General features: G+C 40.8%; 3 protein-coding genes and 1 long non-coding RNA gene across 4 annotated transcripts; 1 reads left to right on the top strand and 3 right to left on the bottom strand.

Moving 5' to 3' along the window:
• Positions 1-9913: 9913 nt before the first annotated feature.
• On the bottom strand, positions 9914-10258 carry LOC123628171 (60S ribosomal protein L30-like). Its single transcript, XM_045537822.1, has one exon. The coding sequence runs from the start codon at positions 10256-10258 to the stop codon at positions 9914-9916; it is 345 nt and encodes a 114-aa protein (XP_045393778.1).
• A 42559-nt stretch (positions 10259-52817) lies between these two features.
• Positions 52818-60361, bottom strand: LOC123628795. Its single transcript, XR_006731756.1, has 3 exons — positions 60318-60361; positions 53288-53375; positions 52818-52835 (listed from the first exon to the last, which is right to left on the bottom strand). It is a non-coding gene; the product is annotated as an uncharacterized LOC123628795 (long non-coding RNA).
• On the top strand, positions 59596-67163 carry ZBTB33 (zinc finger and BTB domain containing 33). Its single transcript, XM_045538754.1, has 2 exons — positions 59596-59814; positions 62218-67163. The coding sequence occupies exon 2, from the start codon at positions 62220-62222 to the stop codon at positions 64242-64244; it is 2025 nt and encodes a 674-aa protein (XP_045394710.1). The 5' UTR covers positions 59596-59814; positions 62218-62219; the 3' UTR covers positions 64245-67163.
• Positions 67164-67421: 258 nt separating this feature from the next.
• Positions 67422-116956, bottom strand: TMEM255A (transmembrane protein 255A). The gene is made up of 9 exons (XM_045538755.1): positions 116653-116956; positions 109553-109695; positions 100424-100486; positions 98140-98229; positions 93380-93448; positions 91342-91430; positions 84310-84472; positions 76796-76939; positions 67422-69818 (listed from the first exon to the last, which is right to left on the bottom strand). The coding sequence occupies exons 1-9, from the start codon at positions 116708-116710 to the stop codon at positions 69660-69662; spliced, it is 978 nt and encodes a 325-aa protein (XP_045394711.1). The 5' UTR covers positions 116711-116956; the 3' UTR covers positions 67422-69659.
• Positions 116957-144179: the final 27223 nt, after the last annotated feature.

Here is a 144179-nt window from a genome sequence, read left to right on the forward strand (position 1 = left end):
TTTGCAGGTGAATGGACCCAAAGGTGATTAGTTGAGGCCATAGAAAACCATAAGTTGTATCAAAGGAGTATTTGTAAGAAGCAGAAGAAGAAGAGGAGGAGGGGGGGGAGCAGGAGGAAGGAAGAAGGAGAAATCAGGATCATCTTACGAGCTTTTCTCTAGAGTGTGCGTGTATGAGTGCAGGGAAGAAAATGCACTGTAGTTCTGGTGATGGTACCGTCTAGAAAAGCAGCCCCACAAAGCAGGCCACTGAGTGCTGGCATCCTAATGCCACAGGCTGAGCTCACAGGCCTGAAACAGATTGCAGGAAGAGACCCCACTTCCTCGGGGAGGACATTCAAATTCGGGGGTAAAAGAAAACTTAAGTTTTGGCGATCTGTTTTTCCCCTCCCTCGGTTTACCTTGTGTTCACTCAATGGAGTTCTGAAGGCCAAATGACCCAATCACAACAAATAAGGAAAAAGTCATAATGTTATCATCTATTGCCAAACCTTTCAGCATTAATATTTCTCCCCCCCCGCCCCAAAATTTAATTGATGTTTCCCTCCCTCTATTTTGTAAATATAGTAAGAGCTGTTTTATAAACCAATACTGGGAATAGGGACCTAATGTTGGCCCATAGCACATTTAGCCTGCTTTTGGCATTCATTGTGTTTATCAACCTTTTACCACTGATACATGGACTCTCCCTCCATAAAGCACTATTGCACTGGACTTTTTATACTATATATTCATGAGGTAAAAGGACTCCAAATAGTAAGAGAGGAGAAGGAAAATGAGGACTCAAACAGGAAGAGGAGGGCTTTTGTCTCATAAAATTTGCACTTTGGGAACAAACACCTAGAAGGATTAAAATACAAGGGAATGCTCCTTAACTGGGATGCCAAGGGGACAATGCAGTTTAACTGACAGGTTTGTTTTTTGGTCCTTTAACAGTTGGCAGGTAGTTAGGGAGTAGTCTTGTTGATGTCTCCTCCACATTACTACTGAGCATCTTCAAAAATGCCTATTTGGGCTTTCCTGCTCTAGGAATGCTGATGAGATTGGGATCTTCTGCTTGAATACTGGGGCTAGCTGGCTGAAGGTGTCCCACCGAGCTGGCCAACCCTGTCTCCTGTCCCGGAACCTGGGACTACGGGGAGAAAAAGGCGAGCTGACCTTGTCCTGAGTCCAGGAAGGTTTGAGGGTGGAACAGGTTGCAGCGTGCCAAGTTAACAAGGCTGCTCTTCCCCCAAACCCTTAACTAGGCAAAGACTTCTGAGAACTTCTGTGAATTTGGACTGAATTAGTCTCAACTTTCCTTAAAATTACAATCTAAAGTATCAAGACAGCATCCAGGGCTTCAGGTACCCTCGTTTCCCTATAAGACAAACCACGGACTGGCTGGGTCCCACAGGACCAGCCCTCCCTTACAATAGCATCTTTTTAATTCTTAAGAAATTTCGGAAGATGAATGATCCCTTAGACATTATTGAAGGAAAAACTTTTGTTTTAATATTCAATATGTTGAAGAGGGTTTTTTTCAAAATGGAAGGGGCTCCCCTTGGTGTGACTTTAAAAGGCACCCAAGCTCAGCTTGCCCCACAACCGGGGTGACACTTGCCTAGTGAGCAGGGCTTTGGGGCAGCTGGCTAGCTGATGGTCAGCTGTCCTGAAACAGACATACCTCAATGAGCAATAGCAGCAGAGACGAAGCCCAGTTCATCAGCTGCACCTGCACCTGAGTGGAAAAAAAATGAACTAGTATTAATGGCAGGAGGAGAGAGGCAAAGCAAGAAGCCATGCCAGAGCTTGGCACATACTTGGAGGACTGTGGTTAGCTTTGCTTAGATATTTTAGCAACAAGGAAGTAGCTTCTCCTGACATACCTCAAAATGTTCAGGATGTGTGGAGTTGCCTGTTGTGGGTTTCTGTTTTTCCTATTGTAACATTAAATGCTCAACATACTAACCCAGTGCCCTTTTTTCTCTCTGATTGAAGGGTTGGTTTAAGAATAGGCGAACCAGGTGGAGAAGACGCCAGAGGGCATTAAGATTCAGCAATGTGCCCCCCGTGGCCGAGGGCCACCCTGTCATCCCAGCCTCAGCTGGCCCCCATCCTGCCATGCTTATCCAGGATCCACTTGGGGGATGGATTTTTCTGGAGCCAATGCCAGTGGGGGCGCCCCTGCTGCCCTCACCTCCGCCATATCCTCATGCATTCTTGCCTCCTCTGCCATTGCTTACTCCGCCTTTGCCTCCTTATGGCCCCCCATGTGACAAGGTCTGGTTGGTTGTCATCCACACTCTTTTCCCAGCCCCTGTTTTCTAAGAAATAGTCTCTGCAACATTTTTTCCGAAGTATTTTTTACCAGATGAAAATTTTGGATACCACAGCATCAAGGTCAATTTACCTGTTAAATGCTTATTAAATGTGTTAAATAAAAGTACAATGTTATCGATCCATCTTTAGGGCATGTTTTTGAATTTTCAATAAAGATGTTAATGCAATGTACATTTGTTATGTGTGTTACATGGGGTTAGTAAGTTATGCATGGACATTGCTAAGAAATGCTATTCAAGCCAAATGGCAAGGAGGCCTCCTTTCATGTAGTAATGTCCTTGAGTCACTGTCAGGGAGCTGTGCACATCACAGAAGTTTCCAAATGGCCATGGTAGGCTTACACTGAACCATACATTGTCTTCCACCCTCCTCCCCCAACACCCCATACTCACCTCCACCCTGCCCCATTGGGGCCACATACATGTGCAACATGGGGTGGTGCGAGGCCTTAATAAGAAAACAGTCATGTCTCAAGGCAGGGCCAAGATCCATTAATGCTGATGAGCTCAGGTACAACACTGGCCTCTAAGGCAAACTTCCTAAGGAGCTACTAACAGGGCTTTATGGAGAAGTGGGAGCCAGGCATTCATCTGGTGCTCTCCAAATTCTGTTTGCTGCCCTCCTGTTTTGTGGAGGAGACATGGGAATAGAATCCATGTTGTGGGAGAATCCTGCCCTTTAACAGAAACACAAGGAGACACTCCATCAAGTGAGAAAAGTGAGGCTCTTCTCCCTTTCCTGTCCACCATGCCCAACACATGGACAGCACATTATTGTGCCTTCCCCAGCTAAGCAGTTGACTGTCACATCTTCAAATGTGTGTTGTTGCCTTCATCATCCTTGAGAGAACACTGGTCCAGCTAATTAACACTTAAGAGGAACCTGTTGGTTTAGTGCTGCCTGAAGCAAGAAAAAGGACATGGTCCTTAAGCAATGATCCAGAAAAATCTTTTGATTTGAAAGAAGCAGGTAGACCTTGGCTTAGTTCATGGTATCTTCTTCATGTGAAAGAAAGGTGGAGATGCCAGGGTGGGCAACAAAATGGGGCATCAGGGAAAGAAGGCTAGGCCTACTTTTAAGAAACCATTATGTTCTTTCTAGAGATACAAGGCTCCTTTAAGGCAGTTTCCTGTTAAAAGTATGGATGTAATTAATGCCACTGAATTATACTCTGAAAAATGGGAGAAAAAATATTTATATCGTATATTTTACCACAACAAAAGAAAAATACTACCCCTCCCCACCAATAGGAGAAAAAATGGTTAATTGTGAACACCATGGCTATACTGTGAAGTGAATGTAGTATGTGCAGATAAGGAGCCATGATTATACAAGAATTTCCTGTCACAGGAATTAATTGAAGGCTAGTTTCACAATGCTTATGTTTCCAGTCTGAAGGATGGCTCTGTTGAGAAAGCATACACTTTTTCCCTGCTGCTTTTCATTCTTTTCTTCTCTCCTACTTTACAATTGTAAGGGTCAGGTGCCAGCAAAGCAAAGACTTGTAACGTGGGGCTTTTGCAGAGAGGAGTTCATTGCTTCCCCAGGGCCTGTGGGCCCTGTGGGAGAGTGAGTTAAGTCCGTGAGTAATCCATGCACCCATGCATGTGTCTTGGCCAGGAAGAGTCTTTTTTTTTCTTTTGTTGAGTCTTCCCCCATCCCCATTGTTCCCATTGTGTTGTGCTTTATATGACTGTTTAAAGAAAGCTCCAGGAGTCAGTACATATTCACTTTAGAGACAATTTTTTTCTGCTTGGCACATTTTGTGCCATTTTGTCTACTCCTGCACATAAGGCTGGTACGGGCACCCCTTCCTTCCCTAATGAAAAAAAGAAGAAGCCAACGAGACCTGCCAAAAACAGTAACTGCTAGGCCCAGCTAAGTTAAAGAATGACCACACCTGGATGGTCACCCTGATAAAAGCACCTCCTATTTCTCTATACCCTCCCTAAAACTGCAACAAAGAAATTCCTCACACTTCATACCAAAAAAAAACCCATCCCCCAACTCTAAAAACATATATAAGCCTACTCAAAACTTCTGGGCAGCACAACTTCTCTGGCCCCACTCTTGGGACCCGTAAACCTCGCCACCCGGGAGCGCTCTAATAAAACCTCGTTACTTAACCCTTTCAACTCTACTCGTCTTTCTCTGGCACTGACCATCCAAAAACCTTACACTGCACACCCATTTGGTCCTTCTACATTCATCATTGAAACATTTGTGCTTTTGGAGATACTCAGAAAAGGACAAAGAGAGAAAAAAAGGTGCAGGGGAGGGGGAGTAGAGATTGAAATTATACTTTTGTTATCTCTCCCTGTGGTGATCAGAATCATAAAGATTTTACAGTATCCAAAAATTTTTGAAACATATAGTCACGTTGCTTAATCATGAGGATATATTTTGAGAAATGCGTCATTAGGCAATGTTGTCAGTGTGTGAACATCACAGAGTGTACTTGTGCAAACCTAGACGGGACAGCCTACTACACACCCAGGCTATATAGTCTAGCTTATTGCTCCTAGCTACAAACCTGTATGGCATGTTACTGTACTCAATACTGTAGGCAGTTGTAATGCCATAGTAAGTATTTGTGTATCTAAACATAACTAAACATAGAAAAGGTACAGTAAAATTATGGTATAAAAGATAAAAAATGGCACACCTGTGCAGGGCACTTACCATGAATGGAGTTTGCAGGACTGGAATTTGCTCTGGGTGAGTCAGTGAGTGAGCGGTGAGTGAATGTGAAGGCCTAGGACATTAGCTACTGTAGACTTTATAAAGACTGTGTACTTACTTAGGCTACACTAAATTTATAAAAAAAATATTTTTCTTTCTTAAATAATAAATTAACCTTAGCTTACTGTAACTTTTTTACTTTATATGCTTTAACATTTTTTAACTTTCTGACTTTTTTGTAATAGCACATAGCTTAAAACACAGATATGTTGTACATTTCTTTCTTTATATCTTTATTTTGTAAGTTTTTCTCTATTTTAAAAAATTATTTTTTACTTTTTAAACTCTTTTGTTAAAAACTAAGACATAAACACACACACATTAGCCTAGGTCTACACACGGCCAGGACCATCAATATCACTGTCTTCCACCTCCACATCTTGTCCCACTGGAAGGTCTTTAGGGGCAGTAACGCCCATGGAGCTGTCATCTGCTATGATAGCAATTCCTCTTCTAGAATATCTCCTGAACGACCTGCTTTAGAGGCTATTTTGTAGTTAAAATTTTATTTTATAAGTAGGAATACACTCTAAAATAATGATAAAAAGTATAGTATAGTAAATACACAAATCAGTAACATAGTCGTTTGTTATCATTATCAAGTATTGTGTACTGTACATAACTGTATATGCTGTACTTTTATACAGCCAGCAGTACAGTAGGTTTGTTTACACTAGTATTGTGTTGCCCTACAACAATATGAGTACAAAGTCACTAGGTGATAGAAATTTTTTAGCTCCATTATAATCTTATGGGGCCATAATCTTATGCAGTCCATCGTTGACTGAAAAGTCATTATGTAACGCATGACTGTATATCTTTCCCTCATATCTCAGAAAAGGAGATTTCCTATAATCACTTGGCATTGGTCTTCATGTGTCTGATAAGTTACTTAGGATCAAAGTCTGAGAAGTCTAGCTTCTGGTAGACTGCACTCTGAACTTCCAAAGCAAAAACTCTTGTGCCCTAAGCAATTAAAATCAGTAGAATTCGAGTTAGAACACCTATTCACTTAAAAACTGAATAAGATAGGCCAGGTGTGGTGGCTCACGCCTGTAATCCTAGCACTCTGGGAGGCCAAGGCGGGTGGATCACTCGAGGTCAGGAGTTCGAGACCAGCCTGAGCAAGAGCGAGACCCCATCTCTACTAAAAATAGAAAGAAATTATCTGGCCAACTAAAAAATATATATAGAAAAAATTAGCTGGGCATGGTTGCGCATGCCTGTAGTCCCAGCTACTTGGGAGGCTGAAGCAGTAGGATTCCTTAAACCCAGGAGTTTGAGGTTGCTGTGAGCTAGGCTGACACCACGGCACTCACTCTAGCCCGGGCAACAGAGCGAGACTCTGTCTCAAAAAAAAAAAAAAATCTGAATAAGATAAATAAGAACTGACCTTGAACCACATATTGTTGAGGTCACATATGATGGGACTAGTTCAAGAGGCTGAATAGGGAATAAGCTACAATTTCCTTTTGCTGAGGCATATTAGGGGAGAAAGTACTGTGGTAATCTTACCAACATATATTTGGCCTTTACTTGTGGCAAGCAATGTGTTGAATAACTTATGTGGATGATCTTACTTAATCTTCAAACAAATCCTAATAGTGAGGTACTAGTATCTCCATTTAAAGAGGACGAAACTGTTGCTCATGGCCCAAAGCTAATAAGAGAACCAGGATTTGATGCCAAGTCTGTCTGCCTCCAGAGCCCATGCTTTGTCAAGTTTCATATATTGGTCAAGAGATAACACAGTTAGAGAGATCTGGCTTCCAATCCCACCTCTGCCACCTTCCAGCTGTTTTCGTACATTGGCATTTACCTAATTTCTATGGTTTCATCATCCTTCTCTATAAAGATGGGAATATTATGTCATAGAATTGATGAGGGAATAAATGACATTGTGCGCAGCCACAGAGTAAGCAGGCAGAAATGTTTGCTATTATTATTCCATGCTATCTCCTATTATCACATTATAATCTGTTGTTCTCACATTACCTCTGTGGCATAACAGAAAAAGGCCAGATTGGGAGTCAAGTGGTCTGGGTTCTTGCCGCAGCTCTATTACTGTTTTTGTAACCTTGACCGTCACTTAACCCCTTATATTTCTGCTGTCCCATCTAAAGAATCACGATAGCCAGGGATGGTGGCATGCACCTGTAGTCCAGGCTACTTGGGAGACTGAGGTGGAAGGGCTCAACTTGATCCCAGGAGTTCAAGTTGAGCCTGGGTAACATAATGGGATTTTTGTCCCTAAAAACAAAAAATCATAGCCTGACTAATGTGTTCAGGTATAGTGGTGAAAATATATCAGGCATGTTTCAAAAAATCAGAAAAAAACTCATAAAGGAATCAATATGTTATACAGACATAAATAATCATTTCATGCACTGTTTTGTAGAGTTTGGAGAGTCCTATTCATGTTTCTACTCCCTACCCCAATTTTCTAGACTGATGCTTCCCATTTGTCTTTTCTTGCCAAAGAAAAGAAATCAGATTAAGTGAATAACATGAAGAAGAATTTCTAAAAGTGAGCAGAGTAGGTACTTGATGATAGTAAAAAATTGTTTACATTTTGACTGTGATAATGATATTCTTATAAAAATCATCTATCTCTTTAAAATACACCTTGAAGTATTTTCTGCTGATTTGATAAGATGTCTGTATTTGCTTCAAAATAATCCATGGGTAGAGGCAGGTGTGTTGGAGAATGGATGAGGGTAATTATGACACAAAATTGGATACAAATGATAACTGTTAAAACTGGGTGTGGCTACATGGGGGCTCATTTTATGAGTTTCTCCCCTTGTGTATGTGTTTGGCATTTTCTATAATTTATGAAAACTCTTATTTAAAAAGCGATAAAGTATTGCAAAATCCAATGTCTAGATGGACAGACAGGTAACAAAAATGAGGGAACCAAGTAGGGTGGGGACTGTGATGAACTGGGAAAGAATATGTCTCCTCCAAAGAGGATGCCATTACTCATATCCAGCTCAGTGTTGCTTGGTGGAAATATGGAGCCAGGAAGAAAAGTGGAGGCAGGAATCAGGTTTATATGAAACTGTTACCAAAAGCTCAGCACTTGTCCTCAAGGCCAAAACAGAAGAACAAGAAGTTTGGTTTGAAAAGGAAAGAGAAGTTTATTACTTTGCCAGCAAAGGAGGAAAATGGCAGACTATCCTCTCAAAATCTAAATTCCCATACATAATCAGAAATACAGAGCTTTTAAAGGGAGGGCCCTCAGTTCTAGGCTACTGTCATTAACAATTCTAATTGCTCCAACTCTGCCGAAGACAAAGCCTGTGACCTCCGCCCACCTGGGAGGCCCACGAAGACCTCTGGCAACCAGGTGCTGGGCCTGGGATGGAGCCACAGTTCAGCTGAGCTATATCCTGTAACACAAAGAACAAAAGACATCTGCACCTCCCTACCACCTGCCCTAGGCAGGGATGAAGGCCTCAGTTCCCAAAAAGAGTGGGGAAGTTTTAAAGAGACAGAAAACATCTTTTGCCATTTTTTCCAGGCCATTCCCTCTGCTACATATTCCATGTTCTCAATTTTATGCTTCCATATCTATGGGAGGAGGTGCAACTACTCTGTTACAAAACCTTTCAATCTTTAAATGTCACCAACTAATTCAAGTGTTTTGTTGACATTGTGCTGTCCATCCAAAACAGATCTACATACAATATTCAGCCTGGTGGCTGCCAATTGACAATCTTTGCCTGAGAAGTTAATTTTAGGCAATTTTCAAAACTCTGGAGCAGTAAAATGTAATTGCAAGAACTTCCAAGGCCAACAATCCTAGAATGCCATTCTTCTGCCCTGTTCTTCCTCATTATAAGTCCTGCTCCCATAAAACCTTTGCTCCCCACCCTCAACCCCTGGCTGTGAGTTTCTGTAAATTTATCTCAAATCTTAACTACTGAGTACCAAGAGATCCTAAGTGTCCAAGACAAGTAACCTCATGATAATGAAGCAGGTTTAGATTCCACCTGACTTGGCCCTTCTTTCTGGCACATTTTCCAGCTCTTCTTAATGATAAGCAGGTTGCTTGGAAGAGTCATAAGCAACATGCCTCAAGGGGCAAGGTCATAGCCTGGGAATGTCAGGCTATCCTGAAAATCATATCTTTTGTGGTCAAGAAACATATTTCTGAAGTTCAACTGCTCTTTAAATTTCCTTGGTTTATTTTTCTTTTGTTACTTGAGTAAAATTAAAATTAACATCTTTTTACTTTTAATAGCATATGTAGTATGAGTCCAGTCTTATTGAATTCTTTCTCTGCATGAATGGATCCAATTACTGCTTCTTCCTTATTTTTGTATGCATAGAGATGTCTGTGAGGATGTTCACAATCAACTTTGATTATTTGTTGGTCATAGGATGTGAGGAGATTCGTTCCCTCTGATTTGGAATTTCATGAATTGTTTGAATTTTTATAATGGCAAATTATGCATTTTAGGTACATGATACAGTATTTCATTTAAAAATGAGAAGAAACTTGAAAGTTCAGAAATCATCAAATTTTTTATTTTGTTGAGATAATCTTGTGTTGTCAGATCAAATACAAGACCCATAGTTAAATTTGAGTTTCATATAAACTATGAATAATATTTTAAGTGTAAGCTTTTCCCAAATATTGCATGGTACATACTTATCAAAAATGTATTTATGGTTTATCTATAATTCAAATTTAACTATGCATCTGTAATTTCATTTGCTAAATCTTGCAATCATAAAATAAACACATTATCAGTTGCCTAGGAAATACTTTGAATTTTTTGTTCCATTTCTTTTTTATATCACAGGTGCTGTCAAGTTTTATTAAAGAAAACATTTGCAAAATTTACTTTTCACCGGTCTGTTCTGGCATGCTTCTAATGATATCAGAGTCACCTGGATCAATGATAGCCAGTGTACATACTCTGTAGTATTTTCCGCATGCTGTGCCCAATTCAATATTATTGCCATTGTAGTGATGGTCACTAGTTTTGGCTAACATGGCATAGTACTCTATTTCAGATTTCCACAAAGCTGGGCAGTTGTTGGCGGGGATGACCAATTTCGCTTTGCCTTGTCTGATCATCTTCAGAGTCTGCTTATACCCCAGCACATACTTTCCACTTTTCATAACGAGTTGGAGCCTTGAGTTGATCGACTCCAATGACTTTTTCGTCTTTGTGGCCACCATCTTCCTGCCTTAGGTGCGGGATGGCCGCCAACAAGACCAGCCACCAAGATGGCTGGGGAGCCCTCCCATTTCTTCTTCTTCTTCATTTTTTTTTTTTAGACAGGGTCTTGCTCTGTTGCCCAGCTAGAGTGCCATGGCATCAGCCTAGTTCACAGTAACCTCAAACTCCTGGGCTTAAGCAATCCTACTGCCTCAGCCTCCCTAGTAGCTGGGACCACAGGCATGCGCCACCATCCCCGGCTAATTTTTTCTATATATTTTTAGTTGTCTGACTAATTTCTTTCTATTTCTAGTAGAGACAGGGTCTCGCTCTTGCTCAGGCTGGTCTGGAACTCCTGACCTCCAGCGATCCTCCCACCTCGGCCTCCCAGAGTGCTAGGATTACAGGCGTGAGCCAACGCATCCAGCCCCATTTCTTCTTGAACAATCGAGATTTTACTTTTAATTCAGGACAGATTCAGAAAAAATATGTACTTGGACCTGAGTCATTTTTATGTATAATGTGTGATACGTGTTGATGCATACTTATGTGTGAACAAAAGTTCTCTGAGAAGGAATATGTAGGAAAAAGACTATTCCAGTGAACAGTTTGCAAACTGAAAAGACGCACCCTTTGGTGAAAAACAAAGGTACACTTTAGAGAACAGAGAGTTTGGGTTTTGTAGCAAAAGTTCCTGCCCAAGTTCCTAATAAGTTACCTTTATGCAAATGAAGGATTCAAACTTGCTTAGTTCTGATTGATTGGCACAGCTGAGCCCTGTTTGATTGATACAGCTGATCCCTGATTGGTTGATATACCTGATCCCTGATTGGCTGGTTCAAGTAAGTGCTAAAGTCCCCCAAATCAGAGTACATGTGTGACTTCTAGTCAGCCAATGTTTGATTGCCTTTATTTTAAATTTAGGTCCAGTTAGCCACTCAGGATCCATCTTAAAGGATTGGATCTTTCAGGTTCAGATTTTTTCACGTATGATGCAATATGCACCCTATAATATATAATATGTGATATACATGCAAACAGAGAAAACACCTGCAACACAAGCAGAATTGATTGTGTTGTTAAAACAGCCTCTCTGTGAAGTATATCTTGTGGTCTGTTGTGCCTCTCTGTGGTAATTTCAAGGTTGAGGCCAAGAAAGGACATGATTCCACCTTGGACTTGGGAGAAGGCAATGAACCTGTTGCCTGACCAGTTTATTTATACTGACACACAATTCTTCTTGGTGGAAGGACCCTAGGCCTAGGGAAGGGTTTTGCTGATGGGCCGAGAACTGTTTCCTTGGTTACCTCAGCTTTGGGTGGTTGCACAGGGTAGGTTCTGGGAGCCCAGGGAACAGAGATCTTTCCAGTCTTGCCGCCTTCTTACACTGGTGGCAATGGTTCTTGTATCTTGCCTCAGGACCCTGGGAAAGTGTAGCTATTTGTTCAAGACCCTCATGCCCAGCAAAGTCACCTGCTCCCTGCTGGGCCACTGCTCTTGCTTGCATTCTTTCTTTGACCCTGAGACTGCAATAGCCCCAACAATTAGCTGAGTGGCTTCAGCCAGGGCTCCCACAAACTGGCTCTTCTGCTCCCACTCCTGGCCTCACTCTGAAGAATAGCCTTGGACACCATCTTCTCTTCTGACTCCAGGATACTTCTGTGTTAGAATTTTCAGAAACAACTTCCTAATGTGCTCTTTGGTAGAGAACACGCTATTCTTTTTTCTTTATGAATTTTATTATAGTAAGGTCAGACACTGGAGGGAAATTGGCTATTTTTAATTGTAACATGTGGTTTAACTGGTCCTCTGGCTTGGATTGTCTTACGACTATCCAAAGGGATTTAATTACCATGAGATCTAAATAGATGGAATGGTGCCATGCATCATGTTTTTAGTGCTCATTTAAAGTCTTACTTGTATTGCATTAATTTCAGTATAAAAAATTGATTCCAAACCTAGGATATGGTTTTTTGTTTGTTTTATAAATGAAAACTTTTAATTATAGTTAATGAAGCAAGGCAAAATGTTTGACAATGCAACAAAAGGGTACACGTAGAAAAAGACTTAAGCAATGAATAGACACTCAGCAAAAGAACTGAAATAGAGATGGAGCTATATAGTTTGTGATTGTCTAACTTAAAGGCTAAACTTCCACAAATACATAGATTGATAAATTTGTACAATTGGTTACTTATCTTTAATATTAATATAAAGAGGATAAATGTTAGGTATAAATTGGATTGAAACAAAACAAATTTAAATCAAAAGTTTATTAGAGCTGGGCGCGGTGGCTCATGCCTGTAGTATCAAGTATCAAGACAGCATCCAGGGCTTCAGGTACCCTCGTTTCCCAACAAGACAAGCCACGGACTGGCTGGGTTCTACAGGACCCTTACAATAGCATCTTTTTAATTCTTAAGAAATTTCAGAAGATGAATGATCCCTTAGACATTATTGAAGGAAAACTTTTGTTTTAATATTCAATATGCTGAAGAGGGGCTTTTCAAAATGGAAGGAGCTCCCCTTGGTGTGACTTTAAAAGGCACCCACTTTTTACGAAGCTTAGCTTGCCCCACAACCGGGGTGACACTTGCCTAGTGAGCAGGGCTTTGGGGCAGCTGGCTAGCTGATGGTCAGCTGTCCTGAAACAGACATACCTCAATGAGCAATAGCAGCAGAGACGAAGCCCAGTTCATCAGCTGCACCTGCACCTGAGTGGAAAAAAATGAACTAGTACTAATGGCAGGAGGAGAGAGGTAAAGCAAGAAGCTATGCCAGAGCTTGGCACATACTTGGAGCTTGCCAAGAGAGGACTGTGGTTAGCTTTGCTTAGATATTTTAGCAACAAGGAAGTAGCTTCTCCTGACACACCTCAAAATGTTCAGGACGTGTGGAGTTGCCTGTTGGGGGTTTCTTTTTTTCCTATTATGACATTAAATGCTCAACACCTTTATTGTTTTATGTATGTTGAACCATCCTGGCTTCCTTGAGATGAAGCGAACTTGGTCATGGTGGATAATTTTTTGATGTACTATTGAATTCAGTTTGCTAGTACAATATTTCATTGAGGATTTTTGTGTCTATATTCATAAGGGATATTGGTCTGTAGTTTTCTGTTTTTGTTGTGCCCCTTCCTTGCCTTGTTATCAAGGTGATACTGGCTTTGTGGAATCAGCTGGGGAGGATTCCCTCCTTCTCAATATTATGGAATAATTTCTGCAGTATGGGTACCAGTTCTTTGTAGGTCTGGTAGAATTCAGCTGTGAATGCGTCTGGTCTGGGGCTTTTTGTTGTTGTTGTTGTTGTTGGAAGACTTTTTATTACTGCTTCAATTTTGCTGCTCATTATTAGTCTGTTCAGGATTTCTATTTCTTCCTGATTGAGTCTTGGGAGGTTTTGTGCTTCCAAGTATTTGTTCATTTCCTCTACATTTTCTAGTATATATGCATAGAGATTTTCATAGTATTCAATGATGATGTTTTGTATTTCTGTGGTATCTCCTTTTTCATTTCTGATTGAGCTTATTTGGGTTCTTTTTCTTCTATTCCTGGTCAATCTAGCAAGAGGTCTATCAATTTTGTTTACCTTTTCAAAGAACCAACATTTTGTTTTGTTGATCCTTTGTATTTTGTTTTTTTGTTTGTTTTCCATTTCATTTAGTTCCTCTCTGACCTTAGTTCTTTTCTTCTTCTGGCATTGGGTTTGGTTTGCTCTTTCTTTTCTAGCTCCTTGAGATGTGTCATTAGATTATTAATTTTTGATTTTTTTTCTTTTCTAGATAGGCATTTAAGGCTATGAATGTTCCACCAGAAAACCATTAAATATGCAACTACAGACTAACAAAAATTTATAGAATGTCTGGAAACCAGTCAAAGGTCTATAGCAACAACATGAATGCCCAATTTAGAAAAATCCTCACTTAAAATGGTAGGAAATTTCAGGGCATTTTTACTCACCTTTACAGGAACCTCTTCCGATTGTGACATAGTGTGATCAGGAGGAAGTGGCTCAATTCTCTATTTCTTCCCTCAGGATAGAAGAAAAAGAGTAAACTTGTTTGCAACTTTCTGGCCTCTTTCCACTGGACTGGTTTCTGTATCTCCTGCCTCGGCACTCAGATGAGAATGGTGGCGTAGTTTGGATCTCAGGATGGAAACTGCAGAAGGTAGTGGAGGGTGTTTTGGTGGGTGAAAACTACAGAAAGACTGCGGACTCTTGGACTCCTGGGAGCAAGAGAAAATGGGCAGAGGAATACATAAAACATCTAAGTCTTCAATAAGATGCAAATAGTGAGACTCTTAGGGAAATTAAGACATTTTAAAGCAGCCAAACTACTGATGTCTTTATTTTTCTTGACTGATCGTTTAAGCTAGATATTCCAGTGCAATGGTGAATAGCAGCTGTGGAAATGGGCATTCTTTCTGTATTCCTCATCTTAGTGGGGAAGCTGTCAGTCTTTCACCATTGAATATGATGTTAAATATGGGTTTTTCGTACATGAGTCTTATAATGTAGAAGCTCCCTTCTATTACTAGTTTCCTAAGTATTTTATCATGAAAGGGTGTTGGATTTTGTCAAATGCTTTTTCTGCATCTATTGAGATGATTATATGCTTTTTCTTTCTTACTTAATGTGCTGTATTGCATTGATTCGTGCTCTTAGGTTGAATCACCCTTGCATTCCTGGCATAAATCCTAATTGGTAATGGAATATAATATTAATACTTTTACTATGGCATTGGATTTGGTTTGCCCATATTTTGTTGAAGTTTTGTGCATCAATACTATTTGCATCAGTAAGGGATATTGATCTTTAGTTTTTTCTTGTGGTGTATTTGTTTGTCTTTGATATCAGTAAAATGCTAGCTGCACAGAATGATTTAGGAAGTGTTTACTCCTCTTATACCTCTTGGAAGAGTATGAGAATGAATTATATTAATTATTCTTTAAAAGTCTGGTAGAGTGGGCTGGACATGGTGGCTCACGCCTGTAATCCTAGCACTCTGGGAGGCCGAGGTGGGTGGATCATTTGAGCTCAGGAGTTCGAGACCAGCCTGAGCAAGAGCGAGATCCCGTCTCTACTGAAAAAATAGAAAGAAATTATCTGGACAGCTAAAAATATAGAGAAAAAATTAGCCAGGCATGGTGGTGCATGCCAGTAGTCCCAGCTACTCAGAAGGCTGAGGCAGAAGGATTGCTTGAGCCCAGGAGTTTGAGGTTGCTGTGAGCTAGCCTGACACAATGGCACTCTAGCCTGGACAACAGAGTGAGACTCTGTCTCAAAAAAAAAAAAAAAGTCTGGTAGAATTCACCAATGAAACCATCTGGTCTTGGACTTTTCTTTGTTGGAAGATTTTTATTACTGATTTAATCTCTTTATTTGTTATAGGTATCTGGAGACTTTCGATTTATCTTGAGTCAATTTGGGTAATTTGTATGTTTCTAAAAATGTTTCCATTTTATCTAGGTTATTTAATTTATTGGCATACAGTTGTTCACAGTATGCTCTTATAATTCTTTTTATTTCTGTAAGTTTGGTGGTAATATCCCCATTTTCATTTTTAAATTTTAGTTATTTGTGTCTTCTCTCTTTTTTCTTTGTCAGTTTACTTAAGGAGTTCTCAATTTTGTTGATAGTTTCAAAGAAATAACTTTTGCTTTCCTTGATTCTCTATATTCTTTTTCTATTTTATCTTTAGTTTATCTTCACTCCAATCTTTGTAATTTTCTTCTATCTTCTAGTTTTGGGCTGTTTTCTCATTTTTTTCTAGTTATTTAAGGTATATCATTAGGTTATTAATTTAACATCTTTCTTCTTTTTATGTAGGTGTTTACATTTATAAATTTCCCTTTGAGCATTCCTTTTGCTACATCCCATATGTTTTTATAGGTTGTATTTTTCTTTTTATTTATCTTTAAATGTCTTTTTTAAAATTTCCCTCTTGATTTCTTCTTTGACTAATTGATTGTTTAAGGGTGTGTTGTTAGTTTTTACATTTTTTTGAATTTTTAGTTTCCCTTCTGTTATTGATTTCTAGATTTATTTCATTGTGGTTGCAGGAAATACTTTGTATCATTTCAATAATTTTAAACTTATTTTTAGAGTTGTTTTGCATCTTAACATATGGTTAACATCCTGGGAGAATGTTCTATGTTTATTTGAGAAGAATGTGTATTTGACTGTTGTTGGATGGGATTCTATATATGTCTATCTGTCTATTAGATCTGGTTCATTTACAATGTTGTTCAATTAATCTACTTCATTATTGATCTTCTGTATAGATTTCTATCCATTACTCAAGTGGAATTTAGAAGTTTCCAATTGTTATTATAGAAACATCTATTTTTCCCTTTAATTACATCAATTAGTACTACATATGATTTGGTGCTGTGTTATTTGCTGAATACACACTTATATTTATTTATTTTATTTATTTATTTATTTTGAGACAGAGTCTCACTCTGTTGCCCGGTCTAGAGTGCCATGGCGCCAGCCTAGCTCACAGCAACCTCAAACTCCTGGGCTTAAGCAATCCTTCTGCCTCAGCCTCCCGAGTAGCTGGGACTACAGGCATGTGCCACCATGCCTGGCTAATTTTTTTTCTATGTATATTTTTAGTTGTCCAAATCATTTCTTTCTATTTTTAGTAGAGACGGGGTCTCACTCTTGCTCAGGCTGGTCTCGAACTCCTGACTTCCAGCGATCCACCTGCCTCGGCCTCCCAGAGTGCTAGGACTACAGGCGTGAGCCATCTTGCCCAGCCCTGAATACACACTTATAATTGTGACATCTTATCAGTGAATTTATACTTTTATCAATGAATCTCTTCTCAAAGGAATTGACTTCATTTGCAACAGGCTGTGGAGAAGTTCAAACCCAATGGTGCTTTCAAGAACAGCAGAGGTTGTTGTACGAGGCAGCTGGGAAAAGATTTGCAGACCTAATGAAGATAAAACCTAGCCTGTAAGCTGGACGGTTTTCAGGAGAAAATCAGGGGATAAGATGGCTGGTATGAGCCCTCCTGGGGTCAGAATAAATATGAAATGTCTCTTGTAACATTTTTTACTTCGCATCTATTTTATCTGATATTAGGATATCTACAAATATGGATGTCCTCTTATTTATTTAGTTATGCTTTATTTCTGACAATATTTTCTAGTTTTCACAGTATGTGTTTTGTAATATTGTTTCAAATGTATTTCTAATTATTTTATTTTTGATGCATTGAAAATTGGTTTTCTTAATTTCATTTTCAATTTGGTCATTGATATTGTACAAAAATACAATTGATTATCGTATTTTCATACTACATCCTGAAACTTTGTTGAGCTTGTTTTCTAGTTCAAATAGATTTTGAAGATGCCTTAGTGTTTTCAATATACAAGATTATGTCATATGCAAATAGAGGGAGATTACTTCTTTCTTTCCAATCTGGATGCCTTTTATTTGTTTAGTTGTTTGTTTGCCCAATTCCCCTGGCTAGAACCTTTTTTTGCATGCCTTATAATTTTTTGGCTGGAAACTAGAAATTTTTGATAATATATTGTAGCAACTACCCCCCCTCAACCTCTGGGTATTGTTATTTGCTGGCATAATTTTTAGAGATTGGCTAGATTATTTTGGTGAAGTTTATTCCCTCTCCTCCCAGTATTAAGTCTCTGATGTTGTTTTTCAGGGCGACATACCTTTAGATGTGTACACAGTTACCCTAGGATGACAGTGGTATTAGTAAGGATCTCTTTCTTTCCTTTACTAAGGCTAGCTTTTAAACTCTGCTAATTGCCTGATGATTGCTCTATTGTTTTCAACAACACCCTAGGGCTGCAGTCCCCAATCCCTGGGTGGCAAGAATAGTATGGGTCTGCAGCCTATTAGGAACCTGGCCACACAGCAGGAGGTGAGTGGCAGGAGAACAAGCAAAGCTTCATCTGTATTTACAGCCGTTCCCCATTGCTCACATCACTGCTTGAGCTCCGTCTCCTGTCAGATCAGCGGTGGCATTGATTCTTACAGAAGAGCAAACCCTACTGTAAACTGTGCAGGCAAGGGATCTAGGTTGCATGCTCCTTATGAGAATCTAATACCTGATGATCTCAGGTGGAGCTGACATGATGATGCTAGCACCAGGAAGTGGCTGCAAATACAGATTATCATTAGCAGAGAGGTTTGACTGCACAATAAATGCAATGCGCTTGAATCATCCTGAAACCATCCCCCCCCCCACCCTGGTCAATGGAAAAATTGTCTGCCATTAAACTGGTCGCTGGTGCCAAAAAGTTGGGGACCACTACCCTAGGACATAAATTGTTCTACAGACTAATCCAATTAAATTGTAATTTCTTTGAAGGAATAGTTTCTGAGGTCTATGTCTGATATTTATTCTGACCCCAGGAGGGCTCATACCAGCCATCTTATCCCCTGATTTTCTCCTGAAAACTGTCCAGCTTACAGGCTAGGTTTTATCTTCACTAGGTCTGCAAATCTTTTCCCCTCTGCCTTGTACAACAACCTCTGCTGTTCTTGAGAGCACCATTGGGTTTGAACTTCTCCACACTCTGTTGCAAATGAAATCAAATCCTTTGAGAAGATATTAGGAGCTACCTGTTTTGCAGCCTGTTTCTTGTCCCAGGCAAAAATCTCTGAGCAAGAGTTCTGGAGCCAGGGTGGGGACAGCGACAAGCTTTTCTAAGTGGCACCCCCTCTCTATGATCTGAGGGCTTGGTGGAGTGGGATGAAGCAGCTTGAGATCCTCTTGGCTTTTCTCTCCCAACATGTAACCACCACCTCATGAGCCAGGCAAGAACAACCTGAGCCCTAGGATTCTCAGTATGCTGCAACCAAGGTTAGAGCCTCCATTAAACAAATGATGGGTGGATGGAAGTGAGTCACCATCTCTCAATTGCACTTACCTGAGACTTCCTCAGGCACTTCTGCCAAGACCTCCTTTGGTGGGGGGTGTTTAAGACATTTTTTTCTCCACTGGGACTCAATACTCAACACTTTTCCATTCCTAGCCCTTCCCCCTCTCCTCCTCCCACGCCTGGGTCCATAAAATGTCAGGAGCCTTTTGTTCAGGTTCTTTCCATAGTGAGATGATTCCCTGCATCTGTGTTAATCCACCTGACCCTTGCTGGAGACACACCAAATGGAAAAATGGAATAGTGGGAGTCAGTACTTTCCCTGATTCAGCCCCTTACTTGTGCTATCAAAGGAAGTGATTGATTAAAGGTGTTGACAGCAGTTCTCAGAAAAGGATTTTGGAGGAAAGAGATTTTATTCCAGTGAACAGTTTGCAAATGGAAGATTCAGCCTTTGGTGTAAAATGAAGTGTGTTCCAGAATACAAAGGGAGGATTTGAGTTTTATAGTAAAAGTTTCCACCCAGACTACTGTTCTCTGATGATGGGACCACAAGTCATTTGAGACTCTGCAAACTGAGTTATACTCAGTAACTATTGTTAGATCTAAGTAGTTCCCTGGTGCTGACAGACAACCTGTCATGCAGCATGTCATTGATACTCATTTTTCTAATAAAAAAATGTAGACCTCTTCAGGATCACTTTGTCCAGTGATCTGAAGAGACTTTAGAGACTTGACTAGTTTGCTTCCATTATAAACGAGGTAATCTTGTTAATTCATGAAGGAAATTGGCTCCTTGAGGGATTCATCACTATAGACTCCCCTCCTCCAGAATGCCTTGACAGTGGACACTTTGACTAAGGAGGAGGAGAAAGAGGGGGAAGATAAGAGGGTATGTATACCAGAGACCCTCTCCTTTCTCAGCTGGATACTATTTGGTCTCTGACAGATTTGGTCCACACGTGATGAGTACCTTGTCACTGAAAAACATGTTTAGACCACCTTCATAGAGGCTTTAGTGGTCCTTCAGTCCTCCTGGTGGTCTCTTGGGTCTACTATGAGGGAGTGAGAACAGTAAATGATGAGATTAACCTGACTCAGATTTACAGGTTTGTTCGTGCTGCTCCTGCTGGTTATCAAACCCAATTAAACCACCTCATGAAGTCAGGTCTGTCCACTTGTAACACAATCCAGATCTTAACTGAGAAATTACTCAGTACCACAGAAAAGGTACTGAGAATGGGCTACTGAGAAAGCTACTGGAAAAGCTACAGAGAAAGGACTACTGAGAAAGCTACTGAGAAAATAACAAAAATTGACCCAAAAAGGGGTGTAAAATGGTAATTGGGCGCCCTCTTCTGGACTATTTGAGCAAGGGCCTTCCCAAAGAGATCTCTGGGTCTGATTACTCAATAATGGAACATCAAAGGAGATTGATGGGCTCCCCACTGAAGAACTCAGGGCCGGGTACCAGGCCATGGGGGATATCATAGGTGGTCCTGCTAGGGTTTGCACCCTTCCACCTCTTCTGGTGAATTTGGAAATGAATCGGAGAGCCTGAGCAACCTTTGCTCTGACCACTTGGCTTTTAAATATAAACAAGATTAGGTACTACACCAAGATCCTACTGCACCTAGGTGTCCCAGAGGCCCTATGCCAAGATTCGAGTTCAATGAGAGAGTGGAGACTAATTGCATTTCTTGGGCCTTTTAGATACCAGTACACAGATGACTGGTCCCCACAACCACTGGCATCAAGAAGAATGGAAAACAGATAATGTTGTCCAATTTGGGGCCCTTACTAACCTCCATTTTATGGCCCCCCCATTACTGAATGAAATATTGGTATTGATGTGTTGTCCATGTGCGCCCCCATTTGCCCTTGTCCTCGATTTCTGCAATTGACAGAAATTGCAATAGTTGTGGCCATCTTAGTGGGGCATAAAGAAGACTTGACCCCATCTGATGACCAGCACCTAGTGCTGTTGTCCCTCCAAAATAATATCAGCTTTCTGGGGGAGAAAAAGAAGTAACTGCCATCATTTCTGAGCTTAAGGAAGCCAAAGTGTTCCACGAGACTATTTCTCCATTCAATAGCACCATCTGGCCTGTGCACAAGACATTGGGTGCTTGGAGACTTACCATTTATTGTAGGCAGCTCAATTCATAGTGCCACCATTAGCACCAGCGTTACCTGACATTGTGACTGTTACAGAGGCTATTGCCCAAGCTGAGGGAATTTGGTATGCAGCAATTGAAATGTCAGATGCATCCCTCTTCACCCAGATGATCAGGATCAGTTTACCTTTATGTGGAATGGGTTACACCTTTAATGTCCTTCTACAAGGCTGTGTAAATTCTTTGGCTATCTGCCATTAATCAATAGGCTGTGACTTGGAAAAAGTCCCACTCCCAGAGAGATAACTGGCTTTTCACTAAATTGATGGCATCCTCCTGGTGGGCCCAGACAAGGACAACACCCAACAAGGACTGGATGCCCTGTTGACCTACATGCAACAACTGAGCTGGACCATTAACACAGAAAAATACAAGAACCGAATACCCAAGTAAAATTCCTGAGCATAATCTGGGAAGGAGTATAGCATCTCATTCCAGAGGAGTTGATTGACCTTTCTGCCACTACAAATAAAAAGGAAGCCCAGTAATTGCTGGAAATATTCAGCTACTGATGCTCTCACTTTCCCCACACAGGTATCTTGATGGCATCCATCTATTAGGTTTCCAAAAAGGCTGCTACCTTCCAGCAGGGCCCCGACCAACAGGATATCCTGCCGTCTTTTCAATGGCCCACTCAGGTTGATTTTCCCTTGGCCCCACTGATTCATATTTTCCGTTTTACTCACAGGTCTCAGGAACCACCCAGTTTGCTGATTGGAGCTTATGGTGAAAGATTACCACCACAGGTCAAAGGCGCCCATTAGGCTTTATGACCTGTAAGCTCCCAGAACCAACTGAAAGGCACACACCCTTTAAGACACAATTATTGGACTTTTATTGGGTCTTGGTGGATACTGAGCACATGATCCATGGCTGTGAAGTAATCTTAAGACCAGAAATACCAATTATGTCATAGATCCAAGCAGATGTCTCAAATCATCAGTTGGGGGTGGCTCAGGAATCTTTATACTAAAATATAAATGGCACATATAGGAGTGAGCAAAACTAGGCCAAGCTGGGGCCTCATAATTCCATAAAAAGGTCTCAGAATTGCCCCTCTGACTCCCCATCATATTGCGCAAGGATCTACTCCCTCCACTGGCCCAACGAGGGCCCAGATATAAAGACCTCCTGGATTATGAATGGATCCAGTTCACTGATGGTTCCTCTCAACTAACTACTACCAAGAAGGAATAAGGTACAGCCACCATCCAACCTGAGAGAGATCATTCCCTTACCAAGTGTGGTAAGGGATGCTCAGCACAATAGGTAGAGCTTCATACATTATGGCTAGCTATCCAGACCACACCAACAAAGGATCCCTGCTATATTTTCACTGACTCATGGGCTATGGATAATGGCCTCACCATTTGGTCAGGCCTCTAGCAAGCCTTGGACTGGCATATAGAACAATGTTTACTTATTCTAGTCACCTTTGATATCATCTCCTAGTGTTTCTGTATTTCAAACTTTTGATCAAACTAAAGCCATCTTGTTGTTCTTCACCCTGGTGTACCAAGCTAAAATGGTCAATTTACTGAAATGAACTCCTCAATTTGCCTATGGCCCTGTTCTACTGTGCATTCACCATATGTGATCCACTTTATGTTTCTGCTAGGAGTTTTAGCTCTTGCTAACAGTCCTTCACATTAGCTCTAGAGTATGCTCAAGCGTATAAAAGTACTTGCTTTCTGTTTTCCCAATTGTCCTTTACATATGATCTCACCTGTCATTTCTGCTCATCAGGGTCCCAAAAGGCAAAAGTAAACTTTTATCCAAAAAAGTGAAGCTGGTTTGAAATAGAAAAGTGTAAGAAATCATAGTTACCATCTTAATTCTAAAGTTTAGCAATCTGGTTTTAATTTGAGGGTTTCATGACTTATCTTGATAGTTTGGTTTTTATTTCAGTGATGATTGCTTTTTCTAGACTGTTATCTTCATAAAATTCTACTATTTATCCATTAGTTCACTCATCTTCATTATCTGCAATAACAGTCTTTTATTTGTAGGAAAAAATGGTTGCCAGTTATTTACATCAGTGGAATTTGATGAAAAGAAAGGCAGATTTCTGGAAGGAATCATTACTGTGTATCAAAACCAAGTTGATCCTGGTGCCAGCCAACTTTCAGGATTGAGGTGGTATCTCTGTCCATTTGTGTTGCTATAAAGGAATATCTGAGGCTGGGTAATTTATTTTTTGAAAAAGGTTTATCTGCCTCACAGTTCTGCAGGCTGTACAAGCACAGGTTGTACATGCCCACCACCACCCACCCCCACGAGCTGCACATGCTCCTCCTCAAACTTCATATCACCCCGCCCCCACTCCCAGAGTCCCCTTCACAATCCCCCAGTCTACATTACCTCTCAGGCTCTGCATGCCTCCGACCACGGCCCCTCTCCAATCTCCGCTTCACCACACATCACCCCTCAGGCGTCGTATCACCTCTCAGACTCATGTCACCCCACGAATGGCGATATACGGTCATTTGTGAAAAACAAGTACGGAAGGCAAGGGTGGGGAGAGCACAGTGCACAGCCAGGAGAGTCCTTGGCCAGAGGCAGCGGGGGCCCAACTCTACAGCAGAGGGCGCCGGAGAGCCTCGCATCACAGGCAGTGCGGGGGACGCGCGTTCCTGCAAGTGCAGCCTCCCTGCCGGGGTTGATTCCTTGACAGGTAGTGAGCCAATCGAGCCAGCCACTGCCTTTCTAAAAAATAAACTACTCTTCCTTCTTGCCCTCCTCTGCTTGGCATCGTTCCCTATGCTTCTCTGTGAGAACATTTTAAATGGCACTACGGATAGCTGTGAAATAAAGGCTAGTTATCATCATTATTGTGATCATTAATCAGATATATAGGCAACAGGTGATCCCAATAATGAAGCCAAGCATCTGAAATAAGGACGGGTGTGGGGATTGTGTTTGAATAATTTGCTTTTGTTTCCTTTTTTGCTTGGGTTGCGGGGGTGTGTTGTTTCAACATATGGCGTTTTAAAAATCTGTCTGTTTATTAATGTATTGGTTAAAAACTGTCTTCTAAAGTAGCACTTTTTTTTTTCCAGGATGATTTGACACATTTCCGGTGAAATGCATTAACTTTCTCTTCTCAAAAGACTGGTGGGAAGGGAATAATGGAAACAACAACTTCATATGTCAGATAAAACAGGTAAATTGTGAAAAGACCATTTATCAATATTTAAACCCCCACACACCGTTTGTTCTGTTTTTAAAGAACTTCGCGAAGAATGAGATTCATTAAGTCAAAGAATGATAGAGCTCACAGGAATCTGCAAAATTAAGCCACCTTCTTATCTATGTGAAACGGAGGACCCAGAGAGGATAAGTGACTTGTCCAAGGTCACAACATGCAGTCAGGGCTGATTTCCAGTCTGCAGATCAAGAGGGGAGCAGTGTTTTAAAGATGTTATGCCATTCTTTATTACATGATTATTGTAGGAAAAATTTGCAGGAGTTAGTGTTTTAAATTACCTAGTGTCATACCACCTCAAGATGATCACTGTTAGTATTTTCTGTATAATTTTCCTTACTTTTTAATGTATATGAATACTGGTAAATGTGTTATATTTACTAAAATTGGATCACACTATCCATATGTCTTTGTAATATAATTCCTAACAGATGCATAACTATTCCAGTAAATGGATATACCTTCACCAGTTTACTCAGTCCCTTATTGATAGACATACAAGCTTTTGCAAATGTTAAACTCTCATTAAAGACATTGCACTAACCATTCCTCTTCATACATCTTTTGCTGAAGTGGTGTCTACTACTGATCAATGTGAATCTTTGTAGGAGTGCAATGTAATCTCTGGCTCTGGAACTTACTGTGGGTCTTTACACAAGTCATAATCTTTCTGAGCTCCAATTTCCTCATCTTTAAGTGGAAGTAATCCTACTAGTGATAACCTAGAGGTGGGAGGATTAAGTGAGATAATACATGTAAAATGGTTAATGCCTAGCACATAGCAAATCCTAAATCAATACTACTACTTATTATTATTATTATTATTATTATTATTATTACCATGTTCTGAAGTGTTGCGTAGGACCTGAAGAAAATTGGGTCTTCAAAATAATGCCCCTGGTTTTCTATTACTCTTCAAAAGAGAGTAACCAGAGTTGCATGAAGAAGTTTTTAAGTGTAAAACTTTAGTAGCTAGATTAATATTTCCTTTTCTCTAACAATTTATCCAGAGGAAAAATAATAAATTTAAATTACATGTGGGCTGTTGAGGTCATTACCATGTTCTGATTATATAACTTAATACCAGTCAAAATTTTAAAAGCATAGCTTTTCATGGAAGGCTCTTGACTTAGTCCATTTTATGTTGCTTATAATAGAATACCTAAAACTGAGTAGCTTATAAGGAAAAGGAATTCATTTCTTACAGTTATAGAGACTGAGAAGTCCAAGGTCGATGGGGCACATCTGGTGAGGGTCTTCTTGCTGGTATGGACTTTGCAGACTCCTGAGGTGGAACAGGGCATTACATAGTGGGGGGGCTGAGCATGCTAGCTCAAGTCTCTCTTCTTATAAAGCCACCAGTCCCACTCCTATGATAACCCGTTAATCCATTAACCCATTATTCCATTAATCCATTAATGGATTAATCCTTTCATGAAGGCAGAGCCCTCATGATCCGATCACCCCTTAAAAGCCCCACCACTCAATACTGCCATTCTGGGGATTAAATTTCAACATGAGTTTTGGAGGGGACAAATATTCAAACCACAGCAGTTCTCAAATAAAAATCAACTGTTTTGTAGTAAATAAAGTTTAATTTGATTCTTTCTCCTTTGGAAAATTCTCAAAGCACGGCTTATCCCATAAAATCAGCAGAATATCTACATAATCCCCTGTCCAGCTTCCCAGTACCTTCAAGCTACTCTCCTCTGTTTTTCTCTTGTGTCGATGGCCCTCGCTCAACTATTTCATATTCCTCAGAGGAGTGAGAGAGAGCACAGAGGCAGAAGTTGTCACCTCTGAAACTTTGCTTTTAAACTGGGAAGATATCCATGAGTCACACTGGGATGGATTTAAGATTTATATTCCCATCTGAAGTTTTGTAAACTAATCATTATTCCTGCCAAAGCCTATACAGTTAATACAACTTGTGTGTCACCCCTATTTCTCCAATGCTTGTTAAAAAATAAGGGAACACTCACCCTCTTTGAAAAGCTGGCTGGAAGGTTCAGTATTGGGTGGCCTATCTCAGAAGTCAGTCACCAAAATTCATGATGACCAGAAGCTTTCCAAAATGCTGCCAGTAGCTCCCTGCTTACTGTTCCATCCTCTTCTCCTCCACGGAACATTGTGGACAGACACTCAGGATTGTTGGAGTGAATGTGACTGATTAAATGAGTCCTTTCTGGACATAACTTTTATTGAATTTGAGCACCAAACACTGGGAAATCTTTGTCTATAACTGGCACACAGAATGATCCACATGTGTTTTTTGCCATGGTGTGGCATTGTTTTTTTATAATAGTGACAAGTTACATTCTACTGGTCTCTATTTGTCTCACACTTGTTGAAGTGGCTTTGCCAACTTAGCCAAGCTAGGAACAGTTTCCTTGGATTGCCTTCCCTACATGGTTCTGAGTTAGGATCGAACAGAAGAAAAATTGGGGCAGGGTTTGGGAGGTGAAAGTGAAGCAGCAGACATTATTTTCTGAAGTTTGATGAACGACTAGGCATTATTACTACTGGCACACACTGGTACTGATCCACTGGTACACCTTGTTGGTGTGGGGTAGCAGTGAGGCCTGCAGCAACCCCACCTCTGAAAAGATCTCCTTTTTAAAATTCTCCATGTACTGGGCCAGGTGTACATGCAGCTCCATGGCAAAGGATGCCAGCTCTTTCTCCAAATTGGAAGCAATAAGAGACAGATGCATGTTCCAGTAAGTGTTCATGGGTTTTAGTTTGTCCTCATGGATTCAAGTGAATCCCTTACAGGTTCCAGTTTGTCTGTGCTCTCCTCCATGTCACATGCACCTCTTCTTCCCAACTGTAGGCCCCAAATATCTACAGTGACTTCAGACTGCATCAAATGCAGAGGCACTAGCCTTCCATAGACTTTTTCTCCAGCTCCTGTAATTACATAAGGTCTAATCCTTATAATTATCCTTTATTGCTTTTCACTCTACTTCTCTAATCAAATCCTACAACTGTGTTCCAGTGATATTTATATTATATCCAAATTTGCAAACCAGATACAGGATTATAGACATTACAAAAGAAATTTTTTATTTTGCAGAAAAAATTTGTACCCCCATAATAAGCTGAAATAAAAAAAAAAGAAGGCTCTCCAAACTATATAAGCTTCAGGCCATGCAAAACCTAGATGCACCCCTGTGAGGGAGAATTTTGAAGCTACAATAAAGCACCCGTAGTCATCCATGAAAAAAAAAAAATTGTGCATGATACTTAAGTAACCGTCTATTACCCTTACTTTCTTTTTATGTCAAACTTCTTTAAATAGCACCCTCTAAGTTTACTGTCAATTTATTTTTCTTCCTCTTATTTTCTCTGCAATCCATTGACTATGACATCTGCCTTACAAAACACTATTTCAAATCAGCAGAGGCTTGCAAAACACAAAATCTAGATCTCAGTTCATTTTACTTCTTTGTATTATTAACAGTGTTGGCCACTTTCTTTTTTTAATTTCTCTCCTCCCTTGGTTTCCATGACCATCACTCTTCGGAATTTTCTCCTATCTCTCCAACTTCTCTCTCTCTCTGTCGTGTTTGTTCACTTCTCATCTACCCAATCCTCAAGATTGTAGGAGTTTGTTGCCCAAACTTTGTTGCCCAAAGTCCAGTTCTTGGCACTCTTGAATTCCCTCTCCACCCTCTCAGCCTTTTTGATCCCCTCTACTCTTATGGATTCAGCCATCATCTCTTCACAGTCATGATTTATAGGTCTGTGCTTTTATCTCTGCTCTCTCTCCCAAATGCCAGGATCATGATTCTTGCAGTCCATGGAGTCTCAGATGACTCTCAAATTCAAAATGTGCAAACTGAACTGTTTGTTTACCATGATATGTTCCACATCTCCTAACTTGGATAACGTCATTACCATCCTTCAGTCACTCATGCTCAAAACTTCGAAGTTGAAGAGTGACATCACCAGAGGCAGAGTAGAAGCAATTTGGCTTCACTCTCTCCCACTGGAAACCAAAATTAACTATCTAGTGCCAAGATTATCACCATCGATATCCCAGAACTCAAAACTGAGGCTACAACCATCACTGGGGCCACATAGAAGTGAAAAACTGTGAGTAGAAAATAAGAGAAACAGAATTCTCTCTCTGCAATGTCCCTCTCCCAAACTTCCAAGCATTACATGGAAATGTCCTCCAAGACTCGTGGTTTCCTCACTGGAAAAAGTGAGATTGAGGTGGACAGCCAGTTCTTCATCATCTTGGGTTCATATGCAGGAAAGTCATTCCTACCTCAACCCACAGAAAGCTTCATGAGTGCCTGTAGGGAGAGGGCCCCTGAGGGCAGCTGGAGACAGATGTTGGAGGTGGGGCTAGAAGCCCCAGCATGTGAAATTCAGGGGCTGCTCCCCACCACGGACAAAGGAGATGCCAAATCAGAGAGGTGATTTGGCAGCACCACACTATACGAGGCATGCTCTACAGGCCACTAAGCATGAACCCCTAGCCAGCCTCTCCATACACCTGGGCAGTTCCCTAGAATTTGGATCTTTTGCAAGATCAGCAGCAAACCCATACTTAGGGTGCCATCTAGTGCCAAAAAGGAGGCAGTGATCTAGGGCTAAAGGAATCAACCAGCAAACTGCACAGAACCTATAAACACACATGCAATAGAAAGACCAGACCAACCCAGACAGCAAAGACTGGAAAAAATAACCAATCATTCAGTGTTAAGACATAGATATACATTCAAAAGAAACCACAGCAAATAGTGAACTATGACCTCCCCAAATGGACAAAGCAAGGAGCCCGTGACTGACCTGAACAAGATGGTGACATGTGAGTTCTCAGATTATGAATTCAAAATAGCAGTTTTTATGGCTGGGCACGGTGGCTCACGCCTGTAATCCTAGCACTCTGGGAGGCCGAGGCGGGAGGATCGCTTGAAGTCAGTAGTTCGAGATCAGCCTGAGCAAGAGCGAGACCCCGTCTCTACTAAAAATAGAAACAAATTAGCTGGCCAACTAAAATATATATAGAAAAAATTAGCCGGGCATGGTGGCACATGCCTGTAGTCCCAGCTACTCGGGAGGCTGAGGCAGAAGGATTGCTTAAGCCCAGGAGTTTGAGGTTGCTGTGAACTAGGCTGACACCACTGCACTCACTCTAGCCCGGGCAACAAAGCGAGACTTTGTCTCAAAAAAAAAAATAATAATAATAATAAAGGCCATATATGACAACCCCACAGCTAACATCATACTGAATGGGGAAAAATTGAAAGCCTTTCCTCTAATATCTGGAACAAGACAAGGATGCTCACTTTTCACCAATTTTACACAACATAGTCCTGGAAGTCCTGTCTAGAGCAATTGAGCAAGAGAAAGAAATAAAGGGCATTCAAATTGGAAAGTAAGAAGTCAAATTATTCTTGTTCACAGATGACATGATCTTATATTTTAAAAAACCTAAAGACTCTGCCAAAAAAACCCTGTTAGAATTTACAAATGAATTCAGTAAAGTTGCAGAATGCAAAATCAACATATAAAAAGAAGCAACATTTATATACACCAACAGCAAAGAACTGGAAAAATAAATCAATTAAACAATCCTAATTATAATAGCTACAAAAATAAAATTGTAATAAATTTAACCCAAGAGATGAAAGATCTCTACAAAGAAAACTATAAAATACTGATGAAAGAAATTTAAGAGGACACACACAAAAATGGAAAGATATTCCCTGCTCATGGATAGGAAGAATTAATATTGTTAAAATATCCATACTACCCAAAGTGATCTACAGATTCAATGTAATTCCTATCAAAATACCAATGTCATTCTTCACAGAAATAGAGAAAACAATACTAAAATCATATGAAACCACAAAAGACCCCAAATAGCCACAGCAATCTTGAGGAAAAAGAATAAAGCTAGGCATCACACTACCTGACTTCAAAATATACTTACAAAGCCATAGTAATCCAAACAGCATGGTACTGGTATAAGCAGACACATAGACCAGTCGAACAGAATAGAGAACCCAGAAATCCATGTATTTACAGCCAACTCATTTAGACAAAGGTGCCAAGAACATACACTGGGGAAAGAACAGCCTCTTCAATAAATGGTGCTAAGAGAACTGAATAACCATATGCAGAAGAATGAAACTAGACCTCTATTTATCACCAAAAATCAAACCAAAATGGATTAAATAAAGCTGGGTGTGGTGGCATATGCCTGTAATCCCAGCTACTTGAAAGAATGAGGCAGTACAGCAGGATCACTTCAGCCCAGGAGGTTGAGTCCAGTCTGGGCAACATAGTGAGACCCCATCTCTAAAAAAATGGATGAAAGACTTAAATGTAAGACCTAAAACTATGAAACTACCAGAAGAAAACATTGGGGAACATTGGTCTGGGAAAATAGTTTTTTGAGTAAGACCTCTAAAGCACACACAGCAAAAACAAAAATAGACAAATGGGATTACACCAAGCTAAAAAGCTTCTGCACAGCAAAGGAAACATAGTGAAGAGACAACATATTGAATGGGAAAAAACACTTGCAAACCATACATCTGATAAGGGGTTAATATCCAAAATATATAAGGAACTCAAATACAAGCAAAAAACAAATAATCCAATTTAAAAATGGGCAAATAATCTGAATAGACATTTCTCAAAAGAAGGCATACAAATGGCCAACAAGTGTGTGACAAAATTCTCAACATCACTAATCATCAGGGAAATGCAAATCAAAACCACAATGAGATATCATGTTACCCCAGTTAGAATGACAATTATAAAAAAGACAAAAAATAACAGATGCTGGCCAGGATGCAGAGAAAGGGGAACTCTCATACACTATTGGTAAGAATGTAAATTATTACAGCCATTATGGAAAATAGTATGAAGTTTACTCAAAAAACTAAAAATAGAACTACCATATGCTCCAGCAATTCCACTGCTGGGTATATATCCAAAAGAAAGAAAATCAGTATATTGAAGAGATATTTGCACTCCCACGTTTATCACAGCACTATTCATAACAGCCATGATATGTAATCAACCTACGTGTCCGTTAAGGAATGAATAGATAAAGAAAATGTAGTGTGTGTGTGTGTGTGTGTGTGTGTGTGTGTGTGTGTGTATACACACACAATGGAATATTATTCAGCTGTAAAAAAATGAAATCCTTTCATTTGAAGAAACATGGGTGGAACTGGAGAAATTTATGTTATGTGAAATAAGCCAAGCGCAGAAAGACAAATATTGCATGCTCTCACTTATTTGTGGGAGCTAAAAAAAAGTTGATCTCATGAAGGTAGAGTATAGAATTGTGGTTACCAGAGGCTGGGAAGGGTGGGGGCAATGAAGAGAAGTTGGGTAATGGATACAAAAATACAGTTAGAAGCAACAAGTCCTAGTGTTTGATAGCTCAGTAGGGTGATTATAGTTAACAATAATTTATTGTATATTTCAAAATAGCTAGAAGAGAAGATTTGGGAATGTTCCCACCACAAAGAAATGATAAATGATGTGATAGATATCTCAATGACCCTGGTTTGATCATTACATGTTGTATTCATGTATCAAAATATCACATGTACCTCAGAAATATATACAATCACTATGTATAAATTTTAAAAAACTTCAGTTATTCAATGCTTTCCCCTCTAACCAGACTCCAAATTCTTAAATTCTCTGATTCTCTCTTTTTTCCAGTTCCCATTGCCATATCGTCATTTGATCCTACTTCTATTGTGTTATTGCAACAAACTCCTACTTGAATCCTAGCTTTAGCTTCCACCTCTCTCCTTCCCTACCCTCTTCAGTCTGTGTTACCTTCCCAAAACATGAATGGGCTTATGTAACTTCTTTGCTCAAAATATCTCCTAGTTTCCCATGGCATGTAGAATAAATCCCTGCCAGTATTATACAGCATGGCTACATTTTGATTTCTTCCCTTTCAACTGTATGTCCTGCTATACTTCCATCTCCCTTTCACCATACACACAGTCTATGGATCCCTGGACATTCCTCCATCTCTTGGACATAGCTGCATGCTCCTGGCTCAGGGCTTGGCTCAAGCCTTTCCTGTTTGAGCTATTACTATACTGAATTCCTAACCATCTTCCCTATCCAGGCTCAGTTCTCACTCCTAGCTGAATGATCTGGGTAAGAGCCTCTGAGTTAGAGTTAGTTTTCATCAATAACATGGGAGTAACAATGCATGTAATGGCAATAGCTCACATGGATCAAGCACTTAACTACTGTGCCAGGCACTGTTAATTAATGACTGAAAATGATTAACATCCTCCAGGATAAAGGTACCTACGAGAAAATTTGATCAAATGTCCTTGTCCCCTCAAAGGCAAGTTTGCTGATACAACAGATCCAGACTCTAATTGCCCTTACTTTTATATTCCAATTTAGTGGGAGAGGGGCCACATCCTGTTAAGTCCAGTGAATGGAAGCACTTCATTCATCAAGGTGGATCATAGCTTGTCTATGAGTAAGGTAGAGCTGTTCCACCCTGATTTAATTTCTTTTAAACTGGGAATGATGACAATGGTTGTTGTGCAGGCAAAAATAGGATAAATCATGTACAGTGTCAAGCATAGGACCCATGCTTAAAAGGCGTTCTCAATATTTAGGATATTAACACACATCCAGGGAACCTGTAAAACATTTCTTGAAGAACCATAGAGCCTTCAACATAGCCTGGCTCTTATTTGACACTTCTCAGTGGGAATCAAGAATTCAATTCAGGAAGATAGTTCTGAGAAGGGTGAGGGAAGAGGAAAAGGAGGAGCAGGAAAAGGAGGGGGAGAAGGTGATTGCAGCAACCATGTTAACACAGGAGCTCATGGACAAGAAATTGGAGGGTGGTGGTGTTTTTATTGCCTTTTCCATGACTGGAAAATAAGTTTTGAATTTTGGGGACTTTAAGGAGTGGAAATGGGATAAGTAAATATAGAGAATGTTAGCCCTCCCGAAGGAAGAAATACTACTGTCTTCAGTGTACAGTCATGTTGGGACTCAATCTGACCTGGAAGCATTTGAATTAACGCACTGAGGAGCTGGGTTATAAAAGGGTTCAACTGTACTAAGTTATTTGAAATATTTTAAACCAACAATAACCTCTGAGCTACAATGAGTGATTTTGTAAATATTTAGACACTGGTGTTAGGAAATAATTCACCCCTAGAATACACTATTGTATATTTAGTTACAATGAGACTGAAGTGGGGAGATAGTTTAAAAGGCCAAGTCCTCCTGCTGTTGTTCTTAACCATTTGGTAAAGCAATGTAGGGAGTGGGATCTCTAGATTTGTCTAAAAACCAAAACAAAGAACCATTATAATAAAACTTCAAACCTAAGAAGGATGAAAATATTAGAGAATTCTATACAGTCAAAATATGCCTTGCAGATATTACACACATTCAACATTAGGAATCTACCAAATGTTTAAGTTAATATTCTCTTGAGGAATTACTAATATTTAAGGAATTTTTTCCCTTTTGGTGGTACAATTATGAAGAGGTACGTTTTGTGGAATTTGGTGGTAATAGGATGGCTGTGAATTCGGGGTAGATTCGTAACTGTGTTAATTTGAAATACTCTTCCATTTCCTCAAGTAGTAATGACTTATTTGTAGGTCATAAGATTAAAAAATGACTATTTGAGACCACAGAAGACCATAAATTGTATCAAAGATCTATTGGCAGGGGAAAATATCAGGATGGGTTTATTATTAAATATTAGTTTTGCTGCAGAGCATGTGTGTGTGAGTGCAGTGAGGGAAAGGTGCTGCAGATCTGATGGTGGGGTGCCCAGAAAAGCAGCCACTGAGTGCTGGCACCCTAACGCCACAGGCAGGGCTCACAATCAGGCTTGGCGTCAGGTTGGGAGGATGAAACCTCCACTGTCTCAGGAGGCATGGCAAGCTCAGGGGAAAGAAAGACTTAAGGTTTAGTGAGTTGCTTTTCCTGGGTTTACATAGCGGTCTCTTAATGGAGTTTGGAAAGGAAAAGGAGCAACAAGAAACAAATAAGAGAAACAAAGTGTTGTCATCTATTTCCAAATTCAACAGCATGAACTCCTCCCAAGAAACTCTTAATAGATGCTTTCCCCCTTTCTATTTTTTGCAAATATAATAGACTTGTTTTATGTAACCAGTATTGGAAATAGGGACCTAATATTGGCCTAAACATCAGTTAACCTACTGTAGGCTTTGTCTGTTTAGGGAGGTTTTACTGCTGGTACATTTGAATCCACCCCCTTCCAAATGAGCTCTTATTGCACTGGCCTTCTTTAGACTATATATTCATGCAGAGAAAGGATCCTAAATCCTAAAATGGGAAAATGAAAGTAAGGAGCCAGGCAGGGAGAGGAGGTCAACAGTGTCACAATTAGCAGTCTGGGAACTTTCAAAAGGAGTAAATACAATGTAAACCTCATTAATGAGGATGCTGAGTGGACAGTGAAGCCTAATTGACAGTATTGTTTTGTTATTTTTTAGTAGTTGCCCCCTGGGGATGATACGGTTTGGATGTTTGTCCCCTCCGAATCTCATGCTGAAATTTAATCCCTAGTGTTGGATGTGGGGCCTGTTGGGAGGTATTTGGGTCATGGGAGAAGATCCTTCAGGAATGGCTTGGTGTCCTCTCTGTGATAATGAGTGAATTCTGCATTACTTTTTTATTTTTTTATTTTTTAGAGACAGGGTCTTGCTCTGTTGCACAGGCTGAAGTGCAGTGGCATGATCATAGCTCACTGCAGCCTCGAACTCCTGGGCTCAAGCAAACCTCCTGTCTCAGCCTCCCAAGTAACTAGGCTACAGGCATGCACCGCTATGCCTCACTTATTTTTAAAACTTTTTTTTATAAAGACAAGGTCTCACTATGTTGACCAGGCTGGTCTCAAACTCTTGGGGCTCAGGCAATCCTCCTGCCTTGGCCTCCCAAAGTGCTGGGATTACAGGCATGAGACACCATACCTGGCCTAGTTCTTGCCTTATTAGTTCACATGAGAGCTGGTTGTTTAAAGGAGGCTGGCACCACCTCCTTTCTCTCACCTTCTCTTACCATATGACATGCCTGCTACCCCTTCACCTTCCACCTTGATTGGAAGCTCCCTGAAGTCCTCATCAGAAGCAGATACTGACTTGACGCTTCTTGTACAGCCTGCAGAACCATGCACCAAATAAACCTCTTTTCTTTATAAATCACTCAGTCTCAGGTATTTCCTTTATAGCAATGCAAAATGCTCTAACACAGAAAACTGGTACCAAGACTGAGGTGTTTCTTATAAAGATACCTGAAAATGTGGAAGTGGCTTTGGATCTGGGTAAAAGGCAGAGTTTGGAGGGCTCAAAAGAAGAGAGAAAGATGGGGGAAAGTTTGGAACTCCTTAGAGATTTGTTAAGTAGTTGTGACCAAAATACTGACAGAAATATGGACAGTGAAGGCCAAGCTGAAGAGATCTGAGATGGAAATGAGGAATTTATTGGGAACTGAAACAAATATCACCCTTGTTACACCTTAACAAAGAACTTGGCTGCATTGTGTCCATGCCCAAGGTCTTTGTGGAAGGCTGAACTTAAGAGTGATGTGGTATTTGGCAGAAGAAATTTGTAAGCAACAAAGCATTCAAGAGCTGGTGTGGCTGCTTCTAACAGCCTGCGACCAGATACAGGAGCAAAGGATTGACTTAAAGTTGGAACTTATAATTAAAAGGGAAGCAGAGAGTAAAAATCTGGAAAATTCATGGCCTGGCCATGTGGTAGAGCAGGAAAGAAGGTTTTCAGGAGAGAAATCCAAGCAGGCTATGGAGCAACCACTTGCTAGAGATATTAGCATGACTAAAAGGGAGCCAGGTGCTAATCAAGACTATGGGGAGAAGTCCCCAAAGGCATTTCAGAAATATTCCAGGCTGCCTCTTCCATAACAGACCCAGAGGCCTAGGAGGACTGAATGGTTTTGAAGGCCAGGCCCAGGGTGCCACCACCCTGCACAGCTTCAGGATGCTGCTCCCTGCATCCCAGCTGCTCTGGCTCCAATCACAGCTCAAAGGACTCAGGTACATCTCAGGCCACAGCTTTAGAGGGCACAAGCTGTAAGCTTAGAGGCTTCCACGTAGTGTTAAAAATACTGGCTTGCAGAATGCAAGAGTGATAAGAGTGATGGAGGTGTGGCAGCTTCCACCTAGATTTCAGAGGATGTATGGGAAAGCCTGGGTGCCCAGGCAGAAATCTGCCACTTGGGCAGAGCTGCCACAGAAAGACTCTACTCAGGCAGTACTGAGGAGAAATGTGGGCTTGGAGCCCCCACACAGAGTCCCCACTAGGGCATTGCCTAGTGGAGCTGTGAGAAGCTAATCACTGCCCTCCAGACCCCAGAATGGGGGGGGGGGCTACCAGTAGCATGCACCCCCAGCCTGGAAAAGCCACAGGCACCCAACTCCTACCTGTGAGAGCAGCCACATGGGTTGTGTCCAGCAAAGTCTGCCTGAGGCTTCGGGGACCTACCCCTGTACCAGTATGTACAGGATGTGGGACATGGAGTCAAGGGAGATCACTTTGGAGCTTTAAGATTTAATGTCTGCCCTGCTAGGTTTCAGACATGCATGGGACCTGCTGCCCCTTTCTTTTGGCTGATTTCTCCCTTTTGGAATGGGAATGTTTACCTAATGCCTGTGCCACCATTTTATCTTGGAAGTAAATAATTTCTTTTTTATTTTACAGGCTCACAGCTGTTAGGAACTTGCCTTCAGTCTCAGATGAGATTTTGGCTTTTGGACTTTTGAGTTGATGCTGGAATAACTTAAGACTTTGGGGACTATTGGGAAGGGGTGATTATATTTTGCAATGTGAAAAGCACATGAAATTTAGGGGGCCAGGGGTGGAATGACATGGTTTGGATGTTTGTCTCCTCCAAATCTCATGCTGAAATTTGATCCCCAGTGTTGAATGTGGGGCCTGGTGGGAGGTGTTTTGGTCATGGGGGCAGATCCCTCATGAATGGCTTTGTGCCCTCCCCAGGATAATGAGTGAGTTCTCACTTTAGTTCATGGGAGAGCTCGTTGTTTAAAGAAGACTGGTACCACCTCCTCCCTCTCTTGCTCCTTCTCTTGCCATATGATATGCCTGCTTCCCCTTTGCCTTCTACCTTGACTGGAAGCTCGCTGAAGCCCTCACCAAAAGCAGACGCTGGTACCATGCTTCTTGTACAGCCTGCGGGAAAGTGAGCCAAATGAACCTCTTTTCTTTATAAATTACCCAGCCTCAGGTATTTCATTTATAGCAATGCAAAACAAATACAAGGGAAAAGCCTGTTTTGTAAGTCCACCCCCACATTGTTGTTGACCTTGTACTAAAATGCCTAGTTCCACTTTCCTACTTTAGGAATTGGTGATGGGAATGGGATCTCCTAGTTGAGGAGTGAGGCTGGCAGGGCCTAGGACGCCCCATCACTCAGCAACATCAGCCTCTGTCCAGAATCCTGAACATGTAGCTAGAAAAGGGTTAGCCCTAAACCCAGAATGTTTGGAGGGTGGAGGCAGATTGGAACATGCAGATTTAACAGTGGTGTGCCTCTTCCCCTTCAAACTATTGGCTTGGCAGAAATTTTGAATTTCAATGAATTTAAACCTAGTTAGACTAAACTTTGCTTAGCATTAAAGGCTAAAATATCAAGGCACTGTCCATGGTGGGCTTCAGCAACTCTTATGTCCCAGCAAGACAAGCCACAAACTCCCTTGGCCCCATGACCAGGCCTCCCTTGCCATACAAACTTTTTAATTCTCAAGAGTTTCCAGAGAATGAATTAACCCCTAACCATGCTTGAAGAAAAACGTCTGTCTAAAAATCCAAAGTGTTTCTACTGATTAATTAATACAGCTTAAAGATGGGCTTTTCAAATAGGGGGCTTTTAAAGGGAAAAAATCCCTATTTTTTCCTTCTACTTTCAAACACAGAACACTTTGACCCCAGATTCTCTGGCACACAACAACTGGGTGTCCTATGATTTAACTGAATTCTGACACTATTTACCTGGAGATAGCATCAGGTCCCAGAGGTTAAGGGCTCAGTCCCATAAGACTGCCCCCCTCACTTCAGATACCAGTCACAAGTACTAGGTTGTCACCTACACTTCTAATGGACTGGCTATAAATCAGAGGATTCCGTGACCCCTTCCTCAGGTTCAATTAATTTGATAGAGTGGCTCACAGGACTAAGTGAAACACTTACATTTACCAGTTTATTATAAAGGATATTACAAAGAATACAGATGAACAGCAAGTGGAAGAGATACATAGGGCAAGATATGAGGGAGAGGGAGCAGAGCTTCCTTGTCCTCTCCAGGCACACCACCTTCCAGGCACCTCCATGTGTTCAGCAATCCAGAAGCTCATCAAATCTTGTTGTTCAAGAGTTTTAATAGTTCTGATATTCTATTTCACAGTATGGTGACTACAGTCAACAATAAGGTATTGTACATCTGAAAATAGCTAGAAGAGAGGACTCTGCTATGTTCTCAGCACAAAGAAATGATAAATGTTTGAGGTGACAGATATCCTTATTACCCTGATTATTTGATCATTACACAATGTATACTGTATCAAAACATCATACTGCCCCCCAGAGATATGTACAATAATTATGTGTCAATTAAAATTTTTAAAAAATTTAAAAGACTTTTATAGAGCTTAACCTCTGGCCCCACCTTTCCTGAAGGTTGGTGAAAGTTCCAACTTTCCAATCCTCTAATACTCTAATCACCTGCTCTTTTAGGTGACCAGTCTCATCCTGGGCTATCTAGGGGTACCACTCCCAGTCACCTCATTAGCATAAAATCAGATGTGATCAAAAGGGGCTCATTATAAATAAAAGATACTCTTATCACTCAGGAAATTCCAAGGGTTTTAAGATCTCTGTGATAGGAACTGAGGGCAAAGACCAAATTTATTTCTTATTATACCACAAGGCTGTTTCCTTTAGAATGACTTTAAAACGGTTCAATTTTATGATGCTCAGCTTAACCCCATGAGCAGCATGATACTATCTCTAGTAAGGAGGGGAACAGCAGCTGGATAACTGATGGTCAGTTGTCAGGACATTAAAATTTCTTTACCCTGATGCCAAGCATAGCATTAACAGCAAGGACACAATGCAATTCATCAGCTAGACTTGCATCCAACACTTGGAAAAAATGAAAGCATCTTTTTTTTTTTTTTTTGAGACAGAGTCTTGCTTTGTTGCCCAGGCTAGAGTGAGTGCTGTGGCGTCAGCCTAGCTCACAGCAACCTCAAACTCTTAGGCTTAAGCGATCCTACTGCCTCAGCCTCCCAAGTAGCTGGGACTACAGGCATGTGCCACCATGCCCGGCTAATTTTTTCTATATATATTTCTTAGTTGGCCAGATAATTTCTTTCTATTTTTAGTAGAGACGAGGTCTCGCTCTTGCTCAGGCTGGTCTCGAACTCCTGACCTCTAGCGATCCACCCGCCTCGGCCTCCCAGAGTGCTAGGATTACAGGCGTGAGCCACCGCGCCCGGCCTGAAAGCATCTTAAAAGTGGATAGAAACAAAGCCATAAGCCTGGTAGTTCAGATCTTGGCAAATAGACCATGCTCACTAAGGGTGAGCTGAAGGGAGAGGGTGCAGTGTTAATTTCTCTAAGATATTTTAGCAATAAGGAAATAGCTTCTCCCATTGTGGTTTGAAATCTCAATAGCACATAGATTTGCATGTTGTGTTTTTTTCTCTTAAGACATTAACTGTTCAATATACCAAACCAATCCTTTTTCTCCCTCTGAAGGTTTGGTTTAAGAATAGGAGAACCAAGTGGAGGTATCAGATGGCCTTAGTTTTCAGAAATATGCCACCCATTGCCATGGGCCATCTTGTCATCATAATCTTGAATGGGACCTTTGATGCCATCCTTGTTCTGAAGCCCACCTGGAGTTAGGTTCTTCTGGGCTACTGCAGCCCAGAACACCCAGAGTGCCCATGCAGTCCTTGCCTCATCTGCCTGTGTTTTCCTTTGGCCTGGCTTTGTTTGGCCTGCCATAGGCCCCTGTCATCCACATTCATTTTGTAGTCCCCCATTTTTCTAAGGTCTGTTTTTTATGAGTTTTTCCAAAACTTTTTTTGCCAGATTCCAATTCTGCATAGCATATCATCAAGAGCAGTTTGACTAAATATCTGTTAAATGAATTGAATAAACAAAGTCCATGTATAATTTTTTGTAGGGCATGTTTTATATTTTCAATAAAGATGTCAAGTCTCTGTACAGTCATCCCTTGGCATATATGTAGGGGATTGATTTCAGGATCCCCGCAGATACCAAAATCCATGCATTCTCACTCAAGTCCTTCAGTTGGCTGTACAGAACCCACTTATATGAGAAGCTGACCCTATGTATCTGCAGGTTTTGCATCCTGCAAATACTGTATTTTTGATCCACATTTGGTTGCAAATGCAGAACCTGCGGATATAGAGGGCCAACTATATTTATTAAATAAAAACCTGCATATAAGTATACCCATGCAGTTCAACTTCATTTTGTTCAAGGGTCAGCTGTTATTTGTTTTGTGTGCCAAATGGAGTATGGATAAGAATTGCTAAGGAAAAGTCATTCAAACAGAATTACAAGGAAGCCTCATTTCATGAGATGACATCCCCGAGTCACCATCAATAGGCCCTGCATATCTCACATACATACCTGCTGTGCAAAATGGGGGCAGGGAAAGTCCCTAGTAAGAGAACAGTTTGTTTCAAGACAGGGCCCATCTCTAAAGGAATCTTCCTAAGAAACTACATAGGGATTTATGGGAAGCTGGCAGCCAAATATCCATCTGGTATGTTCCAAAATCTGTTCACTATCCTCCCTTTTTATGGAGGACATAGGGAAATAGGAGCCATTCTGGTCCAAAGGTCCTCTGCATCAAAGGAAACACAAGAGGAGACTCCATCAAAGCCAGAGTGATGCTGCTATCCCTTTTCTCCCCTAGCCCCAGCCCAGGAGGCATATTATTGTACCTTCCCCAGCTCAAAAGCTGACAATTATACATTCAAATGTATTTTGTCTCATTCAATCTCCTTGAGAGGACTGTAGTTTCTGATGACTAAACACTAAAAGGGAACCTTTTGGTTTAGTGCTGTTGGAAGCAAGAGGAAGGAAATACTCCCTTGATTAATATTCCAGATTAATTGATCATCAAACAGTAGCAGTCTTGGTTGGGCATGGTGGTTCATGCCTGTAATCCCAGCACTTTGGGAGGCTGAGGTAGAAGGATTGCTTGAGCCCAGGAATTTGAGGCTGCAGTGAGATATGATCTTGCCTCTGCACTCCAGCCTGGGTGATGGAGACCCTGTCTCAAAAAAAAAAAAAAGAAGAAGAAGAAGAAGAAGAAGCAGTGACACCATCAGACCTCGACTTTCTTCATGCTGTCTTCCTTATGTGAAACTGCCAGGCTGGAAAACAACAAAAATAAAAAATGGAATGTGATGAGAATTGAGGAATTATTGTTAAAGTTTTTAGGTATGGTAATCGTATTGTGGTTATGTTTTTTTTTTTTTAAAAAAAACCATCTTTTAGAGAAACATGCTGAATTGTTTATAAATGAAGTGACACCTGGGATGGTTTCAAAATAATTGGAGGCCAGTGGCAACCTCCTACAAGTTGATAATTGTTCAAGCTGGGTGCTGGGTACATGGAGGATCATCACACTATTCTCTGTACTTTTACATACATTTGACTCTGTCCATAATAAAAATTAAAGGAAAAAAAGTGGCTGCTTGTGTTTCTTCTTTTCTTTTTCTTAACTGTTTTTGGGTCTCCCTTTTGTATCTTTATCTGGAAATTAAAACACATTATAATTGAACAAAATTTTACCTCTAAAACCTTAACACTTTTGAGTAAATAAATATGCTTTTGCTGTCCCATTTGTTACAGAAAAGTTAATTCATTGAAACATTTACTGCTATTTGTCAGGAAGTGTACTAGGCACTGGGGACAAAGAAATTAGAGTTATACTAGGTATTAGGTGATATAGGGTATTATTATTAATCAATTTTTATTGCATGAGATTGTATTGTGGTTAGGTAGGAAACTGTCTTTATTTTTAGAGATGCATACAGAAATATTTAAGGTGGAAGTGTGATATTTGTAATTTACTTTGAATGTCTCAGCAAAAAAAACATACTTGAAGCAAATATGTCAAAGTACTAACAACTGTTAAATCTGAGTGATAAGTATATGTATTAATTATACTATTCTTAGGAGCTAAGCTATGGGTTTGCATGGTCAAACAGAGTGGTATAATGGACATTGGACACTCAGAAGGGGGGCGGTGGGGAGGTTAGGAATCAAAAATTACCTAATGAGTACACCGTACACTATTTGGGTGATAGGTACACTAAAAGCCCAGACTTTACCACTATACAATATATCCACGTAACAAAAAAAAAACTTGTATTCCCTAAATCCATTGAAATAAAAAATTTAAAAATTATACTATTTTCTTTACTTTTCTGAATATTTAAAGATTTTCATGATTAAAACGGGGAAAATTCTATACGTGTGTTGGAGGGGAGAGGGAATGCTTTCCAGGAGCTCAGTCTAATGAAGGAGACAAGTAAAGAGATAAATACAATCCAGAGTGACAGAGGGAAGCTTGGGGTGCTCTGGGCATACAGAGAAGTCTCAAAATCAGACTGATTTGGAGAGGGTGGTTGAGGAATGGTTGCCCAGGAAAAGGTGACTCTTAAGCTAGATCTTTTTAAAATCAGTTGGTTACAAAAGTAATGCATGCCCAGCATTGCAATGAGTAAGTCAAACTAGATGGAGAAAGAGGCTGGCATTGTAAGCAAAGGAACTTTTTGTACCAAGTAACACAGTCAAGAGAAAGAATGTGGAATACCACAGAGATAGAAAGTAGTTGTCAGGATACAGAGGATGGCACAAGAGAGAGGGACGGGGTATACATGTGATTAGAGTGGGATCAATTAGGGTCTGAACTTTACCCTGAAGGGTATGGAGAGTTATTGAAGGATTTTAAGGAGGGGACTGGCATGCTTAAGTTTGTGCTCTAAGAAAGTTCAGTTTTCCAGCGGTAAGGAAGTAAAGTAACATTAGGGGCCAGGAAACCTGGGCGATATCAGAGGAAGGAGAGCATTTGTGGAATGTGTCAACTCCAGATGAACCCTCTAGTCAACCATCAGCCAGGACAGGACACAAAAAGGTAGCTTTTTGTGCTGCAGTACCCCAGACAGGGTGCCTTCTGTAAATTGGCAGCCAGCCTTAAAGGGGTACTTTATGGTGTGCCTTTTTGAAAATTGTACAGAGGTGCCCACTGGGCATGAAAATTACACGAAAGACCCCTTCCACTGGGCTGATGCTGCCCTGTAAGGCTTACTTTGGTGCCACACATCTTGCAGCCCAACCGCCTGAGTCGGTCTAGTGCCATGTACCTTATACTATGTACAACCCAACTATGGACAACCCATCTGAAGTTGAACTGCCTAGGTTTGAATCCCAACTGTATGACCTTGGGTGTGGTAATTATAACCTGCTCTGTGCCTCCATTTCTTCATCTGTAAGATGTGCCATATAGATATTATATAGATTAAATGGCAATAACAAATATAAAGCACTTATCAGGGTGCCTGGCACAAAGACAGCAAGTGTCCAAAAATTCTTCACTATTATTATTTTTAAGAACCTTCTTCTAAAATAAGTTTTAAGAAGTAAAACTAGTTTTAAAGCAAGGTTTGCATAATGATGTTGGCTTTCTTACCACTAGAGTCTGTTTCAGAATCAGAGTCACTCACTATCTTCAGAATATGTCTTGTGTTTGTTTTAGATTATTTTTTTCTTTCTTCCTTTCTTGGACCTTTCATTTGAATGACTAGACTGCAACTTTTTTTCTTCTGTAGAAAACACAAATAAAAATCTACCTTCTAAAGAAGTATTTTTATGGTATTTGAAATGTTGAAAAGGAATAGATAATGGGAACTTTGAGTAAAAGCAAAGTCTAATGTTCAACTATTCATAAACTGATTTTTTAATTTCTCAAAGCAGGTCTGTATCTTAAAAATACCTCCTGAAGAGAACCTGAAGAAGTGTTTTTCTTTGGCTGTTCATCCTCTACTGGTGTATGCTCATCAGAGCTGAATTTAAAGAAAATGATTGTAAGAATTAGAAAAGTGATGGGATATGGACCATGGAGTATAAAAATATACACTTAAAAATTTTCAGTAACGATTGTCCAAGAACCATTAAAAGCACTGAACTACTTTTATAAGAGTACAGTTCAAGGGTCTACCACCATCATAATAATGAAATAACTTACATTTGCATAATGCTTTAGAGATTACAATGTGCTATTGAAACTGAAAGCAGCATGGAGGATTTATATTTTCAGAAGAAGCTACAGAGAAACAGGAACCATAAAGAAAGAAGAAAGAAACTGGATATAAGAAGGCTGAAAGAAGACTTCATACTTTTATTCTAAGTATGTAAAGGATATATGGTAGAGCAGCAACAGTTCTGTCTCCCCAGAGTAAGAAGAACCTAATAAACTACAGTTTAAAGAGATTTTCTTCTGTTGCAAAGAATTCTGAAAATGAGTATTATTAGGGTTCTATAATATTTCAGAAAGGGAGTTTCCATATGATATAATCTTTTCCTCTGAAGATTATACCTGGAATAATTTACTTATTGTCTAGAAAATTATTTTTAGGGTTTCTTCCAACTCAAATTCCACGAATTCCGGCTCTTCAAGCATTTTCCAAAGGTATCTATAAGAACAAGTTTCAGATAATAATACTTTATCATCCTGTCAAAATTACAGGTTTACCTGTCAAGCACATTGTCTCAACTCAACCTAAAGTAGACACAGAAATAGAGAGGGAAGAAGAAACTAATGAATTACACCAAAGAGAAAGGAAATAAGCAAAAAGAAAAAGTATTAAGCTTTCAGATAGTAGTAGATATAGGAAAATTAAATAAAACCATAAGTATGTTCATTTTTTAAAATTCCTTTGTAATACTATTATCTGGCATGCAATCTGCTATTGTTTTAGTTTAGAAAAAATAATTCGGGAAGCCAAGATGGCCGACTACAGACAGCTTATCCAACCGTCCTGGCAGAAGAGTTGAGGATTGGACTGAGGAGAGCGGAGAGTGATTACTGCTCGGAAGCAGACCCCGAGGATAGACAACAGTAGAGTTCAGGAACACTACCAGGAAGAACTGAGCAGCCGAGAGAGAGGCAGATAAAAGGCAGTAATCCATGTGAACTAATTCCAGGGAGTTCCAGAGCCCAGGGACAGGGTAACAGTTTTCTTTCCCATCCCTGACCCAGGTGCCTCAGGCCAGTAACGTGGCACAGAGCTCTCATCCTATGGGGGAGTGCCACAAGAGACCAGAGAGTCAGCATCCCTGCATCTGGACGCCTCCACCTCTGCACCCTCTCTATTCCTGGGATCCCAAGAAGTAATTTTGGCTCAAGCCACTCATAACCGTGTGGCCACACCCATCCCATAGCAACCACCAAAGCACCTTGCGCTGAGTGACTTGGCTCCCCGCAACAAGGGTGCACTACCAGCCGAGACTGCCTCAGGCAGTATAGCCACCACTGTAGCTCAGAGAGGAAGGTGATTGTGCTGCCACAGCCGGGGTTTGGAGAGGAAGGCAGATGGGTGACTTCTGAACTCAAGAGTGGTGCAGGAAGTCCGCAGCACCTTCCCCAAACCATAGCAACTGATAGAGTTCTCTGTGCTGAGTGACCAGCTTTCAGTGCCCGGGGCATGTTTCCAAACCCAGCAGGCAAGGCAACCTCAGACTGTGATCTTCCTGTCCACAAGAGTTTGGCACATTTACCTGCTGATAGTGCAGCAGGGTGGGGAGGCATGAGGGAGAGATCCCGGTTCCAGGGTCAGGCAGAAAGTGAGAGCCCATGCCCATTGGGAGGGTGCGGAGGAGCACAAGAGAACATCTATGTTCTATAGCACAAGAGATCATCTATGGGTGAGCCTCATCTCCCCATCCCCCCACACCCACCATTTTGGAGTTTGCTGTGCCATTGCGACTCAATTTGCATAAATACTTGTTCTCATGGCAACGGAAAGCCTCAGGTACCACAGGCTGAATCAGAGCAGCTATCCCCACCCCTACTCACCTTAATAGGGAGTTCAGCTTAAACCAAGAGTTTCTTGAGCTGTCACTATTCCCCAGTGAGAACATCCCCCTGGCAAAGGCTTCTAGGGATAGAGAGGCCCATCCACCTCGCCTTGGGGTCTAGTGGCAGAAAAAGGGTGGGCAATTGGAGATCCCCCTATCTGCCAGTGACACACAGAGAGGCACACCAGCAGGCCAGACACACAAACTGTGGGGAAGCTCAAGAGCCTGTCTTGGGTGGAAAGGAAACACAGGTGGACCGATCAGAGGGGAAAGTGCCTGGGATTGTGGACACAGATAGAAAAATCTGGCTAGAGACCTCAGCAATTGCACGAGTAGGCCCCTCCCTTCAGGAGCAGTCCTCCAAGCTGGAGAGATAGCCCAGAACTCCATATCAGTGCTCCCCCCAGCAGCTGGATAAGCAAACTATTGTGTGACTAGCACAATAGACACCCACCAGTGTAAAATCACCCAAAAGCTAAAGTCCAGAACCCTGATTCCACAATGGCTTGAGAGTTAAAACAAAACAATAAGAGTCAACCAAACAGGATGAACAAAAATCCACCCCAAATATCAATTCTCTCAATAAATGTGAATGGCTTGAATTACGCACTGAAGAGACATAGGCTGGCTGAATGGATAACAAAATACAAGCCAAGTATCTGCTGTCTCCAGGAAACGCATATTACCCACAAGGACTCATTCAGACTCAAGGTGAAGGGATGGAAAACAATTTTCCATGCTAATGGAAACCAAAAGAAAGCTGGTGTAGCCATTTTTATATTAGATAACATAAACTTTAAAGCAACAAAAGTAAAGTAAGGCAAAAATGGTCACTATATAGTGGTGGAGGAAAAAATTCAACAAGAAGGTTTAACAATCCTAAATATTTATGCACCAAACAGAGGAGCACCCAGATACATAAAGCAAATCCTGTTTGATCTAAATAAAATAATAAACAGCAATGCCATAATAGCTGGGAATTCAACACCCCACTGACAGAACTGGACAGATCATCCAAGCAGAAAATAAGCAAAGAAACAATGGCCTTAAACAGAACTCTAGAACAAATGGGACTAACAGACATCTACCAAACATTCCACCCAAATAACACTGAATATACGTTCTTCTCATCAGCTCATGGAACTTTCTCTAAAATTCATCACATTTTAGGCCACAAAATAGATCTCAACAAATTTTAAAAAATAGAAATTACACTATGTATCTTCTCAGACCACAGTGGAATAAAATTAGACATCAGTTCCAACAGAAGAACACTCATCTCTACACAAAGTCATGGAAATTAAACAATCTATTGCTGAATGATTGTTGGGTCAAGGAGCAGATTCATATGGAAATCAAAAGATTCTTTGAACTAAATGATAATGGTGACACATGTTATCAAAATCTGTGGGATACAGCAAAAGCAGTCCTGAGAGGAAAACTTATAGCCTTAGCTGCCCACATCCAAAAGACAGAAAGATAAAAAATCAACAAACTAATGAATTGTCTGAAGGAACTGGAAGAGGAAGAGCAAACGAATCCTAAACCCAGCAGAAGAAAATACATAACCAAGATGAGAACAGAACTAAATGAAATTCAAAACAAAAGAACTATACAGAAGATTAATAAAACAAAAAGTTAGTTCTTTGAAAAGATAAATAAAATTGACAGGCCTCTTGCTAGATTGACCAGAAGCAGAAAAGACTTCAATAAGATCAATTAGAAATGAAAAGGGATAGGTCCCAACTGATAGCACAGAGATACGGAACATAATCTTTGAATACTATAAAAATCTCTATGCCCAAAAACTTGAAAACATGGAGGAAACGGACAAATTCTTAGAAACACACAACCTCCCTAGGCTCAATCAGGATGAAATAGAATTCCTGAACAGACCAATATCAAGCACCAAAATTGAAGCAGCAATAAAAAATCTTCCAATAAAAAAATGTCCTGGACCAGATGGGTTCACACCTAAATTTTACCAAACCTACAAAGAAGAACTGGTATCTATACTGCAGAAATTATTCCACAAGATTGAGAAGGATGGATTCATTCTATCAAGCCAATATGACCTTGATACCAAAGCCAGGAAAGGACACAACAAAAAAAGAAAACTACAGACCAATATCCCTTATGAATATAGATGTAAAAACTCTCAATAAAATCTTCGCAATCCAAATTCAACTGCACATCAAAAAAATAATTCATCATGACAAGGTGGGCTTCATCCCAGAGATGCAAGGATGGTTCAACAAATGCAAATCTATAACTGTAATTCACCATATAAATAAAAACAAGAACAAAGACCATATGATCCTCTCAAGAGATGCAGAAAAGGCATTTGGTAAAATTCAGCACCCTTTTATGATGAGAACTCTTAACAAAACTCTTAACAAAATAGGCATAAATGGGTCATACCTCAAAATAACCCACAGCCAACATCATACTGAATGGGAGAAAGTGGAAAGCATTCCCGCTTAGAACTGGAACCAGACAAGGTTATCCACTATCTCCACTTCTGTTCAACATAGTGCTGGAAGTCCTTGCCAGAGCAATCAGACAAGAAAAGGGAATCAAGGATATTCAAATGGGGGCAGAAGAGATCAAACTAGTGCTCTTTGCTGATAATATAATATTATATCTAGAAAACCCCAAATATTCAACCAAGAGATTCCTGGAGTTGATAAATGAATTCAGCAAAGTCTCAGGATACAAAATCAATGCACACAAGTCAGTACCTTTCATATATGCCAATAACAGTCAAGCCAAGAAATCGAAAATGTAATACATTTCACAATAGCATCAAAGAAAATTAAATATATACGAATATATTTAACTAAGTAGATGAGAGACCTATATAGGGAGAATTACAAAACACTGATATAAGAAATTGCAGAGGATATAAATAGATGGAAAATCCTACCATGCTCATGAATCAGCAGAATCAATATTGTTAAAATGTCTATACTGCCTAAACTGATCTACAGATTCAATGCAGTCCCTATTAAAATACCACCATCATTTTTTGCAGATCTAGATAAAATAATTCTATGCTTCATATGGAACTAGAGAAGATCCCGTATAGCCAAAGCAATCTTAAGCAAAAAGAACAAATTAGAAGGCATCAATCTACCAGATTCAAGCTATACTACAAGGCTACAGTAACCAAAACAGCATGGTATTGGCACAAGAACAGAGACCTAGACCAATGGAACAGGACTGAGAACCCAGATGTACCACCATCCTCATACTGTCATCTAATCTTTGACAAAGCAGACAAAAACAGACAGTGGGGAAAAGAATCCCTATTCAATAAATGCTACTGAGAAAATTGGATAGCCACATGCAGAAGACTGAAACAGGATCCACACCTTTCACCTCTCACAAAAATCAACTCACGATGGATAAAGGACTTAAATCCAAGACACGAAACCATAAGAATTCTAGAAGAAAATGTTGGAGAAACTTATCGAAATCAGCCTAGGCAAAGAATTTATGAGGAAGACCCCAAAAGCAATCACAGCCACAACAAAAATACATAAATGGGACCTGATCAAATTAAAAGCTTCTGCACAGCCAAGGAGACTATCATTAGAGCAAACTGACAACCTACAAAACGGGAGAAAATATTTGCATGCTACACATCCAATAAAGGACTGATAAGTATAATCTATATAGAACTTAGGAAAATCAACAAGAAAAATCAAACAACCTCATTAAAAAGTGGGCAAAGGACATCAACAGATACTTTACAAAAGAAGACAGACTAATGGTCAAAAAGCATATGAAAAATTGCTCGACATTGCCAATCATCAGGGAAATGCAAATCAAAACCATAATGAGATGTCACTTAACTCCAGTGAGATTGGCTTTTATCAAAAAGTCCCAAAACAATAAATGTTGGCCTGGATGCAGAGTGATAAGAACACTCATACACTGCTGGTGGGACTGCAAACTAGTACAACCTCTATGGAAAGTAATATGGAGATACCTCAACGAACTCTAAGTAGAACTACCATTTGATCCAGCAATCCCACTACTGTGTATGTACGCAAAGGAAAAAAAGACATTCTATAATAAAGACATCTGCACTCAAACGTTTATAGCAGCACAATTCACAATTGCAAGGATGTGGAAACAACCCAAGTGCCCATCAATACATGAGTGGATTAATAAAATGTGGTATATGTATACCATGGAGTACTACTCAGCCACAAAAAAAATGGTGAATTAATACCTCTTGGGTTATCCTGGATGGAGCTAGAGCCCATTCGTTGAAGTGAAGTATCACTGGGATGGAAAAACAAGCACCACAGGTACTTGCCACTAAATTGTTACTCACTGATCAACACTTACGTGCACATATGGAAGTAACATTCATTGGATGTCAGGCAGGTCAGAGGTGGGTAGAAGGGATGGGTAAATTCACACCTAATGGTTGTGGTGTGAACTGTCTGGGGGATGGGCACACTTGTAGCTCTGACTTGCACAGTGCAAAGGCAATATATGTAACCAAATTGTTTGTACCCCCCCATAATATTCTGAAATTAAAAAAATTTTAAAAATAGAATTCAAAAAAAGAAAAGAAAAAATAATTCAAAATAATATAAATTTATTATTTAACACTGAACCCTTCTGTTAATAGAAAATTCACACCACATGAACTAAAATTTAAAGAGAACAATTAGCATGCTAAAATCGATTAGCAACATATTTTAATTCTTAGGTCTGTTAGACTCTCTATAGTTCCTTTTAAAAGGGAGTATATTACCTATCTGCTCTTTGGAGGATACCGATTTTTTTGTTTTATTATAATGTTTGTCACTTCTGTTTAATTTCTTTTTTTTTTTTGTTTTTTGCTATTACTCATAAACTGGAAAAAAAACCTATCAGGTTCAATTCCCCAAATTTTAGCTGCTTATGTCTCTGTTTTAAAATCCTTACAAAATAAATATATTTTGTTTCACTGTTTGAATAAATCTTTTTAAATTCTTTATTGAGGGGAAAAGATATTATAACTATGCAGAGTTGGATTCACAGGATCTCCCACTTTGAGAGCAGGCCATCTAAAAGTAGGGATACAAACAACAGTTCTTAGAATATATGAGTATACGAAATGAGGATGCCTGCCAGACTATAAAGACTCACAGTCTTTGTGGTTTAAGGCACAAAATTAAGGCCCAACATTATGTGCTACCTTGACATCTAGGGAAACCAGGAGGGCTCTGAATGGCCTAACTGTGTATTTCCCTTCCCACTCTGCTCCTGCAGATGACGTCCCCTAGCCAAAAAGCCCTCCTATCAAAGGGACCAGGTGCAGTTCCAGCTTATCTGTGGATAGTGAATTTTAGTACTCTACTAGCCTGCAGAATTACTCAAGGCAATCCCATCCTCCCGGGGGGAAACAGGAAGTACCTCAACATCTTGATACTACAAAGCCTACCTCCCACAGCCCCAGTTTGTTCACTCTCTTACCAACAGCAACCCGGTGGCCCTTGGTGGCATGCTGTATCCTCCTTTCCCACTCTGCCAGCTATGAGTATATGTGATTAATAAACTGCTATTGATATCATCTGTCCTGTGTTTGGCCACCCAATAACGCTAGGGTGGGAATCCCTACTTCACCAACAGGGTGAATAGAGATGATTAAAACAGTCCCTGATGCTACCTGGTTTTATCTGTACTCTTAAGATATTTATCTTCTATATGCACAAATGCACATTTCATACAAGTCGTTCTTATATCTTTTGATTAGGATTCCAAAGTAAGAAGTTGTTTGTTTTTTGATTGACACAGACTGGGAGGACCTTTCAATCCAGAAGGTAGGAGGGCTCCTCAGAGCAAAAGTGCAGCAGTCTCACCCACCTCTCCCATAGGAGCGAGAGGCATGTCTCCAACCTGTTTCAGGACCGGTTTTACTGTTGCTGCTTTCAGGCATAAAACCCTAATAGCCAACACTTATGAAATATTTATTACGTTCAAGACACTAAATCATTATAACAACCCTAAAAGACATCAGTACTATTTTAATTTCCTTTTTACAGGTGAAGAAATGAAGCTTGGAGAGGTTAAGTAACTTGCCCAAGGTCACACAGGTATTAGGTGGCAGATCAGGGCTTCAAATTCGGGCAGTCTGAATCCAGAGGCTGTCCTCTTCACTGCTTTATTACCTCCCAATGCTATAAGAAAAAGAATCATCAAGACATCTCCCAATTGTTGGAATTTCAACCTACCCCTCAGTACCTGTAATGTTTTAAAATATCTCATTTTTTGACCATAGTGCATGTAAAGCACTTAGTATGGTACCTGACACACTCGATAAACACTAGATATGAATACTGACACAGCAATAATTATAACTATTTTACTTCTCCTTCTGAAACCATCTATTTTCTACTCCAATATTCACACTCATTAGAGGAAAACTGATTGGTTTTCCTCCTCTCATTCTTCAAGATCAAGATTGAAACCATCTGTCAAGACCTTTCTTAAGGTAGCTTCAACTGCAGTTTAGCACATCACTTTTCTACATTCATCCAATTATCTTGTCTCAGAGGAAGGTTTTTCTTTTTTCCAATTTAACCCCTTAATCTCAACCCTTTCCAACTCCCTACAAGGAATTTCCACTTACATATCCTGTTATGGTCTCAAACCAATCTGTTCATTCTTTCCACACACACAACGGTTGAGTGTCTGCTACGTGCCACGTGTTGAGAATTCTGTAATGAATAAAATAGGATTCCTTCTTTCCACGAGCTCAGTCTAGTGGAGAATAAAAGCAAAAAAGAAATGCTAGATGTAGGTCTGCAACCCTTGGCCATGTCCGCTCCAAGACTAGAGGTGGAAAAGAGTGGAGGGAGACCGGGACACTCTAGGAAGGGGCCCAAGAATGAGTGAGAATTTAAGGGAAGAAAAGGGCTGCCAGAGCTAGATTGAAGAAAAGGATGAAAATGGGCACAAGGAAGGTAGAAAAAGCAAAATGCGAATGGTCAGAAGCGGGATGAAAGATGAAGCGCTCTCTGAAGGCAAGTGGGCTCCTCAGGGTGGAGGCGCGGTGGTCTCACTCACCTCTGCCACAGGCTGGCCTCCCTCTCCCTGTGCAGGAGGCTAGGCTCCGGCCTGTCGCTCCCGTAGGGGCGCGAGCAGTTGCCGCAGTAGGCGGACGAGGAGGCAGAAGCAAGGGGGTGCCCCGCGGCGCCGAGGGCCGCTCTTAAGAATGGGCCCGCAGGCGGGAGCGGCAGGGCTGCTTCTGGGATCCTTGGCCGAGGCCATTCCGTTCCCCACACCGAGAGCAAGAGCGCCCGAGAGAGCTGCAGCCCAGCGGGGAGCGGGCGGCTTTGCTGGGCTTGGGGCTCCTGGACTTCGACGGACTGCAACACTTCCCCTCAGAGCCCGAGGCCTCCCTCTCGGTACTGCAGAACAGGGCACTGCAGCTACTGCAGCTTCGAAAAATGGGGACGCTCTCATGAGCCTCGGAAGAGCCCAGTTGCCGGCTCATAGAACCCGCCCCGCGTCGCCCGTGCAACCGCTGAAGCAAGGGAAACCATGGAAACCGCTCCTAGTACGTTGACAAAACCCTTCCCGAGGTCTACGCGGCCTCCAGCCGAGGGGAAGGGATGTAGGTATTAGTGTAAAGAAGCCGCTACCACAACCAATTTCGCTCATCCTTTGGTTCCGCGTGAAGCTTGCCAGGTCCAAATCAGACTGGGGACCACGTCTTTCTCAGCCTCGTACTTGAAATAACTGAAGGGAAGAACGACGCACCAAGGAAACATTCCGCTGAGTGAGCGTATCAACAACACAGTCAATTCTGTTCGTATTTCGGGTGCTTTCCGTGCGTGTATTACATATTCTATAATATTGGGTGCTTACTGTGTCTTATGTGTGTATATATGTATGTGTATATAGTATATACATAGTTATGTGTGTATATATGTACATATATAATAAATAGGAATGGCTCGAATAGATTTACATATCTTTTCTGAGTCTATTTGAATTAAAAGAAAACTCTAAATGAGATGGAAAGAAAAGGGATAAAGTATGCAAAGTGTTTCCTACACAACTGACAGTGTTTATTCCAGTGTCATCAGATTTATCAAAAAGAAAATATACCGTAGGCCCACTTACATTGAATTTCAGATAAAGAATAAAAAATGTTTTAGTATAAGTATGTTATGTACAATAATATCACAATATTAAATGACTACTTTCTATTAAAGATGAGGTGATAGCTACTGTTGTACTTTCCTCCTCTCCCACCACTTCTAAAATTTGTTCCTTATATTCTAAGGCTTTTCACTTGTTGTTTGAGAAAGGGAAGTTGGGGCAGTCCCTGATAAGCAGAAACTGGCATAACACTCACAGGCATGTTCTCTTGTTGGACATAAACTCACAGAACATCAACCTAAGACAAGGTTACTTAGGAGACTGACCAAGTGAGACAAAACAAGGCCGCTTCATAATTTTGTCTAAGCACAAAAACAAGGTCACTGTGCTACCCAGAAAGCACCAAACACACTGTCTCTTGGCCAAGATAGGTGACTGCTACGTTGCCAGTTACAGTACAGCTTTATTCTCACGCTAGTCTGCCCTCTTTATAAATAAGACTTATTGAGATGCACAATCACACACTTGCCCCTGCTTTCTGAGAGCATCTGAGCTAGAGCAAACTCCTGCTTCCTTAAACCCTCCTCTGAATCGCCCAAATGCTACAATAGGTTCTTTCCAACATCCTCTTGCTAAGACACATCATAGTTCTCTATGGTTTGCATTCTCCCTCCCTGCAAAGAGTAATAAATGCAACTTGTCAACTATGAGTATGTTTCTGGTGGTCTTTAGTTGAAGGGCATTGATAATGCTCCACTGCCTAAAATGTTCTTTTCCAGATATTTGCATGGCCCTTTCCCTTAGTTCATTCTATTCTTTGCTCATACATCATCTTTTCAGAGAGGCTGTCCCTGACCATACTATCTATAATAGCACCCTCATCATACTCTATCCCTTTATTCTATTTTTCTTTGTAGCAGTTATTACTATCTGATATTGTATTATATATTTAGATTATATATACACATATGTTTATTGTATGTCTCTTCCATTAGAATGTAAGGTTCATAAACACTGGGACTTCAACTTGATGACTACATCCACAGCACCTAGAACATCGCTTAGCACAGAGTAAGTACTAAATTATATGTATTTAGTATGTATTGAACAAATGAATGGAGTTTTATTGTGTCAGGGTTTATAAGTTTCATTCTGTCACATAGTCATAAGCTGTTGTTTGGTCTTAGTTGTCCATATAAATAGATTGGATCACTGCAAAATCTATTCTTAATTCTTTATTTGGACTCATTTCTTATTTTATTTGACTTCATATTGCCCAGTAATTTTTCACAAACAACTCATGGGTAATATATTCTATCATGTTTTTTCATGTTTGGAATAAACTTCCTGTTGCTTTTTTTTTTGTAAATTGTATTATTGTTAGCAATTATACAATTCTACTTTCCCAGTAGAAGAGTTATATTAAATATATCCCTATCCAATTGACTTTGAAGGTTTTAAGAAGAAAAGGGCAATCAGCAGTATTAAACAGGTCACATAAAGAAAGATTTGTTGGTATTAAACAGAAAAGGGGATAGTGATGAGAAAGCTAATTTATATTTGGCACTTATGGGGTTCCAGACCCTCATTCATTCAAAATTAATTAACCATACCTATCTATCATTGGTTGGACCAAGGTATGCTTCACAAATAAGTTAATGCTTGAGTTGGGTCTTTATGGAAGACCAGACACTTGCCAGACAACAGGTTAGGTGAGGTGTGGATATGAAGGGAATGATCATTCCACATTCAGGGTTCCAGGAACAGACTTGGAAGCAGTAAACAGCACGGCATATTTCCTAAACTGCAAGCAGTTTGACACTATACATAGTTAATTCATTTTATCCTCAAAACAACTCTGTGGGAAGGTATTATAACCCTCCTTTACAGATGAAGAATCAGGCTCAAGATCACAGAGCTAAGTGGCAGTACCAAAATTCCAACCCATTCACATCTGCTCCTCAAAACTTTGTTTTTCCCACTCTATCTTATTGGGGTTTCTTCTTGTGTAGGACCTTACCAAATCTGTGACCCTAAGAATAACTCAGAAGAAGGGCTCTAGGATGGAATGAATGTCACTCTTTTATCGCCATCAATTAATGTATATTAAGCACCCACAAGATTGTTGGCATTTTAACACAGGAGAGGACAGTTACTGCCCTTGTGGAATTCATAATCAAATTCAAACAAGGCAAGCAAACACTGACAATGTGGCTATAAAACCTAATTGATTCCATTTTCAGCCAATCAAAACCTTTCTAGAGTGGAAAACGATACCTTCAAATCCATTTGATATAGGTTCTTCTCTTTAAAATCTACTGGATTGTTTGAAGTAGGGTTAAGCCTTCAGATAAAAAGCAAAAGGTGAAATAACTCATTGAGAAATAGAAAATTAATGAAACTTTCCAATGATCCTGTCACAAAGACAATTATTGCAGACACTCAAGTTTCTTGGCGTGCTTTACTTTCCTACAAATAAAATTCCTTTCCTGATCATTAGATCCCCTTTAATTATAGGTAGATTTTTAACTTTAGTTTGGGCAGAGTTGGGAGGTGAGGGACATAGCCAGAAGGGAAGAGAAGGTTTCCTGTGCTTTGAATTAAGAGGTTTTCATCATTCCTCAGTTGGAACCCCACACTTCTACAGCCCTTTCAGGAAAGGGACAAAGGCAAGGCAATTCTGTTGGCAGCCTTGGTGACGTTAATGCTGGTGCAAAAGAAGTTGTATTGTGTTTTCCAATTTACTGAAGTGACCAACAAATATGATATCAAGAGTGGCATCTGCTGCCACTGTGGTCTGTATTTCAAATATATGTCTCATTTTAGTTTTAGGCAACTAAGCTACTGAAAGATAACTAGATCCTACATTCCAAGATATAATTTATTTACTAAGGGTTTTTTTGCTACTAAATTTTGGGGGAGGATAACTCAGAAAAATGGTCATTAATCTGCTAACTAGTTTTGTTAAGTTCTCAGTTACCAGGAAAATACAAATCCACCTTAGTTTCTTTCACAGCAGTGCACTGCTATTTGCCATGAAATATCTTTATATTAAGCAATGAAGGCCGGGCGCGGTGGCTCACGCCTGTAATCCTAGCTCTGGGAGGCCGAGGCGGGTGGATCGCTCGAGGTCAGGAGTTCGAGACCAGCCTGAGCAAGAGTGAGACTCCGTCTCTACTAAAAATAGAAAGAAATTATCTGGCCAACTAAAAATATATATACAAAAAAATTAGCCGGGCATGGTGGCTCATGCCTGTAGTCCCAGCTACTAGGGAGGCTGAGGCAGTAGGATCCCTTAAGCCCAGGAGTCTGAGGTTGCTGTGAGCTAGGCTGATGCCACGGCACTCACTCTAGCCCGGGCAACAAAGTGACACTCTGTCTCAAAAAAAAAAAAAAAATATTAAGCAATGAAAATTTCATAATTTTAAGTCCTAATCAAAAACCAATAATGCAATAATTTCCACATAGTTTGTTTTCCCACGATACAAAATCTTGGAGGAGAGCTTAAGGAATTTTACATTTCTGTGTGAAAATATTGCCGTATTACACCACTTTGATGTTTTACTATGTGGCTTTACTTTACTGAGGAAAACGTAGAATAGATTAGGAATTGATAGATGATGACACCCATGTCTGATTTCCTGTTGAAGAAAATTAGATCTTGTTAGATTTGTTTTCACTCTGTAATACCCTGATGGGCATTTGCAGCAAGATTTTTGTAGGAAAGAAGCACAGGAATTCCAATTGAAAGGTAAATAGGCACAAATTTAAGTTTTTGGAAACTGATGAAATGTTATCCTATACATATCTTTAAAAAAGAAAACGAAGGTAGTGAATTGGTTCCTTAGTTGAGTATGAGTGACAACCAACCTAAAGGGAAGTATTTTGCTCTCCAAACACCCATTCTATTGCTTCATTCATCATGGTACTCAGTTGGGCATTAGCAGAGGATTTTTAAAAATTATGTAACTCACAACTTATTTATTCAGTCATTAAACAATTACTGAAAGCCTACTGTGTGTCAGATACTAAAGCTCTCTGAGGATGAAATACTATGCAAATAATAAAAAATTAACAATGCTAGTGTTACTATTATAATATTCATCTTTCAAGATACAGCTCAAATGACAACACTCAGTTTGCTATTCTCTTCTCAGTGCTTCTACACGTTGTACAAATAATTTTGTCCACGTTTGTGCATCTATCTAATGAGCTCCCTAAAAAAGTAGAGACCTTTGGCTTATTCATTTTTGTATCCCGCAGAGCCTAACATAGGGTTTGCTACAGATCAAACAGGTAAACGTTAGTTGAAATGAGGCAATTAACATAGTACTGCACCATTCAATTAAGAAGATAGTAGTTGTCCAAACAGTAGATGTCTTTCATAAAAGTAGTTAGTATAATGTGGTTGTTGTTATCCTAGAACTTGAATTATCATAAAGAGCTAATACATTTTATTTGATTATATGTATTCAGATATTTGAAGAGGATTTATCATCTAACAAACAGGCTGATAGAGCAGATTCAAACCTGCAAAAGAAATGAAACCCGTCTAGTCTCTAAAAGTTTGTATGCCCTGGAGGCTTACACTGAATTTAGATGAAAGTGACTTGCTTCCTTTCAACTCCAGCTGCTTGTGACTGCATTACCGGATCTTTCCCTTCCCTTTTTCCCACCCTTTCACCCTCCGGAAAGAGCCGAACACTCAGAGCTTCCCAGTCTTCCCCCGCCCCCTTGCGGAAAGAGCCGAAGGCAGAGTAGGGCGCCGAAGCGGACCCTCGAGCTCGGGCCCTTCCGGACCGACCCGGACTGCGCTCGGAAGAGGAGGGCGCCTTTGACTTCGGCGCTGCGCCCCCGCGCTGTGCCCTCTGTCGGCGGCCTGGGGCAGCGGTAGCAGCGGTGGCGGCAGCCGCGTCGACGTCGGCCAAGACTGGAGCGACGTTTAAAGAAGGGGCAGAATCGCCGGGGAGTGCAGCTTTTTCTTGTTGAGGGACTTCCACCCTTGCGCGCGGCCCGAGGAGGAGACGCAGCGGCGGCGCCGGGAAGCAGGTGAGGACCCGGCCCCAATCCGGGAGGGGGCGAAGGAGCGCGCCTGCCTCCTCTGTCCCTGGGCCGCGCCTGCGTTTGCATTCGCCTCACTTGAACCAGGAAGCGGCGGAGTCGCAGGCTCCGCTCCTCCGGCTCTTTCTTTGTGTGGGCCCGGGAGTGAAGGAGGGGACGGACCGGGAGGGCCGCGGCGCGGTCCCCTTCGCCGTCAGAGGCCGAGGGGCTGCGGGTGCCCTGGGTAGGCCCCGGGGCGTGGGGAGCCCGCCACCTAGACCCCTTTTCCCTTGCCCCTCTGCCTGCCTTTTTGTGCCTCTTTTTCCCCTCCTAGCCCCTACTTTGATTTAGAGCTTTTCTGCCAGGCCCATCCTCCCCTCCCGTCCCCTTCCCGGGGCATAACAATGCCGCCTGCTTCGCCTCATCCCCCCACAACACCCCACCCTACCGTTGGCCACCTTCTACTTTCCCTGGCACCCCTTATTCCTCCCGCCTCACACTGCTGTTTGTACCTCCGTCTGTATTTGCAGGAAGCTGGCTTTTCGCGTGAATTGGGGTTAAAAACCTTGGTTGCAGCTGGCAGGGTGCAAATGGGGAAGAGGGAGGTGGAGGAAGGGAGATGAGGTTCAGCTGCTGCAGGGAGCCGCGTGTCGGTTTGTTTCACTCCCTCGCGGATGGCTTTTATCTCTTTTCCACCTTCAGCAGCCCTTCCGAACCTGCCCTCGGTCCAGGATTTATCTCACAATAATGTGGAATGACTTTGCCATAGTGAAATCGTAAATCTCGGGGGTGGGTTCACATCGACTTTGCTGTCTCTGGGCCCACCTTGACTGGGAGGAGGGGGACACCTAAACAAAACGAAACCAAGTCCCAGCGTCACCTGGACACGTACATTTGACGCATTCCCACATTGGAGAAACCCATGTGCAAACCACAAAAATTGTGTTACCGTATTCAGAAAACCTCTCTTTCCACGTGAAAGTGACTTCTGTCGAAATCCCCATATTTCGGAAGCCCTGGGTTTGGCATGCTGTCCAAAGGTCACCCTTGCTAATGAATGCCTTTATGGTAACCTGGAATTCCTTGGTACTGTTAACATTGCAACACCTTCTAACAGATAATGTTTTAAATCCTTGATTTTTAGACTTTTTGCTTACTTTTTGTTCTTAAGCTATAATTTTGAAAAATGTAAAAGGTATTTGAGGCGTACTGCTTTCCACGTCTATATAACTTAAGTACTGGGACGGTGATACTCTTTTGGTAACTTTAAAGGGAGAATATTAATAATATTTCTTTACTAAAGATAATTATCAACTAAAAATTGTTAATATATAATATCCGTATTTATATTTAATATGCTGGTGTTTTTTTTTTTTACAACTCTGGGATCATTGTTACTGGAATATCTTCTGTGAAGTGCAAAAAGATATTTTGGGGTGCTACATAGCAATGCAATTTACTAACATTCCCCCCTTTGTAGAGTAATGTCTACTTTGTTTCAATAAGTTGATGTTTTCATTTTCACTAACTCATTTGGTGTGAAGAAAGTTCTCATACAATGCACATAATTCTTTACAAACAAAATGAAATGTTTCCTGTTTTCATGCAAATAAGCATTAAGAGATGGTAAACTTTCCTTTTGTCTTACTTTTTCGTGATAGCGTCTGTTGACTTCACTTGGCACTCTATTTAACATTTCACCTCTGGAAATTGTAAAGGTAGGGAGGTGAGGAAAAGGGACAAGGGGATGAAGAGAGCAAGGGTAAGAAAGATGTTTAATAGTTTATCAAGATGAAGCACTTCAATTTAAGAACAGAAAAATAATGGGCTGATGAGAGATAATAATTGTCAGTGTTTATAAATGTCATTGGTTACAGGGAGTAACTTTTGTATCTGTTCTTAAATATTAAAATTTAGTATGTATTTCAGATGAGTATTGTGCACACCAAGCTTTTCTAACATTTAAATCATTCATTTATGGATAAAATAATTTCTATGCACTCATGATGAAGGTTTTCTTTAAAACAATTTTAAGACAGTTAAAAATCAACTCATGCCTCTTCTTGAGAAAACCCAAAATTGGGACTAAGAAAATTACTTCCAGTCTTTAAAATAATCACTTAGTCGAGATGCAGGTATCTGAGATTCAAAGGAAGGTGACTGGAGATTACTGTTCAAATCTATATAACAATTTAAAACCTGCTTGACTCTCTCAGGAGGAAGTCATGAGATCTGATAAATAGTCCCAAAGCCAGCCTGCATGAACAATTACTAAAAAAGCCAAAAAGTTACAGCAAACTTTGGTTAAAACTTGAATAAACTAATTATGCTGTGGCTTAAATTCTGAATGATAAAGTACTTTTGTTTTTCCTCTCTAATCCTCTCTCATTTCGTCCTCCCTTTCTCTTATAGGCATGGAGAGTAGAAAATTGATTTCTGCTACAGACATTCAGTACTCTGGCAGTCTGCTGAACTCCTTGAATGAGCAACGCGGACATGGACTCTTCTGTGATGTTACTGTCATTGTGGAAGACCGAAAATTTCGGGCCCACAAGAATATTCTTTCAGCTTCTAGTACCTACTTCCATCAACTCTTCTCAGTTGCCGGGCAAGTTGTTGAACTGAGCTTTATAAGAGCAGAGATCTTTGCAGAAATTCTCAATTATATCTATAGTTCTAAAATTGTTCGTGTTAGATCAGATTTGCTTGATGAGTTAATTAAATCAGGGCAGTTATTAGGAGTGAAATTTATAGCAGAGCTTGGTGTCCCATTGTCACAAGTTAAAAGCATCTCAGGTACAGCTCAGGATGGTAATGCTGAAACCTTACCTCCTGATTCTAGTGACAAGAACCTTTTAATACAAAAATCAAAAGATGAAGCCCAAGATAATGGGGCTACTATAATGCCTATTATAACAGAGTCTTTTTCATTATCTGCTGAAGATTATGAGATGAAAAAGATCATTGTTACCGACTCAGATGATGATGATGATGATGATGTCATTTTCTGCTCTGAGATTCTGCCTGCAAAGGAGACTTTGCCGAGTAACAATGCAGTGACACAGGTCCAGCCTAACCCAGGCCCTGTTGAGATTTCAGATGTTGCACCTTGCACTAGCAATAACTCTCCCCCTTTAACAAATATCACACCTACTCAGAAACTTCCTACTCCTGTGAATCAGGCAACTCTGAGCCAAACACAAGGAAGTGAAAAATTGCTGGTATCTTCGGCTCCAACACATCTGACTCCTAACATTATTTTGTTAAATCAGACACCACTTACTACACCACCAAATGTCAGTTCTTCACCTCCAAATCATATGTCATCTTCAATCAATTTACTTGTGCAGAATCAGCAGACACCAAACAGTGCTATTTTAACAGGAAACAAGGCCAATGAAGAGGAGGAGGAGGAAATTATAGATGATGATGATGACACTATTAGCTCCAGTCCAGACTCGGCAGTCAGTAATACATCTTTGGTCCCACAGGCTGATACCTCCCAAAATACCAGTTTTGATGGATCATTAATACAGAAGATGCAGATTCCTACACTTGTGCAAGAACCACTTTCCAATTCTTTAAAAATTTCAGATATAATTACTAGAAACACTAATGATCCAGGCTTAGGATCAAAACATATGATGGAGGGTCAGAAGATCATTACTTTAGATACAGCTACTGAAATTGAAGGCTTGTCAACTGGTTGCAAGGTTTATGCAAATATCGGTGAAGATACTTATGACATAGTGATCCCTGTCAAAGATGACCCTGATGAAGGGGAAGCCAGACATGAAAATGAGACACCAAAAACATCTGGCAGTGAGACGGCAAACAAACGTATGAAAGTAAAACATGATGATCACTATGAGTTAATAGTAGATGGAAGGGTCTATTATATCTGTATTGTATGCAAAAGGTCATATGTCTGTCTGACAAGCTTGCGGAGACATTTTAACATTCATTCTTGGGAGAAGAAGTATCCGTGTCGTTACTGTGAGAAGGTATTTCCTCTTGCAGAATATCGCACAAAGCATGAAATTCATCACACAGGGGAGCGAAGGTATCAGTGTTTGGCTTGTGGCAAATCTTTCATCAACTATCAGTTTATGTCTTCACATATAAAGTCAGTTCATAGTCAAGATCCTTCTGGGGACTCGAAGCTTTATCGTTTACATCCATGCAGGTCTTTACAGATCAGACAATATGCATATCTTTCTGATAGGTCAAGCACTATGCCTGTAATGAAGGATGATGGTATTGGGTATAAGGTTGATGCTGGAAAAGAACCTCCAGTAGGGACCACCACATCTACTCCTCAGAACAAGCCAATGACCTGGGAAGATATTTTTATTCAGCAGGAAAATGATTCGATTTTTAAACAGAATGTAACAGATGGCAGTACTGAGTTTGAATTTATAATACCAGAATCTTACTAAACTCCTTTGAAATACCAGAAAGTTTTGGTTTGGATTAAGGGACAGGGGTTTCAGAAGACCTATAAAACAAGGTGCAAGCAAAATTTGATCTGCCACATCATCTGAAGGTAGTCTAGTGGGATTATTTGTTGATAATATTTAGAAGCAAATTTTTCTGAAAGTTTGAGTAGAGATTGAGAAATCCCCCCCAAGTATTTGTTTATATAGTTAGCTTCCAGCTCATTTAAGAGGCAAACAAAAATAAGATTGGAGAGATAGTTTTCTGAATAGAATTTGAAGCAGTCTGAATGTTCTTTGAAAATAACTGGAGTTATTAGCATACTTTCCCCTTCCGTGTTAGCACTTTACTGCTGAATTCTCAATTTTTTTAACATTGAGACTATAAATGTGTATTGTGTCTTGTATATGGCGTAAAAAGTAAACAAGAACTTCTAAAGCTGTTCTGGAAAATTTCAGAATAAGTCTCCACTTGGTTGTGTATTCTGCTAGTCCAAATGGATAACAACCTCCCGCCACCCTCCTTTCATGAAAATAGCCATGCAGACAAGTCTCTCATCTGAAGAATGAATTACATTTAGCTAATTAGAATTAATCCTTGCTTATATTGCCATAGTCTAAAAGACTTTGGTGGCTAGTCCACTGTATACCTTTGCAGTGGTCTCTGTGGGCAAAAAACTAATGGAAAAACAAATCTCTAATGCAGACAGATGAAAAGTTCTGCTGCACTTATTTTTAATTCTGTATTCTTATGTGATAAAGGATGGAATCAAATGGAGATTTCCTTTTTGCCTGTTATGGTTAAAATTATTCCCAAAAATTTTTTTCCAATTTTGAATCTAAAGGCCACCAAATTAATCTTTAATTATATGTAAATCTTTGTAAATGATAGAATTCATAGGTGAGACCTTTACATATTTTAGGTGGGAGGCTACTGGCATATATTTTTAAATGTTCATATTACTTAGACTCTCCAATAGGAAGTCTTTATTTGAAATAGTTGAATCAGTGATCTAGTATTTTCCTTTCAACAAGATCTTTTAGGTTTTTACCCCTTCTAAAATAAGTTTTATTCCATCTTCAAATTGCCGCGATATCATAGCAATCACAAACTACATCTGGAATGTTACATAGGCTTGTCAGTTCCCATTTATCTTGACAACAGTATCACCTTTCTTCCTTTTAAAATGATAAATATTTAAACATTTAGAAAATAAAGTTAAAACTTATTGAAGTGCTAGTACTAAAAGGAAGCAGGTTGGAACAAATGTATAGCCTAGCATTTGTAACAGAATTAACTTGTTGAACTTCTGTAAATGAATTTTTTTAGCAGAGGAAAAAATTTAATAGATATTGGAAAAGATTGTTGTGCAGTTATTAGTCATTAGTAACCTTGCTTATTTCTTAGTTCAGCATAGATGTTTTCTTTCTCCTTAACTATGTACTTTTAAAAATAGTCTATTTCTTGACCTTGAACTTAAAGCTTTAATCATAATTTCTCATGTATACATCATTCTTCTGATGGTAAGCTAGATTTGAAGATAATGGTTTCAGTGTTTCTTAAGTTGGTAGCTGAGGGTATCAGGCATCAGTATATGCAATAATACAAGGAGAAAGAAAAATAATATCCTTTGCGTACCAAGGGGCAGAGTGATGTGCATTTGTCTGTTTTCTCTAAGTCTAGACCTTTAAACCATTTTGTAAACTAACCCTTGGGAAATTTGAAATTACCTTATAACTTAAGACTGTGATCTCTGGAATCACCATATCTGTTTCTCTTCTGTGTAGATATTGATGAAATTACTCTTTGACTATAGGGTACACTCTGAAATGTTCTCAGTGGAAATATGAGTTTCATTAATGTTATTTCACTAGTTAGATACAATTCTACCAATGTGAATGAAATTGATGCCAGCAGAGCTTCCAGACATTTCAGATTCAACTGCTAGATAAATTAGTTTGTCATAATAAAACTTGGTGTTTTCTACAAGCCTATTATGACAAACCAGGAATTCTATAATGGAAAACTATCCGTTCTGAATAATATGGATATAATTATTTGCTGCTGCTGTGCTCTGTACATTCTGAATATGAAATTTAAACTCTGTGCCTATTAAAGGTATCTTCTGGAGTTTTTTGGGAGGAGGAAAACTGGAAAAATAAATTGTATTTTTGCCAGAAGACTCTTACTTGCATGTGTCTCAGGGTCTTCAGTTTTTCTAGAAGTTTCCATATCCAAAGTTTAGAGTTCATGTGAAATACTCCTTTGGGGTGAAAACTCTTCACTCCTGGTATTTATTGGATTAGGAATCTGTAGCAAGATGCTGTTTAATATTTACCATGGGTTTTTTTCTATTTTATACTTAGTTTTCTGGCCATTGAACTTCCTTCTTTCTTTCAAGTTGGCTTCAAATTTGCTCCTATGCTAAATTACCTGCAAATATTCTGGATAGGAACTATTTGAAATGGTAATTTTTTTAAAGAAATGACAAAAATGAAAACATTCAAACTAAGCAAAGATTTTAAAATGCCATAGCAATTTTGCAAGACTAACTTTAAAATATACTCTAAATGATTATTATGATCTTGGTAGTAATGATCCCCCATAAACAACCACTATGAAGGAATGATGCCACATTTTTTCCCCATTGTACCAAAAAGGTAAAACAAATGGGAAACATTGTTCAAGGTATTTTGTATTGTCAAGGCATGTATATTCTAAAGAATTAAGTGCTAATGCAATAGCATTGGCTTTCTGCCCTCTGTCCGTCATATGAAACTTTGTTCATTTCCCCCAATACTGTAGTGTTCATACTTGTACAATCTTCTCCATCATGATTTTTAAGTTCTACTTTTCATTAACCATCGCCTGATATTAGTTCATAGAGCTTCTTATGGCAAAAATAAAATGTTTAATTCTGATTTTTGAGTGTTGTTTTTTACAAGATTATCTTTCAGAAATTATATAGGCTTTTATATTCTTTTTTTTGTCAATTTTTATAGCAGAAGACTGGAGCTGTATTTCTGATGACAGCATGGCAAAATTTCCCAGTAGGTTTTATATGTTTATATCACATCTCCTTGTATCTTGAAACATAAATAGTCAAAGTGAGTCAGCTGCTGTCAGTTGCTTTAGAGTATTTACTATACTTTTGTAGATACCTTGAGGACACAAGTGGGTAAGGAGGGAGGATGGTTTTATTAATTTGAAACATCACAAAAGCAGTCTGGGTTTCCAACATGGCAGTGATACAGATTTTAAGCAATATCCAGTTTATACAGGTTCTGGGTTAATATTTTAATGTTTCATGCCCAGTTCAATACTTTAAAGCAGAATTAGGAATAAAGCAGTAAATATTACAAAATGCAGTCAAGATATATGTTGGAAATACAAACTCCTTCGTTACAGCAAATGTTTTGCAAAAGAGTAAAGCAGCAAATATTAATTTTTCTAAGGGAACATGCACTTTATATAATTCAATGTAATAAAAAAAAGCTGCTCAAATTAAGTGTTACAAAATCTATACTGTTTCAAGTTATTTTGTAAAGAAAAATACATAGAAATGAGTCATAGAATCTTAACCCTTTAAGAAATGTGATAAATGTAGGATATACTGTGTAATGGTGCCTTTAAAAAATTAAATATGCACATTCACTAAAGCAAAAGATAAAGTATAAATGGCAAAAAAATTCATTGAGTATTACACGCTGATATTTGTATAGTAAGTCAATTGGTTATTAGTCCCTTTTTGAAATCCAATAAAATTTTAATATGCTTAGAACTGTAAAAAAATCATAGTAATTTTGTATAACGCAAAAGGATTAGAGAGTTTTTCAGATTTGAAATCTGGATAAGACAACATCCATGATGCTGAAAATTAAACTGAATATTTTTGAAACATTTACTGTGAGCAATAAGTGAGTGCACATGTTATGCCTTGATTCTTGATGGCTGGGTGTCTACAAGGTAGATGGGAGCACCAGCATTTGTCTGCTACCTCTAATCCATCAAGTTGGGAGGTAGCGAAATTGGCTGGAAAATTATCCGGTATGTGTTCTGTGTTTGCAGAACTGTCTAATTAGGAACCCTCCTGTAGCCCCTGTATTTTTATATAAGTATAGGATTATCAATCTTCCTTTAAATCAATTCTCAAGTTAACATCAGATCACAACGAAAGTGTTCATTCTGAAGTGAAGGGTGCAAAAGTGTTTTAAACTCATCAGGTTGATGGTTTAAAGCTATAATTAAAACAACTATACAAATACCTACCACAATGTGCCAGATGGATTTTAAATCTACCGTAACACTTAAGTATTTGTCAAGTTGGCTACATATGAGGTTTTGCAGACTTGAAGCGACATTGTAACACTTTCATAATCTTGAATTGAATGCTGTCATGATTGGTCTCAACAGAAAAAAAGGGCCAGTAAGAGCAGTGGCATTAAAATACAGATGATTCTTTTGGGGTAGGGTGCAGGATACGTGCGGTTTGCTGGGGTTGAAGCACAATATTTGAAGATTAAATAGTCACAAAGATTAGTAACAGCTCATATCACGACCCCAGAACCTAATCTAACAGTTTTAAACTGTGAATTTCAACCATAAGATTTTTATCTCCTGTAGCAAATATATTTTGTAATAGCACAACATGTACACCATCTCCTAAGTTATCAGCTGTATTACTGAGATCTACTTAAACATCTCATGTCGTTCTATATTTCAGTGCTTTCCGGAACAATCAATTGTGTCCCCCACTAAAGATGCACGAATATTGCACTTTTCCCTTTAGGAGGTACCAATAACAAAAGTTGAGCTGAATGATCACAACAGCCACTTTTACGATACTCACAGAGAAGAAAGGAGTAAGAGAGATGGGCAGCTTTTTTCAACATCCAGACGTAGGCAAACAAAATCTTAGCCAGAATTCTCTGTATTAGAACTATTGTGTAACCCCATTAGCTAGGACATTTTTCTTAGGGACTGACTTCAGCGGTAGGGAAAGATAGGGCCTATAAACCAGGTGCTTCAACCGAGGTGCTTAGGGTGGCAAACTGCCAATGGCCTGACGACAGCACTCCTTTACATAAAGTGAAACAGATGGCAACCACGCTTCTGCTGAATACAGAGGTGGAGCCTAGGGTAATGCAGGTCCAAACACGCAAGCTTCTTGCTGGGCTGTCTCCCCAGCCTTGCTTAGAGAGAGTGAGCTGTCCTTCTTGGAAGTGCTCGGTTTGGCCTATCCACCCTTGCTTTGCACTGGTAACAAGTAAGCTTCATCCCTATCTTTCCCTAGCTTGGCAGGCCATCGTAAAACTTTATGCATAAGAGTCACACTTTAAATTTCATACCCCACACACTCCCACTACAGCAGAAATACAAAAGCCACAATAATCTCAATAGCCAGCAGGCATTCCTCTTTAGGGACTGTAAGGTGGTGGCTTTTCGAAAGGCGGATAGTAGGGTGGAGAGTAACGGGGCGGTGCACTCGAGGACCACATGTAGCTGGGTGAGGGAGAGGCAGACTGAGGCTCATCAGAAAGTCCAGAGGGAGGGGAGGATGGAAAGACAGTGGAGTGCTGTGTGATAAAAAACAACAAAACAAACACGTGAGTGTAGGCGGTGAGTTTGCAAGTCCCTGAACAGTCATTACTATTTAAAATTGGATATAGACAAGTTTGTTTCTGTTTGGAACAACAGAGAGCTTCTAAACCTCACAAAGGAGCATGGGCCAGGTGGTCCCATGTTCTCTCAGTCACCCAGGCAGCAAGACTCGTGCAGAGACATCTTGGAATCCTCCTCCCCCTCCCCTTGAAGCCTGAATCCAGGCAGTTACCGAATCTGTTGCTTCTACCTCTGTGTTGTCTCTTGAATCCACCACTCCCTTTTCTATTTTTATAACTCAAGCCTTCAATACCCTTGAGCTATGGCAATAGCACCCCAACTAGTCTTCAAAAAGTAGTTTGGATCTTAAGAACATTTGAATGAGGTTAAGCCGTTAATCCCTAGGATAGTCTTTGCTAAAAGAATATATCACAGGGAGATAGTACAGTGGCCAGGAGCCCATCTCACAGACAAAAAACTAAGGTCAGAGAGGTTTGCTTAGATCTGGGGTCTTCTGGCTCCAAGTCCAACATTTTCTATTCCACCTTAACTGCTGCTCCATCACCTGCAAGTGCAGGGTAGGTTGAAGAGCAAAGAGTAACAAAGGCATGGAGGTGAGAATACCAACGGGTAAGAATGAGGAGCAATATGTCAGGTTGCAGACACTGCAGATTCAATTTTACTTTCTGTTGTTTAGTAGTCTTCGGGAAAGGAACAGATGTGGATTTAAAAAAACACCCAGCTGGGCATGGTAGCTCACTCCTCTAATCCCAGCACTTTGGGAGGCCAAGGCGGGAGGATCACCTGAGGCCAGCAGTTTGAGACCAGCCTGAACAACATAGTGAGACCCCATCTCTACAAAAAAACGTTAAAAATTAGTCAGCTATGGTGGCGCATGCCTGTAGTCCCAGCTACTCAGGAGGCTGAGGCAGGAGGATCACTTGAGCCCTGGAGTTCTAGGTTACATTGAGCTATGATCGTGGCTACTCAGGAGGCTGAGGCAGGAGGATCACTTGAGCCCTGGAGTTCTAGGTTACATTGAGCTATGATCGTGCCATTGCACTCTAGCCTGGGTGACATAGTGAGACCCTGTTTCTAAAATAAAATAAATAAATAAAAAGTAAAAAATGCCCAGTGAATTGGCATCTGTTAAGAGTCATTTGTTCCTCTCTTCCCCTGGCCCATGTATACCCTTGGCCCTCGTGACTTCCCTGCTCAAGGAGAATTGGCCTGTTCATTGATGTATCTCCCAGAGCTCAGAACAGCACTTGACAAGCAGTATGTGCTCAATAAATCTTGAAAGAGTGAATACAAGTTCAGGTGTGAATATTGTTGCCTCGCTCCAGTGATGGAGCAGGGCTCAGGCGAGGCCTGAAGGCTAGAGGGTACTGCAGGGATGGTGAGAGGCAGGAGGCCAGTCTTAGGCTGTCAGGAAGAGCAAACATAAGCCAACCAACAGGGCGGGGGAACTGCAATTATTCTGTTGCATCTTGGCTCTAAGGAGGAGCTGGTATACATATTTAAAATAACATGCCAAAAGTTCTCAAGAGTTCAAGTGCCATTTGGAGGGAGGGCAGTGGAGAGGTCACACCTTTACTTTGTTCAGCTAGCCAGAGTTCAAGTAGATCGTGTCACCTTCCCAGGGCTGTAGCAATCTAGAGTCAGCCTTGACATGAGGTTTCTGGAGCCTGAGACCAGTTGGCTGATTCTTGTTAGCTCCAGTCCTGACCTGTGCACTCGTGGGAAAGGGATGTCCAAGTTTCTAGGTCTTGCTTGAGACTCTGAAATAGCTGCCATCATCACCCTCCTGTCCCATCCCATCCATCATTTCACTCTGAGTGATGGAATGACAGAGTTATAGAACCTAGAGAGCCACTAAAGGCAAAACAACTTGAGGCAGTGGACTCAGTGCAATCTAGAGTCCTTCCTAAAAACTCAATTTTTCTCCTCCTTCCATGAAGATACCCTTTGCTAAAATATCAGTACAATAATGTCCTAATTTTCCGATTTACACTCCCGAACTCTCCCTTCCTCCTTTCTCTCCTTCCTATTTTGTTACTTTCCTCAACTAAGAACTCCCTCCTCTTAACCAGAGAAGAGAGCAAAAACCCACCAGGGCCAAGAATCTCTGTGCCCGGGCATGTGGCACTCTGCCTCTCTAAATCCCACTACAGGGATGGTGACAGGCAACAGGCCAGTTTTAGGTGTTCCCAGCCACAGAGGGAGGGGCAAGTTCCCTGCAGTACAGCTCAAGGCAGTTCTGTCCTGAGAGGCATTAAAAGGATTCTGTGGGCAGCAGCTGCGTGGGTGGCAGTTGTACACTTTGATAATAAAAGCGGGTGGTACAACGGCCCTCGGGTTTTCACTTCTCAGTTTTGTGTTTGGAAAGTCTAGGGGGAAGGCGGTGGGATGATTCTCACTTCCCTTTGAGGATGCTGGAAGTCTTAAGGACAAAATTGAAGGGTTCCTGGCAGAGCTCGGGAGCTAACTGGCTGCAGTCCACACACCCTTTGGGTTGGTGGCAGCAGGGAAAGGCCCAAAGTACTAGTGCGTGGTTTCCTAGCAACAGGCAGGCACCTTGAGAAAGATTTGGCTTTGTTGCAGCTGGGGAGCTGAGCTGGCCTGGTATATTTTGGTTCCTGCCTGAGAGTCTGACTTTTCTAATGCCATGGGCGGCTCAGGAGAACAGAGCTTTCAGTCCTTGCACACCACAAAGCATGAAGAGCATCTCAATAGCCTACTGCTGGGCCTAGTCAGCTCCGGCTTCCTAAGCTGCTTCTTAGAGGCTGGGGTGGCCGATGGGCTGATGCTGCTCAAAAAGGAGCACCACCCTTTCAGGAACACAGACAGCTCTCCCCTCCCGCCTTGGCCTGCCTCTTCCCTGCCTGATGGTTGACCCACACTCCTCAAGATCAATGTGCATTTCTGTCAGGGCATGCTTCTGTCTTCAGGAGCATTGTGAGACAGTGACTCCAATAAGAGCCCTAGAACTGGCTGGTGATAATTATTGGTTGCAGATACTGTGTCCCAAGGGTAAAATTCAGGATCTGTTGGTTCTTTGAAATCCCCCCTCTGTTCTGCCCCAGAAAGCAAAGGCTGGGGAGACGGAGAGAAGAGTAGATAAAAAGAAGAGGAAGAAAAAGGAAGGCAGGACCTAAGGAAAGACTTGGCAGGAGAGGGGGAAAAAAAAGTTGAGTGACAGCAGCAACAGCCTTCTAAGGCTCTCAGCAACTTGTGCCATAAACTGCCTCCCCCAGGATTATAGCAATCCTTTTATTAAATGGTCCTAATTTGTAATGAGTCATTTTTAGTGGCTAAGGTGAAACCTAGTGACTTAATAAAGAATACAAACAGAGGCATTTGTATTTTGCATAGGTTGAGACTTTTAAGCTTAGATTCGGCAGTTCACCAAATGGACAGGAAAGGGATCAGTCCGTGGTTAGTATGAAGTAGGAGGATTGGCCCAGGATGCCAGACTGGGGAGTATGGCTGGGAACCTTAAGTGATTTATAAAAAGCTACACTGGGTTTAATTTCCCGGCAGAAGTAAAAACCGATGCTTTATACCCTACAGATTTTGGATTACTTGGCTGAGGCCGAAGGGATAGTGGGGAAATGAGTGCAAAGGGCAAGAGAAGTGAGTGTTGGCGACACAAGTAGTTTCAGCTTATATCCTTCCTGCTTTGGAGTTAAGCAAGGACATCCTGGAGTCCAATGCTTGAAAGAGTCCTATTTCTCCAAGCTCAGCACTCAAAACTTCCTCAGGGCCAGCTGATCAGACCCAAGTCTTCACTCATGTCTGACCACAAGAAATGTTTCCCAAGCTTCCTAACTGGACAGCCACCCCATAAGGGCCTGACTTTTAAGGGTTAAAACAAACCCTATAAGTTTTTTTCCTCATCCTTCTATTAGCCTCAGGGTCAAAAGGAAACAAAAATCATCAAATCCAAAGTCACAGAAATAGTCTTATTTAGAAATAACCAAAATGGGGAAGTTGTTCAGAAGAAAGTCTAGAAAGGTCAATTTTCTGGCTGTAACTTAGGTCATTTTACAATCAGAAAAGCATGAGGGAGCTCTGGCGATTTTGGGGCAGGTTTGTGATTCTGGTGGTTTTATTGTCAGAGTGGGTGTGTGTTCGTTGATTGCTTTTTATTTATCTGGGAACACAAGCAGATGTTCCCTGGCCTCTTAGCTTTCTTGGGTAAAGACTGGCATTTTCTCCTATGAAACTAGAAGGGACTAGAACTTGGGGAACAAAAAATAAAAAGCTCAACTGAAATGCTAAAACAAAACACCATTTAGCCAGGTACGGTGGCTCATGCCTATAATCTCAGTACTTTGGGAGGCTGAGGTGGGAGAATCATTTGAGGCCAGGAATTCGAGAACAGCCTGGACATCACAGCAAGACCCCATCTCTAAAAAAAAATTTTAAAATTAACTGGGTGTGGTGGTACACGCCTGTAGTTGTAGCTACTTGGGAGGCTGAGGCAGAAGGATTGCTTGAACCCAGGAATTTGAGGATGCAGTGAGCTATGATCAGGCCACTGTACTCTAGCCTGGGTGACAGTATGAGACCCCATCTCTAAAAACAACAAAACATCATTTAAGTTCAAGCGAGAAATCACTTAAAAACATACTCCTCAAGATCTGTGTCATGTAACTATAAAGTCTCTAAACAAGACATACAAAAGACAGCTTGAGCCTAGGGAAAGAACTGGGAAGTGGATAAGAGGTAACCAAGGAGCCCCTGAATTGGGGAATGCATGAAGGAAGGGAATCTGTGAAGAGGAGATTGATTTAATAATTTAATGAGAGAGTAAAGAGACCCTTTCTGAGATCTGTGATTAGGAAGCCCATAATTTAAACCAGTAGAAAGTATAAATATCCCAAAATTAACTGGGAAAAATACATACTGCACTCAGATTCATAGCTTCTCTGAAGAATCCCTCAAATCAATCTCTAAAATCAGACAGCACTGGATATAAAACCTTGCTCTTCTACTTATCATCTCTGTGACTTTGGGGAAATCACTTAACCTCTCCATGATTCAGTCATCTCATCTTAAAAATGGCAATGACAAGAGTACTCTCAAAAGGGTAAATGACTGAATGATAGTATATGTAAAGCACTTAGCACAATGCTTAGTACCTAATAAGTGCTCAATGAATAGTAGCTGTTATTAAAAAGTAGAGGCTTCTACAATCCTTAAAGTCCCTACTATAAGCCCACGGTGTAGATTCGGACTAGGTGGCTGAATCTGGAGCCCTTGTCTAGCTTAGGTATCCTGTTTCCATAGCATTTTGGGTAATAGTCTATTTACTTTTTTGTCCCCACTGCTGTCCCCTGACCTCCCATCCCCAAGTCCCTAGACTGATCTCTTAGTGAAGGACTGTCTCATTCAACCCCTAAATCTACAGCTCCTAGCTCAGTGCCTGGCACAAGGGAACACATAGTAAACATTGACTGAACTGAAAGCAACAGCCCGAGTCACCATTGGCATTATCAATCTCGTTTTCATTCCTAGGGTAGGGTTCGAGTGAGGAATGATTGACAGAGACAGATGGCTCCATATCCTAAAGAGGGGTTCCCTAACTTAGAGTTTGTGGCAACCATCACCAAGGATATTATTGTCCCTACTTAAAGGGTTCATTATAAACTGTAAATTCCTAAAATCAACGTAATTTACTTCAGTATAAAAACGAAATATCATTTTCCAGTGTATACCACCTATTTGGGTAGCAAGTTATCTGAGTTGCCTACCTGTGTATACAATAGGCTTTAAAACAAATTGTAACATTATTTTTTCCAAGATTTAATGGATGCCTCCTTGAGCTAGTACTGTATTTTATAACAATGAACAAGTCCATATTCACATTATATGTATTATTATCACATAGGGCCCTAGACCTCTCCAAATAGTATGTAAACCAAATACAACTTCACTTTATTCAACTTAATAGGGTTTTTAAGTTTCAATTATTCTGCTAATCTGAAGCTGAAATTAATGGTTGCCCAAGGGCTTTGTATTGTCAAACTGGCTGGTTAATTGGAAGCACCCCTAAACAGTCATGCTTTTATATCCCCTTGGAGCATTCATGGGCTCTTGATCAATAGAAACAAATTCATTATGAGTTTCCCTTCCTTCAAAGGTATTTCCTTTGGTCCTTGAGTTTTTAATTAACTAGATTTTAGTGTAACTCTACTCCTTTGTGGGCAAGGGTTTACAGTCGCTGTACCTGCCTAAGGACCATTTCATTTGTTTTCCCAAAGTGCCTAGTTCAGTACTCTGCATACACCGAATTCCTTTTAGCTAAGTGCTTTTTTCAGTTCTGTTTTTCTGCACTTGAAGTCTCAGCTCAAAAGGAAAAGGGGAAAGTGCAAATTTGGTAACACACTGTCTGACATATGTGGTAATAGGGCAAAAAAGGGGAGAGGGTGTTAGAAAAAATATTTTTCTCTGTGCATTCCTAGTTAGGAAGTCTGGAGAAAAAGGAAGGGTCTCCTTCCTCATTACAAGTTTGATTCAAACCCTGGTATGGCTCAGCATGCCCTTATGCTAAGGAACAGGGTTAGGGCTCCCCCCATGGCAGAGGAAAGCCACTGTGGGACAGCGGTCCATGGTGGTATACTAATGAGCTGCCATTTCCCAGCCAACTTTCCTTCTTGTTGGTGTAGTTCAAGGCAATTTTGGACACCTTGATCCTACCTCCTCTCCCTTTTTCTTCCATCTCTCTGTTCTTTCTCCTCTTGAGCAGTTCCCACCCTCCCCATCTCTCCCATCATTGCCTGCCTACTTAGTCCTTAAGCTAGCACCCACAGGCTGCTAAAGAGCCTGCCTACCTCATATATATCATGAATAGAATGGGAAGATTCTATAATTGAATTTAGGAGACAACAAGACAGCATGGGTGAGATCAAGGGTAATAGAGAGTTCTTTTTCTCTCAGAACATACCTGAAAGTCATAAGCGGAATATGGTGGCAGGTGAGGAGGGCTATGATAGTAGGTATTGTAGGATGCCACTTGGGGACGAGCATAGTAAGAAACAGTTGGATGGACGTTTTCAACAGAACAGTTCAGTGCCGGGAGAGTTGGATTCTGCATAAAAACATAAATTAGAAACAACGTTAAATATTCATCACTAGGAGAATGGTTAAATAAACTTGGTACATCTATACTATGGAATACCATGCAGCTATTGATAAACAATGATTGTACAGGATATATTTTTAATTTTTTAAAAGGCTATCAAATTAATATGGCATGATCCCAATTTATGTTTAAAAAAGACCCAAACAATTATATATGTATGTATGTTTGTAAATGCAAAGAAATTAACCTGGAAAGATTCATAGCAAACTGTTAATTGTGGTTATCTCTGGGGAGAGTAGTAGTAGTATTAGGAGGTAATGGGTACTCTTAACTTTCTATTTAATATTGTATCTGCCAAAGTTTTTACAACTAATATGTATTGTGTCATTTTCCCCCAATTTTTTAATTTGAAAAATTTAAACCTGTAGAAAAGTTGAAATTATTTATGTGATTTTTTAAAAAAAACAAGAATTAAAAAGAAAAAATAAGACTCAAAATACAAAATATCAAATAGGCAAGGCCAAACAGGCTACTGCTCTTGCTGTGACACAGTGTGTTCAATCACGAAGAGTTTGCAAAAGTTGTGAAGATTCTTGGAGATTTCAATCTTGCTAAGTAGAGCTGTCCTGCAGACATGAAGAGTATTCATTTCTCATCAGCCCTGCAGGCTAGACATGAAATCCTAGCAGTACACAGAAGCCATGAAAGACCAAGCAGGGTATATTGATCTTTTTTTTCTTTTTGCAAACAAAACAGTGCAGAAATAATTTTCTATCCTTTTTACAACATGCTGGTGTGTATAGCTCTTGAAGGGTTAAAGCTAATCTTGTCCAGGATGGAGGCAGGGTCAAAGCACTGCTAAAGGTAGTCCCCACTGCTCACTAGTTTCCAAGTAGGACTGTGTTTTGTACCACATGGGTCAAGGCGTGGGGTAAATGGTTTTTCTATCTTCCATGTCATTGATTCCTCCTCCATTCGTGTGGATAATTGAGAGCTGTCTGAAAAATTAATGTGTCTTCCTTCTGGCACATATTTACACCACATTAACAGAGAGCAGAAGCTTCCTCTCAAGTGATGAAAATGTGTAAGCAGGCTTTGGCAGTGGCATAGGCAGCCATGTTAGGGTGTTGGCAGGAGAAACTCCGTTACAACAAGTTTCAACACAATTCTGCTGCTCTCTTCCTTGGAGTGGGTTACTGTTTACATCTTTAGGAGGTTTGAAGAGCTACAAACCTCAGTCATTATAATGCAGCTCACAGACAACCAGAGAAATGTTTGTCAGCCTCTGTAATGTGTGGGAGAGGGCTGTGATTTTGACCATTCCAAGGGCTGGCTTGCTTTACAGAGGAAGAACACTCAGAAAATCCCTTACCTCTCTACCAGAATTCTGAGAGGAAATTTCATTCCTGGGGAAGTATCAGAAATCATGTTCCCTTGGCCTTCTGTCAATTAAAGACACATCCTCCAGCTCTTGCAAAATGAAACCAGCTCTTCTATCTAAATCAACTAAGCCTAACTATGGAGAAACAATCATGCAATGATGTAAACTATATCTTATAAAAACTTTTATGTCTTCAGCAAGGCAAGGGGTCCAGGATGATATTTGAAAGGAAGTTGGCTATTATAGGGAAAGAAATAGAAAAAAAAAACATGAGAGGAAGATTGAATGAACATAGGGAAACCATTGAAAAGAAAAGAATAAAGGGTAGAGGATGTAGGAAAAATGGACAGGACAACAAAAGAGAAAGAGGAAGTGGGGGTGAAGAGTTGGGCAGGGATGGGGCAAAAGAGATGGCTCAAAATAATGGTCTGGTTGTGTTTTAAACCTATAATCTGATTTTACAATAAATGTGGGCTCTGTCTCTATTTGTGCACACATATAGGAGTGTGTGTATGTATTTCTGTTAAAATTCTGGGGCTTAAGTTGTGAGACCCTCATTTTTTTTTTGAAACAGAGTCTCACTCTGTTGCCCAGGCTAGAGTGAGTGCCGTGGCGTCAGCCTAGCTCACAGCAACCTCAAACTCCTGGGCTTAAGCGATCCTACTTACTGCCTCAGCCTCCCAAGTAGCTGGGACTACAGACATGCGCCACCATGCCCGGCTAATTTTTTGTATATATATTTTTAGTTGGCCAGATAATTTATTTCTATTTTTAGTAGAGACGGGGTCTCACTCTTGCTCAGGCTGAGACCCTCATTATTGATCAGTAGCATTCTGAGCCCTAGGAAAACAAAAGCTTACTAGGTAGCACAGGAAATGGTGAAAGCAATTTTACCTGGACAAAACTGAGTCTATTCTGAGACAATGATTGCGGACTTGGGAAAGAATGCCAGTTTTATTCCTCTCCAGTTTACTCTCAACCAGAGACACCAATTAGGAGAAAATGGCAAGATATATTCACTTTTTAAAGATTTATCTCAAATCCTCATATCTTTCTTTGGTCAACAAACACTTCGTCAAACATTTCTTTTATAGATCTTTTTCACCAACTACCTCTGGTCAGGGAATGAAGTCATCCTTTTTCCTTTTAGGATCTCACAACTCTGGAAATGGTGGTTCCTAGCTAATTCTGTTGAAGGCTACCAGCTCACAGCCCTTGGCTCTTGTTGCCACTCCCTGGAAATGGCTTCCATCAGCCAGTACCCCTGGGCCTCCCTACAGACCCCAGGGCACTCTACTCAGAGGGGAGGCACACCTCAAGTTACCAACCACATTTAGACCTAGGCCAACGATTTTACTTAGGCTCACCTGGCTGATGTTCCAGGACTTTCTACACCACGTTCTTATTTTAATAGAGTGAGCTAAGTAATGGTTCCTCCTTCGTGCCTCCATCTATACCCCTACTAGTGTTCTCTCATCTCGTGACTCAAACATCTTCTCCCCTGATCTTTGCTTTCATCTTTCTTTTTCTCCACTGGTCCCTGATAGACTTCCCAGGCTGGCATTTGGTAATGCTCAGTACTTCCCTTGCTCTCCTTCCTTACTGTTAAATAAGCTCCCAACAGTTGGCAATAACCTGCTTTTGTTAATTTTTTTAATTAAAGCAACTAAACAAAGGAGGTAATGTCTGTTGAAACACTTGTAGATCCAGAGAGCGCTATCCAAATGTTAGTCAGGGGCAGCTGGGATGGAGTAGAAAGAGCAAAGGCTCTGGCATCTGACAAATCTGGCCTCTAGTCCCAGTTCTGCTATTTAGGTCTGGGCGAGTCACTTGACCCCTCTTGGTCCGTTTCCTCACCTTTTAAACAGGGACAGTAACACCTACTGCATGAGGTAGTAATAGTGAAGATGAAAGAAAGTAATTATGCAAAAGCACTTCATAGAGAATAAAGGGTCATTACTGCATCTATCAGGACAGACCATCAACAAACCCCTTTTTCCTCTGGAGATCAAAGATAACAATGAAATTAAGAATCCAGAAGTAAACTTATACATCTGTGGTTAGCAGATTTTTGACAAGAGTGCTGGGATCATAAAATGGGGGAAATAGCAGTTTCTTCAACAAAATGTGCTGGGAAAACTGGGTATCTACATGAAAAAGAACTAAGTTGGACTTTTATTTAATACAAAAAATTAAGTAAAAATGGATCAAAGACCTAAACATAAGGGCTAAAACTACAAAACTCTTAGAAGGTATCATATCATCACCTAAGTGCACATTTGGGAATAACACCAGTTGGGTATCAGACAGAGGTGGGGGTGGGGGGAGGGGATGGGTCTATACCTACATGATGAGTGCGATGCGCACTGTCTGGGGAATGGACACGCTTGAAGCTCAGACTTGGGAGGATGGGGGGGCATGGGCAATATATATAACTCGAAGTTTTGTACCCCCATAATAAGCTGAAATAAAAAAAATTTAAAAAAAGAGGATCATAGGGGAAAATCTTCATGACTTTGAATTTGGCAATAGATTTTTAGATATAACACCAAAAGTACAAGCAACAAAAGAAAAAATAAATTGGACTTCATCAAAATTAAAAACTTTAGTGCTTCAAAGGATATTATCAAGAAAATGAAAAGACTACTCATAGAATGGGAGAAAATATTTGCAAACCGCATATTTGATAAGGGTCTAGTATCCACTATATATAAAGAACTCTTATAACTCAACAACAACAACAAGAAAAACAGATTTAAAAGATGAGCGAAGAACTTGAATAGATATTTCTCCAAAGAAGATAAACAAATTGCCAACAAGCATAAGAAAAGATGCAGAAAATCAATGGTCATGAGGGAAATGCAAATAAAAACAAGGAGATACTATTCTGCACCCACCAGAATGGCTATAATTTTTTTTAAAAAAGTGTTGATGAGGATGTGGAGAAATTGGAACCTTCATACACTGCTAGCAGGAATGCAACATGGCACAGCTGCTGTGGAAAACAATCTGGCAGTCTCTCAAAAAGTTAAACATAGCATTACCATATGACCCAGCAATTCCACCCATACACATATACCCAAAAGAACTGGAAACATGTAGTCAAACAAATACTTGTATACAAATGTTCACAGCAGCACTATTCTCAATAGCCCCTAAGGTGGAAATAACCCAAATGTACATCAATGGATAAAAAGATAAACACAAAGTGGTGTATCCATACAGTGGAATATTATTCAGCCATAAAAAGAAACAAAGCACTGATATATGCTACAAGGTAGATGGATCTTTAAAACTTATAAGTAAAAGGAGCCAGAACAGAAGCTCACATGTTGTATGATTCCATTTACATGAAATATCCAGAATAGGCAAATCCATACGCACGGAAAGCAGATTAGTGGTTGGTGGTGGGTCAGGGGAGGGAGAAGGGGGAGTGACTATTTAATTGGTACAGGTTTCAGGTTATGAAAAAAGTTCTGGAACTAGACAGAGGTGGTGATTGCACAACATTGTGAATATACTAAATGCCACTGAATTATACATTCTGAAGTGGTTAATTTTATGTTTTTTTACAAAAAGGGGCACAATGACGACAAACAGATCTGAAGCTAAGGCTAAAAGCTTGGCAGGGCTGTATTCCTTAGCATGCCACCTTCCCATTCCTCCTTTCTTTCCAACTTCCAGAGATTTCTTGATGAAAGATGTCTAACTAGCCACCTTCTCTGTCTTCCCCAGGTGCCCTTTGCCTTCAAATCCCAATTCCTTCTGTTACCATAGAAAATGATCTCATCAAATCCTTCATGCTGAGAGTTTAGTAACTCAAGGTATTAACACCTCTGTGGCATATTAGCCTTTTGCTTTGTTTAATACATGTATTTTGAAAGTGGAAAGTGAGGAATCAAAAATGATGGAAGTTTCAGCACCATGATCCACAGTAGGGTAAAACTGGAGAGAGAGCAAGCCTTGTAGGAACCCCAAAAGGTCTCTACCAAGTAGCCACCACCTGCTCCATTTGTGCATGAAGCCAGCTCTGCCACCTGAGCCTGAAAGCTCTAGGGACAATTTAGAGAACTCTCTCTTTTTTTTTTTTCCGAGACAAACTCTCGCTCTGTTGTCTGGGCTAGTGTGCAGGGGTGTCAGCCTAGCTCAAAGAGATCTGGGCTCAAGAGATCCTCCTGCCTCAACCTCTCAAGAAACTGGGACAACAGGCATGTGCCACCATGCCCGGCTAATTTTTTTTTTCTATTTTTAGTTGCCCCAGCTAATTTTTTCTTTATTTTTAGTAGAGATGGGGGGGTCTCACTCTTGCTCAGGCTGGTCTCGAACTCATGAGTTCAAGAGATTCTCCCGCCTCAGCCTCCCAGAGTGCTAGGATTACAGGGGTGAGCCACCCACCTGGCCTAGAGAACTCTTAACACCCGTCCTGGGGGCCCATCTCAACTCACCAACCCAGGGAGCTTCTCTTCCAGCCAGAGCTGTTGAGATTCTACACAAAGCCTCTACTTTCACCTGCCCTCTGGGGAAAGTCTCCAAGAACAAAGAACATTCTTTTCTCCAAAGAAGCCCCAACCCAGAAACATCTTTTCCCGCAGCTCTGAGACCTAAAAGCTCCCTCAGGCACAAACTTACAGGAAATCCTTCTCTCTCTTAGGGCCCCACCTATGTTGATGCATCCACTACTCCTTAGTGCTTGGGCTTTCTGGAGTGGGGGAGGGGAGCAGGAATGAGAAATGTGTATATGAGTGAGGGAGGGGGAAAAAGAGAGAAAGCGTACTTCCAGCCAGCTGGAAGACAGGGTGCCCCAAACTACAGAGGTTGTTCTTTTGCCTTGTCTGCCCCACCTTTCATTTCCCATCACCCATCCTTTTGATAGTCCAGGATCAAATTACAAACTGACTTTTCAGTTCCTGTTTCCGGATCCGGGGCCCCAAAACCCGACAGAAAAAGCCAACGGCCTAGAGGCTGTCTGCCTCATTTCTGAGGTCAAAGGAAAGCCCCTTTCAAGGCACAAAATAATTCCCTAAATACACATGGGACATTCCTTTAAAGCAGCGGTACTCAACCCTGGCTGCAGATCAGAATCACCTGGGGGATTTAAAAAAAAATTGATGCCTGGGCTTCACTTTAGACCAATTAAATCAGAATCTCTGGAGAAGGGGCCCAGGCATCTGGTTTATTGTTTGTTTGTTAGCCCCTCAGGTGATTCTGATCTGCAGCCAGGTTGCTAACCATAGCTCAAAACTATTGTCTCCATAATTAGAGATCAAGGTTTATCAAATAAGCAAACAAATGCTAAGAAATGCTTTAAAGCAAAAGAAGGAAGGAGCCTACTATTACAGAGCACATACCTACTGGGTGTTGAGTCCTGGTTTACCTTTGCAGATGCACACACAGATATGGAAAGGATTTGGAAGGGAGGGATGAGAATGAGGGTTGAGGTTGAGGCTGAAGTTGAAAGCAAGAACTGGCAAGTAGCTTAGCCTAGGGCTGGCTCCTCAAATGCAAAAAGAAAATAGCCCAGATGCTCTTTCTGGAGAAACTCCAGGATGAAATTCCTGGAGAAGGGGAGACTAGCATTAATCTTACCTGTACCTAGAGTAACCTTTCCTTCCATCTCTCCCAAAATCTGTTAGGGGGAAAACTACCCCCAAAACAATACCTACTAAAAGTGTGCATGAGGGAGTTTTAGGAGGTATGAAAGACTATGTTTACATAACCAGTGTGAATGGGGGAACTGAGAACACTCCTCCTTCCTCCCACCTCACCCCCAGAATGTGCCTCAAGAACATAGGTAATTCACGTTAACAAGAAATGTTTGCAGACTGATGACATAACGTGGATCCTTCAACTTGAGATGTTTGAAGGCAGCTGTATCCTTGAAGCAATTGCTTTTGATTCCTTCCTTCAAAATATGGGCCCCATTTGCCCCCAACCTCCTTGCCTTGCCCTCTATCCCCAACAGGGGCCCCTGTGAAATGGAAAGTCCCTTCCTTACCATGTCCTTAAATCCTCCAAGGACAGCAGCAGTGATGATTCCCAGGAACAGGCCGACAATGTTGAGGATGGTGGCAGACCAGAGCAGGTGGTAGAGGTGGATGATGTCCTGGCAACTGCTGACATCGATGTATTCGTAGTACCCACCTGTGATCTCCACCCGGCTGGACAGGGAGGAACACACTCCAGTTAGTCCCCAGGGAGCAGACTGTTCCTCCCTGCCCCCACCCCCTGCCACCCAGGGATTGGGCTACCATGCAGATCAGCAAAAAGACAGGTGGGCAGATGAGGAACTATCATAAGGGACACCATAGTCATGCACTTGAGGAGCAAGACACTATAATAAATCAAAGTATGACTGCTGTTTATAAAAAAAAAACTGCCAGAGAAACACCTGTAACCATCACTAACACTAATCCTAGATAGCATTTTTTAACACTTGCTATGCACCAGGTGCAGTGCTAAGCATTTTTACATGTATGAATTCATTAAATCTGTGCTGTCCAATATGGTAGCTACTAGCCACATGTGGCTATTTAAATTTAAATAAAGTAAAAGTAAGTAAAATTCAAAATTCAGTTGATCAGTCTCACCAGACACATTTCAAAGTGCTCGATAGCCACATATGACTAGAGGTTACCACACCAGATAAAGAAGCTTATAGAACATTCCCATCATCCTGGAAAATTCTGTCTCACAGCGCTGCAAATCCTGACAATATTCTATGAGGTAGGGACAATCACCATTCCCATTTATACAGATGAAGAAAGCGAATACAAAGAGATTGAGGAACTTGCCCAGGTCATAAGTGGTAGACCTGGGATTGAATTCAGGCTTCAAAGACTTCAGTGTCTCCCCTCTTAAAACAAAAGTGTCCTGCTAAAGAACTAAAGCTGAATTGCTGCACAAAACCTGAACATGACCTCCTTGGGGAGGCCTTCCCTGACTGCTTTGTCCAAAGACATACTGCTGCCAGCCAGCCCAGTCACTCTCTGCCACATTACCTGCTATGGACTGAATTGTGTCCCTCAAAATTCATATGTTGAAGTTCTAACCCCCAAGGTGACTATATTTGTAGATAGAGTGCTTAGAAGATAATTAAGGTTAAATGAGGTTATGAGAGTGGTATCCTAATCCAATAGGATTGGTGGTGCAAATTAGTTTACAACGTGGCCACTGGAATTGATAATGAATCTAAAACATTGTAGTTCTTAAAGTCATACCACACGCCCTGGCATCAGGATGGTTATTACATGTGACTCCCCTGCTATAAGAACACCAAAAATGAGAAAGAAAAAAAAAATCAAAGGTTAATCTCCAAAATGAATAAAGGGGAGTTATTCATGTGACAAAAGATCTGTAAACTTTACAGATGAATTTATCTCTGGATTCTTGTGGTTACAGGACAGACTGCATCAGAATCATCTGTGCTTGCTCCTATGTGTGCCTACCTGTGTGTGTCAGTGTGTTATTTGTGTGTGCCTGTGGGTGTCTCTGTGTGTCTGTGTGCTTATGTCTTTGAGAAAGAGATGGTTAAGCATGCAGATTCCTAGGCCCAACCTCAATCCTACTGAACCTGGCGGAATCTTTGGGGATGGGGCTCAGGAGTCTGTGTTAACAGGTTTGCCAATGTTTGAGACCCACTGTTTTCAGTAATAAGCTTCCATAGTGGAATTTTAAGGGCATTTCAACTCATCAGAATTTGAATTGGATTTCCATATTTTCAAGAGCATATCTGAAAAGCCCATCCATAAGCATACAGTGAGGGTCTCTTATTAGTCAGCACTATACTAGGCCCCAGGGATGGGGAAGGAAGGATACACAGATTACTAACTGCCCAAAATGGCACAGCTGTACAAGGACTATCTGCCGAAAAGGGCAGGCCTGTATATAAGGATGAGTGTGGGACTGTAGGGACACACCTTAGTGGCTTGGGAGTCAGCTTCTGAGGACCTCCAAATTATCTTTGCCTACCTCCTAAAACACCAAGGGTGGGCTAGTACTATATATAGGCAGGCAGTAGGCCATATAGCAGACTCTGGAGTCAGACTGCATTCGAATCCTGGCTCTGTCATTTATGCACTGTGTGACCTCGAGCAACTTTCTTAACCTCTCTGAGCCCAGAGGATTTAATGAGTGCAGGCATAAAAGTGGTACTTCAGCACATAATAAGAGCCCCCACCAAAACATGTAGCTACATTTTGTCCCTTCTAAGAGCCAGCCTCTGGCAACACAATTCAAACCTTTGAACCCAGTTCTTAAAGGTACCTAAGGCTTTAAAGCCATAGACCACAATATGGATATAGGTTAGTAGTTTGCTTTAAAATATCCAATCATTTTAGAGAATATATGTTTGGTTTCAGGTTGAGTGGGTTCAGCAGCTATTGAAAATTTTTTTTTAACTGAACCATAAAGCTGAAGAAAGTTACTTCTTAGATATGGCTCAGGGTTTAGCAAATTAATGTGGTTTGTTTCTGTTTGAGATTCATGATTCCATTTGGTTCTGTCTCTGAGCAGAGCTTCCACTGAAATTGCATCTTTTGCATTCCCACCGCTCCCACCTCACACCTCATGACTCCGAGGCCCTCCTGCCAGACCCTGCCGCTGCCTGATTACTCTTTCTAAAACGCTTTTTAAACTGTGTCAGTCATTTAATCAAAACCCTTTCGCGGCTTCCTGGGACCTTCAGGGGAGTGTCCAGTTCCTCAGTCTGCCACAATCCAGCCCCAGGATGGAGTCCACATTCCAGCCAGGCTGGAGTCCTCCGAAGCCCCACATTGGCCATGTTGGGCACTTATTCCAAATCTTTGCACGGTTTTCTCCCCCACATGGAAGGTATTCTCTTCTGTTCTTTGCCTGTCCTAATCTCTACCACTTCTCAACGCTTCAATAGTGCCTTCCTCCAGGACTCCAGTGCCCATTAATTGGCTGTTTCCCTGGACTCCCACAGCCTCAGATGGTCTATTTCTCTTAGTTGGCACTTTGCATATGTCAGTAATCCAGTTATTTATTTAATCCAGTATGCATCAAGAGCCTACTCAGTGCTGAGTACTGTGTTGGGTGCTGGAGCTACAACCAAGGCCAAGGCCGACATGATGTCTCTGTCGAAAGTGTCACCTCTTGAGGGCAGGGGTCATCTCTTACATTTCTTTGTGTCTCTCTCACTGCCTAGCACAGTGGTAGAAACATTAAAGGGGGTCAATAAATACTCGGTGAATGAGTAACTGAGTGTAAAGACTGACCATTGCATTGATCGTGAGACTGGTTACCCAATATGGGCTTTCACCCCCTGGCTCTCAATTTGCTGGGTGGGCCTGGAGAAGCAGATAACCTGTCTGTGTTTCAGATCCTACTGAACAAGGTAGGAGGTAGAAGATCTTGGATAAAGCAGGAAAGCATCCTTCCATTCTTCCATAGGGGCCTGGAACCACTCAGCAATCTCAGTGGACAGGCAGTGGCAGTGGGCAGTTTCTGTGCGCTTCTGTCTCACTGCACGTGTTCTGTGTATCCGTTAAGTCCTCCTCCCTGCAACCCCGTGGAAAATTGAGTCCCTTCAGGGCAAAACTATGTTTTATTGATACCCATTCTTTTAGAACAGTCCCTGGCACATAGTAGGAGCTCAATAAAAGTTTGTCAAAGGAAGGAATGAATGGAAGTAAGCTATCTTCTTTCATTTTATTACCAGCTGAAGCAGTTCACAAACCACTCCATTTCCTTTCATTTCCTTTAGGTTACACACTGAAAGGCAGTGATATTGACTTGACCTCTCCAAAGATGAGTGAGGAGATGAAAGCCTGAAGCACTCTGAAAGGCAGCAGCTGAGGAGCTGTGTCCTAGAGAAAGCCATCTTCCTGCACAAGGCTAAATGGAATAATCTATGTTTGCTATTAAAACCTCACCACCCCTGACGTCAAAGGTCTGTGGGTTCGAGGGGACAGTAGAAACTCTGTTTCCGTAGCACCGTACAAATGACTGCCTGATGTTTTTGTTCCCACTTTTTTTTTTCTTGGCCTCCTTTCCAGGAAATGGACTGGAGGAGCTGGCAATTGATTAAAAATAGGCTTCGTGTGAGGAAAACAAATACACATTTGGCAAAATTTAAGTCTCCAAGCCTCAGAATGCTTGCTGTTAGCTATATTTAGGCCTTGAGTTTAGGTCTCTTTGGCTCTGGGTGAAAAAGCCCTGGGTCAAGGAAAAACTTTTCCGTCTCTTGTGGGACCATCACCTCTCAAGTCTCCTGGCCTGGGTTGACGACCTGGTGGGACTGTTTCCTGATGAAAAGCTAATCAAGTCCTTTTCTCCTGGCTTTGTCCTTGGCATTTTAGCACTACGGACTTGGGAAAGGGCTGTGAGAGACGCCTGGGGCTGGCCTCTGGACAGGAGGTAGGGGCAGTGTTCCCATGACCCCTCTCAGTTGCCTAGTCCAATATTTTATTTTCCTGGTGAAAAGGGAGTTCTTCTTTTTGTTCCTTTTCAATAAATGTCACACCCTTTCCATCACCTCTTTATTCATGACCAGCCTGGTGTAGGGCCCAGGAGATACAGATAAGATTAAGTCATGCTTCCCTGCCCTTAGGGAGCCCGTAGTTTAGCACACTTCTTCATAAAATTCCTTTAGAGTGTAGAAGACAGTACTGGTATAACTTGCATTAAGAAAGTAAGAAAGTCAGTTATTATGAAGTTCAGATTGACAGGAAGATAAATAGGTCTTGAGCTTCTACTTTCAAAAACAATTCACCTGAGGGCTCAGCTAAATGGAATTTAAAGTAGGATTTTGTGTATTCAAACCTTTTTCAGAAACACACCCATTGCTGAGAGAAAGGTGTGTCTGCAAGGAAGCACTTCTCAGCCCTCCCAGCCAGCCTGCTCTCTCCTTGGGGTTTCAAGCCCAGTGCTGGCCAGCTCCCAGCACCACCCCAGGAGGACAGGACATGGGAGAGGAGAGGGGAGCAGCAAGGAGAAGGGAGAAGGGTGGCAGGAGGACAAATAGAAGAAGGAGGAGATGAAAAGAGAGGAAAGGACAGAGCAGAGGAGGGAGGGATAAGGGGACGCAAGACGAAAGACAGCAAAATCACCCCAATAGCCCTAGGACCTATGTCACGTTCCTTTGATCATTTTTGGAAGGATGGGCTCAGGAAGTACAATTATAGCCAGCTCTCAATCATCATCATCGCTGCTAAGGAAGGAAGTCCTTTACAAGTGATAGTTATTATTACAACATGAATAATTGAAACCCCCCCCAGATAATCTCTAAACCTCATTTGAGCCTGTAAGTTTCTCTTTCTCCACAGCCAAACCTTTCAATGGAATGAGACGGGTGCTACGAAGAAGGTAAAGGGCTGGTGTGAGGTCTCTGCCTTCTCCTCCCTGCCTCCACTCTGCCAGGTCTTAATCTTCAAACCAGAGAAACTGGCCCCCAAATACCCAGGGTAGGGAAAGTGAGTGAGAAGGGGGCTGCATCTACCTGGTGCCTCTGAATCTAGCTCCATCCAGCCCCCCTCTGCCGTCTCCTCCCTTACTCCCTCCCTCCCTCCCTTGGCCCTCAGCTCTCTGCACTGAGAGTCTGAAGAAAATACGTGCAGGGACAGGCACTGGCCGACAGGCCCTGCATGGAGGAGGGGTGGTTCACTCACACTCTGCATCGCCTTCTCACGCATCTCTGTCAATTCTACCTTCAAAGTTGCTTTGATAAATACTCCCTGGTTTCTGTTGTCCACAAACCAATTTGATCGAGGCTCCATTCTCTGTGGTCTGCACGCTTGCAGTGCACACCTAGCTGCCTCCAGTCTCCAACCATTCAAGTCCATTCAATGCCCTTCAATGACTCCCAATAGCCTACAGTATTAAGTCCAAAGTTGTTCTTATGGCCAGTGGGCTTTCTATCATCTGACCTCTGGCTACAGCTCTGCCCTCACCTCCTACCACATCTTCTATAGAAGATGCCTCCACCCCCTACCTCCTGACAACTGGCAGGACTATCCTCCCCACCTCTACCCCCTTTTGATTTGTCTCCTAACTCCCTACTTATCCTTTAAGTCTCAGCTTCCATATCACCTAAACTTTGACACTGTCTCCCACCCCAGAAAACTCTGACTTTCATTCATTTGGGCCACCAGAGTCCCTACCACATCCACTGACCCCACTGCACTTGTCACACTATATTTCAGTCAATTGTTCACATGTCTATCTTCCCTACTAATGTGTGAGCTCCTCGGTGGCAATCTCTGTATTCCTATCACCTAAATGATGTTTTGGCAATTGGAGGGCAGAAAGCCAGGGTGGTTATAGCAAAACCAGCACCAAACTTGCTCCTGCCACAGGGCCTTTGCACTTGCTGTTCCCTCTGCTTGAAACACTCTTTCTCCAGGTACCTACTTGGGTTGCTCTCTTACTTCATTTGGGTCTCTGAACAAATGTCACCTTTTCAAAGAGGACTTCCCTGACTACCTAACATAACACACACACACCACAACCTTGTCACTATCTACCCCTCCTGCTTCATTTTTTTCAGAGCTCTGATCACTATCTGGGAACATATTGTATATTTGTGTGTTTATTGACTGTCTCCCCTACTAGAATATAAGCTCCCTGGGGGCAAGCACTTTTGTATTGTTGACTTCTGAATCTTCAGTGTCTAGAACAGGGCCAGGCACAGAAAAGGTGCTCAATAACTATTTGTTGAATGTTGTTGAACTTGGACATACAGCTGGGTTTGAATCCTACCTCTACCATTTTCAAGTTCCGTGTGACCTTGGACTAGCTGTTGCTTTTCTCTGAGCTTCACTCTCCTCATCTGTAAAATGGGGATAACTCTACATACTACATAGGTAAGAATTAAATAGATCACACATGTGAAACTACCTGGCATGATGCCAGGCACACAGAAGGCAGGTAATCTCTGTCAGCTGAAGTCTGTTGACAGACCAATGTCTTCCACTTCTCTGATCCTACCATGCACCCTACCCCACCCTCAGCCTTTTCGGTGCCCATTGTGGTCAAAGCATAATTCCTATGCCTAGGACTCAATGCTTACTTGCCACAGTTGTAGAGGTCACAGCAGAAGCAGGTGTTGCCCCGGATGCGAGGTGTGCAGAATCCACGGCTGAGGTGAGGGCAGTTCACCTGAGGGTAGACAACAGTGAGGAGGTGAGCTGGCATTAGATGGAAGGCAGGACCCTCTGGGATTGGAAATGCGAGTTAGTGACTGATGGAGACATTAAGGATGGCTGTGAAATGAACACACCAATGCACGAGAGGGATAGGGCTGGGCAGGGAACGGGCCAAACTTGTGTATGAGGCAAGTCACTGTGTATGTAGCTGGGCTCGTGTCCAGCCTCAGCCACAGCCCTCAGCGCCCCCTCCCTGAAGGGTGGAGATGGAAGAGAGGAAGGATAGATGGAAGGACATATGGTAGAACAAATGGACTATAGGAAATGAGGGTACGAGAGGAGGGGAAATCAGGGTACAGGAGGAAAGAGGATCAGGTGGGAAGGAAGATAGAGGGGCCGTCACATGCACTCTGAAGTACAATAGTACCTCTCTAGCTGCCTGGGTAAGGTTCCTCATAACCCTCGCGGAAGGAGAATTTTTGGTTGAGGAACTTATGACCTTATATAGGAAAAATAGGGTTAGGGGAACCAGGGTTACAAGTGAACCTATGGAAGGCATTATTAATATTTTTACAGTCACCAAGTTAACACAAGAAAGCTATTACAACGAAATCCAGAGAATAGCAATGACACTGTACACATTTTGGGTTTGCAAAAAGTTTTTAAAATGAAAACAGATTAATTTTCATTTACCATCTCTTGTTTGCAAGAAATTTTCCAGGCTCTCACCCCCATACAGATACAATGAAGTGCTTATAAATTTGTTTTGCTTTGTTATAGAGAATATGCATAGTAAATGGGCATTTTTTTCTGTATTGAGTCTTTTATCCAAATGTTTACTGCCTCTTTGATAAGCTGTTAGCACATACACATTCCTATTCCTCCCTTCTAACCTGAGAACAGAGAAATGGTAAATTAGTGGTTGTTAAAAGAAAAAGGAGGCAAGTGGATGGCAGAGCCGTAATAAAAGTATTTGCCATGATGCCTTGAGAACGGGACCATTGCTCCGTCTAACTCCAAAGGTGCCATTCACATTGCATTTTTTGTAAAATGGCTTCCCTTGAAGTTGTGCGATGCAGTGGCAATTTTACATCTGCTTGCCTTCTTTTTCTCTTCCCAATCACAGGTTTACCATTTTTCTAACTATTCTCAGATGGATCAACTTTCAATTCTAGGCTAATAGAGTACCAAATTGTCAAGGTTCCCGGAAGCATAGGTAGAGTTTCATAAGAAAGGATTGCTGGGTTGGGGAGGGATTGTTGTGTACTTAAATGAAAGTGCTACAAAAATGACCTGGAATCATGCTTCACCTCATTCCCTATTGCCTCTAGTTCTGCCTGAGGCAAAATGGCACATGAGGAGAGCTGTGTAGGGCAGGAGAGAGATACTCTTCTGTGCCCACTCAAGCATTATTAGGCTGACTTCTTGGGGGTATCATGAGAGGGGCCAGGCCAACAGTCTTGGCCTCCCCAGAGTGTCCAGGTGGACCAGGCTTCTCAATTACCTTCATTCAGCTCCCAGACCCCTCCTACATGTGAGAATCAGGCTCTGCTTCCCTGGTCCAGGCTTAGTGCCTTGGTGGGGCTCCCATTTTTCTTGCAGCTGGGAACCCAGTTCAGGCAACTGAACCATCATCCACAGAGATGGGGGAGGGGCATGCCCTGTGGCCTCTGTACTCTCATCTGTCCCTCTTGGGATCAAAGCCACACACTGAGAGGCTGCCAGCTGGGGTCAGAGGGTCAGCCTGTGACCACAGAACAAAGTAAATCTGATTAGGCCTCATGAGGCTCCAACCTATGGCCATGGCCTCATTAGCACTGTGCTCTGACCCACTAAACAAATCAGCTACAGACACCTAGTAGTAAACCTTAGGCCTGTGAAAAGGAATAAAAGAAAGAGGGTTTCAGGAAGAACAGGGGACTTTCCCAGGAGGTAAAGACATGCAGCCTCATTCTGGCTCACCTCCTCAGCTTCCTTCTGGGATGTCTTGGGGACATAGTGGCACCGATTAGCATAGAGTGGTTTCAGATCCTGGAAGGGGAAACACCAAACCAAAGGGATTTTGGCTTTAGAAAATAAAACAGCAAGTGCTCTGCTTGGTAATAAAAGATTTGAAAACACACACACACACACACACACACACACACTCACACACACACACATGCACAACTTGCAGCAGGCAATGGGTTGGGTTAACTTCTGAAAATTACCTATCTAGGGAGACTGAGACTCTGAGGATTAGACAAACATGCTCTAATAACTGCTTTCTATTGGGCTACTTGGTGAATGAGAAATTAGGAAATGGATTGAGAAATGGGTTTCATAAAATTTCCTCTCTGGGTTTCTCTTGCTTCTCTCTAGTCTTTGTCTTCTTGCAAATAGTCCTCAGGGACAAAGATTCAAAACTCCAGGTTATTGTGACATCACACTTTCACATGGAAGGAGCCCAGCTCCAACAGTGAGGTCTCATTATCGCCTGAGGACAGGACTAGGGCTGGCTGTCTTGTACTCCCTGCTGTCATTTCCACAGCTTTTTCAGAAGAAAGAGCTCAGGAAGCAAGCCCCAGGAGGATGGGCAGCTCCTGGGACTGCTATAGATTTTAACTCAACTGAACTATGAGCCATTTTCACTCAACTACACAGATTAGATAAAGCCTGTGAACTCCAAAACACTGCTAAGGCCCCAAAAAACTAACATGGGGCTCAAGGACAGTTGATTTACCCTGCAGGCTTGGCCAGCTTCCTAGTGACGGAGCTCTCAGGCATGGGGGTTGGGGTAGAACAGACAGACACAAGCCAGGGCTGTCTGGAAGCTTGCAAGCAGGGGCTGCTGTTCACATCCCCTGAGTGGTAGGGGGCTTCTGCCAAAGACAGGTTAGCAAAGGACAAGAAGTTTATGCAAACTGACCTTAGGGGTTTGGCAGAAGTGCCTAGGCAGAGGGAATTTATGTATTGCCTCCCTCCCTTCTGCCCTACTTCTCACACCATTTCCGATAATCTTGGTAGCTGCTTTTTCCTCACACATGTGATTTAACATCTACCATACTTGGCACCCAAGTGCCTCCTGCCTTCTAGCCTGCTGCCGCATCAAGGACCTAGGACTCTCCATCAGCTACTTGTACACGAACCTCCTGGCTGCTCAGTGCTCTGAAAGTACATTGTCCTATTAGTTTAGCCTGGAGTTAGGCTGGAAAAGAATGAAGGTTCTCATGCTCACACCTGGCAGAACATATTTTCCATGTTTGGATAATGACAGAAGTCATTATTCTCCTGTTGAAGAGGAGGCTTAATGTGATGGTCATAGCCCTCCTGACCTCCTGGTTTTGCAAAAAGCATTCAGCCACCAGCTACCCTAAATGAAGACAAACATGGGTGATGGTTGTCCATTTGCTGCCTCTGGCTGCTCTTCTTCATTGAGGCCCCAGAAGAGGAGCAGAACAGGCAATTGGGAGGTGAGGCTGGGTACGGTGGCTCACGCCTGTAATCCTAACACTCTGGGAGGCCGAGGCGGAAGGATTGCTCCAGGTCAGGAGTTCCAGACCAGCCTGAGCAAGAGCGAGACCCTGTCTCTACTAAAAATAGAAAGAAATGATCTGGACAGCTAAAAATATACATAGAAAAAAAAAAATTAGCCGGGCATGGTGGAACATGCCTGTAATCCCAGCTACTCGGGAGGCTGAGGTAAGTAGGATTGCTTAAGCCCAGGAGTTTGAGGTTGCTGTGAGCTAGGCTGATGCCATGGCACTCTAGCCCGGGCAACAGAGTGAGACTCTGTCTCAAAAAAAAAAAAAAAAAAAAATTGGAGGTGAGAAAAGGTCACTAGGCCAGGGCTCAGCAACCTCTTGGGTTGCCAACTATGGAGCAAAGAGTTGGAAAGGGTAATTGCTTTATGTTGAGTGTCTACTCTGTGCAAGGCCTTGTGCATGTTCACACCCATTATTTAATTTCATCCCCATGCTAACTCTGAAAGGTAGGTTACTATTATATCCATTTAGAAAAGAAGGAAACTATGGCACAAGAAGGTAAAGTGGTTTTCTCAGCTAGTTAATGGCTATAGTAGGGACAGGGTAAAGGAAGGAAATATGAGATGAGAGAGAAGGAACAAGACACATATAGAGGAATGTGTGAGAAGGTAGATCTTGAGAGGAAGTGCAGATTCACCTAAGCCAAAGGAACAAGGCAAGATGACATTAATGGGCCTCAACAACTAGATAGGCTGGCTCTAACCCACACAAACTATGCTAGGGTCCAAATGTGCCTTTCATTTAAGTTGGCCAACAGATACCACCATAGATTAATAAAGCCTCCTTCCTCAAAACTTTTTGGGTGTCAGTGAGGATTGGCAGATGTCTTAGGGCAGGTACAGTGTAAGCAGAAAGATTTTCTTAAAGATTCATCTAGACTTATTCCACATCTTTGAATCAAATGCTATACTGCAGGTCACTAACAGCAGAAGGTACAGAGGGCCTGGACTCATAGGCATTAGAGGTCATTAGAGGAATCTTCCAGTAAATATAATTTGTACTTTTGCCCATTTCCTTTAACTGAGGCCAATGATTAAAAACATTAGGAGTGTCAGAGAAATGCAAATCAAAACCATATCCACTAGAATGGCTAGTATCAAAAAGTCAGATAATAAGGAGAGTTGGTGAGGATGTGGAGAAATCAGAACACTTATATACTGCTGGTGAGAATGTAAAATAGTGCAGCTACTTTGGAAAGCAGTCGGATAGCTCCTCAAACAATTAAACATAGTTACCATTATGACTTAGCAATTCCACTCCTAGGTGGAAAGGAAATGAAAATGAAAATATATGTCCATTCAGAAACTTGTACACAAATATTTATAGCAGTATTATTCATAACAGCCAAAAGGTAGAAACAACTCAAATGTCCACCAACTAGTATATGGACAAACAAAATGTAGTATATCCATATTCACATGATGGAATATTATTGGTCCATGAAAAAGAATGAAATATGGATATACGCTACAGCGTGGGCAGATCTTGAAAATGTACTAAGTGAAATAAGACAATCACAAAAGAACACATATGATTCCATTAATATGAAATGTCTAGAACAGGGGTATCTATAGAAAAAGAAAATAGATTAGTGGTTGCTTAGGGCTAGAGAAAATAGCAGGAGAGGGAGGCGATAGCTAAAGGGTAGGGGGTTTCTTTTTAAGATGATGAAAATCTTCTAAAATGGATTGTGATGAGGGTTGCACATAACTGATATATGCTAAATATGTATCATATATAATAAAAACCATCAAATTATACACTTTAAATGGGTGAATTGTATAGGATATGAACTATATCTCAATAAAGCTGTTTAAAAAACATTAGGAGTGGAAGAGGATGGAAAAGAAGGAAGCCATTTTAGCTCATGATGCCATCAAAATCTACTGCAGGCTTCTTAGCCACTAGGCCTCTGTTGCCATGGAGACTGCCTTGGAGTGAATACTGCTTGTCAAATGGGGATAGTAACGCCTGCCCTACATATCTCACAGGATTACTGTGGGTCTCAAATGAGATAATAGGTGTGAAGGCACATTGACAAGCTAAAGGCTACAAAAACAAGGAATTATTGTTATTAGGATGGCTCCCGTTGAATACAAAATAGCATGTGTACACTTTGATTGACTGCAACCATGCTACAAAAATGGGCATATATTCAGAGGGTAATATGCAAAAACAGTAGTAATTGCCTAGTTAGGGTGGTAGAATTATGCATGTTCAAAGTTACTGATGTGTCATTTACCTTTTTAAGAAGAAAGTAATGAAGAAAAAGATGGATGTTCTCAACTAAAATCAGAAGGGATGGGTCTGATAGAGGGGCCTACATTTATAATCTTGGCCTTGAAAGAAAATCAGGTAAAGGTCCTCTCTCTTGCACCCCTTATTTTTTCCCCTGTCCGGAAATTATTTCCTGAGACATCATTTCAGAGACTGCTTGGGTGACAGCACTGACCATATGAGTTTCTCTAATCTTGGCAAATGGGGAACTGACTCTTCTGTCTGGGAAGAGGGTACAAGAATGAGCTGGAATTGAAATATTGATGTCTCAAATCATCCTAACCCAGATCCAGCTGTACCAATGACACTCCTTGGGATGACCTTAACAATTAGCCAGTAACCAAACTGGAATAAAATATCATTTTGTCCACAGAAAATTCTGATAATACAATTTTTCTCTAATTCAATTGTTTCAGAAAACATGATTTCCAACTAGCTCATGGGATGTTTTCATTTTTAATATTGGTTCAGTTGGGAAAAAAAGTGACTCTTTGAGTTTGTTGTGGGGACTCAGTAAGTTGCTGTTGCTCCCTCTTGATTTTGGTTTGTAGGGCAGATCAGGGCTACTTTCTGACTTCACTGAGCCCTAGGCTCTTTTGACTTTGTGGGTCCCTTCCTTCCTTAAAAAATAGTGAAATTATATTTTATTTATCTTAATTATATTTTATGACTGCATTGGTATAAAGACAAACCACTATGGCACTTGGAGTTTGAACTCCCAGCTTAGACCCAGTTCTCTAGATGCCTGTGTGTCCATTAGTGTCCTCATCTTGGCTGTCAGCTTCTTGAGGAAAGGGACCCTGTCTTCTCCCTCTTGAGTATACCTTACGGCACTTAGCACAGCTCTGAACACTCAGCACACATTCAATGAAGCCTTGCCGTATTACACATTTACTTTAACCCAGGAGTAAAAATACTCACAATGTGTCTGGCAGCAAAGACCCCGTCCACTATGGCACAACAAAAAGCCGCAATCACACCAAAGCTGATAAACACGATAGAGGCCACCAGCTGCAGGGAAGAACAAAAGAGTCCGTTAGCTTTCTACTCGATGCTTCTAGAGAGCAGGCGATCCCCAAGAGACCTACAGCCAAAGCAGAACTCCAGTCTGCTGCCCCACGGGGGTGCTCTTTCTAGTCATGCAGGATGAGTGGGGGAGTGGGCGGGCGTGGCGGTGGCCAGGAGGTGGGGGAGGCAAAGAAGGGAGACTGGAGCACTTTTTACATTTTCAGAGCAAGAGTGCAAGCTAAGAAATTCACTCTTGGATGCAAAGGAAGAGGAGGTTTGCTGGTATCCAGCATGCTGTCTAGGAAGGAACTTGACTGTGTGGCCCTTCCATCCTCAGACTCAGAAAAATGTTGGACTTTGGACATCATTTAGTCTAGCCCTCTATTTTATTTATATGGAAATGGAGGCACAGCAAGGGTAAGTGGTATGCCCAACGGTCTCCACCTAGTCTGTGGAAGAGCCTGGTGCCCACCAACTCCCAGTCCAGTGTTCTCTCCACCCGTCCCACTGCTGCTGAAGGATAAAGTGGGCACTGAGGAAGACTAGGATGATACTGAGGTCCTGCACAACCCTACAGGGCCTCCTGCAACAGTGATGAAATAAGACATTCATTTTACAGGAGCTTGAAGTCTCTGAAATTGATCAACTCTGTGTGGTAGATAAAAAATTTTCAAGTAAGAAAAATGTTTGCTTGGACCAGACTACTCTATTCTCTAATTGTGTTAGATAACAGAAATGTTCTTAATGTTAATAATTTGTCTACTATTACAAAGATGATACTACAACCCAAGGTGAGGGGGAGGGTAGGTGTTGCAAGGTGTTTCTGGAGGCCAGGATAGGTGCTACCTGAGCCTACCACTTGCCTGGGTTTACCCCTAGAGCTAGATGGAATCAGCATTTCACTTCCTTGAGGTTTTAGGGGGAAATGAGGGGGAAATAAGATAGCATTGAGCTGCTCTCCAGGGAGAAGGAGGAAATCAAAGTCAAGGCCACCCTATGGTTCTCCCACCTCAGTAGGCTAGGAGGAAATACTTATCTCCTTAGGGAGTTGTTCAGAAACCTCTCTCCATAAATCTCACTTCACAGTACTACAGAGAATTGGTAAATAATGGATGAACGATGTCATTAAATTGGCATTATTAGCTATGCTATGATCAGCTCTACAATTAAAACTCCCCCATTATTTTGAATAATTTAAGCCCAAAGTGCAAACACAACTGGCAGGGAGGGGAGTCCAGGTGAAATGGAAGAAGAAAACTATTAGAACTCCCTTGAGGGTGATTCCCCACATTGCTAGGGGAAAACATATGGTTAGAGTTCTCTGTCCCTAGAGCTATTACGTTATCTGATTAAACTTGCTGTTAAATAGACCCCATTATCAAAGTTTCAATGCCACAGAGACTTGCACAGGGGGAACCTAATCAGTCCACCATCTGACCACTCACCAGGCATCTTGATTTACAAGTCTATAAAACTGCAATATGCCTGCAATTCAGTCTGTACCTTCTACCCTTGCACTTGACGAAGCCTTCTCAAATTGAACCAGGAAAATACAACAGCTTGCTCTTGTGAGTCCCTGGCAGACATAGAACTTTCTAATCTTCACGTTCTGTTATACGTTCATCCTTCCTTTCACCCTTACAACACACTTAGCTTTGAGCTATGGGTAATGGAGATACTTTAGGATGGCTTCATAATTTCATTTTGTCTTTTTTATGCCCCAAGTACATTTTTTCTCTTAATCAAAGTCCCCTAGATGATAATCTCCTAAAAGGCAGGAGCTCTCTGCAAAAAAACTTTCCCAAAAGATTATGTATCAGAGAGGAAGACTGCATAGGGCTGCAGTAGCAGAAATCACCGAAGCAAAGGCATTCTAGGCGTCGACAGTAGCCTGAATGGATAGGCTAGAGCACGCCTTTGGGAGTGAGGAGGAGAGCAAAGGGCAAGGGCCAGAATATTTTATCCCTGTCTTTAAGGAGACTAGCTAGGCCAGTGTGGGAGCATCGGGCAAGATGAGAACAAGTCCTATAGCACAGTGTCGCTGTAAAACAAGTTCCCTGGAGTTTTAGGAGAACGAGCAAAGAGGCAGTTTCTTTTATGGCCAAATTTGTGCACACTTAAGACATGTGTTACTTATCCACATAAATGTTGAGCTTTTTCAGATTAAGAACTTGATTCTATAGGAATGAAAACTTACCATCTGCCGTTTGTTCTCAATAAGGTTTGATCCGATGATCCCAAGGAATGATCCAAAGCCGAGCTGCAAAGCAACATGGCATACATAGCATGTGGGAAGACAGTCAGGCTGACCACACAATCATTCCAGCTCCTGGATATGATTCAGGATAATGGAAAATAACTGGGGTATAAATGCTAAAGCCACATGCAGTTGTTACTTATACAAATACAGCATGTATAATAATTTTCTCCCACCATTTGCCAATTTCCCCTTGTAGCTATGAGTCACACCTGAAAAGAAATTCATGTGCCCAAAAACTAAAGGTAAAGGTCAACCATAGCTTTTCAGAGCCTGCCTATTTCAATTTCAGTATCTATTACCTATCATGTGACTGGTGAGTCAGTAAGAATCATATAATGGTGAAAAGCACACATTATATTCTGATCTTTATCGTTTTTTGAAAAAGACCTTCCACTCTGATGCATAGATCGCAAAATAACGGTTTGCAATAGCAATTTTTGATGCATCTGGCATACAAATCAAACTCAGGAAGTACTTTAGAAATCAGCAAGCACCTTAACCCACACTAAAAAAATAAATATAAAAAAGAACTTTCTTTTGAAAGCCTATATTTGTGGTTGACCCATTGCAATTTATGTTAGCACTTATTCACGTCTTCTTCCATCTCTGCTTCATTTATGGACAGAAAGCATTCATTAAAGAATGAACAGAAATGGCAGTGTAAAACCCTGAAAAACAATTTCCCTGTCTAAGTGGCTGGGATTATGGCTTGGTGTAGCAGATCCCACTGCCTTCTCAGCTCTGCCATTAGTGGACTGAGTCTGCCAGTCTCAGCTGAAAATGATCGCTAACCGATAGCTGTTGATGGGGATGAAAATGGAAGAAGTAAAAAGTGGTGAGAACAGACCAATAAATCTTAACACAAGTTCAGTGATGTAGTTACATTTCTCTTTAGCCTCAGTAATGGTCTGGGTTTCAATCTACATCCTTACCTTGGTTCACAGGGGCATCCTTCAGTTTGAGGGCCCCAAATCATGCACCTAGGCTTGGAAATCTAACAGACCCAAAGGCTGGACAGGAGCTTGGTGGGGCAGTGTAGGGGGACTGGGCAGTTGTCTCGGGACCCCAAGAATGAAAAGGAATGAGGGAAGGAATTAATGTAAATTTCCAAGGACTTCTTCTGCAGGGCCATTCATCCAGCAAGCCCTCTTGAGAAACAGAAGCTGAAGTGCATGAGGATATATCCTGTGCCATCCAAGACTCTAATGAGAACATCCTCATTCAACAGTTAAGCTATGCCTTTCTTCCAGCTGTCTTATTTCAAATATAACTAAAATATGTTGCCATAAGGTATGCTGATTAAAACCTGGTTATCAAATTAAACTGCCTTCCAACCCCAGCTCTTCCACTTACATCTGTACAATCTTGAACAAATGAATTAAGCTCTCTAAACCTTGATTTCCCTATCTGTAAAACAGAGACCATAGTAGTGGCCACCTTATAGGCTTTTGTGAGGATAACCAGGATGATACATTCAAAGAACTTTGCATAGTGCCTGGCATACAGTAAGTATTCAGTAAATATTATTTTGTTCTAGTGATTATTATTGCTATTTTTAAAGCCATTTAACTCTTGAGCCACTCTAACTTGATTTGAGCTTGAAAATCCTATCATTATTTGCTCTATTTCATAAGAGAGTTTCCCTGTTCTATCTTATCTCCCCCTCTGATATGTTCCATGTTTATTTTTTAGGAAGAAGTCTGTGCATATGGCACTCTGGGCCACTTGCAGAGATTGAGAGAAATTCAGAGGCAGCTTCTTATGGGGAAAATAGATCCTTCTACCAAACAGTCCATCGGCTTCCACAGATATTCACAGAATTTCTCCTGAACCGTGATAGCAGTCTTTGCCCCAAGATGGGAAGCAAAGACACCCCCTATTCCTGAGACTCTCAAATAACTTTCTGATGGTGAGTGACCAGAAGAGGTGGGTAAATCCTTGTGGAATTGACTAGAAAGACAAGGCACTCCAGAACTGGAAATCCCAGGCCAGACAGTTACTTCATCCACTTTCCTCCCCTTCTCTTCCATTCCATTCTATTCCATTCCAATGCATTCAGCTTTCTAACATTCACTGAATACCATTATGTCAAATGAATAAGAAGACATGGCCCCTGTCCACCATGAGCTTACAGTCTAGTAAAGGAACGACAGACTGTGGGTTAAGGACCACAGATGAAGTAAAAAACAAAGTGGTGTAGGAGCAGGGAATAGTTCATTCTGGATTATATAACTGGCTCTGCTACTTATAAACCATGTGACCTTGGGCCAGTCCCTTACCACTCTGTGCTTTGGTTTCCTCATCTATAAAATGGGAATCATAATAGTACCTTCTATGCAGGGTTGCTGTGAGGATTAAATGAGATAAAGTACGTAGTATGACTGGAATAAGGTAGTCTGCTACATAAATGGTAGCTCTAAGGTTTCATAAAGGAGGAGACATTTTTATATAGGCTCACAGGATGGGTACAGTTGAGCAGGCAGGAAACTAATATCTACTGTGTTATGGCTGGGAGAATTCACTCACCTGGATGATAGGTTGATGAACTCACCAGTGTCACTAAAACTACCTTACAACTGAAAAGCATTTTAAGTTAAAGAAGCACTTGCCCCCCATTTTGGTCACAGGAATGCTATGGAGTTTGGTGGAGCTGATATCATTCCCAAGTGATAGACAGCAAAATGGAGGCCTAGAGAGGTATAAGGATGTATCCTGTCTCAAAGCAAGTTAATGGCAGGGCCAGAACTAGCCCTCAGGTCCTCTCACTAACAGCTGATGTTTTTTCAGCCACACTGTGCTGAATTTGTGGCCAGTGTTAGTGGAACAGTGACCTTCAAGTAACAAGGGCCTCATTGTTGCCTCTTAGGGAAGAAGTTCTCTGGATGGATGAAGTGAGGAGGCCTATTTGAGGTAAAGCTGAGGGGTTGAAAATAAAGAAGGGAAAAACCAAATGAGTTTCCTGAAAATTGGCAGCTACTTATAATCAACTGTTTGCTCCCGAGACCTCAGAAATGCAAGCACTGTGGTCTCCCATCAAGTGCTTCATGGAATCATGTAAGGTTCAGACCTTTGGACCTCCATCTTGATTCCCCATTACCTGAACAAATAATCAGTTTGCTTTGTTTTGGCTGCCTTCCACTTGTAGAAACAAAAAGACAAATCATTAGAAATCAAAGTCAGAGTCACGGGCACTTTTGGGGCTGGACCCTATCACTTATACCTATTCCTATCCACTGCCCCAGACACCCAGGGCTGAGGCCCAGAAGGATTAGTCATTTAGTGAATATTAATTGGACATCTACTCTGTGGCAAGCATTGTGTTCAATCTGTGATTTGGAGACCAGGAAGTGGAATAGCGTGCGATCAAGACCAATGAGATTCAGGCTCAAGGGGCTCATACTATAATTAGGTAAACTGGTCCATAATTCCTCTTCATAATCCCCAGATCCACAAAGCTCTCAAAACCAGAAGAGTTTTTTTGTAGCTAACTTGGTGGCAAAACCTGACCTTGAACTGATGTGAGGTTATTTTATAATCTTTATCCCACTTAGTGTAAAAATTCATGTTTTATTATAGAAACATGAAGATGCTTGATTGTGGGGTACTTCTCAAGCCCCCTCTGGGCGTTAGATAATATATGATATGCACTGTATAATTTTTCTAAAATAACAAAAAATATAAATTCTGAATCACATCTGGCTCAAGGGTTCAGATAAGGGATTATGGGCCTGTATAAGCAAAGCTAAATGAGAATATAGCCCAACAGATGCCACAAAGCAAGATATGAGTATTTTCCAGCAACTATGAGCAGGAGGAATCTATGGTGGGGAGTTCAAAGATGGTAGACACCACTGTGGACGCCAGTAGTTGAGAAATGTTTCTGCTGTGTCTTTCAGTTGGGATGGGACAGAGCATTTAGACAGAGAGAGAGAGCAGGAAGAGCATTCCAGGCATGGAGGCAGGGGTAGGGAGAATAATGTGAGTGACAGCACCAAGGCAGAAAAACCCAAGTCGTGTTTAGGGGACTGTGAATTGATAATTTTGGCAAAAGGGAAGTAATGGGAGACCAGGCTGAGGGCATCTGCACAGAGCTTTAAATGGCATGATAAGGGGGCAACAGGGAGCCAATGAAGGTTAGAACCTTGTAGCATTATAAAAGTCTTATCCAGCAAATCAAGAGTCAAGTGTCATCTTTTTTTTTTTTTTTTTTTTTTTTTTTGGAGACAGAGTCTCACTCTATTGCCCAGGCTAGAATGCCATGGCATCAGCCTAGCTCACAGCAACCTCAAACTCCTGGGCTCAAATGATCCTCCTGCCTCAGCTTCCTGAGTAGCTGTGACTATGGGTGCATGCCACCACGCCCTCCTAATTTTTTGTATTTTTTTAGTAGAGATGGGGTCTCACTCTCGCTCAGGCTGATGTCGAACTCCTGAACTCAAGTGATCCTCCCACCTTGGCCTCCCAGAGTGCTAGGATTACAGGCATGAGCCATCACTCCCAGCCCAAATCTCATCTTTGAAATGTACTTACTAAGTTAGGAAGTTATATTTTAGAATGAGCTTAGATTTTAGAAACCTTTCAACAAGAGGTGTTAAAAATGTTTCTGCCTAATTCACAATAAATCATAAAATTCCCCTATCCAGAGTTCCTTACGTTTCCTTAGCATTCAAGTTCATCACACTTTTTTTGGACTTATCAAGAGTCTTTATATGTGAAGCTGAAGCCACACTGGCCCTGAGAAGTTTTCTGGGCTATTGTTTTGAATTATCTCCGTTGTCCCTGTCTGCTAATATCCCATGGTAACTCTGATATGATTTTCAATTAACTAAACCCCCCACCCCCCGCCCGGAAACAGGGCAGAAACTCCTGGTTTCTTTCCTGAAAGAAAACTCAGGCTAGTACGGGCCCTAACAGTACAACAGCTGAGGAGGGGGTGCAAGAATGAAAGGCTTTCCCCACTGCCCAGGGGGCCAACTCCATCTTGTGGGTTGCTTGGGAAACACATTTAGAGCCCTCTATCCTGCATCTAAGCAACCTCTCTCACCTGCCTTTTTCAGCTTCAGGCAACAAACAAAACTCTTGGATTTTTAGGCCTTTAGAGCAGAAAGCTCACCACAACCTTTCTGGAATGGAATATGTTTTGAATATTCAAAGACAGTAAAATTCTTAAGCCAGTTTGTCTGTCTTTGTTGATTTTAGTTTTTTAAAACTTTACAGTTCAGCCTGTACAGATTAGCATGTCTTTAAAGATGCATGTGTGCATATGTCTGTTAGAATGATGATACCACATTTAGCTCAGGTAGAGTAGCTAACATGCTATAATAATGCACCTCATTATACAAGGGCATCTCATTTGGCAAAATAAAGATGCCCCTGAAAAGTGTCCCATGATTTAGAGTTATGCAAATTCAGTTATATTTTAAATGCCTGAGACCACAATATTTAAATGTTTGTATGTTGTCCTCTATTAATCTAATAACTTCTCCCTAATTTGTCTGTTTTGAAATTTTTAATTCTCATGTATTATGAGCACATTTAACTAGAGTCCAAAATAGCAGAGTTCCAAATAACCTGAAAGTTTTTCACAGTTCTATACAATGGTAATTTATATTCAAAGTGGCCAATTTGACAGTGCAGAATCTTAAAATGTCACATTATGCTACTTCTGGTTTTACTGCTAAGCATATTTTATTGTATTTTAATTCTCCAGGTGGTTGCTCGTCCACTGGAATTAGACTTCCCTGGGGTGCTTATTAAAATGTTGATTCAACATGTATTATGTTTTCACTCAAAGTTTAGCTCATGAAATTCAGATTCCTGGGGCCCAGGCAGACCTACTGAATCAGAATCTCTAGGGGCAGGAAGTAGAGATCTGCATTTTTCACAGGTTCGCCAGGTCCTTCTTATTCACACCAGGGTGGGGGAAGCACTGGCTTAGAGTTTCTATAGTAACTCCCTAATAACCAAACTATTCAATTGGTGAAAGTACCCCATTCTGAGACAAATCTGGATTCTCAGGAGTGTACTGTTTCAGAGGTATGAGTCGTAATTGTATTTGTTACAACATGATCTGACCTATAAACTCAACTGGGTTTTTCTTCTTTTCAATCTCTATCTTTCCCCTTTCGCTTTCAATAATTAAAACGCATTTTAAAGAAACAATCTGCAGGACTATGAGAGCACATTTTTAAAGGTTAAACCATGGGTGCACACTGTCCGTTAGCGATGGCTTTCCTATTAACACTTCCATCTTAGCTCTTAGTGAAACTCGCACACACACAGACACACGCCCCCACTGCTTCGACTTCCAGTGCTAGCTGAACATCAGGTACTTGAATAACAGCAATCAGGCTCCCTCCTTCCTTTGTTAATGTATTCCAACCTAGCCACCCACAGTCAGATATTCTACAGAGAAGGTTCATAGCCACTGTTCATGAATAGGAGTTTGTACTCTTAAATAACATGGAAAATACCTTCCCCTCACCGACAGAGACTCTGAATCTTGGCTTGTGCATTTGCTCATCAGTCAGAAATATTTTACTAATGCAGCTACCTGAAACACACAAAATCACACAGACCCTATAAATTGCTTTTCAAAGCCACCAAAATGCTATTTTACCCCCTCCTTTCCTCCCCGCCCCCCTTGCTTGTGTTTAAAAATAAAAACCAATTCTGCTGACGACTGTTTTTTTCGCCTCACCACAGGAAGTGGACAGGGTGAGTTCTCACATCACATGTTTAACAGAGGGCACCAAATAGTGTCTGTGGGTCACCTACCCTGAGCTGGGGGGAGCCCAGCCTGCCCTAGAGCTGTGGAAGTACTTCTCCTGGTAGCCTTAAGCTCCAGGGAGGTGCAGCCCACGTCAGAACCCAGCTTCCGCAAAGGCTCTTGAGGAGGCTGACTGTGGAATGGAATCAGTGACCTAGGCAACAGGCTCCAGGCTTGGTCACTCACAGTGCTGGCTTGTTCAAGACATCATCTTCAATCCTTTCCCCTCCCTTTGCTTCTCTCTCCAACCCCCACCTCTCAAAAAAGAAGAGAGAGAGACAGGGAGAGAAGAAACAAAACAACAAAAAATACATTTGATATTTTTGCCCTAAAATAAATACACACACACACACACACACACACACACCCCATCCCAAATTTTCTTCTGCTCTCTAGCAATTACAATTGGGCAAGCCATTTAACTGGTATTAAAAACATGATCCAACTCTAGAGTTAGGTTTTTGGATTCAACAGCCGTGTAGTAGACCCAAATGAGGCTTTTTTATGCAACAAGTTCAGCAGTCTCCAAAGGGGATTGCATACACCCTGGGAATGGGAAAAACAATCCAATGGAATAGGGAAAGAAACAATTAGAACTCCTATTTCCTATTTATTGTTTATCTAAAATAATAAGAAAGAAATTAAGCATCACCAATATTCAATAAACAGACTGTCACTGGCATCGTCCATCGGTGTGAGTGTCAGATGATCAAGTGAGCTATCCTGAGGGAGAAGGGTAAGTTTCAAGCAGCAAAGGGTTGATGGTGGGGCATTTTATGTGTGTCTAGATTGTATTATCCAGTTTTCATTCAACTATTCCCAATAAAATGGACAAGATGTTTGGAAATATTCCTGTTGAGAAACCACGAATTGAAGACTACTCTAATAATGTAAGCACATGTGCACAACAAGAAAATGGCAGAGTTGATGAGTATCTACTCTAACTCCCAGGGTGAGTGTTTTGTCAACTGCATTGTGAGATGGACATTAAAAACCATGATTCTGGCCAGGCATGGTGGCTCACACCTGTAATACTAGCACTTTGGGAGGCCAAGGCAAGAGAAGTGCAGACTAGCCTGAGCAACATAATGAGACCCCATGTCTACAAAAAATAGAAAAATTAGCCGGGCATGGTGGCACATGCCTGTAGTCCCAGCTACTCAGGAGGCTGAGGTAGGAGGATTGCTTGAGCTCAGGAGTTTGAGTTTGCAGTGACCTGTGATGATGCCACTGCTCAGGGAACAGAGTGAGACCCTGTCTCAAAAAAAAAAAAAAAAAAAAAAAAAAAAACAGAAAAACTTCCATGATTCTAATGACAATCTAATCATATCTGATAAGTCAGCCAAAAATATTCACAATTATCTAGTGGGTCATTTGAAATAAGGATTTGGCTGGGCAGGGTGGCTCACACCTGTAATTCTAGCACTGTGGGAGGCTGAGGTGGGAGGATTGCTTGAGCTCAGGAGTTCGAGAGCAGCCTAAGCAAGAGCGAGACCCCATCTCTACTGGCAGGCACCTATAATCCCAGCTACTCAGGAGGCTGAGGCAGGAGGATGGCTTGAGCCCAGGAGTTTGAGGTTGCTGTGAGCTATGATGATGCCACAGCACTCTAGCCCAGATGACAGAGTGAGACTCTGTCTCAAAAAAAAAAAAATGAAATAAGGATTTATAGCCACTATCTTTAATGACAAACTTCATATTAAGTACATATCATCCTGTGACATCTGTCAGTGTTTGCATGAATATATTAAAAATTATTTCATTTTAATCTATTTTTGAATTTCCTTGTTTATATAAGTTTTATGAATGTGAATATAACTTATAAATGAACAAATATACACATTTTAGGAGAATATCTTCCATATCTTTTCCCTGATAGGAGTGCAGATCACTTTAGAGATTGGTGGTGTTGGTCATAGAGTGTCAAGCTGCCAGGGTCCTCAGATTTCAGGTGAGATCAGGTAACCTCTATTATATATAAGAAAGCAGGTGCCCAGAGAGAAAGGACTTTGGCCTAAGGTTAATATTGCTAGTTAGTAACATCTCCTAAACCAGAAACCTGAGGTCCTAAAGAGTGAGATGACTTGCTCATGGATCACTCTGCTAGGAAGGGATGGCACTGTGATTCTTCTGATCAACGGGCCCAGAGTTGCCTCTCTCTATAACTATAGAGAGACACAAAGGAGGAAATGTGAGCACACACTAGACACTCAAACAGAATTGAAAACCATCAGAGCAGAGCCCGAATTTCTGTAGCCGGCAAACTACCGAGACCTACCAATGCCTTCTGTACTTACGATAACTCCTGGGTAATAACCTCCAACAGTCACATTCTGGGTCCTGGTGGTTGCAGCAAGGCCCACCGTGAGAATTAACACGGACACAATAAGCAAAGTCACGGTGACATAGATGGAGTTTCGTTTCCTCCGATTGAAGGCTCCTGAAAGCACAGGGAGAAACTGAAATTGTTCATTTCGGCTGAGGAAGGGAATGTCTTAAAGAAAAAACCACTAGGAAGGTTTTCCTTTCCTATTCCTACTGGTAACTGGGGTTATCTTTAGGGAGTGGGATTAGGGGAAGGGATGGAGTTTTAGTTTTTGCAATCATCAAGTGCCACTTTTATAATGAAAAATATTTCCAGTTTGAAGAATAAACAACAGAAGAAATTTCACCAGTTACATAAAAACAAAACAAATTTTTATGCTTCTGGCACTCTATAAAAGATGTGTCATACTCAGTAGTGTTTTTTAGGCCAAATTATAAAGCATATGATAAACAGGAACTGTGTGTGGGGGGGGGTTTAAATGAAAATATTTTAAAGCAAATATGCAGCTAAGAAGGTTTTTTCATAAGCTCGAGATAAGAAATTTCATTTTCAGTGTAAATATCAGAATGGAGCCAGGTTACTGGGAATTTTTTTCATTTATTTCTGACATTTGCCACCTCATGTATAAACTTTAAAATGGTGTGCTGGCAAGATTTGTCACATAACAAATGTGCGTAATAAAGTAAGTGTTTGGAGGCCATTAGTCCACAAAGATATGTATCAGGGGAGGTAGATGGGGAGGATTATAACTTATACACATTTAGGCTTAGGCGAGGGTGACATAAATATAAATGATGAGAAACCCATTCTCCTACTCAGGGCTTATCAGACATGATAGTGCAAACCAATATTTTTTTCAAAAACAGGCTTATTAAGTCAGATAGAAAAATGGTATCTAGGCTCACTTTTCAACTTAATTTTCTTTAAAGGAACCAAGCACCATTCCACACTCTGCAGGCTTTTCTCTGACATGAGGAGGGGGCCCTCAACAGGAAATACCAGGGGAGAATTACTACCTAGGAGTTCTTGGAAAAAATAAGCATATGGGGAATGCTATGAAAGTCCAGTTCTCTAAGGAAAGCGTGGAGAGGGTGAAGCAGTGGGGAGCCCTATGATGGGGTTGCCCACCCAGGTGGCTTGACTGTCATTTATGGCCCTAAAGAGACCACTTGGGTCTGATCATAAGACCCTGTCATTCTGGGAGGCCACACTGCAGCCTCAGAAATCAGTTGCCAAGAGAAGCCGCCCAGACTGCACCACTGGGAGGGAGGGGAGAGGGGATAGAGGAAGGGTGAGGAGGGCGAGAAAACCAAGCGAGACCCAGGAGGCCTGGTAGTGGGTGGTGAGAGAGAGGGGCTGTAGCCGGCCTTGCAGCCCCCTGCAGATATGCCCTCCTGTTTGGAAGAAAAGCGTCAGGAGTGCCACTCTGGGTTAGCCCCACCATCCATCTTGTCTTCCCTAGTGCGGTCCCTGCTCAAGGCTCCAAGGGAGGTGGGAGGGGCTGGCGGTCTCCCCTGACGTCAGCCTTGAAAGTGAGGGATGTGACTCATCAGGGTCATTTCTAATATGGGACTATTCTAAGACTATTTTACATTGAAATGTAGAAGTGGTTTGAGCGCTTATAGGCACCCGCATACTAAAGCACCACGTCCCACCCTGGGGGGAGAGGTAAGGAGAGTTGGGAAATGAGGCTTCTCTGCAGTGAAACCCTGAATCCAGCATCCATGGGGAAAAACGTGAAGGCTCACTGGAGACACCTGTGACATCGGGGCCCTTTGCGTTAGAGGGTTATTAGGGATGCAAATGGCAAGCTGACTGGTGGTAAACACAATGAGCAAAGCCGGGAAATTCCGATTGCCGGATGCTGGGAAGGGTATGCGGGCAGGGGCAGGATTTATTTCTTCTGTTTACTTGAAGGTTAGTTATCCTTCCTCTGGATTTCGAGGGGCCCTAAAGGAGTCTCTAAACCAGAATCCCTAAGTCTATCTGATGACAGATGCTTCTCAGCGAATCTGTGGGTGGGTTCACAGAGGGGCTCTAACATAAACTTACCCACATCGCCTCCCATTCCTTTCTCCTTTGGCACTCACATGATCTCTAGCCCTCCCTGCCCCCATCAGGAAAAGAATGTGAGGGAACATCTGGATACACCGAGGGTATCTTTGTGACCCACCAGTGTCTAACACCTTACCCAGAATACACATAACCTTCTTGAGACTAAACTGGAGGAGTGTGTGTGTATGCATCTTCTTTCTAATTTTTTTGTTTGTTTCACTTGCCTACTCTGCTCCTTCCCCACCAACTGGCCTTTAATCTTATTCACAGCTCTTGAGTATTCTTTGCAAATATCACTTGAACTCTTAAAAGCACAGGAGCCAGGTCAGAAAAGTGACTCAGCAAACCACATGGTGTCATTTGAAAATCTATCTCTTTTTTTTTTTCCTGCTTTAGAACCCGAATTGAAAAATCAGTCAGTTGAGAAACCCAGACAAAGATCCCACAGCCCCACAGGGGCCTTACCTCCACATAGGATTTGCTTTGGATAAAATTCCTAAGAAAACTCTCCTAACACTAGGTTGAATATCTATTTTCTGTCCCATCACACCACCCCCCACTCCATCACTTCTTATTTTACACTATAAGGACCGTAATTGTGTAAAATAAGATTATTTCTAGTTGCACTTGGGGGAGTCGACTGTTTTAAGGAACTTCCCCCCCCCCCGTGAATCCTTTTGAAAATTAAGAATCACCCTTCAATTTATCTTTAGTGTCAATTCGACTTAATAAAATTCATATCTACTTAGAGCAAGACATACCTTTCTTTGAAGGTGTGGCCCAGGCTCCTAAAAAGCTGCTCATTGTGTCTGCTTGAGACATTTTCCTGGTGGTTGTTTTATTTTAGAAGGGAGAAGTAGAACCTTGTTCTTATTAGGGGCTTACCTTAGATATTCCTGTGAGTACAGGACCATCTTATTCCAATTTTTTTAGTAAATTGACACATCAAAAAACTCAGATACAGTGAGGTACTTAAATAAAGCAGCAGATATTTGAAAACAGTGCCTATCACAGTGTTGGATACCTACTGATTGAGCAGTCAGTACTTGTTGAATAAACAAGAAGCAGCCTCTGAGAATTGTTTCCCTTCTAATCAAAAAGGTTGTGGGAGGAATTGTGTGAATAAATATGGGCTATGCTCATAGAATTGATTTTTAAAAATAGAGTATACCTGTGGGGCCCCCCCAAATTAAAGCCTTCTAGCCAATGAGTGTCACAACTCCAATATCTCTCATTACCCTGTCTACTTGACACGCAGTATATTTCTGTTTAAACAACCACGACCCCTGTAACCAACAACAGTGAGAGAGTCTGAAATCTCATCGTTGGCTTTGCCTGCCCCCCCCCAGCAGCCTCCCTGCAGAACTACTGCAGCCCTCCCTCTCTGCAGTGCCCCACCTCCACCCCACATTCATGATGACCAGGGTGCTCAGCTGTAGAAGCACCCAATTATTTGCTGTCTCTGCCTTTCCAAAAACAACCAGCTTTTCTCTCCTCCGGGTTTTCCCCCCTAATCGGAGCCCCCACTTGCATTGCGGTCTTTGAATCTGGGTCCCTCCCTTCCTTTGAAACCTGCTCAAAACTCACCTCCTCCAAGAAGCTTTTCTTGACCAAATTCACTCCAATCACTCATTATTTCATGTCCCTAAGTTCCTAGATACTTTACTCAATAAGTATATTAATTGTGACTGCTACCATGACAATTGTAACTGTGGGTCTGGCCCACAATCCATACGATGTCCACCAGTTCCAGGGTTATGTATCTGTCAGGAGCCAAGATGTCAGTTGCTAGAAGGGGGATACTGTCTCCGCTCACTTGTGTTTTACCTTGTACGTGTTCTTGATTACCCCCTCCCAAGAGAACAGGTAGGCTATGTAATCTTTATTAGGGTGCAGCAAAAATGGGGACCCAGTATCCTGTCCTGTACATTGTGTTGTTGATGACTGGCTAATTCTCCGGGGTTGATCTTTTGAACTGATTAAGATTTGCCTTACCTGAGTCAGCTTTGCCACACAGGGTGGGTTCCAGGAAGTCCCAGTCTTGAGCATCCCTGGAGATGGGTGGCTACCCACGCAAGAGTCTCAAGGCCCTGCCAATCTCCCAAACATTTCCTTAAAGGCTCTGAAATTCACATCCCCCAACTTCAGACAATTCTTTGAATGGAGACATCCAAGGCCAAGGCCAGCACTGAATTATAAATGTGTTATTTGGGTGGGAAACAATGCCTTGCTGCAGTAGAGGAGCCTTAGCGCCTGGGGGCGGTGTTACCAAAAGGGAGAAGGGGGGTGCTGGGAGGGGATGGAGGGGCCCTGGAGTCAAATTACCATCTTCCTAATTGCCAAGCCTTGGACTTACCGCTCCATATCCAGGCAGCCAGCAAGTGTAGAATGCTAGCACCTTGGTGCACCGTGTGTCTGTGTGTTTTAAATTTTATTGTTTTGGCTGCGGTGTCTTAACTGTAAGGGGAATCCCTTCAGAAATGCTGCCCTTAGAGGCTGAAACACTAACCCACCCACCCACTCTCCCTCTCCCCCCATGCGAGAGAAGGTGGCGTTGCCAGAGCTGAGTTAAGTGGGAGTAGCTCCTAAGTAGCCTAGACGCTAGTTCAGGCCTGGGCTGTGCGGGACCTGCGCCAGGGAACTCCGAGGAGACTCCCCTGTCCAAACTGTGGAAACCCAGGGTTACCACTCGACTCAGGAATTTGCTAGTGCCTTCGGTCTGCTGACTTTAAAAAGCGGAATGCGGCCGGGCGCGGTGGCTCACGCCTGTAATCCTAGCCCTCTGGGAGGCCTAGGCGGGTGGATCGCTCGAGGTCAGGGGTTCGAGACCAGCCTGATTGAGACCCCCGTCTCTACTAAAAATAGAAATAAATTATCTGGACAACTAAAAATATATATGGAAAAAATTAGCCGGGCATGGTGGCGCATGCCTGTAGTCCCAGCTACTAGGGAGGCTGAGGCAGGAGGATCGCTTGAGCCCAGGAGTTTGAGGTTGCTGTGAGCTAGGCTGACGCCACGGCACTCACTCTAGCCCGGGCAACACAGCGAGACTCTGTCTCAAAACAAAAAAAAAAAAGCGGAATGCGTCGTGCCAACTCCGCATCTATATGGGACTGATGATTCCTTTCCCGCAGTGTCGAGACTAGGCTGGGCAAAGCCCACTCAGCTTCTTGTTGCGCAGACCTTTCGAGAAACGTAAGATTGGCTGAGGGCGCCTGGGAGCCCAAGAAAAGAACTCTCTTCATCTTGTTCCCCAGCACACCGAGCAGTGTGCCAAGAAGCAACCCTTTAAGCTCTGGACCACCAACCTGCCCACTCCCTGCGCGCAGACGGGCCCGGGGAGGGCAGGCTTGGTTTGCAGGTGGTTGCCGCCCGCAGCGGGAACGGGCGCTGCGGAACCCTCGCACTCTTCACCCAGCCCTCTCTGGCGCAACAGCTTGGCGTCAGGGAGCCAGGGCTGCGTTGGCGCCACAGCTGGCCAAGGTAAGGAGTGCAGTGTGTGCGTGTGCGTGTGCGTGTGGCTCTCTCTGTGAGTGTATGTGTGTGTAGAGCGAGCGCGCGAGAGCGAGCTGGGAGTTAGGGGGGAGTCTGGTACTGCTGGGCTCTAGATTCGGACCCGAATCCTTGACCCCATTTGTATCCCGTTGCAAATAACTACGCCCTTAAAAATGAAAAAGAGCGAATTCGTATACCGAATATGCAAAACCATTGAAAATACGGATCTTTACACCATCCAGGAGATAACACTTTCTGGGGCACCTCCGGCGAACGAATTTTCTTGTGATTGAGTCTTTTGCAGGCAGTTGGGAGCTCATATAAGGGGTTCAATCTTCTCCCCACCCCCTCCCTTCGAGAGATGTTCCCTCAAATTCATCGAAGAAGATCTGAGCAGACTGAATGGCAGGAATTGCGGGACAGTGGAATTTTGTAGAATGTAAAGTATGTCGGAAAGAGAATTCGATTTGGTTGAAGTGTATCCGAGGCGAATTTTAAGATTAGGTGGGATCTTGATTTGACAATTCCCTCCCGCTCTCCTGGGCTCCAAATTAATTTCTCCGCCCAGTGAAATCATAAGGCTTGGGAAGGTGCCTAACAGCTGAGGGGGACCGGGTTTGTTTTTTGTTTGTAACTACCAAAAAGCAGCTTGAAAGGGCGGCGAAGTTGGTGCCCAAAGGAAGCTGTTCTCCAGTTTTGGTGAGGAAAGGTGTCGAAAGGTGCCCCTCCCCCTCCATTCTGCCCAGAGAGGAAAAGCGCGATTTCAGAAGATGCGCGGGCTCGCGCTCGATCTTTCTTTCTCGCGCTCTCATTCATCCCCCACCCCCCTTTTTTTCACATTCACGCACATTGTGTGCGTTTGGAGCAGGATAGGAATCAAATTCAAGAAATGTTGATCCTGACACTGCAGGGCTGGGCTGTCTTGACTGATTCCTCAGGAATTCCCCTCCCAACAGCCCTCCTCCCTTCTTCTCCCCCACCCCCGCCCATCCCCCAGGGTTGCGCAACCCCCCCCATCAGCTAGGTGCAAGTCAGCCCCCCCTCCCCACTGCAGCTCTGAATTTCAGGGCAGCTTCAAGAGAGTTGGGAGGGGACAAGGACCCTGTTTCTTCTAATTATTGTTAGTCGCCAGCTCTTCGAAGTGACGAGGACTTTGCAAAGAGGGAGTGTCGAATGGAAAGCGAAGGCGCAGGTTGCAGGAAAGTGTTTTGATCCTCAGACAGCTGGGATTTACCACCGGCTGCAAGTCCATAGACACACGCACACAAACACGCACACACCCGCACTCCGGGGCAGGGATACTCAGACGCAAGCTTGGCTCCAATCTCCGCGCGTCGCCCCCGGCGCAGCCGGGCCGCTCCCCTGGGGCTCTGGTCCACCACCCAGACCCCGGGATGAGTGGAGCCCCCTAGCCCCGCTTCCCGCTCTCTGGCTTTTGGGGCGACCAGGGCGCTCGCAGTCCAGAGGCCAGCGCACTCACCCCTTGCTGCCGCCGCCCGGAGGAAGAGCGGCTAGACTTACCCATGGAATCGGGCAGGGACATGTCGCTGGACCGCTGCTGAGTCAGGGACTGATGCATGGTGAAAGCTGCCCAGTTGCCCCAGTCCCAGAAGCTGCTTCAAGCGCCCCTGGCTCAGGGCACTCCGCAGAGCATCCTACTCCGCGGCTGCCTCTCCTGGTCCCTCCAAGAGCTGCGAGAGACTGCCTCTGGTTGGGAGCTGCAGCCCAAGTACCGCCTCCCCCTCCCTTCCCTCCTCTCCCTCCCTCCTCTTCTGCCTCCCTCTGCTCTGGGAGGCAGCAGCATTGGCGGTCCGTGGAGCCGCGTGCGCTTGCGCAAGACCCCCCTCCTCCCTCCCCCTCGGTCTCCCCATCCTAGTTATCCACCTCCCAGCCTCCCAAGCCAGACAGGGAGCCGTTTTAGCCCCTTGGGGACAGGGCTGCGCAGAGAAAGAGGGGAAGGCTTGAGCCTGGGGCCAACCGGCCTTCTTGTAGTTTGGAGAGGGTCTCGGGCAATCATCCTGTTCTTGGATTTATAATTGGGGAGGAGGACAGAGTCAGAGGTTCAGAGCTGAGGAACACACATACACACACACACACACACTCACTTGTGCAGGTCTGGTCTTAGTGCTTCCAGAATGACATAATGGAGCTGGAGATGATCCAGAGAAGGGCCACTCTATAATCAAGGGGATGGGGGGGGTGGCGGGGGCTGCCATATGAAGATAGATTAAACAAATGCAGACTCTTTAGTTTAGAACGATGAAGGCTGGGAAGGGATGTGACCAGAGTGTATAAAATTATGCAGAAATGGAGAGAGGGAACACAGCCTTATTCACTAGATCTGAGAATTCTAGAACCAACAGCCCCCTAAGAGCTAGAAGGAGATTTGCTAAAGCAAATGTGACTCTCTATCAGCACCCCAGTTTGTACTGTTGTTCAAGGTGCTTTTATATCAAGGATCTCATTTTCTCATCATAGCAGCCATGCAAGGGAGGAAGAGGAGTTATCAATTACCCCATTTTACAGATGAGGAAACTGAGTCTCAGAAAGGGGATGAAATTTTTTTGTGTCTACTCAGCTAGTAAGTGGCAGAAGTGGGATTAGAACCTTGATCTGTTGGACTCTCAGGTCAATGCTCTTCTTGCTATGGCAGCTGAAAAGAACTATTACTCTATATAGCATATTGAAAACCTAAAGAATTCATTCATTAGCCCCAAGAGGTACAACAGGATGAAAACACAAGTAGCTCTGGAAAGAATGAAAATAAACTCATGGCTGACAGATCCACTGTGGATTACTAAGGGAGAATGGGGGTGAGGTGGGAATGCCCCTGATCTTTGAAGACAGCCAAGTTCTTCTCCAACCTATTCTTCCAGACCCCATTAGGATATTGGGCTAGAAGCACCATGTTGTCGACTCAGAAAGGTGGTTTGGATGTCCTCAAAACAGCTGCAGAACAGGATGAGGCCTCCTTGGAGTGCCCCCAAGACATCTGCCTGGTAGCCGGGGAAGGTGGAGGGTGAGGAAGGGGATAACAGTGGGCTCCAGCTCCCTCTGGAAACTCAGCCCTGTGGGCCTCACATATCTCAGAGAATATACCTGTTTGGAGATGTCCATTCTGTCCCAGTGAGGAGCTCCCAGGTTCTGCTTGCCAGGTCTGCTTTCAACCACCTTCTCCTGATGGTTGCTGCAACCCTCTCTCCAATCCCCCCCCCGCCCCCAAAAAGCCCAAACTAAATCAAGTATAAAGCTCTCCTGAGAGTTGATGGGATGAAGGAGAGAACTTGGTTCTTTCCAGATCTGCCTTGCTAATCTACTGTAAGGCCTTGTTTCCTTACTAGTGAACTGAGGGCTCTTGCCCTTTTCCATCTTCCAAAGGAAGAAAAGATGCTTCTTGAAGGTTAAAAAGGAAGCCCTTTCTAAAGAACTTGGGCACCCCAGGGGCCAGGTTGAATGCTGTGTCAGGTATTATTAGCAGCCCTACACTATAGATGTGGCTTAGAAATATGTGATATATGTCCTAGATAGAAACAAGATGCCCACTATTGTAGAGGTGTGTGTCTTAAGCATGCTTGGCTTATGTGTCAGAGTCCCCGTAAGCTCCACAAAGGAGAAATCCCATCTCTATACTCTTGCAATGATTGTCTTTCAGTCCTTGTTTACTTCTCTTCCTCCTCCTACTCTAAATATCTCATATTTAATGTGAAGAACTCCTGCAGCCAGCACTGATTTCTCAGGAGTGCTTCCTAATTAACATATTTTGTTTCTGTAAAAGTAGCCTTGAAGAAAAGAGGTTTTTATACAGACTGGAAAAGACTGTTTAAGACTTTCTTTAGAGATGCTTGGCTCCCCGATAGCAACCACACAGTTAGATCCCTAAAGAAACCAAATAGAAACTTGTTACCATGCTGGTTTCAATGGACAGATTGAGGCCTTTTCAGTTCAGAGAGACACTCTACCCATCAAATGATGCAGAGTGCATATGTAATTTGACCTTTATAATCAAAGCCACACACTAGTGAGGTACTCTTAATGGGGGTGAGGTTTGCTTTCTGCAACATCTGTATTCCTGAATCCTGCATGAAAATTGAGCATTATTTTTACAAGTACGAGAGGAGCTGGCTACTTAAAAGAACTGTGTGCTGTATGTTTCTTTCATTCTGTCTCTTGGGGTGCCTTATGGGACTTGGAACACAGCAGGCACTCAGTCAAGTTAAAAATGACTTTGACACCAGTAGTAATGACAATAGCAGCAGCTGCGGCAGCTCAGAGAGTGAGTAGTAGCAGTCTTCTCCCCAGAGATGGTATACTTGTTCAGATAAAGGATCTGGGATAAGGGGAAGGACTAGAATGGGAACGAGGGTGAAAAAACCCACATTTCAGCCAAGCCTGGTGCATAGACCTCTTTTCCTCCAAAGGAAAGTTTATTTTAACTCAGAATGAGCTGGATGATTAAAAAGCAAAAGGCAATTTTTCATGGGCTCTATTCATGTCAAAACACATGTGGATTTTGTACATAAATAGGCTCATAGTAAAATTTACCAATAGGCAATTCACCTGGATGAAGGAATAGGTCTTTCATGCAAGTGATGGCTACTATAAAAGTGCTTGGTTAGCTTCTGATAAAGAAGAAATTATTAAAACGGCTTAAAATAAATCCTTTTCATTGCGAGCTTAATCAAGCATACAAAGTTGCCCTAGGTTGCAAACCGTTTTATAGCATCAGGAAATGTTTGCCAATGGGGTTACAGCCTACTTCTCTCCATCTTCTTCAAACCAATGAGGCCCTCCACAGAAGCTTTCAGACCATTAGAAAAATGCCAGATGGCGCTCTTTTGACTGATTTGACTAGTTAAATTACCACAATACCTTCCTGATTCCAAATTTGGGAATGTGGGCTAGAGGTTTCATGTCTACATGTAAACACACACATACATGCATACATGCACATTTAAAGTGGTGGCCACACAAGTATTTACAAATGCACATACATATACACATCCCAGCCATTATCTCTCTGCCCTGGTTATTACCACCCATTTCTCAGTTCTCAGACTTAGATTGCCAAGGACAGAGAGGAGCTTCAGAATAATGGAGTATCTCAGGAGTCCAAACATCACTAATTGAGATTAGAGTTGTGCCCACCAGAGTACCTTAGGTCAATGCCTGGTATTTAGTTCCTGCACCACAAACAGCTGAATGTTCACTGAGGAGAAACAATGTTGAGGGTGTTATTTCACCCACGAAGCTTGACTGCTTCCCACTTCGGCGGGTCATTTTCTTTGGGTAGCAGGAGAATAACCACAGTACCAGGAAACAGCACTGGTACTTGTCTTTATTTCGTAATTGTTTTCTTTCTATTTCGTGACCTGCTTTAGTTACCAAACAGTATATCAGAAGTGTTTTCCACATACCAATAAGAAATCTTTGAAAATATGATTTTAAGTGGATGGAACATCATTTATTTACCATTCCACTGTTATTTTAGAGGTTTCCAATTTTTCAACATTGTCAATAAGACAACTAACTAAATGTTTGCATCTTTTTCACCATTAGATACAATACTATGGTGGAATTATTGATGCAAAAGTTCCAAACACATTTTTAATTAAACACTTTTTATCAACATACATGTGATAAAGTGTACATGCCAGTGAATTTTCACACACACACACATATATATATACCCTTGTAAACCACCACCCAGATCAAGATATTGAACCTTTCCAACATTCCAGATGGCTCCATTGAGCACCCTTCCCAGTCAATAACACTCCCAGAGGTAACCACTGTTCTGATTTTTATCATCAAGTCCGAATATTTTTAAGGCTTTGAATATGTATTGCTAAATTGTCCTTCAAAATATTTATAGCAAAGTACATTCTCATCATCAGCATGCAAAGGTGTCTGGATCCATACACCCTCTTGGTTTTATCTTGAAAAGGAGATGAAGACATACCTAGTTACAATTAGCAACAAGAAGGGCCAGTCAGTAAGTGAGTTGAGCTGGGCACAAAGCATCCGGTGGGAACCACATATCTAGGAGCCAGAAGCTGGGGGCAGTTCCAGCAGGCAGACAACACTGTGTCACAATCCACAAGTACAGTCATTCACCACATAATGACATTTCAGTCAATGATGGACCACATATAATACAGTGGTCCCATAAGATTATAATAGATCTGAAAAATTTCTATCACCTAGTGACATCGTAGCATTGTAACATCATAGCACAATGCATTATTCACGTGTTCATGGTGATACTGGTGTAAACAAACCTACTGCACTGCCAGTCATATAAAAGTACAGCACCGGCCACCCATGGCAGTTCATGCCTATAATCCAGTACTTTGGGAGGCTGAGGCCGGAGGATCACTTAAGCCCAGGAGTTCGAGGCTGCAGTGAGCTATGATCATGCCACTACACTACAGCCTGGGTGACAGATCGAGACCTTGCCTCAAAAAGCAAAACAAACAAAAACACACACACAAAAAAAACCGAACATAAATATAGCACCTACAATTACGGGCAGTACATAACACTTGGTAATGACAATAAGCAACTATGTTACTGGTTTATGTATTTACTATATAATACTTTTATCATTATTTTAGAGTATACTCCTACTTATACAAAAAAGAGTTAACTGTAAAACAGCCTCAGGCAGGTCTTTCAGGAGGTATTCTAGGAGAAGGCATTGCTATCATAGGAGATGACAGCTCCATGCATGTTATTGCCTCTGAACAACTTCCAGTGGGAAAAGATGCGGAGGTAGAAGAGAGTGATATTGATGATCCTGACCCTGTGTAGGCTAATGTGTGTGTTTGTGTCTTAGTTTTAACAAAAAAATTTAAAAAGTAAAAAATAAAAATAAAAAAACTTAAAAGTAGAGAAAAGCTTACAGAATAAGGATTAAACAGAGAGAAAATATTTTTGTATAGCTTATACAATGTGTGTTTTAAGCTAAGTGTGAAGACTTAAAAAGTTTAAAAAATTAAAAAATTCATAAAGCAAAAAAGTTACAGTAAGCTAAGGGTATTTTATTATTAAAGAAAAGTAGTTTTATAAGTTTTGTTTAGCATAGGTGTACAGTGTTTATAAAGTCTACAGTAGTGTACAGTAATGTCCTAGGCCTTCACATTCACTCACCACTCACTCACTCACTCACTCATTCACCCAGAGCAACTTCCAGTCCTGCAAGCTCCACTCATGGTAAGTACCCTATACAGGTGTATCATTTTTTATCTTTTGTATCATATTTTTACTGTACCTTTATATGTTTACATATGTTTAGGCACACAAATACTTACCATTGTGTTACAATTGCCTACAGTATTCAGTATAGTAATCTGCTGTACAGGTTTGTAGCCTAGGAGCAATAGGCTAGACCGTATAGCCTAGGTGTGTAGTAGACTGTCCCATCTAGGTTTGTGTAAGTACCCTCTGTGATGTTCGCACAATGATGAAATCTCCTAATGACACATTTCTCAGAAGGTATCCTTGTCCTTAAGTGATGCATGACTGTACCTTAAAAACCTCCAACTACTCAGGTGTTTTCATTGTTGTGTGCATTATTGTTCTCTGTTGCATATACCCAAAGTCTTCCTTACATTTAGCTTTCAAAATTTCTATAATGATCACCTACTTAATTATGCCTGGTACATAGTTGGCATTTAAATACTTGTTGAATATATGACACTTTTTATTTATACTTTATTCTACTTACTTTTAAAATAGTACATGACAGTGTAAAAAAATCCCAAAACTGCAGAGGTGCTTGATGCAGCAAATTACCCCCTCCTCCACAATTCTAATCCCCAGAGATAACAAGTTTATAGGTTGGAATGCATTTTTCCAGATTTTTTTTCTCCATGCCTACTTTTCTTTTGTTTATTTATTTATTTTTATTTTTTTAGTTCAAAATATTAAGGGGGCACAAATGTTTTAGGTTACATGGATTGTTTTTGTAATGCTTGAGTCCTGGCTATAGATATGTCCATCACCCAAATAGTGTTCATAGTACCCATTAGGTTGATTTATTCCCCTCCCCTCCTCCCCCGCCCCGTTTGCTTTCCACTGAGTTTTACTTCCCTCTGTGCAGTTGTGTGCTCGTTGGTTAGCTCCAATTTAATAGTGAGTGCATGTGGTGTTTGTTTTTCCATTCTTGGATACTTCACTTAGCAGAATGGTCTCCAAGTCCAAAATCAATAGATGCTGGCATGGATGCAGAGAGAAAGGGATGCTTATACACTGTTGGTAGGACTGGAAATTAGTACAACCTCTATGGAAACAGTATGGAGATTCCTCAAAGAACTATTATAAAAGTAGACCTACCATTCATTCGAGCAATTCTACTATTATTTACCCAAAGGAAAAGAACTCATTTTATCAAAAAGATACCTGTGCTCAAATGTTAATTGCAGCACAATTCACAATTGTTTGTTTATTTATTTTTGAGAGTTAAACACTCCTTTTAAAAAGTAAACTTTTAGGCCAGGCACGGTGGCTCACGCCTGTAATCCTAGCACTCTGGGAGGCCAAGGTGGGCGGATTGTTTCAGCTCAGGAGTTCGACACCAGCCTGAGCAAGAGCGAGACCCCGTCTCTACTAAAAATAGAAAGAAATTATATGGACAGCTAAAAATATATAGAGAGAGAAAAAATTAGCCAGGCATGGTGGCACATGCCTGTAGTCCCAGGTACGCAGGAGGCTGAGGCAGGAGGATTGCTGGAGCCTAGGAGTTTGAGGTTGCTGTGAGCTAGGCTGACGCCATGGCACTCTAGCCTGGGCAACAGAGTGAGACTCTGTCTCAAAAAAAAAAAAAAAAAGTAAACTTTTAAAATAATAAAATAATAAATATTTTTATTAAACATTGTAAGTTGCAAATACACCACATCAAATCCATCTTCAATCAATCAAACCCAATAGTGGTTCATTCCTGCATAATAAAACTCCCTCCAACTTACATTATGATACCTGTTTAGCTATTATGGTGGAGAATGAAAATTACATCTCCTTTCTGAACACTATTGTGTGATGAAGAGCATTAGGAGAATTACATAAAAATAAATATAAAGAGATGATTCTGATTTCAGAGTACATTGTTTGGAAACATTAACAAAAACATCAAAATGATACAGGTATGCATACTTCTACTAAATTCTTGATAAGAAAGTTCTGAAAACAAACTGTTTCCTACTACAAAAGAGAGGTTGTTTCTTCTTAAGGTCAGTCTTTTTGTTCCACATAATTTCACATTTTCCTCATTTGAAAGCATAAAACGGCAACAGAAAACCATAATGCATGGAGCAATGAATACACTGGGGACACAGTGATATTCAAAAAGGCTAGATAATGCTTTTTTGAATTTTGAATAAATGTAACAGAGGTTAATAACCACAAAATGTTAAGGTTAGAGTGAGATCAGTCAATGAATAAACATAAGTAACATATTTTATACAGTAAACTATTGGAGGAAAACATCCATACAGAAAAAAATATTCACCATACCTATTACTTTTAAATCAGGGGGAAAAATTGGCAGGCTGTGATGGTGAGCGGCCTTCAACCCGCAGGAACTGGGTTGGGGGATGATTTGGAGAATCTCACAGTTTAGATGCCCTCGTTTACCTGCCAGAGATGGCAGTTGGTGGGCATAGTAGAATAGGATACAGTTAAGCTGTATTGGCCCTGTTTTTTTCCCTCTAATTAAGTACAGAGCTTGGTATATCTTTTTCCCTTATCCCCATCAAAAAACATTCATTAAGCACCTAATTAGATGTGGCATTGTCCAACTGCTTGGTTCAGGTTTGCACTGGAGAGGATTTCTGTGTTCAGTAGTTCCTGGGAATCAATAGATTTGCTACCAGTTCAAACTGCTCTACAGAGCCTTTAAAAATGTTTACACTCTGTGACCCAGTAATTCCACTTCTGGGAATCTGTGCTAAGGAAAGAGAAATCTAGACTAAGATTTATGTGCAAGGATGTCCATGGCAATATTATTTATAAGTAAGAAAAAAATTGGAAAAAACCCTGAAGTGACCAAAATAAGGGCAATGATTAATTAGATGATATTGCAGTCATATCATGCATATGTTATATAGCTATTAAAATCATGTTTCCAAATATTTAAGGACATGAAAATGTATGTAATAATGAGTGAAAAAGTAGGCTAAGAACTGCATATATAGGTTGATTCCAATTTTGTTTAAAATTTCATATATATGCAGAAAAATGACTAGAAGGGCACAAATATTCACTGTAGTTATCTCTGAGTAGTGATGTAACAGGAGATTCCTTTCTTTTTTATACATTTCTGTATCTTTCAAATATATTCAATGAGCACATATTATTGAAAAGCACAAAAACCCCTCAAAATTCTATTTTATAAATGAATTAATAAACAGGTGAATGTTTCATAAACTGCTACTCTGTCTGCCCTGGAGTGTGTGCCTGGGACTGCTCAGGACCCACCTACTTTGCTGCGCTCTCTCTCTCTCTCTCTCTCTTTCTCTCACACACACACACACACACACACACACACACACACACACACACAAACACATGGCTCTGCTTTCAGTCTTCCTTGCCTGAATGCAAGTTTTAGGCAATGCGTCACCTCTCTCAAGGGAATTTGTACTTCTCTTTCATTGTGTGATTAAAGCTTGTTGGTGCTGGCAGGTAGGCAAGTACTTTTTCTGGTCCAACACTGACTATGCCCCCAAAATTACACCGGTAGGGGGCTGTCTACTCTGTGGATTGGAATAGCTTTCTGGGAAACTGACCTGTCTGGGAAGATAAAAGGAACTCTGCCTAGGTGGGAGGGGAGGAAATCTGGGGGCAAGACAAAATAGATAAAATCAGCAACTGTTTATTAAGAGGATTCCTTTGGTAAGGTTGTATTTTAGTGTGTTACTGTTTAAGAGAAATGCAGTTCCATTGGACCTCTAAGAAGTTCTATTGAAGGTGAAATGCACCTAAATCCATGCCCGTTGCTCAACTCTGCTCAGGAACCGAGAATCCTGCTATATGAGAAGGGAGTTGCTCTATAAAGGCTGCCTTCCTTTAACAAACACCCAACAATTACAAAAGTAAAATATGCACATAAATTTCAACCAGTACAGAATGTATAAATTAAAAAGTGAAAGTCTTTTCCTCCCTAATCTTATTATTCAGAGGTAACCTCTATTAAAAGTATGGTGTATATTTTCCCAGACTTTCCTATTTTTCCTATGCATATACAAGTATATGTATGCATACACATACACATACACACAGTTATACACATAGATAGTAAACAAAAATGTAAGCAAACTACAAACATTATTCAGCAACTTACTTTTAAAATACCCCAGTACTATTTCATGGACATATTTCCCATGTCAGTATATATAGGTTTATCTCATGTTTTTAGCTGCTGTATAACATTCCATTGTATGAATGTTTCAGACTTATTTAACCAACCCCCCATGGTTGGACATTTAATTTAGTTCTGGTTTTTCATAGACACAAGTAATGTTGCAATAAACATCCCTGTACGTATACCATGGAATCAATTTAAAGGAACATCTTCTTTCCATCAGCTGTACATTACCTAACCATTTGCAATTAGTTTCCTGGGCTCTGGAGAACAGTTTTTAATGGTGATGCCAAATGTTCTGTAGCATGCCGAATGGTCCAAGGCATCCTTTCCAATTAAGTTGCAGTCTACTACACACTGCATTTTAAATTACATTATGCTTTAAGGACAGGGCACTGTCTTACATTATTGATACAGTGTTATAATGTGCTTAGTCCTAATGCCCTGGACTTGAATGGGAACTGCCTGACGTGAGTGGACAACCAGAGGCTGCTAGTACATGTCACCAAGGGCAGCCCAACCGAGGGTAACACAAATATGTGACTGTCCCTCCTCCAGGTGACATCCATCACCTCTTCACCACTTCTGGAAAAAAGGCCCAACTAGAGATAAGACAGTTTATTTGCCACCTACCAGCTTGGGGGGAAGGAAGAGGGGAGCACTTACACTAACATCTGAATTGGTAAAGGAGACCAGGCTGCTTTCAGCCCCTCTCCCATCTTGTCTGCTTCCCCTTACCCAGGTGCTCATTATCTCCAACGTGCCCTCTGGCTGTTTGCAGGCCCTTTCTTAGACATCCTACTTGGAGGTGACCCCCTTAGCCATTGCCTGCCTCCCCATCAGAACATATTTCTTTTTAGAATTCTCAGTTGCCAGTATTCATTTGTGTTAGCATGACAGAAAATGCTTAAGGTTTGTCATCAGAAGACCATTTTCTAGCCCAAGGTGTTTGACCCAATCAATCTCTGAGGCTCCATTTTGACATCTATAAAATGGGGATTATAATAATATCTTCCTCAGAGGGTTGATATAAAGATGAAATGAGGTAACATACAGGAAAATATATTGAGAGCAAGGAAAAGTGCTCTGTGATTATAAGATGCTATTATCATTTATGAATTCATTCTTCTAGATAAACCAGTTTTGTTTTATTTTGTTTAAACAGGGAATTTCTGGAGACAGCAGTGTTTTCACCAAGAGGTGTGCTTACTACTGTAAAAATGTCAGGCAGTGGAGCAGGCCAGTAGGGAAGCTATTAATATTTTGAGATGGAGAAACCCTTCCAGACCTTAAAATTTGCATATGTAGGAGGTTGGTGGTATCACCAAGACAGAAAGTTGACCACAGAGTCCCCCAAGGCAAAAATATCAGAAAGATCTCTGTTACTTTGCTATCTCCAGGGGAGAGGAAGATCGGTTGGAAAGGGGCAAGGGCAGCATGGATTTCTGTGGGCTGGCCTGAGGATCTGTCCTCCCTAGGGAGACGTGTTCTAGCAACTGTTTGGTGTATTTTTAAAGGTCAGAGAGGCTTTGGCTCTATAGGATGGAGTGGCTGTGACACCTGATTAATGTCTGTGCAGTACTTTCCAGAATGAAATTTAATCAGCAGAATGATTGCAGCAAGCAGCTGCCTGGAGGAAAATGATCCTGTTCTAATGGTGGCTTGTTTGATGTGTTGGCATTGTAGTGGGGCACGTACATTATTAGCCCAGCCCAGGGGGCCCTGCCTAGGATACTGGATCAACTAGTAAGGAAATGCAGCAAACAGCAGCAGCCCCTCCATGGCTCTGTGTAGGGTCATCACTGTCAGATTGTCAGTTCCTCCCCACTCCAAGGACCTTTACTGTCAGCTTCCCTCCTGCCCCTGGGGTCTTCCTTGTCAGCTCCTTTAACCCCCTCCTATCATTATCCATTCCCCAAGTCCCTTCAGATCCATCACTCTTAATGTCCCCTCCCTCCGGCCTCAAGGCCTTCACTGACAGCTTCCTCCCAACACACTCACATATACACATGCGTGCATATATCCCTCTCCCCCTCTACAGGTGTTCTCAAGGCTTAAATGAAATGAAAAATGGCCTCTCTTCACAGAATGACTGGAGTCTCCTGGTCTAATTAACCCTTCTTGGCCTACTTTTCCATCAGAAGCACAGAGGTTATTACACTGGCTTGCAAAAATTCTGAGGTCAGTATTATACTCCCTAACATAGAGGAAATGCAGCAGAGACCTATTTGATTGCCATGCCCTACCACTCAAATGACACTGGGTACATTCATTCAAGCTGACTATACTGGACCTTCCTTACCAGGATATGTGGTATAAGACATTTTCCCAGTAGTAGAGATAGTTTGGATGAGCTAGTCACAATTCTTGCTGGTCTTTGAAAATTTTCCACCAAATCCCTCCAGAGTGTACCCCACAGTCCCCACAAGGATCTGACTCAGGATGAGGGCAGTGCTTGGAACTATTAAGGACATAGCTTGAAATGGAAAGGGTAGCCTTTCAGGACCAAAAGGACCCAAATGGATAGGGCTGCAATAACTCATTATAATTTTTTAAATTTTTAATTTATTTTTTTATTTTGTAGATATGGGGTCTTGCTATGTTGCTCAGGCTGGTCTTGAACTCCTCCTTTTTAAACTCAAAGAAAGGGCTGAGCAGCCTATTGCTCCATGGGGAGTTGAGAGAACCTCAAGATTCCTAAGCTTTTCTTGGTACCACCCCTGGTCTAAGGACACCATTAAGAAAGTAAAATCTGACAACCCTCAGGATGGGAGAAAAATTTTGAAAATTATATATCTGATAAGGAAATTTCTCTCTCTCTCTCTTTCTATATGTGTGTGTGTGTGTGTGTGTGTGTGTGTGTGTGTGTGTGTGTGTGTATATATATATAAAATCAATCTTTCTATATATTCTCTATATACATATATATCTCTATATATTATATATATAAGAAAGAGAGAGAGATATATTGATTTATAATAGGAATTGGCTTACATGACTATGGAAGCCAAGATATTTCACAATTTGCCATCTGCAAGCTGGAGAACCAGTGGAGAAGCAGGAAACCAGTGCCAGTGGAGTAATTCAGTCAGTGTCTGAGGGCCTGAGAACAACGAGCGCTGATGTTGAGAGCAGGAGAAGATGGATGTCCCTGATCAAACAGAGAGAGTGAATTTGCCCTTCCTCCACCTTTTGTTCTAATCAGGCTCTCAGCAGATTGGATGATGCCCTATACATTGGTGAAGGCGATCTGCTTTACTCAGGCTACTGATTCAAATGTTAATTTCTTCCAGAAAGGCCCTCACAGGCACTTCCAGAAGTTTGACCAGCTATCTGGGCATCCCTTAGCCCAGTCAAGTTGACTGATTAAAAAGTAGCTATCACACTATGGAAATGCAAATTAAAACCACAATGAGATACCACTTCACACACACTAGGATGAATATAATAAAAAAGACAGATAATAATAAATGCTGGAGAGAATGTGGAGAAATCAAAACACTCATACATTCCTTGTTGGAATGTAAAATGGTTGCAGCCACTTTGTAAAACAGTTTGGCAGTTCCTCAAAATGTTAATTATGGAGTTATATTTAATAGCTATTCTATTCCTAGGTATATACCCAAGAGAACTGAAAACATATGTCCACACAAAAACTTGAAAATGAATGTTCATAGCACATAGCAGCATTATTCATAATAGCTAAAAGGTGGAAACAACCTAAATGTCCACACACACATATACACACACACACACTCATACATGTACATATATGAGTTTTATATATATGTATATAAATCTCCTATTGGTTCTGTTTCTCTGGAGAACCCTGACTAATATAACTAGTGACTAATGATTTTGAGCATTCCTTCATTTCCTTACTGGCCATTTGTATATCTTTGGAGAACTGTCTATTCAGATCCTTTGTCCATCTTTTTTTTTATTTTTTATTTTTTATTTTTTTTGAGACAGAGTCTCACTCTGTTGCCCAGGCTAGAGTGAGTGCCGTGGCGTCAGCCTAGCTCACAGCAACCTCATACTCCTGGGCTCAAGCGATCCTCCTGCCTCAGCCTCCCGAGTACCTGGGACTACAGGCATGCGCCACCATGCCCAGCTAATTTTTTCTATATATAATTTTAGTTGGCCAGATAATTTGTTTCTATTTTTAGTAGAGACAGGGTCTCGCTCTTTCTCAGGCTGGTCTCGAACTCCTGACCTTCAGCGATCCACCCGCCTCGGCCTCCCAGAGTGCTAGGATTACAGGCGTGAGCCACCGCGCCTGGCCTTTGTCCATCTTTTAATTGGGTTATTTGTCCTTTTGTTATTAAGCTGCAATAAATAGTTCTTAATATATTCTAGATACAAGTCTCTTATCAGATATATGATTTTCAAAACTTTTTCTCCCATTCTGTGGATTGTCAGTTTTTACTTTTTTGATGGTGTCCTTTCAAGCTTTATGCTTAAAATTTTATATTTTTTAAATTTGATGAAGTCCAAATTATCTAATTTTTCTTTTGTCACTTGTGCTTTTGGTGTCATAGCTAAAAATACATTGCCTAATCCAAGTATACAAAGATTTATGCTTATGTTTTCTTCTAAAAGTTTTATAGATTTAATATACACTTAGGTCTTTGATCCATTTTTGAGTTAATTTATGTATATGGTATGAAGTAGGGGTCCAACTTTAATTTTGGGGGTGGATATTCAGTTGTTTCAGCCCCATTGGTTGAAAACATTATTCTTTCCCCCATTGAATGGTTATGGCACCCTTGTCAAAAAACAGTTGACAGTAAATGTGAGTTTTATTTCTGGATTCCCAGTTACATTCCATTGTCTATCCTTATACAGGTGCCATGCAATCTTGATTACTGTTACTTTGTAGTAAGTTTTGAAATTGGTTAAGTATGAGGCCTCCACCTTTGTTCTTTTTCAAGATTACTTTGGCAATTCTGGGTCCCTTGCATTTCCATTTGAATTTTAGGATTGGCTTGTCAATTTCTGCAAAAAAGGCAGCAAAGATTTTGATAGAAATTGCCTTGGACCTATAGATCAATTTGGGGAGTATTGTCATCTTAACAATATTAAGTCTTCCAATACATGAAAACAGGTGACTTTGCATTTATTTAGTTATTTTTCAACAATATTATGTGATTGTTGGTGTATAAGTATCATAGTTCTTTTGTTAAATTTATTCCTAATACTTTATTCTTTTTCAATGTTATTATAAGTGCAATTATTTTCTTAATTTCATTTTCAGACTGTTCATTGCAAGTGTATAGGAATACAGTTAATTTTTGTCTGTTTATCTTTTATCTTGGGATTATGCTGAACTTGTTTATTAGCTTTAATAGTTTTTTGTGGTTTCTATAAGATTTTCTATATACAAGATTATGTCACATGCAAAGAGAGATAGTTTTACTTCTTTCTTTCCAATCTGGATGCCTTTTACTTAGTTTTCTTGCCTAATTACCCTGGCTAGGACCTCCAGTAAAATCTTGAATAGAAATGGTAAGAGTGGACATCCTTGTCTTATTCTTTCCATTAGGGAGAAAGTTTTTAATTTTTTTACCATTAAGTATGATTCTAGCTGTGGAATTTTTGTAGATGTCCTTTATCATGTTAAAGAGGTACCCTTCTGTTCCTTGTTTGTTGAGTGTTTTTATTATGAAAGGGCTTTGTCAAATTCTTATTCTGAATCTATTGAAATGATCATGTTATTTTTTCCTTTATTTTATTAATGTGTTGTATTACATTGATTGATTTTTGTATGCTGAACCAACTTTGCATTTCCTGTGACAAATTCCACTTGATGATGAGGTATAATCCTTTTTATAAATTGTTGGATTTGTTTGCTAGTATTTTCTTGAGGACTTTAGTGAATAAATTCAAAAGGGATATTGGTCTGTAGTTTTGTTTTGGTGGCTTTTCTGGCTTTGGTATCAGGGTAATACTTGCTTCACAGAATGAATTAGGAAGTGTTCCCTTGTCTTGTATTTTTTGAAAGAGTTTGTGAAAGATTGGTGTTAATTCTTCTTTAATTCTTTAAATGCTTGGTAGAATTCAGTGAAGCTATCTGATCCTGGAGAATGTTCCATGGGCACTTGAGAAGAATGTGTATTTTGCTGTCATAGAGTGGAGTATTCTACAGATGTTTGTTAGGGCTAGTTGATTTATATTGTTGTTCAAGTCTTCTATTGCCTTGTTGATCTACTAATTATTCTATTGACTAGTTAAGTAGTTAAGTTGGGTATTGAAGTATTCAACTATTATTGCTGAATTGTCTATTTCTCATTCCAATTCTGCCAATTTTTGCTTCATATATATTGATGGTTTGTTTTTAGGTGTGCATATGTTTATAATTATTATATCTTCCTGAATTACTGACCCTTTTATCATTATAAAATGCCCTTTTTATCTCTAGTAACAATTTTGCCTTAAAGTCTGTTTTGTCTGGAGTATATTCACTCCAACTGTCTTTTGGTTACTGTTTACATGGTGTGTCTTTTTCCATCTTTTTACTGTCAACTTAATTATTTCTTTGAATCTAAATCATGTCTCTTGTAGATAGCATATAATTGAATCATGTTTTTAATCTATTCTTTCAATCTCTGCCTTTTGATTGTAGTGCTTAATCTATTTAAATTTAATATAATTAACAAAAGGTAGGATTTATGTCTGACATTTTACTATTTGTTCTCTATAAGTCATGTCTTTTTTGTTCATCAGTTCTCTCAATAATGCCTTATTTTGTGTTAAATAGATAGTGGCTAGCCTACCATTTTAATCACCTTGTTTCTTTTGTGATATTTAAAATTATTTTCTTGGTGGCTTCCCTGGGGATTGCAATTAACATATGAACTTACAAAAATCTAGTTAAAATGAATACTAAATTTCAGTATTATATAAGAACTTTGCTCCAATATAGCTCCATTCCCTTCTGCCTCCTTTGTGCTACTATTGTTATACAAATCGTATCTTTATATATTTTACATATATATATATCAATACTGATTTGTCATGATTGCTTTATGCTGTTGTCTTTTAAACTAAAAAGGGAAAAAAAGGAATGTGGTATGAGGCCTAAAATGAATATTATGTGCTGCCTTGACATGGTAAAGTTGGCCTAACTATAAATTCCCCTCCCCCTTCTGCTTTCACAGATAAGGTCCTCTAGCCAAACAACCCTCCTTATCATGAGGACTAGGCACAGTTCCTGCTTACCTCTGAGTAGTGACAAACGTTCTCTCATTGACCAAACTCTACTCAGGCTCCCCTGAACTCCTTTTCAAGCAGACCTGACTTTTGGACTTCCATGTTCATCTCTTCATTGCCAATTTTAATAAGAATCCCACTAAATCAGTTTAACTAGAACCTTTCACCCTTGATATCTGATCACCCTCTATATCTAATCAGGTTCTTCATCCTTCATCCTCCCCCAGGTGATGTCTCATTACCCTGGCCTGCCTTCAGCAAGAATCCTGCTAGGTCGGTTTAATCAGAACTCTCCCTGATGTTTCCTCTTGATAATTTTCCATCCTTTGACCCCCACCCTGATCCTTGGCTATAAATTCTCATTTTCCAATGCCGTATCGGATGTTAAGCCCAATCTCTCTGTGATGTGAAATTAGCTGTTAATCTTGTTGAGTAACCCTTGTATCTAATGAGTCACTTCTGTCCTGCTGCTTTCAAGATTCTGTCTTTTTGCTTTTGACAGTTTGATTATGATGTGTCTAGGTATGGATCTCTGATTTTATACTACTTGGAGTTCATTTTGTTTCTTGGATTTGTTTTTTTAATGAAATTCAGAAATTTTTCTGACATTACTTTCTCCAATATACTTTTGCTCTCCTTCTCCCTTTCCTTTCCTTCTGGGTCTTCTATTGTTGTCTGTGTTGGAATGTTTGGTTGTGTCCAACAGATCTCTGAGTCTCTGTTCATTTTTCTTCATTTTTTTCTTTCTGACTCTCAGATTCAATAATTTCAATCTATCTTCAAGTTCATGAGTTATTTCTTCTATCTGCTCAATTCTGCTGTCAAGTTCTAGTGAATTTTTCATTTGTTATTGTACTTTTCAACTTTATACTTTCTATTTAATTATTTTTTATAATTTCTATGTCTTTATTGATAATCCCTATGAGGTGAGACATCGTTATACTTTTCTTTAGTTCTGTAGACTTGGGTTCCTTTATTTGAACATATTTAAAACATGTCATATAAAGTTTTTGGGAACTAATTACAATGTCTGAACTTTCTCAGGGATAGTTCCTATTGACTGTCTTTTCCCACCCATATATAGTCCATACTTTCTTATTTCCTTGTATGTCTCAAATTTTTTTTTGAAAACTGAATATTTTAAATACTGCAATGTGGCAATTCTGAAAAGTAGATTATTTCTTAAGCCCACAGTATGTTTTTGTTGCTATTTGTTTTTGTTATTGTTGCTTTTTGTTTAATGACTTTACTAAAGTAATTCTGTAAAGTTTGTATTTTTGTCATGTATAATCACTGAAGTCTCTGCTTGGTTAGCGTCATGGTCTGCTAATGACTAGACAGAGATTTCCTTAAGTGCCTGAAACCAGTTAAGTCTCCCAGTCTTTATTGAGGGGCTCTGTGTTCATTTGGGGGCATTCAATACTCAGCCAAACAATTTGAAACTTTGTCTTAGCCCTCATTTCTTGCTTATGCAGAGCGTAAAAGTCAGTCAGAAGTGAAAGCTTTTGGCCTTCTCAGGTCTTTTTTTGAGCATACACACAACCCTGGGCATATGTACAGCCCTATGTATGTGTATGGCCTTTTAGGTTCCTAGGAATTTGTCAGAGCTTGTCAAAGCCCCTGTGGGCCTTCCATTTCCCTACTTTTCATTTGAAGCTTTGTCAACCTTTATCATTTGCCCCAACTGTTGTCTACTTCATCAGGCAGCCATTGTGTTAAATAATTGAGATTTATTGTTTTCAACAAAAATGCTGTTGACACTGAACAAGCTCTGAGTAAGGTAAAATAAGGACAAGCTTTGTGAGTGCAGTCTTCCAGGGAACCATCAGACAGGTCAAATAATGACAATTATATGAGGATAGGGCTTTGAAGGAGCTCTAACTCTATTCTGCCCCTTCTAGTGGCTGCCAGGCTCCTGATTTTCCACATAATTGTGGGATATCAGTTTTAAAGGCTATGGCAGAGCTGGAGAGAAGGGGATGAGCATAGAGCAAGTTAAAACACCACAAAGCTTGTTCTTACCACAATTTAGCTGTTTTTCCTCAATAAACACTCCCTGAGCAACCTCAAACTCCCAGGATCAAGTGATCCTCCCAGCTCAGCCTCCCAAGTAGCTGGCAGGGACTACAGGTGCCTGCCACCATGCCTAGCTAATTTGTGTGTGTGTATATGTGTGTAGAGATGGAGTCTCACTATGTTACCCAAGCTGGTCTTGAACTCCTGGCCTCAAGTGATCCTCCTGCCTCAGCCTCCCAAAGTGCTGGGATTATAGGCATGAGCCACTGCACCTGGCCCTCATGGTTCTTAATATATATTACCTGCATATTTTCTGTCTCTGTCAACTGATAAGTCCTAATAGTACTAATACCCTATTAACAACAAGCACATTTAATCCCCAGATCTTGGTATCTAAATACTCTTCGTTAGTAAAAGGAACCAGACCACTGGGAGAAATGGCAAAATAAAAAAAATTAGGCAGGTGTGGTAGTGCATACCTGTAGTCCCAGCTACTCAGGAGGCTGAGGCACAAGGGAGGATCACTTGAGCCCAGGAGTTTGAGGCTGCAGTGAGCTGTGATTGTGCCACTGCACTCCAGCCAGTGCGACAGAGTGAGACTCTGTCTCTAAAAAAATATCATTATGAGATATTATATACATCCACCAGAATGGCTAAAAAAAATTTTAAATGTTTGCAATACCAACTGTTGGCAGGGATATTGAGCAAAAGGAACTCTGATACACTGCTATTGGAAATGTAATTTGATTTAGCCACTTTGAAAAAATTTGGCATTATCTAGTAGATTTGAAGCTAATGCATTTTCTATGACCCAGAAATTCCACTTCTAGGTATACACCCAACAGAAATATGTACATAAGTTCATCAAAAGACATGTACAAGAATGTTCTTAACAGCATTGTTTTAGTATCCCTTAAACTAAAATAACCCAAATACTAGTTAGCAGTAGAAAGGATAAACAATTTTAAGATATTCATACAATGGAATACTATTAATATACAGAAATAAAAATTAATAAACTATAATTACATGCAACAACATGAATGGACCTTACAAACATAACATTATGGAAACAAACCAGGTACAAAATATCACATATTGTATGACTCCATGTATATAAAGTTGAAAACTAGGCAAAACTAAACTATATTGTTTGGGGACTCATACATAGGTGGTAGAACTATTAACATAAAGAAAAGCAAGGGCATTATTAACACAAAATTCAGGATATTAGCTACTGCTTGAGAGGGGAAAGGTTGGAGTAATTAGGAAGGGACATATGAGAGGGATTCTTTTATTTTGTCCAATTTTTTACTATGGAAGTGTTCACAGATACAACAAAAATTAGAATAATAATACAATACAATTAACACTTGTGTACCCTCCAGTTAGATGTAACAATTGCCAACATTTTGGAATTTTACTTTGTATCTCTCCATCTACACATAATGCATTTTAACAGCTTTATTGAGATATAATTTATATCTCATACAATTCACCCATTTATAGTGTACAATTCAATGATTTTTAGTATAGTCACAGATATGAGCAACCATCACCATATTCAATTTTAGAACATTTTCAACACCTCAAAAATAAACCCCACACTTTTAGCTATCAACTCCCTATCCCCCCATTGTCCCAGCTCTAAGTAAGCACCAATATATTAATACTTTCTGTCTCTGTAGATTTGCCTATTCTTGGCATTTCATGTAAGTAGAATCATAATATGTGGTTTTTATGACAGGCTTCTTTCACTTACCATAATATTTTCAAGGTTCATACATGTTGTAGCATGTATCAGTAGTTGTATTAGTCTGCTCGGGCTTCCATAACAGAAACCACAGACTGGGTGGCTTAAACAACATAAATTTATTTTCTCTCAGTTCTGGTGTCTGGAAGTCCAAGATCAAGGTTTCAGCAAAGTTACTTTTTGGGTGAGGCCTCTCCCATTGAGTTATACATGGCCACCTTCTCGCTGTGTCCTCACGTGGACTTTCCTTTGTGTGCCTACAGGGAGAGAAAGATCTCTGGTATATCTTCGTCTTCTTATAAGGACACCAGTCCTATTGGATTAGGGCCCCATTCTTATGACTTCATTTGTCTTAATTATCTTCTTAAATGCTTTATTAGTCACATTAGGGGTTATGGGTTCAACATATGAATTTGGAGGGAGACAGTCCATAACAATACTTTATTCCTAGTTTTATATATATATACACACACCATTTTGTTTATTCGTTTATCAGTTGATGGATATTTGGGTAGTTTCCACCTTTTATCTATTATGAATAATGCTGCTATAAACAGTCATGTATATTTTTGTGTGGACATATGTATTCATTTCTCTTGAGTATATATACTTAGGAGTTGAATTGCTCGATCATGTGGTAACCCTATGTTTAACCAGTAGAGAAACTGCCAGACTATTTTTCCAAAGCAGTTGCATCATCTTACATCTGCAGCAGAGTATATGAGGGGGTTTTAATTTTAATATGTCCTTGTTGACACTTGCTATTCTCTAACTTTTTATTATAGCCATCTTAGTAGGTATAAGTAGCACCTCCCTGTAGTTTTGGTTTGCATTTTCCTGGTCATCCATGATGTCAAGCATCTTTTTATGTGCATATTGGCTATTTGAATTTCTTCTTTGGAGAAATGTCTATTAAAATCATTTTCTAAACTTTTAATTGATTTATTTCTGTTTGTATTATTGAGTGGTAAGGGTTCTTTATATATTTTACATTCAAGTCCCTTATCAGATATATGATTTGCAAATATTTCTTCCCATTCTGTGGGTTGTCTTTTCCCTTTCTTCATTGTGTCCTTTGAGGCATGAAAGGTTTAATTTTATGAAGTCCAGTTTATCTATTTTTTCTCTTGCTGATTGTGCTTTTGGTGTCACATCTAAGAATCCATTGCCAAATCTGAGGTCATGCAGATTTACCCCTCAGTTTTCTTCTGAGAGTGTTATAGTTTTAGCTCTTACATCTAGGTCTTTGATACATTTTGAATTAATTTTTGTATATGATGTGAGGTAAGGGCACAACTTTATACTTTTGCATATGGCTATCCAATTGTCCTGGTACCATTTGTTGAAGAGACTATTCTTTCATAATTTAATGGTCATGGAACCCTTATTGAAAATCAGTTGATCATAAAAGCATGGATTCTGGAGTCTCAATTCTATTCATTGATCTTTATGTCTATTCTTATGCCAACCCCACATGGTCTTGATAACTACTGCTGTGTAGTAAAATTTAAAATCAGAAAGTGTGAGTCATCCAATTTTTATCTTTTTCAAGATTGTTATGGCTATTCTGGATCCTACATACTCCCATATGAATTTTAGGATCACCTTGTCAGTTTCCATAAAGAAGCCAGCTGAGATTCTGACAGGGATTGCCTTGAATCTGTAGACCAGTTTAGAGAGTGTTGCCCTCTTAAAAATATTAAGTCTTCTGATCCATGAACATGGATGGATGTCTTTCTATTTATTTAAGCCTTTAATGTCTTTCAACAATGTTTAATAGCTTTTAATTTACAAGTCTTGCACTTCCTTGGTTAAATTTCCTCTTAAGTATTTTATTCTTTTTGATGCTATTGTAAATAGAATAATTTTCTTAATGTTCTTCTCAGATTGTTCATTGATAGCATATAGAAATACAATTGATTTTTATGTATTAATCTTGTATGTTATAAATTCACTGAATTTAATCATTCTAACAGGTTTTTGTGGATTTTTCTGGATCTTATAGATCCATGCAAAGTCATGCCATCTCTGAATAGATTGTTCCTTTCCAATCTGGATGCCTTTTATTTCTTTCTCTTGCCTACAATGTTGAATAGAACAGGTGAGTATGAATATCCTTGTTTTGCTCTTGATCTTGAGGGGAAACCATCCAGTCTTTCACCATTAGGTACAATGTTAGCTGTGGCTTTTTTTTTTATTATTAGCTTCAGGAAGTTTTTTCTATTCCTAATTTGTTGAGTGTCTTTTTCTTTTTTTAATCATGAAAGGGTGTAGGATTTTGTCAAATGCTTTTCTGCATCTATTGAGTTATCATGTGGCTCTTCTCCTTTAATCAGTTAATGTGGTGTTTTATATTAATTGGTTTTCAGATGTTAAACCAAACTTGCATTTCTGGGATAAAATCCCACTTGGTCATGGTGCTGGATTCAATTTGTTAGTATTTTGTTGAGGACGTTTGCATCTGTATCCAAAAAGGATATTAATCTTTAGTTTTCTTGTGATGCATTTGTCTGGTTGTGGTATCAGGGTGATACTACTCTCATAGAACAAGTTGGGAAATATTTCCTTCTCTTAAGTTTTTGGCAATATATTGTGAAAATTTGGTGTTAATTCTTTTTTTAATGTTTGCTAGAATTCACCAGGGAGGCTATCTGGTCTTAGGCTTTTCTTTGTAAGAATTTTTTTGATTACTAATTTATTGTCTTTACTTATTATAGGTCTATTCAGATTGTCTATTTCTTCTTGAGCCAGTTTCAGTAATTTGTGTCTTTCTAGGAATTGATCCATTTTATCCACATTATTGAATTTATTACCATACAATTTTATCATAGTATTCCTTAATAATCATATATTTTTCTGTAAGATCAATAGTAATGTCCCCTCTTTCATTTATGATTCCAGTAATTTGACTTTTCTTTCTTTTTTTCTCTTGGTCAGTCTAGCTAAAGGTATATCAGTATTGTTGAACTTTTCAAAGAATCAGCTTCTGGTTTTATTGATTTCCTCTATTTTTTTACTCTCTATTAATTTCCACTCTAATCCTTATTATTTCCTTCCTTCTGCTTGATTTGTGTTTAGAAGCTTAGGTTATTGATTTGAGATCTTCCTTCTTTTATAATGTAGACGTTTGAAGCTATAAATTCCCCTCAAGCACTGCATTGGCTGGATACCATAAGTTTTGGTATGTTGTGTCTTCTTTTTCATTCATCTCAAAATATTTTCTAATTTCCCTTGTGATTTATTCTTTGATTGATTGGTTATTTAGAAGTTTGTTGTTTAATTTTTACATATTTGTGAATTTCTGAATTTTTTTGTTACTGATTTTTAATTTCACTACATTGTGATTACAGAATAAACGATGTGTTATTTCTATACTTTTGAATTTATTGAGACTTTGTTTATGGCCTAGCAGATAGTCTATCCCAGGGAAGGTTCTGTTTGCACTTGAGAAGAATGTATGTTTTGCTGTTGTGGGGTAGAGTTTTCTATAGATGTCTATTAGGTCTAGTTGGTTTGTATCATTATTCAAGTCTGCCATTTACTTGTTGATCTTCTGTGTAGTTGTTCTATCCATTATTGAAAGTGGAGCATTGAAGTCTCCATTATTATTGTTGATTCGTCTATTTCTCCCTTTAATTGTGTCAGTTTCCTTCATGTATTTTAATAATCTGTTGTTAGGTACATACATATTTATAATTGTTATATCTCCCTGATAGATTGACACTTTTATCATTGTAAAGTATCTCTCTTAACTTCTCATAATATTTTTTGTCTTAAAGTCTATTTTATCTGATATTGTTATAGCCACTCCAGCTTTCTTGTGGTTGCTGTTTGCATAATTATTGTTTTGTTTCTTTTATTTTCAATCTATTTTTATCTTTGAATCTAAAATGTGTTCTAAAAGTAGACAGCATATATTGAATTTGTTTTTTTAATCCATTCTTGCAACCTCTGCCTGTTGGTTGGATTAATGCATTCACATTTAATGTCATTTTTTATGTAGCTGAATTTATGTGTGCCATTTTTCTTTTTGTTTTCTATACATGTATCATGTCTTTTTTATTCCTATATTCCTCCTTTTCTGTTCTTTTTTGTAGTAAGTGAATTTTTAATGTAGCATTTCAATATTTTTATGATCTTTATACATGTTTTTAGTTATTTCTTTAGTGGTTGTTCTAGAGCTTATCATATGCATCTTAGCTGAATCATATTTAGATTTATAGTGACTTATTTTCAGTGAAATATAGGTATTTTATTCCTATATAGTTGTATTTTATTTTCCTCCTATTTGGATATTATTGCTATCCATGTTACAGTCACAAATTTTGTAAACTTAACAATGCATTGCTATAGAATGATTACTTTATATAATTTTATGATTTTTATAGGATCTGTGTGAAGAATGGAGAGCAAGTATATATTTACATCTTTTGTTATATCAACCTTCTTATCATTTCTGATTCTCTTTATTTGTTCCTGTCGATGTGAGTTATCATCTTAAGTCATTTTCTTAGCTCAGTGCATCTTTGCTTCCACCCATCTCCTTTGTGCTGTCATTGGTAACTCTATCATATTTCTATATATCATAGTCTTAACAATATATTATATACATACTATTTTATATAATTGCTTTTTAAATCAGTTAAGAGAAGAAAGGAGAACAGATTGTGGATTTATACTATTTTTTGTAATTACATAATTACCTTTACCATGGCTCTTTGTTTCTTCATGTGGATTCAAATTACTGTCTGGGGTCATTTTCTTTCAAATTGAAGTACTTCTTTTTGTATTTCTCGTAAGGCAGGTCTACTAGTAACAAGTTCTCTTAATTTTTGTATATTGGGAATGTTTATTTTACCTTTATTTTTGAAAGAGATCTATCTTGTCTGGATATACGATTTTTGCTTTACAGTTTTTTTCTTTGAGTACCTTGAATGTATTATCCTACTGCTTTCTGTCCTCCATTGTGTCTAATGATAATTCAGTTGTTGATATTACTGGGGTTCCCTTGTAAATGATGAGTCATTTTTCTCTTGCCACTTTCCAGATTTTCTCCTTGTCTTTGACTTTCACCGTTTTTACTACAATGTATATGGTTTTATATCTCTTGGGAGTTCATTGAGCTTTCTAGATGTGTAGATAAATGTTTTGCAATTCATTTGTGAAGTTTTCAGCCATTATTTCTTCAATAATTTTTCTGCTCTGTTTTTTCTCTCTCTTATGCTCTTCTGGTACTCCCATTGCATGTATGTCAATGTGCTTAATGGTGTCCCAAATTTCTCTGAGGATCTCTTCATTTTTCATCATTCTTTTTTCCTTATTCTTTGGATTGGATAAACTCTATTGGTCTTTCTAATTACTAATTACTAATTCTTTCTTCTGCAAGTTCAAATCTATTGCTGAGTCCTAATGAAATTATTACTTTAGTTATTGTACTTTTCAACTCCAAAAGTTCTATTTGGTTCTTTTTATAATGTTCTTTATTGATATTCTGTATCTGAGGTGATATTGTCATCATACCTTCCTTTTCTCTAATTGTGATTTCCTTTAGTCCATTCAACATGTTTATAATGGCTACTCAGAAGTCTTTGTTGAGTCTATCATCTGGTCATTGTCTGTCTTAGCCTCAGCTGTTATAACAAAATACCATAGACTGGGTAGCTTAAAGAACAGAAGTTTATTTTCTCACAGTTCTGGAGGGTCGAAGTCCAAGATCAGGGTGCCAGCATAGTTGGTTTATGGTTAGAGCCCTCTTTCTGGCTTGCAGATGGCTGCTTTCTCTCTGTGTCATCATTGGGGTAGAGAGAACATGTGTGCAAGCTCCAGTATTTCCTTTTTCTTATAAAGACACTAATCTCATCATATGGGGCTCTAACCTCATGACCTCATCTAAACCCAGTTACCCCTCAAAGGCCTTGCTATGGTTTGAATATGTCCCCAAATTTCATGTGTTGAAAACTTAATCCCCAAAAATTGATGGCATTTGGAAGTGGGACCTTTGGGAAGTAATTATGATTAGGTACGGTCATCAGGATGGGGCCCCTATGATGATACTGGTGGCTTTATAAGAAGAGGAAAAGAGACCTGTGCTGCCATGCTCTTGCTCTCTCAACATGTGATGCCTTTTGCCATATTATGATGCAGCAAAAAAGCCCCCACCACATGCCAGCCTCTTGATATTGGACTTTCTAGCCCCCAGAACTATGAGCTAAATAAATAAACTTTTCTTCTTTATAAATTACTCAATCTGTGATATTCAATGATAGCAACAGAAATGGAATAAGACAGGCCCCACCTCCAAATACCATGACATTGGAGTTAGGGCTTCAAGATGTGATATTTAGGCAAATCAAACATTCAACCCATAACAGATTCACAGAAATTTCTGTTGCCTGACTTTTTTCCCCAGTGTATGGGTCATACTTTCCTGTTTCTTTGCATGTGTCATAATCTTTTGTTAGAAACTGAATATTTTAGAGAATATATCATAGCAACTCTGGGTACTGGTCCTCCCTCAAGGGCTTGTTATTTGTACTTGCTTATTTGTTTTGTTTGTTTAATGACTATCTGGATTATTTTAGTGAAGTTTATTCCCCATCCACCACCATTACAATGTCAAGGCTATGATGTTGCCACTCACTGGTAAAGCCTTGGGTAGTCTCACAGTACCCTGGGATGACAATAGTTTTCACAGGGCTCTCTTTGTCT

This window comes from Lemur catta, chromosome X (assembly GCF_020740605.2).
Source record: "Lemur catta isolate mLemCat1 chromosome X, mLemCat1.pri, whole genome shotgun sequence".
NCBI classification, from domain to species: domain Eukaryota; kingdom Metazoa; phylum Chordata; class Mammalia; order Primates; family Lemuridae; genus Lemur; species Lemur catta.

What these genes read in the sequence shown, in the direction of transcription:
- LOC123628171 (XM_045537822.1), bottom strand. Translation starts at nt 10,258, where the DNA reads ATGGTGGCCACAAAGACGAAAAAGTCATTGGAGTCGATCAACTCAAGG.
- ZBTB33 (XM_045538754.1), top strand. Translation starts at nt 62,220, where the DNA reads ATGGAGAGTAGAAAATTGATTTCTGCTACAGACATTCAGTACTCTGGC.
- TMEM255A (XM_045538755.1), bottom strand. Translation starts at nt 116,710, where the DNA reads ATGCATCAGTCCCTGACTCAGCAGCGGTCCAGCGACATGTCCCTGCCC. An exon ending in TCTTTGCTGCCAGACACATT is followed by an intron (nt 93,449 to 98,139) that starts GTGAGTATTTTT and finishes TTCCCCTTCCAG; the next exon opens with GATCTGAAACCACTCTATGC. An exon ending in GACCTCTACAACTGTGGCAA is followed by an intron (nt 84,473 to 91,341) that starts GTAAGCATTGAG and finishes CTCCCTGTCCAG; the next exon opens with CCGGGTGGAGATCACAGGTG.